This window comes from Perissodus microlepis, chromosome 11 (genome assembly GCF_051167445.1).
Source record: "Perissodus microlepis isolate ML-2025 ecotype Zambia chromosome 11, ASM5116744v1, whole genome shotgun sequence".
NCBI classification, from domain to species: Eukaryota; Metazoa; Chordata; class Actinopteri; order Cichliformes; family Cichlidae; genus Perissodus; species Perissodus microlepis.
Genome location: NC_140471.1, coordinates 9909888 through 10054066, shown reverse-complemented (window position 1 = coordinate 10054066; position 144179 = coordinate 9909888). Strand labels below are relative to the sequence as shown.

The 144179-nt window shown below is 39.7% G+C and overlaps 5 protein-coding genes across 6 annotated transcripts; all 5 read left to right on the top strand.

Annotated features, from left to right (window-relative positions):
* The first annotated feature begins 22887 nt into the window (after window positions 1–22887).
* On the top strand, window positions 22888–41609 carry LOC146377275 (tumor necrosis factor receptor superfamily member 11B-like). Its single transcript, XM_084944248.1, has 6 exons — window positions 22888–23062; window positions 30662–30889; window positions 31642–31786; window positions 37504–37719; window positions 39656–39880; window positions 40182–41609. The coding sequence occupies exons 1-6, from the start codon at window positions 23015–23017 to the stop codon at window positions 40574–40576; spliced, it is 1257 nt and encodes a 418-aa protein (XP_084800374.1). The 5' UTR covers window positions 22888–23014; the 3' UTR covers window positions 40577–41609.
* A 3551-nt stretch (window positions 41610–45160) lies between these two features.
* Window positions 45161–47595, top strand: LOC146377274 (tumor necrosis factor receptor superfamily member 11B-like). Its single transcript, XM_084944412.1, has 5 exons — window positions 45161–45169; window positions 45821–46211; window positions 46352–46531; window positions 46613–46694; window positions 46792–47595. Exons 1-5 carry the CDS (start codon window positions 45161–45163, stop codon window positions 47030–47032), a joined length of 903 nt encoding a protein of 300 aa, XP_084800538.1. The 3' UTR covers window positions 47033–47595.
* A 9807-nt stretch (window positions 47596–57402) lies between these two features.
* On the top strand, window positions 57403–59010 carry LOC146377273 (tumor necrosis factor receptor superfamily member 11B-like). Its single transcript, XM_084945133.1, has 5 exons — window positions 57403–57567; window positions 57660–58050; window positions 58191–58370; window positions 58452–58533; window positions 58630–59010. Exons 1-5 carry the CDS (start codon window positions 57550–57552, stop codon window positions 58868–58870), a joined length of 912 nt encoding a protein of 303 aa, XP_084801259.1. The 5' UTR covers window positions 57403–57549; the 3' UTR covers window positions 58871–59010.
* Window positions 59011–59983: 973 nt separating this feature from the next.
* On the top strand, window positions 59984–124144 carry LOC146377272 (F-actin-uncapping protein LRRC16A-like). Of its 2 annotated transcripts, XM_084942608.1 has the most exons (39): window positions 59984–60548; window positions 64263–64360; window positions 84030–84080; window positions 89191–89250; window positions 90339–90460; window positions 91514–91611; window positions 92643–92713; window positions 92979–93052; window positions 93214–93289; window positions 96980–97068; window positions 98034–98128; window positions 99010–99096; window positions 100466–100569; window positions 101912–101989; window positions 102465–102541; window positions 104186–104290; window positions 104578–104647; window positions 105971–106052; window positions 106146–106245; window positions 106585–106639; window positions 108457–108629; window positions 109549–109617; window positions 111618–111711; window positions 111887–111985; window positions 112169–112297; window positions 113956–114087; window positions 114231–114406; window positions 114488–114575; window positions 114805–114945; window positions 115661–115678; window positions 116520–116586; window positions 117168–117394; window positions 117546–117655; window positions 117798–118028; window positions 118125–118335; window positions 120262–120298; window positions 120428–120691; window positions 120852–120980; window positions 122809–124144. In XM_084942608.1, exons 1-39 carry the CDS (start codon window positions 60509–60511, stop codon window positions 122979–122981), a joined length of 4200 nt encoding a protein of 1399 aa, XP_084798734.1. In that variant the 5' UTR covers window positions 59984–60508; the 3' UTR covers window positions 122982–124144. The 2 variants fall into 2 exon arrangements, with proteins under 2 accessions (XP_084798734.1, XP_084798735.1); XM_084942609.1 differs by lacking the exon at window positions 115661–115678.
* A 1986-nt stretch (window positions 124145–126130) lies between these two features.
* On the top strand, window positions 126131–141235 carry LOC146377271 (secretagogin-like). Its single transcript, XM_084942610.1, has 11 exons — window positions 126131–126370; window positions 126745–126815; window positions 130108–130200; window positions 133254–133343; window positions 135059–135115; window positions 135462–135539; window positions 136111–136166; window positions 136367–136412; window positions 136544–136603; window positions 138264–138332; window positions 140775–141235. Exons 1-11 carry the CDS (start codon window positions 126301–126303, stop codon window positions 140901–140903), a joined length of 819 nt encoding a protein of 272 aa, XP_084798736.1. The 5' UTR covers window positions 126131–126300; the 3' UTR covers window positions 140904–141235.
* The last annotated feature ends 2944 nt before the right edge of the window (window positions 141236–144179 follow it).

The following is a 144179-nucleotide window of genomic DNA, read 5'->3' as shown; positions in this document are numbered from 1 at the left end:
GGGCCATCTGCTGCGAGCGGTTGGGGTGAGAGAAGGAAAACAGGATAAATGACATGATGTGGAAGAGAGACAGAGATTAATAACAAGAATGATTCAATGCAGAGAGGTCTATTATAGTGAGTGAGAAAGGTGACTGAAGAAGAAATACTCAATGCATCATGGGAATCCCCCGGCAGCCTACGCCTATTGCAGCATAACTAAGGGAGGATTCAGGGTCACCTGGTCCAGCCCGAACTATATGCTTTAGCAAAAAGGAAAGTTTTAAGTATAATCTTAAAATATAGATAGTGTCTGTCTCCCGAATCCAAACTGGAAGCTGGTTCCACAGAAGAGGGGCCTGAAAACTGAAGGCCCTCCCACCCATTCTACGTTTAAATAGTCTAGGAACAACAAGTAGGCCTGCAGTGTGAGAGCGAAGTGCTCTAATAGGGTGATATGGTACGATAAGGTCATTAAGATAAGATGGGGCCTGATTATTTAAGACCTTGTATGTCAGGAGCAGGATTTTGAATTTAAAAGGGGATTTAACAGGGATTTAACAGGGAAGCCAAGACAGGAGAAATATGCTCTCTCCTTCTAGTCCCTGTCAGTACTCTTACTGCAGCATTTTGAATTAATTGAAGGCTTTTCAGGGAGTTTTTAGGACATCCTGATAATAATGAATTGCAGTAGTCCAGCCTAGAAGTAATAAATGCATGAACTAGTTTTTCAGCGTTATTCTGAGACAGGATATTTCTAATTTTAGAGATGTTGCACAAATGGAACAAAGCAGTCATACATATTTGTTTAATATGTGCATGGAAGGACCTATCCTGGTCAAAAATGATCCAGGTCTTTATGTCTTAAAGACATTCATGCAATTTTAACTAATTGCTGGCTTCATGGATAGATAAAGTTGGGTGTCATCTGCATAGCAGTGAAAACGTATGCTATGCTTATCAGGAGTGGCAAGGACTGGTGTGCTGCAGAGGAGAGTTTTAGCAGACTGAAAATGCATTCTGGCATGTAGTTGACCACACAAAGGGCCGCAACACTCTAACCTTCAGCCTTCATTAGTGAAATTGCATCAGTGAAAGTTATAAATGATTTTCTTTTGGCCTCTGACAGTGGACTCATCTCTGATCTTACCTGCTAGACCTCAGTGCAGCATTCAATACTGTTGACCATAATATTTCGTTATAGAGATTTATGTATTGAAAGTACTGCACTGCAGTGGTTTGACCTATATCTACATGCTATATTTTAATTTGTATGTAAATGGAGAGTTGGCCTCACACACTAAGGTAAATTATGGAGTTCCACAGGGTTCCGTGCTAGGACCAATTCTGTTTACATTATGCATACTTCCTTTAGGCAGTATCATTAGGAGCCATAGCATACATTTTCAATGCTATGCAGATGATACCCATCTTCTTCATCTATCAATGAAACCAGATAACACATATCAGTTAGTTAAACTGCAGGAATGTCTTAAAGACATGAAGATTACAATTAACTTTCTGCTTCTAACTTCAGTTAAAACTGAGGTTATTGTACTTGGCCCTAAAATTCTTAGAAATATGGTATCTAACCAGATACTTACTCTGGATGGCATTACCTTGGCCTCTAGTATCACTGTGAGGAACCTTGGAGTAATTTTTGACCAGAATTTGTCCTTTAATGTGCATATTTCTTCTATTTGTGCAATTTCTCTAAAATTAGGAACATCCTATCTCAGAGTAATGCAGAAAAACTAGTGTATGCATTTATTACTTCTAGACTTTACTACTGTAAATCGTTATTTTCAGTGGGTCCTAAAAACTCCCTGTAAATCAGTCACTATAGTCACTAGGGCTTTTAAAAGTAGAATGGGAAGCACATCCTTCAGCTTTCAAGCCCCTCTTCTGTAGAACCAGTTGCCAGTTTGGATTCGGGAGACAGATACCTTCTCTACTTTTAAGATTAGGCTGAAAACTTTCCTTATTGACAAAGCATATAGTTAGAGCTGGACCAGATGACCCTGAATCATCCCTTAGTTATGCTGCAATAAGCTGAGGCTACTGGGGGCTTCCCATGTTGCATGAGTGCTTCACTCAGCTTTTTTCACTCATCATGTGTTTATACACCACTCTGCACGTAATCATTATTATAAATCTCTGGCTCTCTTCCACAAACTGTCTCTGTCCTGTCTTCCTCTTCTCACCCCCAACCAGTTGGCAGATGGCTGACCCTCAGTCAGCCTGGTTCTGCTGCAGGTCTGAGGAGGTTTCTTCCCGTTCAAGTGCTGGCTCATACTTGGGTCATCTGATTGTTGAGGTTTTCTCTGTATTACCGTAAGAGCTCTACCTTACAACAAAACATCTTGAGGCAACTGTTGCTGTTATTTGGCACTTGATAAAGTGAATCAAATTAAAAGTTCAGTATTTGGTTGGTGCTTGACTTGCATTTACAGTGCTTCATATTTCCCATAATACTGTTTAGCTTGAGTTGTTTAGCTCAAGACATGTTTGACTTTCTTTAGGAAGGCTCTTGGTAGTACCTTGTACTGAAATTGGATCTGTTAGCACTGCAATCATCACCCAGTTTGTTACGTCAAACGCTGTTCTCCATCTGTTGCAGCTGGCCACCATTACTCTGATCTTGAGTTGTCCACTCTGGCCTAATACTAATTACAGAGGTCTGCAGAGCATCTTGGGGAATAAAAAAAGCAAACAACTTCTAAAATGTACAGAGAGCTGCTAATTTGAGAAATTCTGCTCTAGAAAATAAGACCACAGTTTGTCTTCTGTTGGAGTGAAAATGAATACCCTGCGGTGTTGTTTTATATGTTTGTAGGTTTGACACACAGAGCTACCATTATATGATCCTGGCCACACAGCACAGCCTGCTTTTACAATAGCAACCCCTCGTTTAATCATCTATTACAAAAGCTTTCCCTACCACTGTTTTGAAAGTTACAAGCTGTCATGCCAGCTAGTACCCATACTGTGCTTTACGGGCTACCTACTATTAAAGCTGAGTCACTTTACTCAGGCATTATTTTAAGCCTGCATCAGCAAGTTAGTATTTACCTGTAAATAATCATGTGACGTGTTTGTATGTTAAACTAAGCATCTATATTTTCTTCCAGGTATCTTTTACTTGACAAAAATACATCACCTAACCAAAGATAACAAATAGTTGAAACAGAAAGATGATTAAAAAGAGAAAGAGAAGGGATGATAGATATTATGCACAGGTATTGAATTGAGTTTTGTAAATAACTGCTACCTACAGCCAGGTATTTAGCTCTAAGGTGTATCAACACAGGACTGTTTTGAGCTAAATGCTAACATCAGGGTGTCTCTCTATAATAATGATAATAATAATACTTGTGATATGTTGTCAACATCTCAGTTGAGCACAGTTTAAAGCAGACCTCACCTGAAAACTTTAAGGTATGCAAGGCAAAAGGGAGATTGTAGGTCTTTGAAAGGAAAGAGTGTCTTCTGTACCCTTTTATTTAATCTAATATATGAATGGCTCAGGTTTAAACTGAGCATCAGAGAGGAGAAGAAAGTTTTTTTAATTACTTTAAATGTGGCACTGTTGTGTGTTAGATGAGCTGGTCCAAGTGTTTTAGAAACTGCCCATCTACCCGCATTTTCCCACATAGCCATCTCTGGTGTTTACAATGGATGGTCTAAGGCTACGTCCACACTCGGTTTCTCTCCGTTTTGGCCTCCCGTCCACACTGAGACGCGGTTTTCCCCAAGGAAAAAGGCAGCGTTTTGAAAACGCTCTCAAAAGCGCATGCATTTCAAAACGGAGCTGTCCCGCCGCAGTGTGGACACTCGCAAATGCAGACTTTCGAAAACGATGACGCATGTTGGTCATATGATGCAGTCATGTGACCACTTAAACCAAGATGGCAGACCTTATCGTGCCACATCACCTCATTTGTTTGCTCACAATTTTGGTAGCACTATCTCCCAGTCGATGCTTTGGAAACAAATCCACCTCATTATCAGTCCAGTTGAAAAATTTGGTGCTTTGTCTTGCCATTTAGCCGCCACGTTTCAAAGAGCCGGAATGTAAATAAATGGCAGAGGGAAATGACGCAGGTCGAGTCGTCTTGCATTTCACACATGCACGGAACTGCAATGTCAGCGTTTTCGGTCGTTTTATGGGGACACACAACTCTTTGAAAACGACTGAAAACGCTAGTGTGGATGTAGCCTAAGAAAGAGAAAACGTTTAGTGAGTGTCAGTTCTCACTAGATGTCAGATGCCTAGCTCATGTCAGAGGTCAGAGGAGAATGACCAGACTGCTTCATGCTGATAGGAAGGTGAGAGTAGCTCAAATAACTTGTTACAGCCAAGGTAAATTACCTTACCTTCGTGGAACCTTGAATTCTACTTTGACATTTTGTTAAAGAAAAGATTCAAATAAAATTAAAGACAGCAGAATTACATTGAGCCACTGTGCAGAAGACAATACCAGGTGAAATTCATTTAAGCTAAGAACAAGAAACTGAGGATACAACATGAAACATGAATGTGTGGGTCCATCCTGCCTTGTATAAACAGAGAGTTGGGGAATGGCTGCAATCACAGCATTGTAAGACGGTGACAGATGTACCCTTAGGCCCCCTCCTCGATTCAGAGATGGTCTTTCCCTTTTCACATAAATGGCCTCCTTGACTCCGCGCTCAAACCAGCGTTCCTCCCTGTCCAGGATGTGCACATCCTCGTCACAGAAAGAGTGTCCACTGGCCTAAAGGTGTGAATAGACTGCGGAGTCCTGGCCTGACGAGGTAGCTCTTCTGTGTTGTGTAATCTGCTTAGCCAAATGTTGTTTAGTTTCCCCGATGTATAAATCATGGCAATCCTTCTGGCAATTAACAGTGTAAACTACATTACTCTGTTTGTGTCGGGGGACCCGATCCTTGGGGTGGACCAATTTTTGGCGCAGTGTGTTTTGGGGTTTAAAAGCCACACATGCAGTGTTTAGAAAAAATGCATCTCAACTGTTCCGATACTCCTGAAACATACGGGATCACTTCGGATTTTTGCTTTGGCAGCAGTTGTCCTTCTCTCCTGGATCAGCTGGAACCTTCTTTAGGTGCCTTCCCAGATTTGACAAATGTCTAGCTGGGATAACCACATTTAATCAGGGCCTTCTTGATGTGATGTTCTTCTGCTTTCCTGGTCGCTGTATCTGTGAGGATGGTGCTCGCTCTGCGTTGTAGCATCCTGATGACACTCAGTTTGTGCTCCAGTGGATGATGAGAGTCAAACCTTAAATACTGACCCATATGCGTCGGGGAAACCAAACAACCTCTGGCAAAGCGAAAGAGCTAACTCGTCAGGCCAGGACTCTACAGTCTATTCCCACCTACAGGCCAGTGGACACTCTTTCAATGATGAGGATGTACACATCCTGGACAAGGAGGGACGCTGGTTTATCTGACAGACAAAAGCGGGATATTGGGAGAGCTTCACGGAGGCAGGTTCATCTGAAACGGCAGAGACACTGTCACCGAAATAAGCTTAAGGTGGGGTGTGTGTGAGATGATAGCAGAGATTGTCTTACTTGGTTTGCGGATGAGAGCAGCAACGGAGGGGTGGGAAAGTGGGAGTTGGTGGGTTTGCAGGTGAGAGGTGTGGTGATTGGTGGCAGAGTTCTGGAGCGCAGGCAGGTGAGTTCCGTTCTTTCTTTAGCAGGAACGGAGAGTGTGAAGTCCGAACGTGAAGGCCAATTTAGCGCCGTAGATTGGTGAAGAAAGACGGTCTGCACTGTTCCTCAACGCTGCTGCCCCTGATTAACAGAGATGGGTTGCAGGTGGAGACAGGCTGGCACAGAGCCCAAGAGCACCACCTAGAAATGTCAGTGATCTGGAGCGACACCCACAGGCATGACACAATTTGCATATTAATTGTCATGAAACAGCCCAGTGTTTACCAGTGGTGCTAGTTTCAGTCATTATGCAAATGTTCTGTTTACAAGGTTGGGGAAACGTGCAGTTATCTTAGACTGAAAAAGTCACTTGGTTGAGTGACAAAACACTTCTGAAAACATTACGTCCAGATTAACAGAATATGCAAATCCCTTAATGACCACAGGGTAAATCTTCTAATGACTGCTTCCAGCAGAATAATGCATTGTGTCTAAAAGCTTAAATAATCACAGACTGGTTTCTTTAACATGACAGCGAGTTCAGTGTGCTCAAACGACCACCATGGTCACCAGATCTTAATCAAATAGAGCACCTTTGGCATATGAGGGACCAGGAGATTTGCAACATGAATGTGCAGCTCACAAATCTGCAGCAACTGTGTGATTCTTTCAGGTTAATATGGAGCAAAATCTCTGAGGAATTTTTCCAGCACCTTGTTGAATCCATGCCACCAAGAATTAGAGCAATTTTGAAGACATCAGGGGGTCACCCAATGCCTAATACAACGGCTGGTGAATGTACATTGCAACTGGCTAAAAACACAAGACTGCAGAGAATAAGGAGTAGGTCTTAAACAATAATTTTACCCACAGACCGCTGTGTTAATGACGACAGTTTCCCATTTTCATGCCAGTGAAAATGCACGCAGCCCTTTGCAACCAAAAAAATAATTAACAGCTACTTACAGTGTCTACATCCCACAGAAATCTAGCTTATGTGTGATGCATTACCGCTAATTAAAATGACTACCTGTGAGAACCTCTGCCAACCATTACAGCAGCACCCCTGACTTATAAAGTGCTCCCCAGCACTTCTACCACCCGGGGCACTGGCTGGCCCACACACCGATTCACAGTGAGTCTGTTCTCCTGGCTGGATCACACTGCCTTCCCAGCACTGAGCCATTGTGTCATTCCATTCCTTTTATTTATGTTTCCTATTGCTTTTTAAACGTGGAAATAAATAATTTCTGACCAGAAATGGATAGTTCAGCTGTGTTTAGAGGCATCACTAGAGCGTTGCTGATTATGGCTTCTAAAGCTGCATTTAAACAGGTAAAAAAAATCTAATTTTTAACAGTTTATTGCACAGTTAGATAATGTTAGAAAATGTATTAACAAAATAAATGCACAAAGAAGCCTATTCCTAATTTCCTCATCATTTCTTCCTGCACATTACTTCTGGAGAACTGTAAGGAAAAAATGTCTAAGCCATCCTTAAACTTGAAACGTATACGGCAAATCATTTGAAAATACAGAGAAATTTCATAAGCATCTCATATTACACATGTGCACAGCACTTTGTTTTTCCCCAGCGTCCGTTGTATTCTGTCTGGGGTTTAGGGAGATGACAGCGTGGATGGTAAAACAATAAGATAAGACTCATTTGCCACAACTGGAATGTACTGATAAACCACAAACTGTCTCTGACGCCATAAAATGAAATGTCTGACCCACTGTATGTTATGGTGGGTTTTCCCTTGAGCACTTAGTCAGAATGGTCATGTAATGTTTAGGGAAATACCCAGAATAGTGGCCTGTAATTTGAGCCATTAATAATAATCCAAACCTGGAGAACGAAGGGAAACAGCTGTTTGACTCTATGAAGGTCTTAAAAACATAAACAGTTGATGAGCTACGTGTTGAAGGCTTAGTAAAATTGTGTGATAGTGTACGGATCAGATCCACTCAACAGGGTTGACTTCAAAATATCCAATGTAGGATGCAATAAAAGAGCAGTGGGGCACATGGTTTTAATTCTGTTTGAGCAACAGTTTTCAACTGAAAAAAGGAGTTTATTAGCTGTGGTCACTTCTTAGACCTTTAATAATGTCAGTTTATTCTAGATTAAGTCAACAAAAGCAAAAGAGTTTTATGTGCACGGTTTACCAAGGCAGACCACATGCAAAATACCCGGTCTCTGATTGTGAAGTGGCTCAATTCAGCTGTCTTTCACTTCATTTGAACCTTTTCTTCCTTAAAATGTCAAAATGGAAAAAGTTTATAAATTATATAAGTTATCTTTAAAATAAAAAAAATGCTATATAGCTATAGACAGTGTTCAATTTATGTATTTGATTTTTTTTTTTAGATTAAACTTTGAAATGCAAGACGCAGTGCTGTAAGATAACAGTACCTCCATTCAGTTCAAACATATGTTTTTGATTATCTTTAGTATTAAGCATGTGACCAGTAATTTGAACCAGATGTCCTAAAATAAATAAATAACTATTTTTTAAGTTGCCTGTGTGCAAGTCTGGAAACAAACACGCTGGCAGTATCGTTTCGACTAAAAAAAGATGCATTGCAGCTATTACAGCTGTCAAATTACACAGTGTTCATAACCCAGCTCAAAACTCAGACGTTTATTCACCTTGAAGACATTTCTCAATAAAACAAAAGTATGGAGCTTGTCTTAACTGACACAGCGCGATAGACTGCTTTATACCCATAATCTGCACTTACAACAAAATAATATTTTGGAACTCAAACAGAGAGAAAAAGCTCAGAGGGATGTATGTAATGAGATGCTATTAACAAAAAGATTTGAGCTCTTTTATGAACGACTGTGAATTACTTCTTTGTTCTCCCTTCACAGAAATCCATTTTAAAATGCAATTCCACAAAAGTTGGGAGGTGGTGTAAAATGTAAAAATAGAATGCAGTCATTTTCAAAACTCATAAGCCCACATCTTATTTCCACTACAAACATATTAAATATTTAAACCTAAGAAAGTGCAACATTTAAAATTCAATTTTAAGGAAAAAAATCACAGCTGGAGGAACATTTAGCAAGTTCTTAGATTAACTGTGAACAAGTCAGTAAAGTGACTGAGTGTAAAATGAGCAGCTTATAGAGGCAGACTTTCACAGAAAATGGGCAGAGGTTCATCTGTAAAATAGTAATCCAATACATTGCAAAGGTTTATCTCATCCTCAAAGATTCAGAGAATCTGGGGAAATCTGTGCACATGTACGGGTGCCCATGACTTTTGGCCCTCATGCATCATTAAAAACAAACATAAATCTGTCATGGAAATCGCTACAAGGGCTCAGGAGCACTTCCAGAAATGTCTGTCTGTGAACACAGTTTACTGTGCCATCCACAAATGCAGGTTAAAGCTCTACCATACAGAGAAGAAGCCATATATGAAAATGATCCCGAAATGTTGCTGTCCTCTCTGCTCCAAAGCTCATTTAAAATTGACTGAAGTCAAAAACTGGTCTGTGAACAGATGAATCAAAATTTGAAACTGTTTTTTGAAAACATGGATGCTGTTGCCGCTGCATCAAAAAAGAACCATCCTGCTTGTTATCCGCACAGTGCTGAAAGGTGTACATAGATTTTCGAGCAACATGTGCTCTCGTCAATGATGACGACCTTGGAAGGCCTTGCATATTTGCGGTAGACAATGATTAAACCAACAAACTGCATCTATTACAACAGCATGGATTCATAGTAGAAGAGTACTGGTGCTGAACTGGTCTCCTTGCTGAGCAGACCTTTCAACAACTGAAAACATTAGGCTCATCAAGAAAAAAGAGAAGAAAGAAGATCCAGGACTAATTAAGGAGCCAGAATCCTATGTCAGACAAGAATAGCACAATATTCCCAGTAGTCCAGCAGCTGGTCTCCTCAGTTCCCAGATATGCAAAGACTGTTAAGAGGGGAAGATACACTGTGGTAAATATGGCCGTCCTAACTTTTTTCAATTCAGTTTTATTTATATAGTGCCAATTCACAACAACAACTGCCTCATGACACTTTATATTGTAAAGTCTCGCCTGTCATATCGCCTTCTGCTGCAGCAGTGCCCCGCCCACTGGAGAATCAAGCGTGATGCGCCCAAGAAGACTTGGATCAAGCAAACTGAACACGATCTTAAACAGCGACGTCTAACCTTCGAGCAAGCAAAGGTCAAGGCCAGAGATTGCAAGGCCTGGAAGTGCACCGCTGACCAAGACACAGTGTGGATGAGAGCCAGAGGTTAACAATAACAACATAGACAGTTTCATGATGGTGTCGCTATTTTGTTACTATTTCAATAAAAGGAAAAAGTGAAAAGACGAGCGAAGAAGAAACTTTTTTTCCGTTTTTTTCCATTTAAATATTCGATTTGCTTTGTATGCTCTTTGGTGATTAAATACAGATTCATGACATCTGACAATCACTGCATCACAGCTTTTTTTTGAATGGGTGTTGTAATTTTGATTTAAAGTTGATAGGCTCATGCAGAAATTATATTCAGAATATGGTTTGGTATCGGGTTTTGGACATAGTTTTGAGTTTGTGGATCTTGAATTTAATTTTCCTTAATACATAAATTATATTGTTACACTTGTTCATCACTCCCCTTCATATCCCGAGTTCTTTATTTCGGTTAGTATGCTTGTCATTACTATTTCACTCTGTTGTCTCTGTTCAGTCTTTTGTTGCCGTCTGAGTCTTCTGCTTGTGCCTCTCTGTCAAGTTTGTAGGTGAGAGTCTGTTGTCTTTGTTTAGTTTCTTCCTGTATTAGTTTGTTAGTTATCTCTCCTTGTGTGTTCTTCATTAACTTCCCCATGTTTCATTATGAGATTCAGTTCATCTGTGTGCAGTTCCCAAGGTGTCTCCTTTCTTTTCTCTCATTCTCACTTGGATATTTATTCCCTCAGCTTGTTTCAGTTCCTTGTCGTGTCGTCCTATTCCTGTACTGTTCCCGTTACTGTTTACTGTGGTGACTGTTTTCCGTGGTTCCCACAGTCCCGTCATTTCGGAGCTCCCAGTGTTCCCCTAGCATTCGTGTTGCTGTCACACATCACACAAACTGGAAATCAAATGTATGAAAACCTTGTTTTCATTTCTTTTATCATTACTTCCCATTTTCTTCTATACCTCTCATTACACAAGAATCACACTGGTTATTTCCCACTGTAGACTTATTTTTATTGTGTTTGGTTTAAAACTCTGGTATGTATAGTATTGAAATAACTACACCATCATGAAACTGTGTATTTTTACAGTTGTGTGTATAAATTACATGTGATATTTAACTAATGTAAAAAAAAGAATTAAGCTGCTTAAGCTAAAAGTTGCTTGTACAATTGGAGCTATTCAGAGCTGCTCAGTACAAGAGAGCTGCCTATGTTGGGTTGAGTGTTTAGTGGGAAACAACAGCAATCAGACACACAACCGACAAAAATAAAACTGTCAGAGAAAATCACATACATCTCTTTTTGTGTGTACTTCCCAATTGCCCCGTGAATATGCTTACAGGTCCTCCTCTTCTATTAAAAGAACGGCACAGCGTTTCCTTTTTTCTCTTTATGTGGTCGTGATGAAGATTCCAAGAAAGCCGAGCAGCCTCACAGTTTGCCTGCGGGAAGACCATCAGCTCTGCTGCTGTGGTCAGAAAGGGAGACCTTCCTGAAAAGAAAACCTTCCACGGATGGATTGGATGAAGCTTAATGAAATCCTCCTTAAGTTAAACAAATATGGCCCTCTGTGTGGAAGACCCTAAAGACCCCAGAACATGAATATTTACTCACTCCCCTGTCTTCACCTATCTCTTATTCCTTATTTGTCACTGCTGAGTCGAGGTCGTAACATGGGATTCATTTTTCTTATATTTGCCTCACTTTCTTTGCCCTTTTCCCTCTCTTATTTTCGTGGCACTCTTCCATCACTGCACCTCTCGATTTCCCTTTCCTAAACAGTTTCCTCTATGCCATTTCCAGTCAGTCAAACCCCAGGTCAGACAAGAATAGTTTTCAGCGCCTTTTTACTGGCAGTGAACCCATCAGTGGATATAGTTCGCACTCCTTAATGGCTGGCTTTTAAACAGATATAAAAAGAATGAAAGCATGTGTCTGTCAGACTCTGTCTCTTTGCGCATTTCAGTACAATCTAGTAGTGTTTTCAGTGTACACAACCACGACTCATCACTGTCATCTAAATACGTTTAAATATATTAATAAATTAGTAATAAATAGACTTTTTTTTACCATCTATGGTTGAGTTGAAACTGTAAGCCAAGCGCAGAGCATTAAAAACATGTAAATCCTGACCAAAAATGAAATTAAATTTAACAAAGGCTTCATCTTTTGCGGGGGATTTTTGTGCGTATGTGAAACTATTTTACTCACCAACTGCTCAGAGTTTACAGTCATTGCCGATTGGTGTACATTTCAAGTAACTACATGATTCACACAAGTTTCAGAGGTTTATGAGTATAAAAGTTAAAGTGTCAAAAGAAAACAAAAGACAGAGAAAAAAGATCTTGTTTTCCAGATGTTAAAATATCCCTTGTGCTTAGTGCATAACTGTAGATGAGTAGAGGTTCAAAGCATTATTCAAGGCATTCATAGCTTATTTCAATTTTTTTTCACAAATGTGAGCTAAGCCTTTGTTACTTTTGGTCAGCAGTGGTTTTAACCTTAGAGCGCTCCCATGGATGTCACTTTTGCCCAGCTGAAAAGTGAACTCTGACCTTAACAGAGGCAAGTGAGGCCTGCAGTTCTTTACATGCTGATCTGGGTTCTTTTGTGACCTCCTGGTTGAGTTGTTGGTGCGCTCTTTTGGTATTTGGTTGGTCTCCCACTGCTGGGAAGATTCACCACTGTTCCAAGTTTTCTTCATTTCTGAATAATGTCTCTCACAGTGGTTTGCTGGAGTCTCAATGCCTTAGAAATGAATCTGTAACCCTTTCAAGACTGAGAGATGTCATTAACTTTGTTTCTCAGATGTTCTTGAGTTTGATGGCCGGGCATTTACATCGCACCAGGATCTATTGTTTTGTCAAACTGAACTCAGGTTTCCCCCAAACATGTGATTAATCGCAGTTAAATCATGATTTAACAAGGGGGAGGGAGGGCAAATACTTTTTCCTATATTACGCTAAATGTAACATTTTAAAAGCTTTTTCATGTTTTTTTATGTTAACAAATATGTTTTTGTTTACAAAAGATGCACACAGTCATTTATTTGGAGGCCATGTTATTGCTATGACATCATGATAATTGCCGTCATTAGATTTTCCACATAGGTTTTCATTAGGTGTGTGACTCAGTCCACTGAAAGTGCGTGCATTGTTATCCTTCTGTTGCAGTGTCTGATACCTTATTTTCCTTTGAATGTGTCGTTTCAGATATGAAGCATAAGCATGAGAAGTGCAACAGCTGCATCACTCGTTCTGAATCGCTTCTCCAGATTAAATAAAATTGCTCACATTTTTAAAAACACTTTTAAACCAAAACACACAGTCTTTTGGTTGTTTTACTTGTGGCTTCTGGCAGCTGAAATGAACCAAAAACTCTTATTTCACCAACATAAATTTTAAAAAGTGCTATTTAACTATCTTCACCTCAGTATCCTGCATCCTGTCATCACGGTGATTACGGGAATATCAAGCCTTGGACTGGGTTGAGTATGGAATAATGTCATATTCTTATGTTTATTCGGGAAGACATGCAAATAGTGTAAGAATAACCTTGACTTTATTAAAAAAAAAGTATTTTACAAGAGGTGAAAATTATAACAGAACAAAAATAAGGGCCAACAGCCAATATGTTTGAACTCAAGATGATGTCTGTTCCACACACTGACAAACACCAGACACTATAGCAGAACATTCTGGAAATTTTCTTTATCGCACTTTACACACACGGGACACACGCCCATCCACGCACTGCCAACAGAATGCAGACAGACAGGCAGACAGGCCATTCCTTTGAGCCAAGCTAAGTGCCCGGTGCTGGGAAAGCCTACTGGACTGCATGCCAGTGGCGTCCTGGTGTGAGAGCAGGAAAACACACTGCTGTTTCAGACTCTGCTGGTTTGTTTGTCATCTTTTCCGAGGTAAAGACAGACTGCAGGAGATTACTGCTGTGGAAAATACTTGCAGAGATAATGATGGAAAAATTCAACAATGCAAAAATGTTCAATTTAAATGGAAACTTACATGGAAACACTGTCGTCTTCATTATGTCATATCTGAGTCAAAAATTACTGATAGTAAATCTAAGACAGTGACGAACATTTTTAACATTGCACACATGTTAAAAATGGGTTTTTGGACTCAACTATTCTTAACTTCTTAATTTGTGACAAATTGTTTATTTTTGGGATCAAGTTTTACTTTTCTGATCCTTCCCATCCGAGTACACAGATCTGACCAATCAAAATGCATGTGGTGAAACGTGTGTTTGTAGCTCAAAAAGCACACAGGTACTCATTATACAGTAATTTAAAAAAAACCTTAGACACTGCTCTCTGAAATATTTTCTCTACCTGCTTAGTCCCAACTATCCCAACAAGAGCTCAAACTTCCCTACTGACATCCTGAGATATATCCGAAAGCGTACAAAAGCCACGATACATCTTCAGTTCATCAAATTCTCCCTGTTGCTGCTTCTCGTGAGAACTGGATGAACTTTCTTCCTTTTCTTGTTTAGAAACATTAGGACCAGCTCATCATTGCTTCGTGTCAAGATAATTTTTTTCACAGTATGGCTTTTGAGGACAAATGTTTTTCACAAAAATGCAATGCTTTCAGTATACACTACACGACAATTTCGGATCTGAAAAATCTGGAAAATCATAAGATTCAGCAGTTTGTAAAATTTTATAGAAAGGTATCACCTTGTCACTGGCTACTTTAAGGGCCTGATATCCACTTATAGGACATTATGCTACCACTGTCCTATGGAAATTTAAAGCAAATGTCCTCATATTTGGATCTCATTTTTCTCAGAAACAAAAATCAGGTAAAAGAAAAAAAAAATCACGTAATTCTCTGTTTTTACATTCATCGGGTCCCGATCATACGGTGGCCCTGAGAGGCCAAACGGACTGCAACTTAAGAAAACAGCAATAAGAAAAACGCTGCAAAAGCACACAAAACACAACGGAAATTGGAAAAATGAAAACAGAAATAGGAAAAACGAAAACAGAAATAGGAAAAAACAGATTTCCAAAAACACAAAGGAAGTGTTTCCGGGGAGACAATAACCCGACGGACCAGTTGCAGGAGCCCAAAACATGGTAGGTGTGTTTTATCATGATTCATATAATACTGATGACGGATTTTAAACTAATAGTTAGGCTAACACACTTACCTCTCATCTTTTCTCTCCTCACAAAACCAATAGATCCTCCACTTAAAAGAAGTGGAGGAGCAATTCTCAGCATATTTTGGTTCCTGCAACTGGTCCGTTGGGTTATTGTCTCCCCAGAAACACTTCCCTTGTGCTTTTGGAATTTTTTTTTTCCTATTTCCGTTGTCATTTATCCTATTTCTGTTTAGTGTTTTCCTATTTCCGTTGTCGTTTTTCCTATTTCCGTTGTGTTTTTTGTGCTTTTGCAGCGTTTTTCTTATTGCTGGTGTTTTCTTAAGTTGCAGTCCATTTGGCCTCTCAGGGCCACCGTCCGATCAGCTCAAATAGCAAAGAGAAATTAAAAATGCATGCCATGAAAGACTTCGGGTCTTAGGAGGTTAAGGTAATAAAAATATTTATGGTTTATAATACCACAAAAGACTACAAAAAATCCTATACATGCACAGTCACATTTCCACCCTGAGGAAACTCTGGTTTGGCCGTGGCCACTATTAATAGTTCTTAATGAAACCTCTCGTGTGTTTTATTTTTACCCTTTTATGGAGGTGTGACAGGGGTGAAGCCCAACAAGGTACAGTGTAAGTACAGTAGTTGCACAGTAAGGGCATCTTTACTCTGGGTCTGCGCCACTGTAGATTGTGGCCGATGAGTAAGACCTTCTCTGCCACGAGCTCATTTTAGATGGTAAACATTAGGTACAAATACACACATTGAGAATTCCTTTCATGAACCAAAATTAGACAAACAAGAAAGCAGGCAGCTGCCTCTTGTCTGTTGACTTTCCCTAGCCATCACTTCTCTTTTGCTGACGGCAAAATAATTAAAAAGCCGTATAATGTGTGCTTTTAATTCAACTGTGAGTGTATTTGAGATTCGATTTACAGGATCCGGCAGTTTCTCAACAAAGAATCACCTGTAAACTGGTTCATTCATTCTTAAAATTAATGCTGTGCTTTTCTGTATTTCTAGAGTCTACATTCCCACTGTTACATGGTCCATGGTCTAGTTCACAGGAAAGCTCTAATGACCATGAAATGCAGTATCATATTTTACACTGAAAACAATGCAAGTGTTGTTTTCAGTGACATCAACATCAGTCTTCTGTAATTACACGATCTCCTTTCTGTGTATCTGAAGCTCTTGTGTCGGATGAGATCTGGTTCTGAAACACATTGTTGGCAATCAGATAGCCTAATAAAGTGTACTGCCAGAAAGCCCTTATTAGCTTCTCGACCAGTAGTGAGGACATGAAATACTTTTGTATTTTGCTCAGGCCCGTTTACCAGGGAACACAAAGTCAGCCTAACAAAAAAGGAACACGATACCATTTCAAGATTCTGTATAAATTCTGCATTTAGAGAGAAGCCTCTAACAGTGAGGCATATTTAGAACATGGAAATTACGATAAATTATAGTAACCAGTTATGACTCATGGATATGACTCATATGACCTATGTTTTGACCCCTATTGGGAAGTTTTCCTGGTAGCAGTTATGCATGTCAGAGTGTGCCAGCAAACATGGAAGTAACCACTAAATTTTTTTTTTAAAAGGTGGTCACATTGTTCTTTGAATCTTGAATAACTATTTGGGCACTGTAACTTGTTTTTGCTTTCAAAACAAGTCTTAATTTTTACCAGCTTTGTTGAGCCATATTTCTAATAAACAGTTAAATGGGATGCGACTAAAAATATCCGCTAAGCTGGCTTTCACAGAGTAGAGTATAGCAGGTGGCTACGATCTATGGTCTATGATTTGTATATCTTAAATCCAAAAACTGTCACACAAGAGCAGTGGCTACACCACACGAAACTGTCCTTTTTGATGGAAACCCAGGTGGTCATTGACACATTTAAAAGGATTGCGCCAACCAAAATATTACTGCTGTATCACTCCTGCCTATAAACACTGGCTACATGCTAGCTAATTAGCGCTCACCTGCGCCCTGATAGTGATGAATTTCATGTCCTTCTCCACCTCCCAAAAACCACTGACCCAACTAAAATGAACATACATAGAGTGATCGTATGTTATGCTTTTATCTTGACAGCTATGCAACAAAAACAGATTGTCTAAGAAGTTGGCACAGCTTCAGGTATCTAGTTAGCATGCGCTAGTAGTAACCAGACATATCATTCCACTAACTACAAATGGCCATGAGCCATGACAGACTCGAGAAAGATCTATTAATCTGTCATGCCATCCCACGGTTTCCCTTATTGACTCAAACTAAACCGCAAGCTTCACTGTGGGTGGTGCCCCCATAAAGATTCCTTTGATTTTTCACATTTGCAAATATTCGTTTTGGAAAGCAAAGACATTGGTTTCCCAATGCTCCAAAGCAGATCAAGGGAATAATGACACCAGATGGCATCATCATTGGTGTCATCGTTGGAATCACGCTATCTTCAGAAGTCTCAGAAGATATGAAAAAAGCAGTAAGCACTCCAGAAAGTAATTTGTAGCGAGCAAAGTGGCGAGCTTCACTATTTTTAATGCTGCAATGGGTGCTGTACATGAACCCCAAGCACCCTAAATTTGCAGGTTGTGGTGCTTGTGGTTCTAGGGAGTGTCGAGTGTTGAGGCATGATGGGGTTTTTGCTGTCCAGACATGCAGAAACGTACATTTTATTGCTTCCTACTAATATTAGTCACCTACTGCCAGCTACGTGGAAATGCTAATATGGTAATGCTTAGCTAGTAATAAGCAAGGGATGATTTTAGGGTGGTAAAAATATCATCTATGTCTTTGTGAATTGTAGACATACCATATTGGACCATGTAAATGTACCAATTTATAGCATTATCGTGAAATAATAGTGAGTGCATTAATGTGTGTTATGGTATAAATATCACCCACAGTACTGTGTAAAATTAGGAAATATTACAGTCCTACACCACAGATACATAAAAACCAAAATTAGTCCACTAACTCACCTGTTGTAATGTTTGTTTAGAAACACCTGCATGCATTCGGCTCTTCACCATTATTGAATGAAACCGATTCCTAGTAGAGCTTTAAAAGTGGCAGAAAGGCATGCAGCCACCTACCGAAAATAAGCCTCGTTGCATGCATCACATCTTGACACTACGCAGTTCAGAAGAAGAAGAAAAGAGTTTCCCCTAAATCATTTTCAGAAACCTCACCAGAGAAAACAAGGTAACCACATCAGCTGCCGTGGAAATCCAGGGATCCCTCTAGTGTTATTTCTTCTCCCAAGGTCACATGTGACTCACTGCTTTAACTGGCAAAGCTTCCAACGCTGGGCACAAGTCTGCTGGAACCCTCATCCTTTTTTTCATGCCTGTCTCGCTGTTTTTTTCTGCTACTGCTTTCTTTCATTCGCTTTATAGACACTCAGTGTGTTGCTTGTAAGCCATCGAAAGCCCAGCTACATCAGTCTCACCCTCACTTCCCCCCCCCCTCGACCTTATTTATAATGTGCCCTGACTCACAACCCTGCGCTGCCCCCAGCGCACCCACATTTTCTGTAGGCATTTCTGCTCCACATTGATGATTTCAGTATCCTGTTGAGGCTTTTGCATCAGTTAGTAAAATAAAGTCTTGTCCACTGTGATTTCCATCTGAGGGGCCCAGGCAGTGAGAGGTATAAAATGTCCTGAAATAAGAACTTTGAGGTGGACCGCATGAAGGCAGAGGGTAGAATATGAGAAGGTCAAGATCCTTAACAGGGCAACATGCTTCTTCTTTTGTGTCTGTACAACAACAGAGATTAAAGTGATGTGGCCAGGCTTTCCTGAAAACCTTTTGCATTAACATCACCTTAGCCCACTAACTTAGAGCAGAGCTAAGATGACCCAAGTGAAACTAATAGTTTCAGATGTCTGCAGTATGACTAAACACCACCGTTCAATAGATGCTGCAAACCTTATCTAAACCATATCACACCTTCACTAATGTAACATATTATTATAACGCGTTCATGTTACCATTATTAACCACCAAGAAGGATGTTTTTATAAAAAATAAACATTTGCTTTTCATAATTCAATCAATATTTGCACTAAAATTATTTGAATGTTGTTCACTAACTATGTGTAATGGTCAAAAAGGACATTCAGTGACACAATTCAATAATTTGACTCTATAGACTTGGCAGCACGGTGGCATGGTTGTTGGAAACCACCATCTGGCCCGGACCTTTCTGTGTGGAGTTTGCATGTTCTCCCCGTGTCTGTGTGGGTTCTCTCCGGATACTCAAGCTTCCTCCCACAGTCCAACGACATGCACTTAGGGCAGGGGTGGGCAACTCCAGGCCTTGAGGGCTGGTGTCCTGCAGGTTTTAGATATCACCCTGGGTCAACACACCTGAATCAAATGATTAGTTCATTACCAGGCCTCTGCAGAACTACGGGGGTGTCCAAATTCATGGGCTGCATCCTCCTGAGGCCGCATTTGTAGACCGATTACGTCACAGCGACGTGCCGAAGGCTGTCCAAATTCGTAGACTCCTCCAAATGCAGCCAATAAATGCGTCCTTCATTTCCCCAAATTTACAGGATGGGGCCAGTGTGTCCTTCGTGGCCCACCATATCCCAGAATTTATAGCGCGGCCCAGCCAAACTCCAGTTTCTGGCAATGGCAGCCGCTACTAATTTTTAAAATTACTCTTATTAATCTTTCTGGGTCACAAAATAAACTTTTAACATATTTTCAGGTGAGAATGTAGTTGTGTAAACTTTAAATATCTGCTGGGTTTATCAAGATATCACATATTTGCAAAAGTGCTCCGACGTTTTCGGAGACGTCTTTACCCACTAGCTCGATACGTAGCCGGGAGCTCGAGTGTTACTAGAGCCGCCGAGAACGGCACAACTCCCGCCACATCATTTTCATTTTCTTTCGCTACTCAGGTTAAACGTAATTAGCTGTGTTGGATCAAGGACACATCTAAAACCTGCAGGACACCGGCCCTCGAGGCCTGGAGTTGCCCACCCCTGACTTAGGTTGCCTGTAGGTGTGAAAGTTAGTGCAAATGATTGTCTCTTTCTGTTAGCAATCTCTCCAGAGTGTACCCCGCATCTCACCCCACGGTAGCTGGGATGTGCTAGAGCCCCCCGTTACCCCGATAAGGATAAGTGGAATAGAATGGATGGATGAAACTTTGCAGAATTCCTGTCACAGCAGCGGAAAATTCTATTTAAGGGGGAAAACGAAAAATGCTCAGAACAACTGAGAGTGAGTGTGCTATTGTGAGGAACATGGTGAAACTAATTTACCAGGGCCCCCATATGATGAAGTGTGGAACTAAATTCACCACGGTTGACTGAATACATAGTTTCACAGACTATTAAAATGGTTTGGACTTATATTGCCCTTGTTCAGCCGTAGCTAGGTTTTAAAAACAGCTTTGAAATGTGTTTCTTATTCAAGGACGTAGACACACAAACACATACACCAATAGCAGTGAGCTGACATGTCAAATTAGGGGTCCATTTGTCTTGCATAAAGACACTTTGTGGACTCCAATCGCAAAGTGGTTCGGCCTCTAATGGCATGGTTAAGCATGCAATTAGTGTGCAAATCTGCACACATATAAAATCAAACTTAAAATCTAATTAAAATCAAAGCTTTTGCTACATCAGCATTTAGATGTTTTGCAAGTTTACCCTTCAGTTGCTACCATAACAACGTGTTGTGCACTTTTTGCAGGTGGGGTTTTTGCTACAGTTAATTCCAGGGTTTTGATTGTCTTCTGCTTCTGGTTACCTCCAGTTATCCTTTATTTGCATGATTAGGTGAAAAGTTTTTATTGCACATATTAAAAGAGCTCTTTGTAACTTTCAGCCTTCAGGTGACACTGCCGACACAATAACAGTTACAAGTTCCCTTTTTTACTCATTCGTTTATGAAATCTGTTATGGAAATGAGTTGGTCTCAGATGGGTACAGCACTGGGCAGCTCACTCAGACATCCATGGAGTTAGTCAGGTCAGGCACGCACAGCATCGTATTCCATGCACCCAGACAGTACTTGCTAAAGAGAAGTTGCCATGGTCCTAAACAATAGTGGTACTGCTGCTGTGAGAAGTGGATCACCTGCCAGAGATTTGATAAAAAGATGATAAAATGCTACAGTTAAGTAATCACCACATCTTTGTTTGTGCTTATCAAGCATCACCTTTAGAGTTACTTGAAACTTTCTGCGTGTTGTACAGATTGTCCTTTGTTGTCCGCATACACACTGATTTTTTCCCCCCCTTTAAAAAAGTATTTGCACTCTTTCTACATTCATATGCAATATATGCATGTGGAAACACAGACACATAGTGAGACCTAGCCTTGAGTACATTTTGACAGGCTATTAAAAATAACTGTAGTACAACCGTTGACAGGCCAAAACCAGCCAGCAATTTATGGGCATAGGACAAGTCAGCGAATTGCACTTGTGTGACTTAGATGTGTGTGTATGTGTGTCGGTGGAGCGGTCATGCTCCACTTCACCTCTTAACACCCACGTTTACCCTGCGAATACACTGCACACCTCAGCGCCAACTAGCACGTCAGAAAGCCTCGCCGTTCAAGCGTTCCTGTGTGTGTGCACGAGAGGTTGGACGTCCAGCTCCTGCTCCACTATTGTTGTGGTGTACCCTTACCTCAGTGCTGAAAGAGTTGCACAGCATGTGTATTTTTGTATCCTTTTCTTAAAGTATGCATTTGAATGTGCGAGTGTGTGTTTGTGTGTGTCGCGTTGGTCGTATTGTGGTGAGCCGTGACCTCACCACTAACATTTCGCTCACATGCCTTGGACACTGGTCAGTGGGTGTGCCGTGTGTATTTTCTCCGCTTACATTGAAACCTTGCGCTTCTACGTCATGGCAGCGGGCTGTGACATTTTGTCATCCTTCTGCATGGGGTGGATGCTAAGCGGATACAAAATGACAAACGGAAAACCAGATCTGTTTTGGGACTTTCAGTGGAAGATGGATATCGATTCAGCATCACTGAGATCATAGCGTGGGTGTGTGGCCTTTTGGGTTTACTATGTGCGTGAGTTACACGTAACTCATCATGGATTTTGTCTGAATTATGGATGCACTTCTGTCTGGTTAAGGACTTCATTTGCTTTTCTTTTTAAATCTTCAATTCCCTAGTTTGTCATCCAGTGACATCATCCATTCACAATCTTTTTGCAAGAGCTCCCTCTTTGCTTTCTATGTAGAATGAAGTTTAAAGCGGGTAGCTGAAGTTCTTTGTGCTTTTCCGCTCACTCTACACAAGCTGTGATGGTTAACCTTCTGAGAAAAACAATATTTTTGGTGTTTAATTCTCCTTTTCCACAGTGGGATGTTCAAATAAGCCCCACCACTCTAGCTAAATGATTTTGGCTGGTCCAAATAAACACACGTCAATCATCATGTTTACATTATGTCAAACCAGGAGTCAAAACATTTATTCTGGAAGAGTCTTCTTTATTCACATTGATTAAAGCTATGTGGGGTTTTTTTGGTGCTTTTTAGCTTGTCAAATTAGGTGCTCAACCTTTTTTACATGTAAACACTTCTGCACAACGTGCATATGGAAACATACTTTTGCACCTTTGTTCCAGAATATAATTATGTCCTGGGCCTAGCTAGGTGTAACCTGGCTGCAGCAGGGTGACCTTTCAATTTACAACATGTGGCATATTTATCAGGACATATTTTTGGGGAATATTTGTATCCCTAAGAAACCCAGCAAACTTGGCTTAATTCATGGATGAACCCACCTCATGCAAGATACGTTTGGAAGTAGTTTTCTTTGATGTCGCCTACGCCATCCACTGTTTTGGTTAATCGCGATGCAGCTCCGATGGATGCTGCACTTTATTTTTAGGATCGGAGAATGAGGAGGGAAGAAGGCAGTGCCTTGGAAAACGTGGGTGGGCACATGGTCTCTCTCTCGCTCTCCCTCTCGCTCTCCCTCTCGCTCTCTCCTGTATATAGTAAAGGCTCTTTGATGGAGACTCCATCATACCGCAGTTCGCTTTTACGCAGAGAAGATGAGCTCACGGATAGCCAAATCCAAACCGGCGATGAAACTGATGGTGGTGAGTAGCCAAAGTGTTTGCAGCTCCGCTCCTTGGATATGCTCAGCAGTAGAGCAGCACTTTATTCTGAAGGAATGACTTTTTCATCTCTTCTTTTTCCTTCGTTTTTGTGTGTGTGTGTGTTTTTTTTTAATATATTAAATTACTGATCCTTAGTTGGATTTTGCGATACATAGATTTCAGAAATGCGAATAAATCTGGAGATCTTTGGCATAATTTGAATACAGCGACTTGCATGTATTGTCGTTAAGGGCTAGATAAGGAAAAGCTAAATATTTGCCAACCACATTTTCCCTCTGTGCAGCACGCCTCTGTTCAGGTACTTTGATGATCCCCCCCTTAATGAGAGGGGCCAGTCTTTAGGCTGTGCGCCACAATCGAAGTGTACCCCTAAATATTGTTCGGTCCTGGTATTTGATGCTGCTATATCGGGCTTTAATAGATGCCTTAATATGTGAGCATATAGTTGCTTTTCAGACTTGGCTGCCATTCTCCATATCAGACACAGATGACAATCTAGTTTGTGTATCTGCTGCATGAGTTTGCATATCATTTTATGGTGTGTTGTATCTAGTTTATACTAATAGCAGAAAGTCAGATATATTAGTAGTACGTTTTAGAGCTATGTTAGGATTTTTTTTTTTTTTTTTTAAAAAAGAGCTATTCAAGTAAATTGTCCGGTGTTGTTTATGCTCGGGATTTGTTTGCTTTTGGTAATGAATGGAGCTCATGTTTTATTCACTGCTCTGTGCAGCCTCTACATCTTCAAACACGATCTATAGTTTTCTCAGATAAATTAAAGTTGACTCTGGCTAGTATTTCATTGCTTTTAATACAGCGTGATTAAAATGAATGAAATGTTATCCTCCAAAAGCAGAGTGGCACGGTGAATTCCCAGCAGATGGTACAGTGTGTCTGACTTTACACCAATTTGCTCTTTTTTTTTAATGTTGTTTCCATTGGTGTGTTTTGCATGCCGTCCTGTGTCGGGGCCTTTTCTGGTTTTGCATATGTTCATGTATGCTCAAGATGGGTATCAGTCCAGAAACAGATAAAACTCTGTAGCTCCAAAACACTGATCTAATATCCTTTTGGCCTTGTGTGAGAGTGCAGGAAAAAGAGAGATTTTTTTTTTTTATAATGTGATACTCAGTACAGATTAGTTCCTCTAACTCAGTGTAGCCTGTCCTAAAATAGGCAAATATTCTGCTCTTTTGTTTATGCATCGTTCAGTTAGTCGGCCAGTACATCAGTCATTTGGTGAGTAAGACGGGCAACTTTCTGGCAACTGTTTACTCAGTCAGTCTTGACTGGCAACATCCAGCCAACATCTCCATCTCCTCTGAATCCACCACATGATATGCTTGTTTGTCTGCCTGTCAGCCAGGCTTGGTTGCAGTCTGTCTGAAAAGCAATTCTGTGGTAAATGGACACTGCAATTTTGGATCTTAAATACACCTCCAGCACCTGTGTGCTGTTCCTGTCGCACTGCATACTCCTCACACATGTGCTTGTGTTGGCTCCAGAAAAATTTGTTTGGGTCATTGCCCAGCATGATGCCAGTGGAATAGTTCATCCTGTTAACCTGCTTTTATGAAGGCACATGTTTCAATATGTAAACAGTCATTTTCTTTGAAATGGCAAAAATAACGCACCACTGTCAGAGCAGCAGGTAGTCAGTCAGTTGTTGTTGTCAGTGTGTCAACATGACTGTTAACCAGCATGGTTGGATAATCCTACCTCTAATCCTCATGCATGGACATGCTTTCTCCCCCTTTGTTATTATCCATGATCTACTATCTGTGTTCTCTTTATCTTTACGCCGCCTCCACGTTACGCTCTGCTGTGGCCGTTGGCATTAGCAACAGCAACTTCCTCAAACCTAGCCGCAGGTTCACACGCAGGCTGAAGAAGCTACAGAGAGCTCACTTGGCCAAACACTGGAGAAAGGGTGAGGAATGGTGGGAAAAGACAGAGTCGGGTAGGAAGGTATCACAGCAACGTGTTTTAAACAAACAAGCACAAATGTTTATTCAGAAAGCAACAATTGCCTCTAAAGGTTACTTCCATACACCTAACTTCCCGTTTCCATCAACAGTAGGTATTGATAGCAGAAGTTTGTGTGTGGGAGCCTGGGGTGGCTAGGGAGGGGCGAGTGGGATGGAGCAATTAATGGATACAAAGAGAAGAAAGAGAGCCTGCTGTTTATCTCTTACTACTGTATGAATCATTCTAAAAACAGCATGACTAATATGATGCAAATTTCTGTAGTAAAAGATTACCTGACATTAGATGTGTAACAACACGAGAACAGTTTGATTTATTTGGTTTGGTTTCAGCAAGCAGAGAAATAAAAACAACCACAAACGTTTAAATTAGTAAAACAGTCCAGATAATCACAGTGACGCGTGATCACAGAAGTAGAAGAAGTAAAGCTTCGGCCCCTCAATATGATCACAGCATAAAACTACAGGATCTCCTCTTTGTATCCAAATGTTGTGCTGGTGTAGCAATTCAGAAAAGTGATCAGATTTGGTCTTAAATAGCTCAGTTATTGCAGAGTTTTAACTAAAGAACTATAAAGCACTTTCTCAAATAACAGTTCCATCACTTGGACAGTTTGCATGCTTGTGTGTTTATCCGACAGCCCAAATAATTTCTGTTTAACATTTTTACAATAAAGAGAAAAACCCAGCAAAAATCACAAAGAAAGGCTCCTTCAGACTGAGAAAGATTTTTGCACGGCAGCACGCTTTCTGGGTTAGAGCGCCTTAACACAATATCCACAATAAACATTAGCTCTCGTGCATAAACGACTCAGTAATTTAGGTTAATCTTTAAAATATTCTAGCAGCCAGTTAGAGATTAGAAGTTTCTCCAGCGTGAGAACATGGTGTGAGCGCACCGAGCAGAGACTGCTTGATGTGGTATGGCATCGTGTGTCGCATAAGTGAAAAAAGACATTGACCTGCGCACACACCCACAGAGGCACACATGCACGCGCAGGCACGCGCACACACGCACAGGCTGGAATCCCCCCTCAGACCACCTGCGCTCTGCAGTTAACTGAATCCATGTGCCTGGTGGATAAGCTGGTGCAACGTGGTTTGATCCCTTTGTGCCACAGCTCTTCTCCTCATGCCATGAATTTAAAGCTGACCTCAGGCAAACCGAGCACAGAGTCTGTTTTTTTGCGCTGCATTTCAGCATAGTCCAAACTCTATCTGCTGCAAGTTAGTTAAACACTGTGGCTAATTTCTCCTGGACAGATTTTTGACATTTCCACAAGCAACACAAAGTATTGTGTTTCTGTTTCATAATGCAGTTGTGATTTACTAAATCGTATTAAAATTTCCCAAGCTCTTTTTATAAAAACATTTGAATCGTTTTATCCTGTAGTTTAACCTTTCGGAGCACATCAACACAAATGAAATGCATTCGGTTAGTGATAGGACACTGATATTTTCCCTTTTTGTGCTAGCTGACCTGTTTGACCTGACCTCTTCACAAACAAATTCAGTCAGAGAGGACGTAAAAAAGGCCCCAATAAACTGCTTTATGTCAGCGCAATAGATTTGCACATAGTTCCAGTCAAAGTATGTCATCATAGTGATAGATCAGTGACAGATAAACAAAACGAAAAGTGTGTGCCTCTGCTCGCTTAATCTCAGAGCCAGTAAATAGCTCACTGGATTGGGTATCACTTGTGTTGAATGTTGTGGGTAGCTAGCACAAGTGAGACACTTTTGAGACGCTATTGATGCAATATAACCATGTCTGTCACCACCTTCTACAGCAAGCATGGAACCCACTCCCGCTGTTTGTTTTGTCTTTATTAAAGAGAAAACATCTCTTAAAGCAGCACATGTTCTCTGTTAAAGCATTGGTAGAAACTTCTCCTCATAAACACGAAGCTTTTTGCTCAGCTCAGTTCAAAAGGGATTCGCTGGCACAGATTATATAAGCAAACTATATCTGATGAAGCGGGTTTATCCAGTATAAATATAGACTGTTTTATTCTAACTTTTTAGTTTAATCCACAGAAATGTGGGAACTTTTTGAGCCTCCTTTTCCAGCAAGCCGTTTTCCAGCGTCGCTTGCAATCATTTACATGTAGCAGCTGCTCTGCGTTGCTCAAGGGCTTTTGCACAGGAATGCTAGAAAATTATCACCACCTCCGTACCTTCACCCTTGATTTTCTCCTCTGAGCTGGCTGAGCTCCAAATAGGATATGTCTCTTGCTAAGCACTCCTCTGATGATGCTAACATTATAATTATGGCTGTCAGTGGCCCCTAGCTGCTGTGTAATTTAGATTTCCCGTGGTCGTCCATGATGTCGTCAGATGGCAGCTTCTAAGGAGACAGACGGGTGAAAAGTTCAGTATCTTTCGTAGCTGTTGATAGATGGAGTCACATGCTCCACAGGACGTCCATCCCAGTGAGTTAATTTTTAAAAAGTTGACATTTTCTCTTCTTCAGTAGCAGAAAGCTACCGTGCTGGGTGGTTGGGATAATTTAGTGCTGCCCATCAGAAAGTGACCAGAAAGCAGGAAGGGCCTTAAATAATGTCCAGAACCTTCTCTGAAAAACAATACAGCGTACATGCAGTCAGATGATCTGAGAGATAACATCTGTATATGTAATAATCTTTCAATATGGAGTCAAACATCTGTTGAACAACACTACTTGTTGTCAAACACTTGTTATACTTTATGAGGGTTGGCCTTGAGTTTTACTTTGTTTTTTTTTAAAAAAAAAGTCTGCTACATCTGTTTCTCAGGCCTCTGGTTCATTCACTTTGAAGATGACGAAAGCATATGTGCACTGAACACATGTACTGTGTATTGGTACACTGCACAACCGAGGCATTTCTCAGACCCAACCTAAAAAGCATCATTGTACTTTATTTTATTCATTTTTATTACCTCAGATGGGCTGATAATAAAAAAATGAACTTTGATAGATTAAAATCAACAAAAGGTGCATGAGAGTCCAACAAAACTAGGTACAAGCACTAGACATCAAAACCTAAACTGAAGCAAGATGAAAGGCATGATAGGGATACAGAGGGGAAAGACAGGATTATACAGTGTACATGCAAAGAGCACTAAATGAGAGAACACAGGTGGAACTAGTAGGGAGGGGGAAATCGGTTACAAAGGTGGTAAAATAAAGGCAAAGACAGCAACTACAAAAAAGATACAGAATGAAGCAGATTGCTAAAATAAAGCAGGACATGCCTTTAACTGTGACGCAGAAAGCACATATAGACAGACAGAGGGAGGGACAAGCATGCACATGGCAAGCTATTGTGCCATTTGACGGATTTCTAAAACAAAAGGGGCAAACATTTATCACGGGCTCTGACCGAGGGTTGGACTGTCCTGCCAGTAAACCACACCTGGATGATCCAGGTGATCCTCTGTTAGTCACTCAGCATACTCCACTCTCCTGTTTCTAAATCAATTGGATTTGGTCTCTGGGCTTAATGGAGTGTATATACACATTTCTTAATTTAAGGAGTAAGACTATGATTATGGGTTTGAATCCTGCTGGGGCCACCCAGACTACAAACAAAGTCATGCTACTGCTCAGCAAGTCGCTGATGAAAGCCTTCCACTGAACATTCAGTGGAAGAGGTCGATAGGTTTTGCCGGGAAAAGCACTGCGCTCTCCAGGCTGTTTGATGTTGGGTTTCTATTATGGTGTGCGAAACCCATTCATCTATTTTTTGCCGTCTTCCTCAGTGATGACCATTGGAAAGGGAAACAGAATAAGATGACGCAAATAACAAAACGCGTATATGCAGGGTGCACGTAGAGTAGTAGTGTGGACGTAAACGCAGTGACGCTTAGGAAAAACACATTTGTAGTCATTTGTAGAACGAGCAGTTTGTTCAGTAACATGTGGCAGGACAGGGAAGTCGCAGCTGTACTGCACACTGTTTCTCCCAAACTCACACCCACTCATAAACACGCGTAGATTTCTGGTGAAAAGACCTTTTTTCTTTTAATTCTTCAATATTGATTAAAGGATACAGAGGCAGTCATCATGTAACACACACACACACACATTCTGGTTTTCCAGCCATTCTTTAGTTGCATGTTCATTTGCACAAAGTCGACTGTTTTTTGTGGCTCCGAGTTCTAAGGTGAATGGGATAAGTACAAATGCATGCACGCAGGAAAGAGATCAGTGGTGTGCTGCGGGTAATCTGTAGAACAGAGTGGGTGACTGTTTTGTATTCTGGTGGTGAATGGGGAAAGCCCAGTAACCTCCAACAGTACTCTTTATGAACGGCAGCCAGGAGACCACAGAGCGCGCAAACCAGCTCTGAGGAAGATGGTAATTGGACATGAACATCGACTAACACGCACACACCCATATACACACACACACGCGCACGCATTCCTGCATGCTCGCACCCCTGCACACACATGCATGGGAGATTTTTTTTAGTTGTTTGTCATACAAATTCATTTATTTTTGAAGATGCACACATGATATGAAGAAAGAAACCACATGCAAACACACACTCACACACAATACAAGACGGTCTATTGTTGGTTAGTCGTCCAAGCAGTGAGGATGTATCCGGGCCAGCGGGAAAGTCCAAAGAACCAATGGCTAAGGGCCTTTGAGTGGAAGAAGCCTAATGTGTGACAGCTGGTCTGCATGTGCCCTCGACCAGCTAGATTGGCTCCATGTTAAACATGCTCACCAACTGATATCTCATATTTTAGAAATGACCCAAGCGTTTCAGTTTTTGCCTAGGCGATGATACATGGGCTTGTTTTTGTCATTAGTTACACAGGCTTGTCAGAGCCTCGCTGAAAACCACCCACTTTACAGAGTATCCATAACGATGGGCTGGTTTTGGGTGGCTGAGGAGAGTGTGGGTGTGGTGTGGATTTTAATCTGGGACAGTATTAAAGTGCGATAGATCACCTCTGAATCACATCAGATGCTTTTCAGCTGCAAAGCAGCCGAGCTTACGGGGCTGCCGGCACGGGTAGGGAACTGCTAGTGAGGGCAGAGAACACAAGGCTGCACAACTAATGCCTGTAATCCTGTGTCATGCACTTCTTTTATTTCAATGTGTAGAAAATTTTGGCATGACTGAAACATCTGAATTCATTTTAAAAGCTTTGGATTAAAGTCAAACGGATGAGAAATGATGCCAGAAGGCCAATAAAATTATTTTGATCCCTTTATTAATCCTAAAAGTTGAGATCAACAAAACGAGGGACGTTACTACCCCGAAAGTTTAAAATACACTTGTGTTATTCTTGAGAATTTGTCCCTATAGAGTAATCAATTTATCAATTTCAGGGAAACTAGTCTATTCTGATTCTCTGAACTGCACTCTGAAGAGCAGCAGAAAAAACTTCAGGACCTTATATCCACCAGGAGCTTTACTGCTCTGACCTTACAGTCAACTCGTTCTTACTGGAATCTTTGGGTTGGCGAGTGCTCCAAAATATAAAAATATTTGATTCTTTTGCCAAAGTGAAGCTGTTCACAAGATGGGTTTCATTAGAGATTTTGTCACTGCTGTTGAGTCAGTTCCTGAAGCGACTTACTTTCTTTCTCTTGCAGCTTTTGACAGCTTCTCTCTCCTGGGCCTTTCAGCAGCAAGCTGAACAACCATCGTACCAGCACCGTGACCCCGCGACATCCGCGTTCCTCACGTGTAACCAGTGCCCACCTGGCACAGCGGTGAAACGACACTGCACTGCCGACATGCCCACAGAGTGCCAGCCCTGTCCTGACAGGCATTTCGCCGAGAACTGGCACTGGGGGGAGAAATGCCAGTACTGCACCTCGGTACGTATGAGGCCATCAACCTAACATTCAGTTCTAGTTTTTCTTCTTAATAGAAACTAGGGCTACATGTTTCATGAGGCCGATAATGGTTCCATTGTTGTGTGTTCAGACCGTAACTGACTGGTTTTTGTGACAATTACTGGATTTTGTAGTAAAAAAAGATCTCCCCAATGTATCGTCTCATACCTAAAAGAATTTCCCAGAGCTGAAATCAAAGTATGGTCAGGAATTATGCACATACCTTTAGTTTTTTGTCTTCCAGCTTTTTTCAGTGGTGCTTTTATGTGGCTTTGCTGGTGTCTTTTCCCAAGATGCATGACCTTACTGTTTATTTATGTTTTGGTGCTGCATTTGTCTTTTTTTTAAGCCAGTATTTCCACTTCAGTTTTTGTTACTAAAAATGAAAGTCGCAGTTTGCTCATTGTGGTAGAATGATCTTCCCCCAGAGTTTTGATGTTTCTCCTCCGCAACTCCAGATAAATTACGCAATCACCGCTTTTTCATGATACCCCTTGTATTGTTAACATGTCTGCTTTGTGATGCTTTTAAATTTCAGTTTTCGTCTTCCCAACAGACTAATATGATATTTGAGACAAGTTGCAGAGCGGAAGCATGATGTTCTTTATGACCTGCGTTGCTGTAAACTGCTGTGTTGTTTATAGCAACACATGCAAATAAACTTTTACCTACATTTTCTGTGCGTGTGCAGCTTTACAGTTTCACATGTGTGACCTCTCTGTGTTCCCGTTTAGGTGTGTAAGGAGAGACAGCTAGTGAAGCAGCAGTGCAACAGCACTCATGATCAGCTGTGCGAATGTGCTCCAGGTTTCCACCTAGTGATAGAGTTCTGTATCGCACACAAGGCCTGTTCACCTGGATATGGAGTGGCAGCTTTAGGTAAGAGTAACATCCACATTAAGAATATTATTCAGACTGAGCAGTTTCTATAGAAATTGTTTGAAAAACGAAAACAGCTGGTTTGGGCAGCACAAAATGCTTTGATTTTTTTTAACTGAAAATGATGATCAGAAATTCTGCAAAAGGCAGTTAAGGATTAATAAAATCATAAATAGATAATGATTTTTAATCAAATTGCTACTGAGGCCCATTTTCAGCAGCTGTTGTTCCGGTGCAACATTTTGCAAATTTATTGTTTTACAAAAAAAATCAAGAGTACCGTTCTTTTCACAAACCACCGTTTCCTGAAGCTGCCAGTCAAGGACCTGGGAGGCATTCTGCACTGACGCCTCCTGCTTTCTTTTTTTGTGGTTAACTCAGACTACTTCTGTTAAGGCAGTGGTCTGTGAAGATATTTCTGTGGTCCTGCAAGTAGCCAAATTCATTGCTTGATTAAGGAGAAAAACAGTTTTCAGCTGTACAAAAGGCCGCTCAAGTGGAAAAATGGGCCTCTGCAGATGTTATGTATATTAAAAGCAATCAATAATTTATGATTAATGGTAATCATTTACAACATTTCTGACTATTTCCATATCATATCAAATAAAACAAATGTGTTTTTCCTCCTAAAGAAAGGAGATTCCAGGGTGACGTCAAACCTTTGTGTAAATTGGACTTAAATGAGTAGATTGCTACCAGAAGCAGGAGTGTAAATATAAGGCTCGCGGGCCAGATTTGCCCCAACAAAGACTGCAGTCCAGCCCACTGGAAATCTTTAGAAAGTGTAAAAAGGAGATACATTTTTAATTTCAATTGTATTTTTTAATACATTTTACAGCTTTTCCTGCCGATAAAGCGCTCCCCCAGAGGCACCAAAAGTAATGAAATAACAGATAAACAATTCAATGACAGAAACAATTCATCTTTTTATGATCTACTATAGAATTTTTTCACAGTAAAATAAATAAATAAATAAATGAAATAGGCATTTTTTTTAATGAACAAAAACTTTCTGTGGCAACAAGCTGCCAGAGCCTTTTTATTTCTTACAGTATAGGCAGTAGGAAATACATGTAAATAAACAGTTTCTTTCATTTACTGCAGGATTCCTTTATTGGGGGAAACACTCCATTATACTTTTTAAAAATAAATAATCAGATTTTATATTATTATATTATTTCACATATCAAATGCGTAGTTAAACTGATAGGAAAGGGCTTTCACTGGTCCAGCTCATTTAAAATCTAAGTGGGCTGTATGAAGCCCACCGTGTACAATGGAATTTGACTTCGCTGACATCAGGTGTCTGTAATAGCGCAAGAGAAAATTCAGTCTGCATGTAGACTAGACAGCTGTAGTGGTTTATCTTAGTGAGTAAACATGAGAAAAGTGCAGTATGTGTGCTTAAAGGGACACTCAGTCTGCGTGTCACTGTAACAAGTATCTTTTCTTTGATCTTCTTTCGATCTCACCAATTTCCCGGGCGGGTTACACTGGACTGGCCTGTCAGGAACTTTGATAAAGCAGAAAGATGCGTCAGTTACATTTTCACATTAAGATATGTTCTTAATTATATCACCAGACACCAGGTTTTTCTTCCTCTTCTTCCGAATATGTGAACCAAACCCAGTCCTGATGAGCATCTCCCTTTTCACAGAAAAAAACCTTTTTAAAGTGTTTCTTAGAAATGTCCTACTTCTCTGTTTGTGTGTCTTCCTCACAGAGGTATTTTCACCATCTCCTGCTCTGTGTTTCCTGGCAGTGAGAGGCTATCAGGGTTTTTGATGTAGCTGTTAAAACATGCAAAGCATGCTTTGTTGTACTTGTGAACTAGAGCGCTAGATGTGTGAAACGGGCAGTTAAGTTGTAGCTAAGAACAATCTTAACAACTTTATTGCTACATATACACAATTAAGCTGAGTAACTGGCGCATAAATGCATTTGTCCATGTTGAGAAAAAACAAAATAACTTGATAACTTGTTTCTGAGTCAACAGGAGACCTTAAAAAGTTAGTCATGACATCATAAAGTGTCTGTGCAAATAAAACAGTCAGGTATGTCCTGAAGGTGTGAAATATGTAACTATAGCCTTTCTCCACAAAATGTATCTAATACAGAACTTTCATGTGTTCTAACACTGATATACAGCATGTCTGACCTGACTCAGTCTCTTCCACTTTAGTCTGTGTTGTTAGTGATATGAAGTCCTTTGAATGGTCAGCAAGACTAGTTATAGAAATGCCTGTCCATTCCAGAGTTCATCAAACCGTGAAAACAAACTGTCTACTGGCATCACTCAGAAAATTCAGGTTACTTTGTGTCATTCAGTGTGCGCCAAATGAACCACAGCAAATGTATATATCGTTATAATAGCTATAACTCATTTCCTTTGATTCCAGGCCTTCAAAGCTAGCCGTGTAGCTTTATCTGTGACTTTTTTTTATCACATTCCTGTAGTGTTCAAAGGTTTTTATGTAAATCAGAGAAGCTAAATCAGAGTGTTATGAATCTTCTATGTCTACAACCCTCAGATAAATTATTATTTGCACAGTATTGTGCATTTGTATGTTGTCTTCAGTTTTAAAAGTAAGCAACAGATGATAATGTGACATTTTGAAAGAGTGAAAGCACTTTCTCATTTGTTCCTTTTGTACCTGATAATGCAAATTGTAAAGCATAAAGAGGAAACTTGAGCGATGAGTCATCAACTTATTTCGCCCTTCCTGTGCTTCCTCTTAGAAATAATGTGATGCAACAGTTTCTAGTTTCTCCGGCAGTTTCAACTCAGTCAGTGTGATGTCTCAGACCTTACAAAGACTTAAAATTACGCTGTAGTTTCTGTGTATATGTATATGCGATGGTCCATGCAGGTCTATTGGTTGGCATGAGGCTCCAAATGGACTTCTGCATAGTAGCAGTTTACTACAACACAGCCAGCAGACTTTAAAGAACTGTAACAGGAATTACTATACATCTATCCTCACCAGGCACTTTGTTAGGTAAACCTTGCTGTTGCTGGGTTGGAGCCTTATTTGTGGCTTACATTCAAGGAGGTGTTGCAAACATTCCTCAGATTACATGTTGACATGACAGCATCACACAGTAGCTGCAGATTTGTCAGCATCACATCCCAAAGGTGCATGTTCAGACCAGTTTGAGATGTTCTAAGTTTTGTGACAAGGTGTATTATCCTGTTGGAACACCTACCAGAAGATGGTCATAAAGGGGTGGACATGGTCATCAAAAATAAACTGTGGTATTTAAATGATGATCAGTTGTTACCAAGGGAGCCAGATTGTGCCAAGAAAATATCCCCACAACATAACAGCACCAACAACAATCTGAGCCACTGATACAAAGCAGGACGGCTCCATGGATTCATGATAGCCTCAGCTTCCTGCTCTTAGGTGAAAAGAGTGGTCTTCTGCTGCGTAAGAGGTATGCAGAAGAGCATCAGATATGCCTCTTGCCTTCCTAAAAGCTCAAAGCCATTTGTTCAGTCTCCTCTGACCATTCTCTATAAACCCTAGAGATAGTTTTTTGTTTACTTGGACCAGTCTGCCTGGCACCAACCATTTAAAGCCATTGAAATCACCTTTCTTTCCCTTTCTGATGTTTAGTTTGAACTCTAGTTGCCATGTTATTTGCTGACCAGATATTTCTGTTAACAAGCAGTTAGACAAAGACCTGATAAAGTGGCTGGTGAGTTTTTAATGTTCTGCAGCTGCGTGAGTCCATGCAACTATCATTCATGCTTAAGAGGTATTGTGTCCATCAACACCTGATACAATAACCATGCGCCAATATCATAGTGGATATCCAATCTGATATTTTTTTCATATTCCTTCCTTAGTGTGTCAGTAGGAACTGTTGGTGAGAAAGTCTGATTTTAAGCATACCAGTGCACAGAGTCTGGTATTTGTACTGGAACCACAGCATAAACTAACACCAACCTTCTCATGACTTCATGTTAAACTTTGGACCAGAGTCCAGAAATCACAAGGATGAAACAACATTTTCCATCGATTGTGGTTATCATGTGACCCCTGCAATACTTTTTTCCATAAATTCCGCTGACCTTAATCCACAATCAGCAGACATGAGACAGCAATTTAGGGGATCTCCCCCCCACCCCCCACTGAAGCTGAAAAACTTATTATGTAATGCCTCGAGCTGTGGTTAAACCACAGGATGCTGGGTCAGTCTTCTGACAACACAAGCCTTTTATGACTCCGTCCTTTCCCCCTTGATCTCCTGATTGTTTGTTTCTGGTTAGAATTCTTTGTCATTCTCCGAATGGGATTTGCTATGTGGTTCATCTGTGTTTTTGGAATCCGATCAATATGGTAGACAGTACGGGGGGAGGGGGGAACAGCGTGCAAATCAAGTTTTCGTGAGTAATTTTGTTTTTTTGCCTCTTCCATGTTTGTTTGATCATTATATTGTTAGGCAAACAAGTGTTAGATCATCAAAATTTCCAAAATACCCAAGATTTATTTTTGTTCAACATTTATTTAGTCAGGTGACGACTTCCTTGATTAAATAAATCAGTAGTAATTAACCAGTTTTCTAGAGCAGACTGAACAACTGCAGCATCGAAAGCACACAAAACTACAACTACTAACAATAGTAGTAGTTAATATTATCACTATTATAAGCTGTCATTATAATAAAACTTTGATGAACAACAAATGAATGATTCATACAATGTGTTTAATCTATACATGTCTAGAGTCTTTAGTCAATAACTAGTAAACCTTGTATTACATAAACATTAACGATAATATGTGCACCATTAATCAGATCTAAAGCAATTTCTTTTAGCAAAGTGCTGACATGCATTCTTTAAATTTTTTTCCGCAGAGGAAATTCTGAGAAATTGACATTAAAGTCAGCAATAAAATATAACCATTATACTACAGTTATAGGCTGTCACGTTGTCATCTGACACAGTACATGCTTTGTCATGACTCGCAGAGGAAACGTTTTTGATTGTTTTTGTATGCATATAAGGCGATGGTTTCCTATTTGACGATATGTTTTCAAGAAAGGACGCATTGTACCATGGTAGCGGGAAACTAATCAAAGGTTAAATCTGAAATAAGCATGGCTTGTCGTCCCACGCACTTTCACTTCAAGATCAAAATAAAATGAGGATGTGATTAGTAGTTCCACTTCATGGACTGTCATGCGTGCTGATGGTCATATACCAGAAGTTGTGATGGTTTCCTGTAATGTTATTGTGGCAACTGTCAAATGAGATTATTAAAAAAAAGGTCACGTATCTAAATATAGTTTTAAAGTCACAGCATATTATAGTAAATTAACTGTAAAATAAAGTTCTCAAAACATGCCTACGTATTACTATTAGAAGTGGCTTTGGCGGCAAAAAAAATCAGCTGACAAATCGCATTGCGGCTAAGTCACATGACATCATAGTAAGAGCATGTAAGATACAGAATGAAGGCGGTGTAGTGACTACGACTGATATGAGTCATTCTCTGAAACACGCTCTCAGTATGATGAGCTTTCACATGTCTCTGCGGTTCTTAGAATCACATCTGCTTCTTTTTGCACTAAATGGTGAAAATGGCTGAGTTTCAGTTGAAGCTCTAGATGAGAAAAAAAATCTGTGGTTAGGTGCTTTCTCACATGCTCAGAAGTGTCACTTCTATCAGTTTTCATTTGCAAAACTTATCTCTGTAAATCTCTTCCAGGTACGCCAGTGAGTGACACAGTGTGTGAACTTTGCCCTGATGGTCATTTCTCCCCGGGTGGCTCCTCCACCAAGTCGTGCCAGCCTCACACGAACTGCTCAGAATTGGGCCTCAAGACACTGAGATGGGGCACGTCCACTGCAGACAGCCAATGTGGCACTCCGGACAAGAAGGCAACGCTGGAGTGCTCTCATCATCACACTTTGTGCCAGACTGGTGAGAACATACGCGCTGTCATGTTGGGCATGGCGCCGCAGAAAAAGATCATATGGAACGTTTTAGGACTAATCCTGGAATCTGGGTTGATCATTAGCACAGTGTTTATCCAACACACACACATAAACGCGCGCGCGCGCGCACACACACACACACACATGCACCAGTGTTGTTGAGTTAACCTCAGCTGTCAACAACTTAAAAATCAACTTGAAGTGAATTATTTCAAACATGTGGTCATTTTCACTCCTAAAGGCAGGGGATTTCCTCGGTCAGGTTCGCTGTCCAGATTCCAATCTTTTGCAAATTCTTGCGTGCCTTAAAACCAACACAGCAGTGAAAACCAAAGGGTTGAATGCTGGATGTTTATGGCATTGTTGTCAAAAAGACCCATGATGGATCAATTACCCCCTTTAACTGTCACATCCCCAAACACAATAACAGAGGAAACTGAGTCAAAGGAGACGCAAGGCACGCTGGTTGCTCTTTGTTACTCAGACTTTGACTGTGACAGATGCTGAAGGATAATTTGAGATGAGAAGCCGCAAGTATGACACTAAATTCCCAGACCGTGAGAAACCACAGACACTGGAGAACACACACATGCAGATGTACAGACCCTGGCGCACTCATATGCCACACGAAAACACACAAAGCTGTGGTCCCTCTGGGAGGGTGATGCTCTCCTCAAACATTCATTCACAAATTGCCTTCCTGGTAACTACACCACCGCAGAGTGCCTGCTTCAAATCCTGGAACAGCTTAGCAGTGTTTCTGAGCAAAAAATGTAAAATTGAAAGCAGTTGGGATTCCCAAAGTCGGTATTAAGCCACCAGGAAGTCACTGTTAGTTGTGGTGCGAGCCACAATTACATCACTCATAAATTACTGAAATGATCAACATGAAACATGAAATTTGGTGTAATTTCACATCATCTTTAATAAAAAGGATGTGAAATTGCACATCGTATGAAGTGTGTCCGGTTGGGAGTGTCCTCAGCGAAAGCAGGAAGAAGAATGTTCGCTTGGCTGCCTTAAAAAATGTAGAGCAACAGGCTCGGCTACAGTTTGGCTCGGCTAGTAGGAGTGATCCCAATGAGTAACAGAAAGAAAAGACATCTGTGGTTCTCCCGTGGTCAAATTACAAGGCAACACTCTAAACATAGGCAAAACACATGCAAACACAAAAAATATGCAGAAGTAAACTGATGAAATAACGTGTTAAAATCCGTTATATCTAATTTTAAACTGCCTTCAATTAGGAACAAAAAAAAAGAAAAGAAAGTTACTTTATGTTGTTATCCCAGATTCCCAGTCATCACTTGCAGATTGAGGTTATTAAGGTGGAGACTATGGAGTCTTTGCTGTTGATTTTATGGTTGAAGAGTTGCAGTGACACAGATGAATAAGCAAAACATAGTGAAACTGTTACGTCAGTAAACATAGTGTGTAATGTCAGTTACACAGCGATGTCTATTTAAAGTGTGCAAACATGCGGTAATGTGCCACCACAAACTGTCGTGGAATCGCTCCACAAATGTGCAATTGGGACTTAGTTCGGAACCTCTAAGGTTAGTTTGGCATTATCTACAGATACCGATTTAAACAAGGGGAGAAAAATAAAAGATCTAAAAGACATAAATATGTTTAACATAGCTGATCGCACTAAGATGTCAAGCATTGTACTAAAAGCTGGGCCATGTTTGGGCAGGTGTCACTCTACCAGCCCACTTGACATACTGGAATACATACGGCCAATGGTTTGGAATTTACTAAAGTTGTTTTATTACTTGTGAACATTTACTCATTTGTAACAGGTTGTTACAAATGTTACATATGTTAATTCCTTCTGGTTTAAGCAAATGGATGTCAAGCATCACTATCCAGACCTTTTGTGCATGTGTGTGTTTTCAAGCCCACTTTGCTTCTCTTTCCAGATGTGACTCTTTGTGAAGAGGCGGTTTTCCAGTCGCTAGCCTCGCTGCGACTTTCCTCGGTGCCCCTGGAACGACTGTTGGACAGTCTTCCTGGGAAGAGGGTGGATCGCAAGAGCCTGGAGAGGCTGAAGAAGACCTGCTCTCCCCAGCAGCAGGTTCTCCACCTTCTGCGACTTTGGAGAGAGCAGAACAAAGACCAGGACAAGCTGTATGGCTTCATACAAGGTATAAAATAAGATTTACAAAAATGCTGCACCAGCACAAACTGGGTTTTTGTTTAAAAAAAAAAGGAAAAAAGACTCAGAGATTTTAGAGACTGATCTAGTTGCACATATGTTGCTGTGAGTTTCTTTCTCAAGGTGCAAAATACAGGGAGGAGAATATTTAAATCAAGCACACAAACTGACCACACATATGAGCAGCATCTGAGTGTTGTGCTCACATGCTATTTTGCCCTGTTTAACATATCTGTTCCCTATTTTAATTTTTGCATTGGTGTACTAATGTAAACATACTTTATTTGAAGGTGTGAACCACTGTGAGAGGAAGGTCTCCCGCTGCAGCAGTCTAAAAAACCTGACGCTCGACGACCTCATGAAGGTAACGAACAGCTTGCCGGGAGTGAAAGTTAAGGAGGCGGATGTCCGGGCCGTGGTCTCTTCTTGCCTCCCCAGGCAGTACATTCTGCAGCTTCTTCACCTCTGGAAAAAAGCAAACCACAACCTGGACCTACCAAATGCTCTGTCTCACAGTCTCAGGGTCCTGCGCAACCAACAGGCACCACGTTATCTGCTCAAAGGCCTGAAGAAGATCAGCCGCATCATTGGAACCACCTCGGCACAAAAGATGTTTCAGAAGATGTTTGTCAGTATGCTTCAGGATGGATCGTGTTTTAAAGCCCATAAGCCATTAAATGAATAAGCAGTACACAGGTACAAATAGAAATAGATACAGCCTAAAGCATAAATAAACACTATTTCACTGACAAAAAAGGGAACACTAAAAAGATACACAATGAGCAGGGAGGTGCATTTTTTTTGTAATAGTGAGAGGTCTTTATAATATCAAAGCTATGCATATACTGCCTAAAAATGGGTTTTCCTAACTTTAACATGGAAGAAAAGATGGAAAAATAAATTCGTCTTTCCTTCTCTGATTTTTTTCTAACCTAAACGAGGCACTAATAACTTCACCCTCAGTCCATGGTAACCGTCCGCAAGGAAGAATCTGACAAAAAAAAGAGGTGTTCACACACGTCTGTGTACTGAATACGGATGTAAAATAAAAGGTTTTTGAAAAAAAAAAAAAAAAGATTTTTTAGAACTTCATGACTGGAGTCTGTGAAAAATTAAAAAAAATGTTATTTAAGATGTAAATATTAATACTATTTTATAGAAAATGGTCCGGCAGATGTTGTTATTGTTGCTTTCTCGCTGTTTGAGAGGAAGGATTTGGTTTCATAATGAAATATTTTTTCTCATTTGTTGGTGTGTTTGTTCTGGACTGCTGACAAGCAAAGCTCATCGTTATTATTTTGTAGTTGTTACTTATATGAATGTACAAAGGAGTGCAATTGTTTTCTATTTAAAAAAGTAAGTTTTACTTTCTGAACATGTAAAGGCTTATGTTTATTACTTCTTAGAAATACTGGATTCCAAATGCTGCAAGTTAATGAAGTGATATTTGTTTTATATTTTTGTTGTATCGCGTTTTTACTATAAGTGTATGATCTTTGTTGTATATGTGCCTGACTGGTCCTTTTTAAGCTTGTTTAAGTTGTGAACATTGATAACAAATGATCTGACTAAATTCAGTGTGTAAAGATGTATTATTTCATTATAAATATGCAATGAACAGACAGACGATTTTAGTCTTGTGATTTCATAGCAGTGTTAAATTTAGGAGAAACCCCCCCCTAAAAAACATTGTTTTCTGGTAAATCAACTATATTGAATGCTTTTAGTTTTAAAATCCTCCAAGGGTGCCTTCCCTGAGATGGAAGGGGACTGAATGGCTGACTGGATCAAACAATCTGTACTTCTGATCTCTTGACTGAGAAGAATTTGGTCTTCCCCAGCTTAGCGATCAAGGCGTACAGTGAGTTTCCTGACAGAGCCACTTTGATGTGAGTCACCTACATTAGATCAGCTTTTCCAAGATGTCAGTGTAGCTTCCATTTACACCAAGGTGCACATGAAGCCTGCCAGGATTAGAAACAGAGGCACTGCAGTTACATTTGGATATAGGCCTTGATGATTTCTCTAAGTATGAAAGTGCAGCTGACGTTTCATGGTGGGTCAAATGTCTGAAGTTAAAGGATCACGGTGCATGTAATGTGTACTATAATCATAACTTGATGCTGATTTCATGTATATCTTACAGGCAGTATCATTTTTCTGTAGCAGTGAGGACTTAAGAACTCAGTGATTGAATGGCATAGAAGTGAAGAGTGCAAAAACCTTTTATGGCCAGGATACATTCTGAATTACGCACAGAGGATGTGTCACATTTCAGATCATTTGGTTTTGAAACCCATATTTCACATGAGCGAGTGCCAGTTTTCAGCATGTGACTGAAAGGTTGACCTGATTTTGAGTCGACACACCTACGCAATCTTCTAAACCTCGTGTACCTCGTGTAAATTCCGCAAAGCCAGCACGATACATAACATCTTAAAAGGACTCACAATAAGTGCTACTCAACTAAAAAAAAAGTCATATGGTCACATCGGAAGAGCTGAAAAAAGATATGAAAATCAGCACATTTAAATATGGTATCATTTGCATTTTTTAGACTATCACAGCGTTTTTAAACTGTGGATTCTGGCATGTTTGCAATAATAATTTAAAGAACTAAATTAGGACCATGAATCGTGCAATACAAAGTCAGTTAGAACCTAAGAAATAAAGGACATTTGATAAATGTAGGTCGTACTTGTGGGCACAAAGCATTTCCTGCACCGACAAAGCAGTAAATGTGACATTTTATTGCAGGCTGTAAAGTGTGCACATGATAGACTCATCATGCCTATTAGTTGCCGATGCAAGCTAAGGAAACCACTCTAAAGGATCATTTTGAACCCTTTTTCCTCAAACTCCTTATCAGCCCATCCCAAAATAAACAGCGCACTTGAGGATTGAGTGAAAAACTCAAGTTTCATTTGTTTTACAGCATCACACAGGAAACAAGAAACACTGCATTAATGGATCCTTGGTCGTTAGGAGCTTAAGGGAGATGCTGTAAGTTAGTCACACCAAACCAGCTGGTTCCTAAACCGTCAGCACTTTAAATGTTGGAGATTCGGGAAGATCAAATAGGGAGGAGACACTTTGTCCTTCCTCCTGCTGCTGATTTTAATATCCTAGATCTTATTTCCAATTATTCCCAGTGAAAATTTCTGCCCCTATTTAAAATTCAGAATTCAAGCCAAGTCAGACTGGATACAGACCTCAGCAGGATCGCCATCAATGCAAGACGATGATCATTATGAGACGAAGGAAAAAAACACCATCTACTCTATCGAGGTATTACTATTACAGAATCATATAATTAGTTGCCTATAAGTATAATTATACTAGATTACAACTGTAGGATATGAGCTACACTTATCAGCAGGTACTGTTCGTCTCCACAGCTTTCTGTACTAGTGCCGTTCCTGCTCTCTGGTGAGATCTGCTGCATCAGGGTGGAGGACTCTGATCCCATCTATGAGCACCAAGACCCATTAACCACAGAAACACTCACAGGCTCCGTGTGTCCAATTACTGCATCATCACTGTGTACAGAGAGTGCGAGCCATGCAGAAGTGCCCAATACCTGTGGAACTACCTGCTCTGCGTGTGTGTCACCTGTGAGAGTCTAAAAGGTGTGTGTAGGTGTGTTTTTAGTTTGTGGATTCAAATTTTGTTGGAACTTTCTCAGGTGAGACTTCCGTGACATTCCTTTCAGGATTCTTCAGCGTGCACAGGATGCCTGCTGGGAGGACTTTTATGGCCATCACATATTTGCAAAAGTGCTCCGACGTTTTCGGAGATGTCTGACACACACCATCTCGAAGCTAACGGGAGGTTGAGACCTACTACAGCCGGGAGAAACAGCGCTCTCCCGGCACATCGTGCCTCGACCTCCCGGTCGACTTCGAGCTGGCGGCCTCCGAAGAATGCGTCTAAAACTTTTGCGAAATCTCGCAAAACTTTTGCGAGATCCCGAGTTTGTTTTGCGAGATCTCGCAAAAGTCCGTCTTATTTTTTTTTCTCCCATGTCCCTTGCGGGGCTCCGTACCTTACACTCCTTCACCTCTTAATTGATAAAAAAGGAATAATATTATGAAGGCTCCTGATGAGCTCATGACCATTATGGGGGGAAAAAATCCTTATTTTTTTTTATATATAAATCAAATGCACAAATTGGTCAAATTAACCTATTAAATACAATGAACAAGTACAGTGAAACTCATCCTACCACAGCTGAGTCATGCTCATATTCTGTGGAAACAGGAAGAGAACAGAGAAATGAAGATCCTGCTGTGACTCACTGACCAGTTCGTTTTGCTAATTCATCAGCCTGTAAACCCCAATCAGTGACTCACTGACATATTCTGCAAATTAAAAGGGGGACTCACATAGTGACGTATGATTTTGCCTGTTTCAAGAACCAGGCGGTAGAAAAAAAAGATCAAAAATTTGTATTAACCCGCACATCATATGCACATGACAGCACAGACACATTTCCCTGAAAGTTTAGAAGTTTTTCAAGTTGTGCAAAGGCAGATATTTCTCAAAAACCTGTGACTCATGTGTGATAAGATATATTACTGTAAAATTGTAGACTTCTTTATTTCGCTATAAATTATATTCATCAAATTCCCACAAATGAAAGAAACAACTGAGCTTTTAAAACTGTGCAAGCTTTGGACTTTTGAATACAATATTACACAATCCACTGTGTATTCAATGACATTACAAAGTAATCATGCATTTCACGTGGAATTCCAATAAAACTGATTGATGTTTGTGGCTGTAATGTGACAAAATGTGGAAAAGTTCAAGGGGGGCGAATACTTTTGCAAGCCACTGTATATTTGACCCTACACTTTACAGAAGATTTAAGGTCTTTTAAGAGTAAACAGCGAACTATATGCTCTATTCATGTAATCTCATATCAGTGGCCTCCCAGCAACAAGTTGGTGAAATCTGAAAATTAGCTTAAATGTGAATTATTTCTATCAGACAAGGAGGAACCAAAAAACTCTGTCACAACACTTGATTAAGATGACACATAAAAAGTTAGCAACAGGCAGCGAGTGAAACTAAATCACACATTACTCCAAATACTTCCTTCCATTTTCTGACAGTTTCTTTTTTCAATAACATTGCTTTACTACACAGAAGTAGTTTGACCTTTAAGATGAAGTTTACAGCTGATTAGACAAATCACATCACCCACGCAGGAAGGGTTCCTATAAAAGCCGAGTGCTGTCAAATCCTCTTTGACAGACATCCCATCATGAACATGGTGAGTATTTGACACAACTATAGAGCTTAAAATGGGAATACGTGATAGGTTCACATTTCAAAAAATTTAAAAGTCGTTTATATTTATTTTACACAGTATGCAAATTCTAGAAATGGGGAAATATTTTACAATAGAAAAAGAATAAACAGAGATATGCATTTATGTTTAATTACATTTGATTATGTAACGCGAAATAGTTAAATACTTAAATCACTTTTATCAATGATTTGTAGAGGAAGTTTGCCACAGTGGACTCTTTTGTGCTTACAGTGTACAGATGGTTTATCCATTAGATGCTGCATTGAGGTTAAAGAGGTTTCCTCTTGTTAGTTTCATTCTGGCCCCTGAAAAGTCAGTGTAGAAGCTAAATATCAGGTCAGATCAGACAAGAGGTAACTTAAAAACAAAACACAGCTAATGTGAGAGGATTAAAAACAAACAGAAACGCTTCCATATTTTTGATGCATGTTCCTGTGTTACTGTTTTTGACTTGCGGTTTCGAGATGTGCAATTTAACCTAGTAAATATTTCCACTACTTTAGGTGAAATTTTAGAGCTACAGGATGAGGGAGCTATAACTCACAGGCATAGCAAATCACATGTTCTGAGGTATTTTCAGCACTTATAATCAGGTGTCGTCTCTCTCTACAGCTTATCGTGCCAGCGCTGGTCCTGCTCTCTGGTTCACTCTGTGGTGCCTCAGTGGTGGATCCTGTTCCCACCTTTGACCACCGAGACCCGGTAACCGGAGAAATCCTCAAATGTCCCAAGTGTCCACCGGGCACGTTCATGTCTGCTCATTGCACTGCCACCACACCCACACAGTGTCAGCCGTGCAAAAATGGCCACTTCACCGATCTGTGGAACTACCTGCCCAGGTGTCTGTACTGCAATAACCTTTGCACAGGTAACCTGGAGGTGGAAACAGAGTGCTCCCCGACAACCAACAGGATCTGTCGGTGCAAAGAAGGCTTTTACTCGGCTGATGACTTCTGTATCCGGCACACAGAGTGTGGCCCCGGATACGGGGTTCAAACGAAAGGTACAGTATTCATTTATTAAATATGAACTACTAAACCATCCATCCATCTTCTTCTGTTTATCCAAAACATCAGTATGTCTAACTCACTTTACACTTCCAATGAATGTAGTGACCTGAAGTCCTCTGTTGTCCTCTCTTAGGTACACAGCAGACAAACACCGTTTGTGAAAAGTGTCCAGAGGGATATTTTTCCAGCTCATCTTCTGCGGTGGATTTGTGTGTAAAACATCAGGAGTGCTCCAGCGGGCAGAGCGTACTCCTCACTGGCTCAACCTATTCTGACACCGTGTGTGGCACCTGTGAGAGTCTTGCAAACGGAGGTATGTTATTAATGTTATCTGCCAAAAACAAAATATTTTTTAATGCAACCAAATTTACAAAGTTATTTCAAACTTTCTCAGGTGAGACTCTCAGGACATTCCTCTCAGGATTCTTCCATGCACACAGGATGCGTGTAGGAAAAATCAAGAAATTTGTTTCCAAGTGAGCACACTCTTTGTCTGTTTGATTATTCTCCAGCACGCCCTCACCTCTAAATGAAAAAAAAGACGCCCATTAAACCATTGTCTCCTTGCAACAGATACATCCTTACCTCGTTGGAAGAGAGGTGCAGTCTCCCCAAACAGAGAGAGCCTCTCATGGATCACATCATAGACTGGCTGGCAAAGGCTCCAGAGGAAAAGCTGAGGAAGATTCCCGACATGCTAACAGCTTCAGATCTTAACTCCATGGCAGAAAAACTAAAGAAGAGACTCCATGAGATTAAGCAGCAGAACCCAAATTGCAGCTTAACAATAGATGAAGTAAACAGTGCTCTCTAGTCTGCAGTCTGTTACACATTGAAAACATTTTTATAAGTGTTATAGGAGGATATTTTTACACCATTCTCCATTTTATTGGCGTACATGCATCATAATAAAGGTAGACAAATGTTAAAACAAATAATATTATTTTTATACATTGAGGCTTCTGATTAGAAGACATATGACTCCATTACAGTAGAGTTGTGAATTATTCCTATGAAATAAGGGCCACAATGAACAAGCTATTAAATACATATATTCACATTGCTACAGCTGTTTTTGTAAATGTTGCACTTAACTCCACATTGTTAAGAGCTTAAGGGTGGAAAATAAAACAACAACAACTAGGAATTTCACACACAAAAACTGAAATATGAAAATATTTTAAACATGACATTGTGATGTTATTTAAAGTTTTAAATAAAATGATTTTTATAAGATTGTGTCAATGTCATTCAAACAGAAATATTTTACCTGCCAAGTGTAAAAACCAAACAAAGTATCGCGCATGTTGTAACCTAAAGTCACAACCTCCTGTATCACCTCCTCCCTTATGACCTTCCTATGAATGAACTAATTATTTCAAACAAGTGAAAATGTAGCTCGTCTTTCTTGTTATCATTATCCTGGAGTAAAACACATACTTTGTAATTGTATTACAAAGTACTACATTTAGAGTGAGGAACTGTTAGAGATTTCAACACGTTCTCACTCCCACAGCGTAACAGTCGTGGATATAACAATAGGACAATTTCATGAATTAATAATTGCATAAGCACATTAGTAAACTCATTGTAATTATAACTGTATTAATTATTTGATCATTTACTTGACAATAAAATGAAGAATTGGCAGCGATTTCAGCCTAATGTCAAGAGAACTTAAAGTATAATAATATACTGTTTTAAAGGATCCTTTTAAACTCACAAAAATACAGTATTGTTTGAGTATTTGCCCCCTTCCTGATTTCTAATTTTTTGCATTTTTGTCACAGTAATATTAGACAAAGAGAACCTGAATAAATTAAAAATGAAGTATTCCAATGATCATTTCATTCATTAAGGGAGAAAAGCTATCCACACCTGCCCCTCTGTGAAAAAGTATTTCCCTCTAAAACTGCTTGTGCCACCCTTTGCAGCAAGTAGTGCAATCGAGCGTTTGTGATAATTGGCAGATGTGGGAGGTGTGTAGTCATAAACCCTGCAACTGTCCATCAACACAAAGAGGCAGAAAACAAAAGTTCGTTCAGTGCTTGACTGCAGGATTTGTGCTGCAGCCGTGACCTGTAAGAGGGTTTACGTTCCTCCTTAGCGTTATGCGCCATCTAGTGGCAACTTTGAGTAAACACCTGATATAGTAACAAGCGGAGGTGGCAAAAGTACAGACATTGTGTCCTTATGAATCAGGACACAATGTCTAAGGAAATGATGCTGTAAGTAAGTGGGTGTACTGATACCCTGTTTGTATTTCCGCCACCCAAAGCTTATTTCTTTATCAAGAGAATAGAATAGAATAGAATAGAATAGAATAGAATAGAATAATCCTTTAATTGTCCCACAAGGGGAAATTTGGTTGTAACAGCAGCCAGAAAGACACATATACAAACAAACAGTACACAGGACACAGAACAGAAACATACACAATTTTTCTTACATATTCACATATGGACAATGGTTACTATAAACAGAGTTCTGTACAGTTATTAAATTAAATAAAAATAACTACAGATAAGAGGCAAACCAGGTTGTAGCGCGAATCGGTTGATTAAATCATTGCAGTTACAGCGCAGATGTAAACATCTATGTTTGTTGGGAGCAGTTCTGATTGTACAGTCTGACAGCTGCAGAGAGGAAGGACCTGCGGAAACGCTCCTTCATGCATCGAGGATGCAGCAGTCTGTCACTGAAGGAGCTCTGCAGTTCAGCAACATTTACATACATGGGATGGGAGACTCTGTCCATCAGAGATGTTATTTTGGCCAGAGTCCTTCTGTCTCCCACCACCTGCACTGGGTCCAGGGTGCATCCCAGAACAGAGCTGGCCTTCCTGATGAGTTTATCCAACCTCTTCCTCTCAGCTGCCGATAAACTGCTGCTCCAACATACCACACTGTAAAAAAATGACAGATGCCACCACAGAGTCATAGAAGGTCTTTAAAAGCGCTCCCTGGACTCCAAATGACCTCAGCCGCCTCAGCAGGTAGAGTCTGCTCTGACCCTTCCTGTAAAGAGCATCAGTGTTGTGGCTCCAGTCCAGTTTATTATTCAGGTGAACACCCAGGTACCTATAAGAGTCCACTATCTCAATGTCCACTCCCTGGATGTTCACCGGTGTCAGTGTGGTGGGTCTGCGTCTCCGGAAGTCCACCACCAACTCCTTGGTTTTTCCGGCGTTGATCAGCAGGTGGTTCTGCTGACACCAGTCTACAAAGTCCAGAGTCCACTGTCTGTACTCTGAGTCGTCCTCACCTGTGATGAGGCCGACTATGGCAGAGTCGTCAGAGAACTTCTGTAGGTGGCAGTGTGGGGAGTTGATGGAGAAGTCTGCAATGTAGAGGGTGAAGAGGAACGGTCCCAGCACAGTTCCCTGTGGGGCTCCCGTACTGCAGACCAGCATATCAGAGACACAGCCATGTGTCCTCACATACTGTGGATGTTCTGTGAGGTAGTCCAGTATCCACTGGGACATGTGGTGGTCCACTCCCGATAGCTCCAGCTTGTCTCTCAGAAGTCGTGGCTGGATGGTGTTAAAAGCACTGGAGAAATCAAAGAACATGATCCTCACAGTGCTTCCAGGCTTCTCCAGGTGAGTCAGAGCTCGGTGCAGAAGGAAACAATGGCCACTTTGGACAAAATAACTCATCTCAGCTTAGGGGCATCTGGTGTGTCAAATGTTCATTAGAAATTCATACAAGCCTTTCTATAAAGGTATCTATTTTTGTAACCTTTATTAAACTGTAATCAAAGTAAATAAAGACTAATTTCTACTAAACATAAACTTTCCTCAAAACTTTATCACATTTTCTCACAATAGACAGTAACTTTACAAGAACAAAGGGAAGCTTCCACATTCAAACTGCACCTAGTCTTCACAGGAACAGTGTTGAGCTGTACCAGAGAACTGGCTCGTAACCTGTTACTGCCAGCCCACTGACTTCTTGATAACTAGAAACATTTTGAATGTTTCCAGGTGTCCTTCCACTCTTATTTTTTATAATTATATTCATTTGCATACATATGTCACTGTTGATGCGAGATGGTAAAGAGCACCACTATGGCTGAGTGAAATGAGGAAAATCTATTGTTTGGCTATATCACGATGCACAATATATATCACGATATGTTTAAATAACCTCCCAAACTATATAGTACTTCAAATTGCACTGGTATACTCATTCAAATTGACCATTCAATATTTTTTTCTACTTTGAATTCAAAAATCGGAACGAACTGAAATGTTTTGTTTGTTTGTTTTTTTTATATAAGTTGCACACAGAGGTTTTTCCACAAATGACAACACTGTCACAGTAAGTCTCTTTCTGTGGTCAGTAGTAGACCTTTATCAAACAAAAGATCATAGCAACAAAAAAGTCCATCAACAATTATTCATGAGAAAAAACAAACAAACAAAAAAACAAAAAAACAAGTGAAAGTAAAAATGTGCTTTTAACCCTACAAGGTCCACACCAAGAAAAAAGCAATGGAAAAATGTTTGCTGCATTTGTTATTGACTTGGGTAAGTAATAACCACAACCAATCATTTTTTTCCCCAATAGACCCTATAGTTTTTAAAATATTGATCTCTTCCTCTTCCTCCCATATGCTAATTATATACAGGGATGAGTGATGGGCATGGAATGGTGATATTTGCATTGGACTCTTTGCTCCACCATTTGACCGATGAAAGAGGCATGAACCCACAGGCATTAAGAAGGTTGACACATTTGTTGTCAAACCATTTTACTGCAATCAGATCTTCATCAGACCTGTAATCATCTGGTTTGTTGGCAATATACTGGTGGAGAGTGCCAGCCCTGTTGGCTTCATATGAAACCATGACCTCAAACACACTGTGGTTGAAGGTGGATGTTATCATGAGAAACCAGTCACGAATCCGCCACAGGACCATGTGATTTTTAGCCATATAATTGCCATATAGTACTTGTTGAAAATGAAATTATAATTTTGACAACTTAGTAATATTAATTTACCAGCTACTGTAAATTGGTTAAAAGGTAATTAATTGTGATATTTGTGATTTCCACATGCTACTCTTGATTACATTTTACTCAGAAAGTTACAAAAATTATTTACTGAGGAAATTATTTCAGCATATTCTTGCTGTGCTTACACTTAATGTGATTTATCAACAGCAATTGATCACATACTAAACAGATGTGACTTGTAAGTCCTCTAACACTATATCAGAAAATGATACCTTCCTACTTTAGTTTCATCAAAAATACTCAAAATATGTTGGATGGTTTTTTGTTTCTGACTTCCTGGTTGGGAGAGGGATCAGAAGAACCAACCGTTTGCATTCATAGTGCCTTCTGGTGGATTTTTTTGGCATTACAGATGTAAACCAGTTGGTAGAAAAGACTAAATAAGTTAGGTCAATTTCAGTGAAAGCCTCAGTTAGACATAGGTCCTGAAAATGTACTCTACCAGTTGGTTGAGCAGAACGCTAAAGGGTTAAAAAATATATATAATTGTAAAATGTAAAAAATGCGATGACTTTAAATTACAGAAGCAAAAGTCTAGATAGTGACTATAAAAACAACTGACCAAGAACAGTCACAGGTGTCACAGTTGGTTTATTCAACGTTTTCTGTGGGGAGACGTTTAAAACATTCCTAATTTTGCAGCGGAATAAATTTGTTTGTTGCAATTTTTGCAAATGAACACATTTTATTTGACCTCTTTGTGAAATCCAAATGACAACGTGTCTCATTCCCTCGCTCGTCTGTCGCCATATTATTCCCTATCTGGTAGACAATTTTTTTTAGAAAACCAATGACGCACTTGTAGGGTGTAGGAGAAAAAAAACCTCAGTGAATTTCATACAGACAGTTTAGTACTTCGATGGCAATTACTCGATGTATACTCGAATGTTACAATAAAGCCTTCTTAACCATCGTATGTGGAAAAACTTTCATTACATCAAGTATATTCAGCATATCGCAGACCCCTAAGCACCACTCAAGTTAAATAACCCAACAAGTGTATATTTATTTTTCCTTATTTTAGCGTGGGTTCAATTTTCTATTTTCGAATGAAAGATCTTTACTCAAATAAAAGTACAGGCTCTGAAATGTACTTCGAAAAGTAATAAAGTAAAAACTAGCTCCTTGAACAACCTTCTACCACCTATTTTTTTTCCAAACCTTACTGAACCTTGTGCTACATTAATGTAATAATAAAATAATCACTGTAGGAATACAAACTTTACTTCAGTCTAAATTTGAAATCTAACAAAGGTAACCAGGTAAGTAGAACATGAGCAAATAAAAAGAAGGAAAATAAAAACTCTATTTTCTGTTGTTTACATTATAGAGGGTTTCTTTGCATCTAAACAGCAAAATAAGTAGGGAAGCAGTTAAGGTGTGCACCCGTCCCTGTGCACCAGTCCAACACACTGCTCTTTAGTTTAAACTCATCACAGTAGTGCAAATGAACCTGTTTATCCTGCACTAACCTGCAGAGGATTTCATACAGCTTTTAAATAGCAGCTAGCCTACCTCAGCCCCTTTCACAATATGGCAAAAAATAATGTCACATGACGACCTTATTGTAAGCTAAGGGTTGGACTCATCATCAACAAGGAGAAGACCAAAATCCTTAAGATCAACTCCAATAATAACAACCCAATCATCCTTAGTGGGAGTCCTCTGGAGGAAGAACACTCTTTTACATACCTAGGCAGCATCATCGACCAGCAAGGTCGAACCGATGCAGATGTCAAGGCAAGGATTGGCAAACAAGCGTTGCCTTCGTCCAGCTCAAGAGCATCCAGAGAGTTGACCCTGACTACCAAGATCCGACTGTTCAACTCCAACTTGAAGTCAGTACTGCTGTACGGGGCTGAAACCTGGAAGACAAACAAAACCTCAAATAGAAAAATCCAGACATTCTTCAACAGCTGTCTCAGAAGGATTCTCCACATTTGCTGGTCAGACACAATCAGTAACATCAAACTATGGGAAAGAACCTGTCAATTCCCAGAAGAGGAAGAAATCAGGAAGAGAAGATGGTGCTGGGTAGGGCACACTTTACGCAAACCGAGAACCAACATCACCAGGCACGCTCTCAGGTGGAATCCCCAAGGCAAGCGAAAGAGAGGCCACACAAGAAACACCTGGCGACGAGACATCGAGGCAGAAGCAAAAAAGATGGGCTACAACTGGACCCACCTAGAAAGAATGGCTCAGGACAGAAATCAATGGAGATCTACCTTTGGCGGCCAATACCCTGGGAGGGGTGACAGGCAGTAGTAGTAGTAGTAGTTATTGTAAGCTTTAAATTTCCAGTTTACCAAATACCACTGAGCAGTCATTGCCTTTTAATCTAACCTCTCTTCTCCCCCCCATTCCAACTTTCTCATCTTTCTCCATCTCTGAGTGAAGTTAGCTCTCTTTCTTTTCTCTCTCTGTGAAATACAGCAGCTGGACCTTCAGCTAGCAACACACTGTGTGTGACTTGATAGGTCAAACATATCTCAAATATATTAATTATAAATGTTATGAAACCATTGTAAGCCAGATAAAATGATCTTGTAGAAGACAGTGACGATCACAATAAAACATGAAATCGCTAACACTGAGACATGGACACAGTGACATGACAGAGGTGAGAGAGAGAGTGATGGACAGAGAGAGAGCAAGGGTAAGGGACAGAGAGAGAGAGAGAGACATGGAGATGAGACAGGAAATTGACATTCATTGTCAGGCATGACTACACACAGAAGACATAGAGAAGGACACATCAAAGACGATCTGACAATGAACAAAAGAAAACACACAATAAATACACGCGGGTGACGAGGGAAGTGGGAACACACGGGGAACACAGCTGTAAAAAGTTAATAGTGACAGGCAGGAGGAAGCAAAAGAGAACACACTGAACACGAGAGTAGAGACTGTCAAAATAAAACAGGAAACATGCAGACTAAGACACATGGACTTGACACTGGGACCAGGGAAGAAACAGACATGGGAACATGGGAACAGAATCGGGAGACGAAAACAATGACATGACTGGACACGGAGAGAGGGACGAAGAGGAAACAAGGGACATAGAGGGAGAGGGAGATAATGGGTCGGGGAGTAAGAATTTTCCAACCGAAAATCATCACTCCAATAACCGACAACAGGCGATATATTCAAGCATGAGACTTTTTGATGGGCAGAGCAATGTAAACATGCACGAACTGAATTGCGTTTAGTACACAGAAGACGTCCAAACATGGACAAACTCATTGCCAAATTGTACACTGGAGGAGAAGGCATAGATAGAAGTGGACTGTTACCTTAGCGAGGAGGTCGTAGACGGAGAAGACGATCCACTGGTTTGGTGGAAAATGTATGGAAAACGTTCCCCATTGTGCCACACATGGCACGGAAATATCTGTGTATACAAGCCACAAGCACACCTTCAGAACACGTTTTCAGCACGGCTGGTAATATTGTTATCGCTGCTAAAAGCCTGTTAAAGTAAACATGCTTGTTTTCCTGTCAAAGAGTTTATAAGTTTTGTTTGTAGGGAATATTTTACATTCTTTCTTGTTTGTTTCAGTATTAATACAGATACTTTTTGGATTATTCATTCATTTATTTATTTATTTATTTATTTTAGATGCGCCAAATCACACAAAAGACTTAAAAAAAATTTATGTTCACTGGAAGAGACATTTTGATTTTTAACTTATTTGTTGTTTGGTTGAGTGTGTAAGACAGATAAACACTGGAACGGCCTGTAAACACCATTATAGTGGAAAAAAGAAACCAGTTTCTCTTTGTTTCCCTCCCCACCATTGTGGTTTTTTTATTTAAATCAAATGTTTTGGGGGTTTTTTTCTGAACATAGGCTACTGCAATTCTTTCTTTCTGTTATGAGTTTCAGTAAATGAATCACTGCTGCATTTGGGCACACTCTGAGGAGGGTGCATTTGCTCGCAGCTAAAGGAGGGTGGCATTAAAACAGCGCTATTATTTGTTTGGTTTTTTTGACTGCTTCTGTTAACTTCAGCCAACATTATTAGCAAAATTACTCATGGGCAAATAAATAAAAAAAAATCTCCCTGGTAAAAACGATTGACAATAACCTCAGCCTATAGACTCAGATAGTCGATATATCGCCCAACCTTACCGGGGTGAAGATACATGACAGACAGGGGAGCCATGGAAGGAAACACAAGGAGGGGAACACGTAAACACAACAGGGAAAAAAGAGACAAGGACACACACAAACACACAGAGAGGGACAGAGAGGACAAAGACACAAGGGGAACCTAAGAAACAAATGATCACAAGCAACCTCAGAGACATAGTAAGAATGATCTCAGAACTAACTAGTTAAACTTAAATTATAATAATACCAAAACACTCACAAAAATAGAATACAAATACGCAGAGTCCAAAAACCAAAACCCAGGAGCAAAAGTCCAAGAATATAGTGAAAACAGTTCTGAAGGCTGGCCGTGATCTAAGGAAACTGAGTCCAAAACAAAACGGTTCAGGTGGCTGGCCAAGTGACCAATGGAAGGGATGGAGCCGGTCCGGAGGCCGACCGCGGGGCCAGCGGTGACAACAGAGCAGGTCTGGAGGCTGACCACGGGGATCCATACAAAGTAGTGTATTTCCAATTATACCTTCCTAATGAAAAGTCATCAGACTAATTGTTGTTATTGTTTAATTATGAAGAATTATCAAACAATAAATACAAAACTTGAAAAGTCAATACTGAAATTTTAAAATATTAAATTAACAATCACTAACTAGTATGACTGAAAATATTATAGCTGAGAAACATTTTATAGATGCAAATCATTATCTAACTGTATTGTGTATGAAATGTTTTTCAGTTTTACATTAAATTTTTAAAGCCTGAAACTGCTGCTTTACAGCAAGTACTTGCATATTTTAATGATACCTAGCCTACATAATCCACTTCAAATGCTCAACTCAACTAACCTTACCTGACTAAATCTAGGAACACATCTTTTTTTTTTTAAATAATATAATACTGTCACGTCAATTATTTGTAGCCTATAGCACATTTAAACAATAGATTGCAGGTCTGTAAAAAACAAAAAGAAAACAAAAACACAACAAGACAGAATCGATATATAGGAAAGCTGTATCAACTAATTATTATGGGTACTTAAAATCACAACAGTGTTGTGTTGGTGTTAATTAAAATGTGTTCAGAATTTGACAAATGCCTGATGACTCAGCTCATAAATCATGACACACTGCCCACCCCTACATAAACTCTCTTTATAGGTTCGGTGAAGTGTACTGTATACTGCTCTTAATTTACCTGGTATTGGATCATAGCAAAATTTGCAGTATCGCAGAGCCTTTAGTGAGTACATGTGAGGTGTGACGTATTTAAACAGCGGTGTTTCGCATATAACTATGACAGGCGGAAGAAGAAGTAGTTCCTAGCAATCGACACAGTGGTCCTGATAATCAACTACAAATTTACCCTAAATTGATAAAATGAGGATATTTTAATATGAAAATCAATTCCAGAGGATAAATATCTGTTATTGGAGGAATCCATATGTCAGTATCGATCCGCACACCACTACTGTTTTTCAACCACTTGTAGTCATGTCATCAACGCTTGAAAAAACAATTGCGCATCTACAGCGTTATGTACGGTTTAATATGAGGTCGCTATTCATGGTGCCTTCAGGTGCACCTCGTAAGTTCATCAATCTGTACACCCAAAGGCATAAGGTTGTTGTTTTGGATTAATTTTCCTTTGTTTGGATAAACATACCTTTAATGACTTTGTTACTCTTTTTGATGCCATGTTGTGTATAATTCAAAACTTCTGAAAGTTTCATCTCAAAACAAGTCTATTTTTGTAATTCAACAAATCCTATAATATTTTTTTTATTTAACACATTACCAAGACCCTTGTGATAGCTTTCATGTTTCACTTTTAGAAGCTACCTTATTGTTATGATTTCAGCACTGAATTATATAAAACAGGGCATCAAGAACAACAAAGCTATTAAAGACATGTGTTTATCCCAACAACGGAAACATTGACCCAAAAAAGCCTTTTAAACAGCCTTATGTCCTTGGGAGTAGAGATGGCTGAATTTACGAGGTGCACCTAAAGGCGAAACGAATAGCGACCGCATATGAAACCGTACCTAACGCCTGTACGTGCGCAAATGTTTTTCCAAGCGTGGATATCGTCATCGCGGTAAGGATGTGGGGAATTCCCGTGATTTAAACATCAACACATAAACCTAAGACTAGACATCAAGACTTCAAGACACGCGGGTTCATCGTCAACATGTTTGTTGGGAACTCAGTATGTCTTATCTCTGGTGTAATATTGGGAGCGTACTTTTTTGTTGTTTTTTTAATTTTTCGCATAATGTCACGTGTCATTTCTCTTCACAGCTTATCGCGACAGCGCTGTTCCTGCTCTCTGGTTCACTCTGTGGTGCCTCAGTGGTGGATCCTGTTCCCACCTTTGACCACCGAGACCCGGTAACCGGAGAAATCCTCAAATGTCCCAAGTGTCCACCGGGCACGTTCATGTCTGCTCATTGTACTGCCACCACACCCACACAGTGTCAGCTGTGCAAAGATGGCCACTTCACCGATTTGTGGAACTACCTGCCCAGGTGTCTGTACTGCAACAACCTTTGCACAGGTAACCTGGAGGTGGAAACAGAGTGCTCCCCGACAACCAACAGGATCTGTCGGTGCAAAGAAGGCTTTTACTCGGCTGATGACTTCTGTATCCGGCACACAGAGTGTGGCCCCGGATACGGGGTTCAAACGAAAGGTACAGTATTCATTTATTAAATATGAACTACTAAACCATCCATCCCTCTTCTTCTGTTTATCCAAAACATCAGTATGTCTAACTCACTTTACACTTCCAATGAATGTAGTGACCTGAAGTCCTCTGTTGTCCTCTCTTAGGTACACAGCAGACAAACACCGTTTGTGAAAAGTGTCCAGAGGGATATTTTTCCAGCTCATCTTCTGCGGTGGATTTGTGTGTAAAACATCAGGAGTGCTCCAGCGGGCAGAGCGTACTCCTCACTGGCTCAGCCTATTCTGACACCGTGTGTGGCACCTGTGAGAGTCTTGCAAACGGAGGTATGTTATTAATGTTATCTGCCAAAAACAAAATATTTTTTAATGCAACCAAATTTACAAAGTTATTTCAAACTTTCTCAGGTGAGACTCTCAGGACATTCCTCTCAGGATTCTTCCATGCACACAGGATGCATGTAGGAAAAATCAAGAAATTTGTTTCCAAGTGAGCACACTCTTTGTCTGTTTGATTATTCTCCAGCACTCCTTCACCTCTAAATTCAAAAAAGATGCCAATTAAACCATTGTCTCCCTGCAACAGATACATCCTTACCTCGTTGGAAGAGAGGTCCAATCTCCCCAAACAGAGAGAGCCTCTCGTGGATCACATCATAGACTGGCTGGCAAAGGCTCCAGAGGAAAAGCTGAGGAAGATTCCCGACATGCTAACAGCTTCAGATCTTAACTCCATGGCAGAAAAACTAAAGAAGAGACTCCATGAGATTAAGCAGCAGAACCCAAACTGCAGCTTCACAATAGATGAAGTAAACAGTGCTCTCTAGTCTGCAGTCCGTTACACATTTATAAAAACTGTATACCTGTTTTACAAAGTTATGTGATAAAGCAGAATGTTCTTTGTATCCTTTGTCATTTTATAAGTGTATATTTACTCTATAAACTTGAGTTTCCATTGCTAAAGCTACTGTTTGTATATGCTGTACTTAACTTCAGATGGTATAGTTTCTGGGAATCAGAGATTTGGTGGTGGAAAGAGGAAGTTCAGGAAAGTATTTGAAGGAAGAGGTTTGCAAAGATTAAGATTATGAAAGCAGACAGGAGTACTGAGAGACTACGCATGAAGGAGAAGAGGACTTGAGAGATTGGGCTGGAAATGATTTGCAGCAGGTTTTTGTGGTTAAGGATAAATATATGATAAGAAGTGAAGAGTGTGTTGCAAATGGGAGAGAACAGATGAAATAAAGACAGTGATTTAGGAAGTGCAAGTAAGGAGGAAGTATGGGCAGCTATGAAGAGTCTAACTGCGACCGGTCAGCCTTCCAAAAACTGCTAACTACATGTAACTTATGATTTAGCAAGGGTGGAAGAAATCAGAAAGAGGACAAATACTTTTTTACAGCACTCTACCTGATTCTCCAAATTGTTTGACACAATCTCAAAAAGCTGAAATATTCAAATTTCAACTATAGTTCAACTATAGTTTACTAAAAAAAAAAGTGCTGCAAAACTCCACTTTCATATATATATATATATATATATATATATATATGAATCCAACATAGTGCAACCACTACAACAACCTGTACTGTCAACGAGCTACCACATGGTGTCGCCCCCTCTCCGTTTATATTAGTGTTGGAAAAACCACTTCCTACAAATTAAATCTTTATTTCAAACAATAAAATGTAGCCTGCCACTCTTGACGTATGCTATAGCTGTTTTTCCTCAAAAGACTCTAACAACCATCAAACAAAGCTTTAATATATTTTTAATGTACTTCCAAGCGATATATATACATAATCTCTAAAGCTAATGAAGCTGTGCGCTTTAGCTACTTCTGCATCGGGAGTCTTGTGTGTCAGATGTTAAACATAGGGATTGGCACCGCTAGAGGGCCCAGTTTCCCAGGAGCTGGTGCTGTAGTCTCATAAATATCGGTCTGACACCACCAGCGCCGCCGCCCCCTCCTGCCACGCCATGCCGGTGTTCTGGGAATCGCATCGGCTCCCAGGCTGTCGCATCACCGACCGGGGAGGGGCCCCGTTTCCCACCATTGGCTGGTAGCCTACTGTAGCCCATTACCGACAGCTTTACGGTAGAGTGTGTGTGTGAGAGCGTGTAAGCGGTGGTCTTTTTTTTTATCTCGGCCAGGCGCTCAGGCTGCAGGGTTTCAGCATGATTTTAAAAGGACTCTAGCTGATTTTCCCTCCCTAGCATCAGCCTTTAAACCTCACCACTCTCCAAACTGAAAAGGGATGCGCCTAAACACAAGCGGATACATTGTCCGGACACTGCGAGAGAAGAGGAGCATGTAACCGGGAGAATCCCAGCAGCAGCAGCGGCGGCGGAGGAACCACCTGACTCTTTCCTCTTTTTCCGCTCACGATTTTCCCTCATAATTTAAGGCTTCTCGATGCGCTGAGCCAGTTCTTATCGTTGTTTTGGATATTATCTTCAGCAAAATGAGCGAAGAAGTGTCGGAGGTCCCAAAAGAGCTTCTGGGTAAGATACAAAAGCGGATTTGTGGCTGTGTGTCCAGGCTGGAACAATCACCGATACCCTCTCTATCATCCCCCTAACTCACAGCGTGCATGTGCTCCGCATGGTAACAAGTTTTAGTGATAGTATTGTAACCATACAATCTATTGTGTTTATAATGCAGCCACACTTGGAGTGCAGTGCTAAGGCACAAATATCCAACCACAGTATAAAAATATGTATACAGGGTTATTTTTTCCTTTTAAATTCATTCATTTTAATATCATAGCAATACTAAACATATTTCTCCCTAAAGCAGACTGCTGTTATTAAGAGACTGCAAATTCTTTAGCTCCAGTTAAGCTTGGAGATGTTTATACGTGGAGCACTGCCACAAGGTGCTTGTTCTGTTAATGTTTACATGGGAGAAGAGCCAGATAGTTGAGATGTGTGTGGTCAGCCTGTCAGTCCTCTGCACATAATTTTAACTCACAGTCATCCTGGTCCACTTTAGCATCTCTAGCCTTCTTGGTAGCTGCTCTACTCTAACCCTTGTTTTCATGATCCTCTTTCCTCATTTGTGTGAGTCTGGAAACCCCTTGGCTCAGGGTTTCTGTGTAAGAAAGTAGTTCAGGTTTTGACATCCAGGTGTAATGTTGGATGAACTTCATCATTCATCTCAAGCAGGGTTCATTTTCTCATTGCCAGACACAGGAGTAGTGGAGAATGTCAAGGAGGCTTTTAGGAAAATGCTGTCAGGTCATGTGTTAGCCGTGTATCATTTATACTATAGATCCCTAACACAGTTTTTACATGTTATTTTCTGTGTACCCTGGGCTCCAGTTAGGACAGAAGCCAGAAAGAGTGTAATTTTACATTGCAGGAATTTCAGTGGAATTCTTGCATACTTGACCTTTTAACTAATTTGAGCCATTTTGTTTACATTTTCCCTGAACTGTTAAACATATGTCTTTAACAGAGACTGGGAACCACTTTTAAATACAGTTTTTGCAGGTTTTTACAGTGTTTGGGTTTGTTATAGACAGTATTTTTCCTCCTCTTCCTAATGGGAAATTTCCCTGATGTTTGCTGACTAATTCACCCAACTCTGCACACTAAATATAAGGAATCTGTCTGCGTCTGGGTATAACCAGCCATTGTTTGTTGGTGGTGATGATTCAGTATCATGCAGCATTACTCTTGGCATCGTGCAAGGAGTTTCAGCATGATGCTGCAGATGGAAAAGTGTTGCATGAACTCAGACTGTTCTCTGCTGAGTAACAGGACATGTCAAGTGCTTGTGCTCATGTTTTCCGTTTAACTTACTTGGTAGTGAGCAGATTAGGTCAGGACCGGGAAAACACTTTGAGTTTCAGCCTTTTGAGGATGGAATATTGAAGTGGACATATTCAGAATAAGTGAGCTCGTGCTCAAAATGTATTTTACTGAAACATGCTCAGACACATTCAAAGTTAGGGCAACAGTTACTCGTCTGATTACACACCTAAAGTAACCAGACAGGCAAGGCTGCGTCAGCAAGGAGAGTTAGGAAACGGAAAGAGAAAGTTTACAGCGCAATGCTGATGCTGGTAGTAAACTCGACCTTCATCTCTATGATCTTTTTGGAGAGTGAGTTAAATATTTAAAATGCCTTTTCTTTCCATAAAATTGCTTCATGTTACTATTTTCTCACACACAGAAGTTTAAACATTTAGAAGAGAGGAAAAACAATTTTGCTCGCTTTTGAAGCAAACTGGCTCTAAAATGACTTAAATGATTATTTGTCTCTATATTGATATATGATGTCTTCTTAATTCTTTATAGATGAAACAGTACAGTGATGGAAATCTCAGGAGGGATTTTTCCCCACTCCTCTTCACAGAAACTTTAAGTCCTTTAGGTTTCTTGGCTGCTTCTTGTTAACTCCAAGCTTCAGCTCTCTTCAAAGATTTTCTATAGGACTGAGATCTGGAGACTGGCCAGGCCACTCGAGCATCTTAGTATTTATCTTCTTTAGCCACTCCTTTGTTTATTTAGTCATATGTTTTGGGTCATTGTCATGCTGGACACCCATCTGTTACCCCTCTTCAGTGTTTTGGCTAAGGGAAGGAGGACCTTTTTTAAGATTTTACAGTACACGGCCCTGTCCATTGGCCCCTCAATGCTGTGAAGTCGTTGTGCACCCTTAGCAGAAAAGCAGCCTGAAAGCATGTTTTCACCTCCATGCTAGACTGTGGGGATGATGTTCTTTGAGCCATACACAAAGAATCTGCCTGTACACATGCCTTCTTGAGCAGGGGGACCTTGTAGGCTCTGAAAAATTTCAATCCATTACTTTGTTACTAATGGTGTTCTTGGTAATTGCAGCCCCACCTGCAGTCAGATTATTAACAAGCTCCTCCCATGTAGTTTTGATGATCAAATAATTATTTCCTCTACTGTGTCATGAGTGTATTTATTAGTGGCTTTGTGAAGCAACAAACCAGGTTTGACACTAAGTTAATAAATTAGCCAACTAATTTATGGAGCTCTCAGTAGTTTGTTTACGCTTTTGCAGTGTCTCATTTCCCCACCACCTCCAATTTAAACTGGTGTGACCTATAGCACACATGCTCTACCTACCAAATGCAAACACAGTTGCCTTGTGAAATAAGCAATCCTGTCACAGCTACATTAAATTGGTAGAAAAAAAAAATTACATCCGAGTCCGACACGAGTGATTTGAGACCAAAATCTGCCCAGACCCATTAAAACATGCAAGGCCTACCTTTGTGGCCTTTTGAGAGTCGCAGAGATTTTTCTGTGACTCTCAGGTCTCTGCACTGAGGTTGCAAAAGTGCTGCAGCAGGAAATGGTGCACACTTGCAGTGAAGTTTATTTAGGAAGCTCAAGGCTGGCAGATGAACCATTTTGCACCGTACCTAATTATTACTTTTCCTTTGATCTTATGATGGTGTGAGGAAGCCCATAGGCGAGGATATGCGCAGCACAGATGTACATGCAGAATCCCCGTCTGTGTCAGACGCATGTGTGCAGACTGCATTTGTGACTGTGTGTTAGGTGAATTAACGTGGAGAGGGGGCTGACCCAGTTCTCCTGTTTGAGCCTGTTCGCTGGTTGTTGACACTTCTGCTGGGTGTGAATAATCAGTCTGTAACGGGAAACATACACTCGGCATTAAGCCTCTGTGGGCCTATGTTCAAACGGGTATGGATATACTCACATGCATAATTGAAATAATTAAAATTATTATATTATAAATGATGGTTTTTCTTTTCTTTTCTTTTCTTTTTATGTGTTAGAAAGTAGGTGTTAAATGTCTCAGTCGTCAGAAGAGGGATTCATGGTCTGATAATTAAATGAAAACTAGAATAAAGTCAATATTCTGTTATATGAAAATGGAACTTAAATATTTAATCTTTTTTTTCCCTAATCAGTAGATATGATGGATTTTTCCCCTGTGGCAGATGTACACTGATCTTTCTCTGCTGCGTAAGCAAAGTTGGAAAGAGACTACAAATTAAAAAGAATATACATTAAAAGCCGCCTCTTCTCTTCTCTTCTCTTCTCTTCTCTTCTCTTCTCTTCTCTTCTCTTCTCTTCTCTTCTCTTCTCTTCTCTTGTTGTAGGGAATTACAATTTCTTTAACAGCATTTTCCCAAATTTTCTCACTTTAGTCGGTGTCACTCCTTATTTATTTGACTCCTTATTTGACATCTTCTCTCCTCCTCTGTGTAGAGAGCGTGAGGGATGCGGTGGGAAGAAAAGTGAAGCTGTCACTGCGGAAGAGAGTCAAACTGGAGATCAAAGGAGACAAGATGGAGAACAGAGTATTGGTGAGTCAACTCCTGATGCTGCCAAACCATGCTGTTTCATTAAGGCTTGCATTTATCGAAATGTACTGATCTCTCCTAAGAATGTCAAAAATCTTCCTGCTTTTCCCACACTTGTCTTTAGCTACAGTTTGTCTTTTCAAGGTTCACTACTTTGATTTTTAGGTTGATTGCACAGCAGCCCTGAACTTTTCTAGACATGAAGGAGCGCTTCATTAAGAGTTCACATGTAAAAACGGCTTGAGTGTGTGATCTGATTAGAAGGGGCAGTGGAGTGTGTGTGTAAAGCATCCAGCTGGTAACATTTATCAGGTTTTATTAATAATTGCCAGTGTCTGGTATTAACCCAATATGTGGGCTGTGTGATCTTCTCGGCGGGGCTTTGTAAAGGTTGCACAAGAGCTGAATGAATCGGACTCGGGGAGTTGCACTGTGATTGCTTTTCTTTTTTTGGTAAGGATTTATTTACATTTTGGCTGAATTTCTGTTATTAAAAATATGCTGAGCTGAATGTTAGCAGTTCATATTGGCAGTGCCCTGCTGGCCCTTTTAGTAGGATTACTTTTATAATGAAGAAACATGTCACGATTGTCTGCCAAAAGGAAACACCTTTTTCCCTATAATTTCTAAGGATGTGTATTCCTGTTGCGTGTTGGCGATAAGGATATCCTCACAATGAATCTCCCATGCTGACTCTTAGCTTGTAAGTTTGGATACAGTTTGAGGGAGTCGAGCAATCGAGGTTTTAAAAGACGATTTTAAAGTTGCCTTATCTGTGTAGCTCCAAAGTGGCTGCTACTTTGCTGATAGTGTTGATCAGTGGCTCAATCTACAGCAACTAGCTTCCTTTGCTACTGATCCCATACGTCATTCATTCATTCTTTCATTTATTCACTTATTTATCCATCCAGCAACATCTCTGACTTTACACACCAGCCCTCAGTGTGTGCAGAAATCAAGTGGAAATAGCAGCTCAGACCATTAACTTTTGGCCGCAGATCAGTAAATCCACTAGCAGCTAAATAATTAATACCTGGCAGATCATTAAAAATGCACTTGGCTCTTTCTGTGATGAACAGGGACAAAAAGCTGATATAGTTAAGACAGAACAGCTGCCTTTGTAAATTAGCATCTAAGCAGGGCTCATACAGTTGGATAGTACTTTGTGAAAATGGCAGGAGTCTTTTAGTAACTCAGCTCTCAGTGGAACGTGGAGCTTTTTGTAATTCAGCTTTGTGTGGGGGAAAAAAATGGTATATTTTTAAAAGCTTTGTGAATAGGCCTGCACAAGGTTTCTCACATTTCTTCCATCTATATGCTTGTGGTAATGCTAGCACTGCTAGTACTGTACAAGTCTCCTAGGGACACAAGCAGAAAGAGGTAAGAGACAAAAGTGATGAGCATCTCTTTAACATCTTCTGTACTTGCTAAATGGTCTGGGAGCACACTGTGGGGGGAGAAAGTAGGCCTTCCTCTACTAAATGAGATGAATTAGCACTGCTGGTTTCTGGAGCCATCAGAGTCAGCACGGTTGATGTGGAAGAGGTACAGATGTGTTATTTAAAGACTTCTGTTATTTGCTAGTGTTTTACTTGCTGCATAAAAGGGCATTTCTGGTTTCATTCCTAATGTTAGCTGTAATTTTAATAAATCAACCTTTAATAACCCACAGTACTGTGCAAAAGCATCGAGCCATGTCTTATTTCTGCATAGTTTGAATCCAAGGAAGCAGAATTTCTTGGAATGGGAGTGGTTTTTAAGCAAGAGTTTTCCAGGCTTTCTGAAGTTTTTCTTTGGACATTGGCTGCTTTTTAACTCATTTTCATTCCAGTGCAATACCAAATGATCTTAAGAGTAATGACTTGAGTAATGAGGAAACATCACAAGCCCAAAAGAGCCCTAACAAAAAAATCTGCAGCAGACAAACAGTATTGGAAGTCATGTCTCGTCAAAGTCATGTGCTTAAGAAATAGGAAACAGGTCCAGCATAAACCTGACATAGAACGTGAGAGATGCATCTGTCCCTTCAGGTGATCTATTGACTATTCACTGAAGCCTCATCAGAAATGGTGTCAGTGGAAGGTTGACTGTCAAAAAGCTCAACAGTCACTTGAAACTCTTAAGGAAGGGAAACTGGGAGAAAAAGCTGAGGTATGCCATATTACACAAAAACTTGATTAAAAATCAGTGGCAACAGGTCTTATGGAGAAGAGATTTATTGCAGAAGTAAAGTAGCCTCTTGTATAAGAATAATAAGATGAATACAGAGGGATGCACCTCCTGGGAACTTGGCTCTTTCACTTTAAGAACCTTGAGAATTGTTCACACACTGGTCTGCCTAAAGTGGGTAAAAATGTGCTCTTGACAGTCCACCGTTAGCATCCACAGGAATCATGTAATCTATTAATACAACATGGTCTCTGCAGAGGACCATACACGTGCAGACAGACACACACACACACCATACACAATTGTAACTATCGCCCTGTCTCCTTGATGTCCACCAATCGCAATTTTCCTGTAACAAAGTATTTTATTCTATTTGTATAGTACTTATTCGGTTGTATATAGTACTCTTTCTATTTTGTATAGTATGTTTTTCAGTTTATCTCATTCTATTCTATTGTTTTTCTCTTTTTTAAACTTTTCATTAATACTCAAATGTAATTTAGTCCATTCTAGTGCTCGACCTGCAGCTAACTTTACGTGGCTATGACAACAATGTCGCTATGTAGGAGCTGGACACAGAGGCTATAGTAGTGCTCATACGCACATACGCACTAAACAAAAGAAAGAAGTGGGAGTCAGTACTGGGAAGTGAGGAATTCCAGTGGAGTGGCTCTAGTATTTCTTCCAGACGCGGAGCGTGACGTCGTATCGGCGCTCTGCTCGACTGAACAGAACAAGTACAGTGCTGTTTGTTGCTCTGCAGAAAAGCAGAGTTTGACTGACTGATTATGGCTCAGAGGGAAAATAAACATGTCATGAAGTGTAACCTGTGAGTGTTATCTAGTGTTTGGCATGATGAAAGAACAATCTATTTATAGATTGCCTGGAGATTAAATGTTACTATCAAATATGAGCTTCAAGTGTTTTGGAAAAGTACAAACAGGAAGTAGAAACAGGATGAAGAAAAAGGGGGCGTTCAGCTAGTTTAAATGGAGGGTAAAGCCAGTATATTATGGAAGTGTAGCATCTGCTGTTCAGTTTTTAAGGACTAAAAAAGGTGTAAAGTTTTCGAGTCCTTACAGCTTGAATTATTATAGAACAGATTAGCCATCAATACAAACTTAAGTCAGTTTAATACTATTGCAGTTTAGTACAGTTGGAAAAATTAACTTTATTAGGATTCGATTATGCAGTAAATGGAAAGTATGATTCTGTTCAAGTAATCTTGATGAGTAATGCGTTCTTACTGACGCTGAGTAGAACTTACATCAGTGTTCTCCTCCTCCCAACTTTGTTAGGTGTTCAAATCATGGCAAGCAGCTCTCCTTTCTTTCTGTGGTTGTTTACTCTAATCTTGGTGGACAGCAGACACTAGGACGTTTTTACATGATGTGATTTTTACGTGACACCTTGCAGTTTTGCTGTTGGCTTCTCTTTTACTTAAAAAGTACCATATATCTATTTTCACAACAGTTTATCTGTTCTTTGCAAGTATTACTCAAAAACATATGGATGCATGGAAAAGCTATCTAGAGGTGGAGCTTGGCTAAACTTTGAAATTGTGAACTTTAGAAGTTGATCTAGACCTGTATCTGAATTTAGGTAATTTTGGAAGCATGGATTGCCATTGTGGTTTAAGGGACAGTGGATCTTTCACATCATATGCATGTCGCACATTATCTTCTTCCTTAGAAAGTCCAGACCAAGATGTCCTTCTTGATCCAAGGATGTAATTCATGCATGGTATGGAAGGAATGTTTAGCCTTGGTGGAGATGCAGTCTCACAGTGCTCTTGTTCAGCTGTTTGCTCGTGTACTCATTCAAAGAGGAGTAAACACTCCCTTTCTTTACTTTTGAAATACTGAACCTTAGCCCTGTAACATTACAAATAAACTCCGACCTATATGGGATTTTTGTTTTGTTTTGTTTTTCTTTTTTTCGGTACCGGTACTAGTTTTATTTTGTTATATTTATCCGCGACACCTTAAAGGCCGGTCCGTGAAAATATTTTCGGGCATAAACCGGTCCGTGGCGCAAAAAAGGTTGGGGACCGCTGGGTTAAATGATCTGCAGATTGGTAAGTTTTGTTGTTATGTACAGAAGACACAGACTTATAACCTTTTTGGTTATATCAAACAGGCACCCTCATGGGGTACATAATAGAATAAGTGGAAGCCTTTTAAATGCAATACAATGAATATACTGTATAATGAACACTGTGCTTCGCTATTGTAGTTAATGCAATCTCTTCTTTGAAATGATACCTACATCAGTAGCGTAGTATTTTCAGAAGCCATCCGGCTGATGTTTTGTTTGATACATTTCTTTTACCTGACTACAGATGCCACATAAACTCCTAAACTTAATTTGCTTTAGAACATGCGGCACCTCTCCCTCCACTGTGGCGTGTACAGATAATCAAGGGAGCAGTATTGTTATTTCCACTATCAATTAGGCTGTCTATTAAATACACACACTCCCAGCCTGAGCGAGGCTGGGAGTGTGCCTGAGGCATCTGTTAAGCGCACGAAAGCTTGATACATACAGCCAGCTCCCTGCTTTGAAGACGGGGATGAAGGGGATACAGATAATAACATCAGTCCATCAAATACACCCTGGAGTAGAAGCGAAGGGAGAGGGGAAGAGTAAAATGTGTATTGAAATGTAGTGTACAGGGCAGAGTGCATGGAGAATAATCAGTGGAGAAAAACCATCATAGCAAAGACCAAAGCTTCAAATCTTGTCCAACCTGTCACTGTTCTCTTTTCTTTAACCTCGAGGCCTGTCTTTAGAGGAATTGTGAAAATGGAAGTGACCCAGTTGTCTACTCCCAGATGATCACCTGTAATGTTCCCATGTGGGAACCAGGAGTCCTCTGGTCTTTCTTTGACAGAAAAAGTACCCTCCTATGTTAAATTCTCTTTTTTTATGAGTGTTTTATTATTATTTTTTAATAGTGTGTCTACTTCCTATTAAGAAGTGTTTAAAAATGTCATAATCTAAAGTTATTATTGCATTTTAGGTGTCGCCATGACATTGACTGCTTTGTGAATTAGTGAACTAGTTTTTAAAGATGCACAGTTCAAAGGGAGAGCCCATCATCTCTATTGTGTCACAGTGTTACATGTGTTCAGGGCTGCCATTGGTCACTGAGCAATAATTTTGTGATATCCGGCAGCTTCGTGAATCGTGACAGTGGGATGTTCTCACTGGGAACTGGAGTGGGAGTTTGGGGTGTGTGGTTAAAGCAGTCTGACAAAAACCACAGTGATCTTACAGGATCTTTCCTGTCCAAATACATCTATTTTTAGTTTGGTTATCATTCCTGTGGTTGGGAATCATTTTGGAACTTTGCATGGCTGTGTGCAAACGATTACTCTTTTTTTTTCTCGCCTTCCCCCTTTAACTCGAGTTCAAACCGTTTTAATGATGTGAAGCACATCATGGCTGTTTGTATTAACTGCTTAATGCTCCTTCAAGTACCTCTGTGTTTTATCTCATTAGGATGTGCTGATTATTCACATAATTAGGATGACATTTGGAGTTAACCAGGCAGAAAAAATGTGTCAAACAGGTCACAGCTTCCCTGCTGAGTATACTCTGAAGTTACTATAATACATTGTAGTATTTAATCTACTATTTCAGATTTGCTCTTGGCTAGTACATGGGCTAAAAGCAGGAGACATATATGGTCCATACCAAAAAGTGATTGTTTTAAAATTATGTTTTTTGAGTAACCTATGCATTAAACAGACAATAAGTATATTATTTTAATAAGAAATAAATTGTTACATTTTATATTTTCTCTCTAAACTGTGGTAAGTTATAGGATCAACTCTCAATGAAATAACTTTATTTCAAATAACTACTGGCTGCTGGAAAAACATACAGATAATTGATGAAACTGAAACTGATTTGCTTTTTTCTCTTTTTCAGTCGTCTCCTTCCTTTTCCTTGAACAGTTTTGATCCTTTGCTCATACCAAGGCTAGCTTGCTGTTGCTTATGAGCTCCGGCTAGCTTTAGCTTTAGCTATTTTGCTGTTGTTAGTGTCATTAAAATGTCAACGTTCAGCCAACTGAGGGTGATTTAAATGTCTGATTAGGTTTGTCATTAAATGTTATGCTGGCCCCCCTTTTACTTCAGGACATTGCTGAGCTTTAACTCTAACAGCATGATAGCATGTGGCTGTGAGTGTGCGCTAGCAACTATTTTCCTGTCTTGCTGTTGCACATTCATGAAATGGACTGGTTTGTAATTAAACATATTGGTCTGGCTGGTCACTTGTCCAAGTCAAGAACTCTGAAGACTAATATTTGTCCAGTACTTAAAATTTTTATGTTTGTTTTTTGCTTTTTTTAGCTGCCTTCTTTTATTTTTCCAAACACAAACACGGCTTTAGGCAATGTAAAATTTCAGGTTCATCTCCCTAACAGTGTGGTCAAGGATACACAGCAAAACGTTATCTCATTATTCATTTAAGTCAATCAGAAAAGTCTCGACTGAATGCAGGATCTAGTTTGGTTTTGTCAGGAAGTCTTATTTTAGCACATCATGCATCCACACCATGCTATCAGAAAGCTTTTTTTTCACCAACCTCTTTCCAAGCAGTTTGGTTTCTGTAAAGTACTGGACCAGATTTAGCTGAATGAGCAGGGTTAATTAGGAGTCATTATGCATGGAGTTGGTTCTCTCTGTGTATGTGTGTGTGTGTGGGGGGGGGGTAATAGTATAGTGGGTCTAACTGTGTTGTGATATAGCGATCAAAGACCCAGACAGTCTTTCATCTACTGAGTGCAGAGCAAATTGTAGAAAAACAAAGCATTAACATGGTCACTTTTGTATAATTGACTTTGATATTACAAGATAAATAAATGCTCACAAAGCACATCAATAAAGCTCCACATTAACAAACATCGTCTCTGGAGTACACTTCAGCATCGCTTCAGCAGCTGAACACTTATGCATGTTTAAAACAAATTAGTATCATATATATATACAGGTGGGGAAAAAACTCCAAAAAAAGCTAAAGAAGTGTGGCTAACATTTGTTGTTGGGGTTGTTTAAAAAAAGTGCTAAACTTCATGTTAGTACCCAAAACATTATCCCACAGGGGTATATTGTATTTACTAACACTAACATCACATGGAAAAGCAGGCTATATGACACCTGAAGGTGTATGTGTATGTGTGAGAGAGTATTACCAGTATCACCATACTGCCTTTTCCATGTATAAGTAAGACGTTTACAGTTTCTTTCCTGTCATGCTTTAGTGGCTGAGTGTCTGTCACTCTGTGTTGTATTACCCATCACCAAGCTGAATAGTGATTGTGTTACAGCATTATCGAGCCCATTATGCCCTACAAAACCTCCCCGGAGAGACATTAACCTGTCACGTAGCGTGGCTCAATGCAAGTCCCGCCCACAGTCATTCATCTTTATTACCTCATAGGTCATGGGCATTGTCACTCAGTGTCTGAGTAATATAATTGACCCTGCCTAAGGTTGCTGATTTGATAGGTTTGGGTCATATAATTTCACACTATTGACTTCCAGTATGTCTGATTTCAACCTCACCTTTAATAGTCCTGTCTTTTTTTTTTCCAAAATCTTCATAATGTGGTTCATTGCTCTTGTCTGTGGTTTGGTGCTGATCTGCAGTGGCCTAGTATGGACAGCATCAGCTGGTTTTTATTGGGTGTAATTGAATGAGGTTTGTAGGTCACAGCAGCAGTCAGCATTGATTGGACAACAATGACATTTGTACACCATGTCATAGTAAACAGCCACAAAACAATGAAGGCTAATCAATATAAGGTTTTGTGTCGAAAAAATGAACCCAGCGATCAAGTAAAGACAATCCTCTTATTGTTTTACTCCCAGACTGGCCTAATTCATGTTTTTTGCCTGTATGAATCCATATTTTAGGCTTGAAATTTAGATGTTGAGGCTTAAACCAACAACACAAGTCAGAACTGGATGGAAACCCCAAACGGGCGCATCATATTGAACACTTTGCTGTGTCACAGACATTTTCACACATGCAAAATAACTGCAGTGACTTCTGAAAGCTTTTGCTGCATGGTTGGTTTTTATAATCTCATTGCAGTTCAGGTTGCATTATTATTTTTATTGTGACCTTCTATAGACTAAATGCAGTTCCAGCGATCATTACTTTTCTTTTCTTTTTTTTAAATACAGAATTAATGGTGGGCTCGAATCCCATATAGGAGACAATTGCGCCCCTTTTATTCAGTGTGTTTTGGTCCTTGTATGAAGTCACATGTATCTGTTTGTGTTAATGCTCAACTCCCAGTGTATTCCAGAGTTGGAAGCCAATTACCGCAGGACGAAGATGGGAATCAAGAACAAGCTGTATAATTAATGAGCTTTCAAGGCGCTGATAAACAGATTTTATTACCATTGAACAGCGTCAGGCTAGTTGTGTCACCTTTCTCAAGTCTTTATGCTAAACTAAGCTCAATAGCTGTTGGCTGTTTTCATGAATGTTAAAAATGTGTTTTGTTTCGTTTTGATTGTTTTTTCAAATCTTACTTCCTATCAAACAGAAAAGCATATTTCACAAAATGTCTAAAAGATCTAAAATTGGAAGTCCTGCTCATGGCCGTTACAGTACTGTCCCATGTTAGCTATGACCAATTTCCATTTTCCTTTAAAGGGACGGTCCCATTAAGGTACTGTTGCTGTCACGGTAATGGTAGCTATGGATGTGAGGGATTTGTATATGAAACAATAAATCTTTGCTGCCCTCACTGGTAGTCACCTATCACTATAAGGACTTGCATAGAAGGCTGCTGGTAACAGCTAGCATTGCTAATGTTGGTCATAATGAGTGTTTTTGTTAATTTTAGATTAGTTGATTAGTATAATTTGTAAGTCATGATTAAAGCCACTAGATACTGTTTCAGTTAGGAAATTATTGGCTAGGAATGATCCTCCAGTCTTTGACCTTTGGAGTACTCGACCCTCACACATTAGTGGTGCCTTCTTAATTGCATTTTATGGTCCCTCGAATGTGTCTGCCTGCGTATGTGTTTATGTTTGGTCAGTGAACAGATGAGGGTTGGTCCAGTACATTCCTCCAGAATCACGACTACATGTCGCTGAATGCAGATGATGCCGGTCGGATGCTGATTGGTTGGCAAGTGGGCTGGAAAAGGGAAGTGAACAACAGCAGAGTTCACAAGAAATATGGGAGAAGCATGAAAAAAATCAATAAATGTACAATATGAAAATTACAGGCTGTGACTGCAGTGGACACTTCATTGTTTAACACTCAGTTTCACTTCAGCTCTTTGGATGTTAGAAGTTCGCTCTCCTGTGCCGCTGGCTGATGGACCAGCAGGAGTACAAGCAAGAGTAACCCACAGACCGGTTGAACCACATATTTTATGCACTGGCTCAATCAATAACAAACACTCAGTTGGTTCCTGACCTTTGTGAATGACAGTAACACTATTAAGACTTTGTTTAATGCTTGCAGTTGCCATATTTCCCTGGTATACACTTCCTTCTGATGTTTTCGTGCAGTGCACAGCAATATGTGACCTCAATACATCACCTGTTTAATGGTTTCATAGAAAGCCACATCTGTTTTTCTTTCTTCCCTTTTTTTGTATAATATATTTACTGATACTGTCTGGATTTCTAACCTGGTATCTCCTAATACTGTGATACAGCTTAAGCCTAGTGCCCAGCGCTGAGTTTGCATGTGTTATTACTACCAGCTGATGTTATCTTGTCGCTCCAGAGGGAAACCACGGGTAATGCCAACCCCCCTCCCTCCTCCCTTTGATTGCTCTGCCTTTGTCTGTGTCGGTCCTTACTGTATTACTGTTAGAGGGTTTCCACTCTGATTTTTTTTGTTACCTTGGTTGTAAAAATGGCACTCTCACCTCCTTTGCTCTCTCTTTTTTTTCATGTGATTCACTGTCTCACTCTTTAATCTCAGTGGTCTACAGTGATATCCGATTTGCCCACAAACTGGCTCACAATCAAATAGCTACACACACACACACACCCAACCTCCTCATTGTGTCTGGCTGGCATGCTGATGAATGAATGAGCCCCTGTGGTTCCTCCTTATCTCTGTAACGTAAACACGGACACAGCTCGTAGAGGATGGTGTGCAGGCTTGTGGCACTGCTCTAAGGGGTGACCCGTGTTATTCCCATGTGTTAAGCTATAAAACCATGATACATATCCTGGACCTGGAAATTAGAGTATAATCCTAATCTGAAAGCATAGTCATTTAATCCCTGTGCCTGGCCCTTTGAGTGCTTGATCAGTCTCAGATATGTTGTGTTAGCAGGTTAGCAGCATTTTAAACTTGTTAGGGACAGAAGCTGCACGCGGAGATGATCTATGGTGCCTGATTCAATATGCAAAAATGGGTTTTTTTGGGTTTAGTCTGGAGACGAATATGTCAACTGCTGCATGGATTTTTTTTTTTTTTGCTGTGATGTGTGCTGTGATACATTTCCATTGCTCAAGCTTACATTGTCTTCTATTCATTATTTAAGACCTTGTGCATATATGCTGACAACTTCTTGTCTGACTAAAAGAAGAAAAAAAATCAGCAGTAACACTGAAAATAGAATAAAGCTTGAAATGTAACATAATCAGACACCACAGTTATTGATGCCTCGGCTCATTGCAGCTGTGGTCTGACGAGACCAGCCAATCAAATCTGTTCAGGGAAGTAGCACTGTCAGCCACCTTTGTTCCTCACTGCGCTCATTTCTCCAGCAGTAAAACGCAGAATGATGAACAGGCAGTGATAAAAGAAAATTGATGTCTCTCGTTCAGTTCTCGTCACGGCTGCTGGTGTAGTGTGGGAGGGATATGCACTGCAGGATGGTTTCATTCATAATCGGAACACGGTGCATTATTAGCCATTTGAGCTGTCTCCATTATTATTGTGCAGTGTTTCGCATGCTTCCCTAAATTATATTACAGTAGTTCTAAGGTTTATTTAGATGTACACAGGCAGTGTTATTTTTCTCAACTGGGGTTGCAGACAGAAGACCAAACTGTACATAATCATGTCACCTATTTTATAACCAATGCTGTACTAGGAAAAGGTACTACATACTGGCGTTGTGCTGTGGTTTTGGCGTAGCGTGAGTCTGCAGACATTAGAGGAGCAGACCTCAGCTGCACCGTCAGCAGCTTATCTTAGCTGTGGAGAATCAATGTAAAATAAATGATTTCTCTGCCTGAATATAGAATGGTTAGGGGAGCCTTTTCTGGAGCCAATTTAGGTTCAACTCGACCTCTACGCAAATCCCACCGGTGATTACTTCTGTGTTAGTCCGACTGAGTCTTCCTACTCTATCAGTGGAGATAAGGGGTTATCTTTGGCACCAGAGGCTTTTCCCACTGCAGGCATATGGCAGGAACACAGAAGAGCTGACGAAAATTATCTGTTTGCTTTGTGGATGCTTTAAAATATATAAGTGAAGGGATTTATCAAAATGTGCAAACAAACATATAAATACAGTATTTAAGGCAAAAGCAGGTTCAAAGTCAACATTTAGTATAGCAACTTTTATACTTTAACACGACATGAGCTCTCTTAGACAACCTTTCTATAACTCGTCTTCAGGAATAGTTCTCCAGACTTTTATAGGGACATTCAAAGTTCTTCATTGGGTATTGGCTGCCTTTTCTTCCATTCTGCTTCCATAATGTTAAGTTCCAAGCTTTAGGGAGGTCAATGCATGGCTTATGGTGTTCCACTGAATGGCAGTGTGTTTGAGATCATTGTCATGCTGACGAATGAAACCATGCCAATCAGACACTTTCCAAATGGTATTGCATTCTTGATCAAAGTCTAAAGGTACTCTAATGAGTTCCTAATGCCATCAAATTTTTGATGAATTTTGATTGAAGTTCCCCAACACTGCAGGCTGAAGTGCAGCCCCAAGCCATGACAGAATTTCCACAATGGCTGTAGACACTAGTTGTTATACCTCTCTCCTGACCTCCTCTTGTACATACTAACAGCTAATTTTAACCAAAAATTTAAATTTTGGGTTCATCACTCCATCAGTCTTGTTGCCACTTATTTTTCAGTCCAGTTTTTGTGTAATTTGGTATACCTGCACCTTTTCTCCTTGTTTCCCTTCCTTAAGAACGGCTCCTTGACAGCGATCTGTAATTAGAGTTATCCCGGTCTTGTCTTTCAGACCTAAAAAATTTGATCCATGTGGGATTACATTACAGGACAGTCTCTGAAACAAAAACTTTGCAAATAAGTGTAAAATGAGAATTGTTTTTCTTTGTTAAATTTAATTTTAATTTTATAAGCCAGCTGACAACCAACCAGCTGCTATCGCAGCACAGTTTTAGTATTTTAGTGCTGTAATGACCTTACATTAAAGTCACGTTACAAAAATGCAGACAGACTGAACAAACCATAATAGAGAAAGAATCAATCAAGAAATTGTCATGGTTGAAGGAAGCACTATAGAGCCAAAGGCTTAGGCTTCAAACTTTCCAGATTTTTATAATTGAACATCCAAATGATGCACAGGAACAAGTCTGATACATCAAGTCCCGATTCCTCAAATTACGGGACCAAACTTGGTCCCCTGCCAGCATCACTGCCCCAGATACCAAAGGGCAGATGTCCTTTGCCCATGTTTACCTACATAATATTAGGCAGGTGGCTCTTCTGTTATGGCTCACAAGTGTAATAATATTGGATCCATGAGCCACAGTATTGCATTCATTTTTTTTAAGGCAGTAAATAAAAACAAATTGAATTCAAAGAGCAGTTGGATAAGTGACTATAATAATAAATGACTATATTATTATTATTATTATTATTATTATTATTATAATTGTCTTTTTCATTAACAATAAAAAGGGTGGCACACCATGCTATTGAGTATTCACTGATCTATTTAAATCCACTTCTATACTATTGACGCACTGAACCCAAAAACCCTGGCGACCCGACCCGCTCGGATTATGTATGAAGTAGACGTGGCACACATGAAGGTATCTGCCTTACTGATTATATTGTAGTATTTTCCTTTTTATAATAGCTGCTCCGGTCCAGTGATCATCAGCCATCCCTGATCACTCCAAGATATGAGCAGACAGTGGTTTGAGTCTATTGGTATGCCTTCTCTTTACATACTCGCCACATATATATGTGCACACAGACACTAGCATGAGCAATTATTTGTGCTGTACATACAAGAGAGGAGGTACCAAAACAATGAATTTCAGATTGCAACAGTTTTTCTCTGTAAATTGCTTTATGATGGCATTCAGTTTGAGATAAAGGCTGAACAAGAAGGAAAAATAACCTGAGCATTCTCCTTCTTGGGTTTTTCTGTGCCACGATTATTTTTTTCTTTTTTAATATTCATACATTCCACAGCATAAAGACGAGCATACAAGTCTCACATTTGTGCATAGTATTTAAAATACAGTGAGGCACAACGAGTCCACAGAAGTATGGGCACATTAAGAGATTATGGAATAAAAGAGAGGAAATGAGAGAAATTCACTGCATTGGATCCACGGAGAGCTGATGGATTTCAGTGTACTAACAGCTGAGAGGGTCATCACAGCAGCATTTGTTTTGACAGAGATAAAACAGCTTTGCAACACTTCCCTTCATTAAATGTCTTCCCCTGTGATTGTATTTACATCATGGCTTCTTATCAGCAAAATAGCACTTAAGCTCTATTAAGTTATTTCACTGGGTTTGGTCTACCACCGCCCTTGCTCGCCTTCACCCACAGTCTCCCTCTCTGTCTCAATGCCGCTCTTTCTCTCTGTCTCTCTCCCCTCTTTACTTTTTGTGGTGCATAGACTTAAAAAAATACTCTTTTATTGTGCTGTGTTGACAGTTTGCAGCCAGCACATCATGACTCGTTAATGTTAGACATAGTGAAGGACATGTCTGGCATTAGTTATGCAATAAAGAGTCTGTGTCAGCAGTGGACTGAGGGGATGTTGTGCTGGCTGTGTGCTATCCACTGACTGAACATATTTTGGCTTCAGCATAAAATGAATGAAACAATTAGTTAAACACTTTACCTCCCTGCTGCCAAAATTTCTGGTGAGTCATAATTTGTCCAAGAGAAAAAATGATAGGCTTAATTTTGACTTTGGAGGGTAGAGTTTCAAGCTAATACCAGCATGCTTGGTCAGAAGGTGTACCCACAGGCTCTATGGGTCCATTACATGGACCTAAATACCTGCTAATTAGTACTAAGGCCTGAGAGCAGACTTCTTGGATGGTCTGTTAGTATAACCAGCGATACAGCAAGCCATATTATCTGCAGATAGCTGCACTGAAAATGCTAGAGGAGGCAGCACACAATGTCTAACTTCATGACTCCATTTAGCACAAGTGAACCCTAACAGACAACTGCTGGCTGCAGGAACTCACATGACCTCTTATCCCCACACTGGTGTTGTTCCTACAACCTCATAATAATGATGTTCATCCAGGATCAGCATTGCAGTTGACTACTGTCTGAGTATTCAGTTAGCATTAGCTAAGAAGTAAGCTAAACACAAGTAACCAAAATGTGGCTAACGGACAAACCTAGCTTGATGGTATATTTGTTGGATAAGGAAAACATTTTAAAATGCCTACTATTTGTTCCAGAAGAGAGGTTTATATAAACAAAAGCATTTTATATATCTATAGATAGATTATTATGATGATGCAGGAACAACACCAACACCAGGACATCAGATACGCCACCAGTGTATCAACCTGTGAGTCAAAGTGGCCATGCTCTTATCTTTAGGCCCTTTTGAAGTGTAAAAGGGTGAATAAATTTTAAGAGGTAAATTAGCTGAAGTGGCTCATTCTGTTTTTAGCTTAGGGGTCTTATTCTTATGTGTATTGACTCTCTCTTGGAGCGAGTCACCACTTCAGTTCTTGGCACTGCCACTCTGGGTTGATTTCTCTGCTCTGGGACACATAAGTATCTTTGACAGTGCCACAAATGTTGTTGCTTTTTTTATTTTGTTTTTAGTTTTAATTTTGGACATTTCTCTCACCCACAACAAACCAAAGTAAAGGAATACATTTGACACCGTGTGATTGATGGCTATAACTGAGTGTGAATGCACCCCAAGACATGATGGATGAATAAAGCATTTTTTGGTGGGGGGAAGATTTCCTGTGGTTGAGTGCTGCCACAGCTGAATGGCCGCAGATGAAACGCTGCTCTGTGTGGCTCCGGTTCCTACAGAGATTCAGGCTAACTGTAGGCCAGAGTGAGAGTTGTTTTAAGGGTGTGAAAACTCATTGACATTCTCAGGCAAGACTCGGCACCGCAGTGTACGGCTTTCATGTGCGAGCGTCTATTAGTGTATTCACAAATGTGTGTTTGCAGTATGGGGCAGCAGTTGCCGTAGCAACGCAAAGTGTGTTTGAGTGGATAAATGGGTTGGCGGGCGGGAGACGGGAGGGGGGTGTTGACAATTTGACAGCCAAAAAATAATCTAGAAATGATGAAAGTATGAATGGACTACACAACACACACACACACACACACACACACACACACACACACACACACACACACACACACACACAGAGTTTTACACTTTTCCGATCTGGATTTATTGCTAATCTTTTAAAAGTGGTTTGAGGTCTTCTTGGCCTGTACTTCTTTGTGCTTTAACTGCAAGTTTGTTTGTTTTTTTGTTTTTGGGGGGGTTTTTTTTATATGTGCACGAAGCAAAAATGATTTGTATCTATAGCTCTGTGTCAGATGTTTGTGTATATATGTGCGTGTGTGTCTGTCTGCCGGTGATATGTATTTCAGGCCAAGAAGACAAATGGTGCTTTAAAGCTTGTGGCAGTTATCTTGCATGTGAGCCACCAGGATGTGTGTGAATGCTAGTGTGTCTCTATGTGTATTACAGTGAGAGAGAGAGGGTGTGTGCAATAGCAGATGCTCTCTCTGGTCTTGCAGACATGCTTCAATGCTGCTGCCATCTGGTTGGCTGAGTAGAGCTGAACGCACGATGGTGGTCGCTGTGAAATCACTGGCTGATGGGAAGGCTCAAGGCTTAAATCCACTTAAGACAGATAGCAAAGACAGAGAGAGGTAGAGGGGACATTGCAGAGGGGGGGGTCATGGGTCGTTGTGCCTTTGTCCACTCTAAAGTGCAGATGGAGAGAGTGGTGCACTGAGAGTGTGCCGAGGGGCGATCATGCGTTGACAGGAGGAGGATGGCAGGAAGGAAAGCTTAAGGAAAAATTGAAGAGGCCGTGGCAGCTTAAAGTTTGTGAAACACTTTGAATTTGTTATAAGGGGTGCTGAATTTATCCTTTTCAAAGTATGTGACTGATCTGCATTACTTTAATTGATTTAATTTAAGTACTGGATTATTTACAGTTCTTTAAATTTACAATTTACAAAGACCGGACATGTAAGACGAAACCTCAGTCACATGGTTACTCTACTCTACTCACAGTCAGTGAGTTCTTTGTAATGACCATTTGCAAGAAGACGCTGCTTATAATAATATAACTGTATAAGGAATTGAGATTAAAAATACAGCTTTTATTCCAGTAACTCAATCAAGAAATTGATAAAGTAAATAATGATCAAATATAGATATGTTGACCTTTAATCAGATTCAGGATACTAATCTCCCAGAGAGAAACTGCTTTAGACATTAATTTGGGTCTAAAAAATAATTATAATGATATCAACAAGAATATATTTTTGTTAACTTTGGAAACTCCCTCCAGAGCCACAGAAGATATTTTAGAGCAGTTTCCACTAGTTGAATACTGCCCCTGGTGATGACTAATCTCAACTGTGTAAAGCAGCTGGTGAGCCCCTTTAACAGTTCCCAAGGTTAGACAAACTCGTTGCAATATAAACTGTAAAGTTATTGCCCAAATTATGGATTATGTATATCCATCTCAGTTGCATCAGTTACAGTCTCTACACTTTCCTCAGTTGATATTAAACTAAAGTGATCTTTAAATAAAATTTGTACCTTTATTTACCCCTTAAGGAGAAATGAAATGTATTCCATCACTACTACACCTGCAGACACATTGTATCTAAATGAGTGCTACAGTGCAGAAATGATACTGAGACAACGAGAGGAGATTTGAGCGTAGCAGCAGTGACTGATGCTCTTTAGAAGAGGTTATCTTTGGCCATACAGGCCTGCCTGTCTGTCTCCATCACATCAAACCATGAAAGCCCTGCCAGTGAAGCTGAGCCACAGAGGCCTGGGAACCATTGTCATTCCTTTAAACCGTGTCTTTCATCCCTCTGTTTCTCTTTTCACGTCTATAAAAAAAGATTTTGACAGTCTCTAGACTTCAGTGTTTTCTCTCTTCCTGTCCTGACCTTCAAATCAGTCATTGTTTCAAGAAACCTGTTAGTCTCTCCTCCTTATGTTTTGTTTGTATTCTTTCACTTTGCTTTTCTGCTTCTAAACCTTCTGATCAGTTTTCTCTAACTTCTGTTCTCTTTTTTTCTGCTACCTCCATTTTCTTTTTCTTTGTAGTGTGTCAAGCTTAGCTGATCTAAGCTGTCTTTCTCTGTAGCCTGCATGTTAAGATTGTGAATGTTTTTGAGTTAATTCAATACTTGTGGCATTTGTGGCAGTTTTTCCCCAAAAATCTGATTGGCTTTACCAAAATTATTTAAACTGTAAGTATGACACAGAGAAACAGTTTGGGCTATTTCTGACAGGACTCAAGGAAGTTGAGTAACCAACAACAAATATACTTTTTTTTTTTTTTTTTTTTAAGTAAACTGAGCGTATTAGGATTTCAGACTCTTGGTCAGACACATTAAATGGAGAACGTGTTTTTTGTTGTTGTGTTGTTTTTTTTTGCCCTCTGCATGTTAGATTTCATATTTTGGGTAAATAGAGCAGGGGAATGACATTCAGCAAAGGTCTGGGGCCAGTGGTTGATTTGGGGTTTTGGCTATTAAGGCATTTTAGTCCATGCGGTGTGAGCCTTAACTGCAGAAATCATGAAAATTTAGAGGCTAGCCAATTTAACAGTTCATCAAGAACCTAATATGCCGATAAATGATTAGTGTAAAACAAATATCTCTTCCTGGTGTGTATCTTTGCTGACCAAGCAGGGTGTTTTCTTTGAAAAGGGTGGCAGTGTCCCTCTAAAGATTTAAAGGTCAACCTTTGCTGTGCTGTGATACTTTTTGGCAGGAGAAAAAGCAGTGTTATGATCCATGCCTTTGTCTTTAAAATGTTACATTATGTCTTTGTGATGTTAATCTTTTTTTACTTCTTAAAGGTTGAAACCTTTGTTCTCCTGTTTGTGGTGCCCGTATGATAAAGTTTGTTCACTTTACGCATCCAACTTCCTCCCTGAATTGGTTTAGTGGAAGATGGATATGGACAGATAGCCTGCCTTCAGGCGCAATATGTCTGCAAGTCGCTTTGCAACCCACATCAACCCTATTTTAGGGGTTGTCTGTTCTTTGGGTGTTATACTTTTGACATCTGTACGTATGTACAAATTAAGGCGGGGGAGGTCCCACAACATGACTGCAGATAAATAGCTTTTTTTTGACTGTAGTAATCCTGACTGAAATTGCATCCTTTTCACTGTTAATATTACGAGGAACATCTTCAAAACCACATTGTACTCCTTGTGAGGCATCAAAACAATTCAGCCAAATGACCCTTCAAAGCTGCTTGTCTGCTTGAAAGTGTTGCTCAACCAGGCATTAGAGATGTGCCTGGTTGAGCCTTTCACAGACCAGCAACATAAGTAAGCTCTGCCCTCGCTGTGTTCCATCATAAACACACATGATCAAGACCGTTTATTCAGCAGGGAGAAGCAACACAAACACAAAGTCATGAAAAACACGCTGACCTATTATGGCCTAACAATGAGAAGCCGTGCTGCCTGCCTAAACCATCTTTTAAACGTGAATTCTGGGCATTGTTGGGCGACTCGAGGTGGGACATCATGCAAAAGTTGCCCTTTTTTATATGCAGACATCTTCTTACTGCTTTGGTTTAAATAAGGGAGCTACCTCAGTAGAGCTTGCAGGAGACTGTATACATGAATACCACTTGCTCTTTGCAGATTAACTGGACCATTACCACCACTGTTCTTACGTGGGTGCATTCAGGCCTCAAAAGGACTTTGTATTAGAGAGCTGGCAGATTAAAGACCATTTAATGTGTGCGTAAGCTCTGCCGGGTAATGTCTAAAGAATGTTAGTGCAGCAGTGCATGTGTATCTTTAGTGAGCTGAGCTGATAAAGAGACTTTAACAAATGTTTCAATGTTATTAGTTCTACGTTTCAAGTGTCAGTGAATCTTTCTGTTACACTCTTTTCACAGAGATGCTTCACAGTCACAAGTCTTTTCATCCTGATGAGTCACCAGAGCAGCTCTTTGTGTTCTTTGTCATTTCCTGGTTCTTGTTGTTCACAGTGTATATTTACAGCAACATACTCATTATTGTCTCTGTTCTCCCCTAGGCTCTCGCATCTTACCGAGCCTACCTCTTGACGGCACGCATTCCTGCCAAGGTAAGAGCAGTTGAGAATAGTATACTTTACTAAATGAAGAGTGTAGTATTGTGTTAGAAAAGTACTTTTAGGGTTCATTTTTTCCATTTAAATAAATCATATTAAACTGTTGAAATCACTTCAGAAGTTTTGGAACTTCTTGGAAAGTTTTCTGGAAACGGTTTCTGGGATTTTCCTTGCTAACTTGCTTCATTCTCCTCTTTCACTACTTGTTTGTTGCGAGAGAAAAACACAAACTTAAAAAAATGTATATTAACATTTTTCTGTTTAATTTCAGAATATGAAGACTGAACCAAAAGGTTCATGACCATAAAACCAAAACAACAAGCTGCTTGTTGTCTGAATAATGATCAGTGTGTTGCAACTCTTTTATTACACACAGTAGCACTGTTTTCTCTTCATTATTAATGTTGTAATGCTTGTTGCAGGCAGCAGTGTGTGATATTTCCTTACAGCAGAGTTAGCGATTCTGTTTCAGCCATCATTTGTTCTCACTGGTGATACAGGGAGCAGTTTTGAATTTAAATCGTTACTTTTAAGTTTGTGTACCTGAAGCAGTTCTAAAGCTTGCTGGCAAATCCTTTTATACAGTGGTGCGATAATGCAGTGCAGATGGTAATTGTCACCAGCACTGAAATATCCCTCATCATCTTTACAAGCACAGTCACCACTACCACATAAAAACCAGCAGTGCAGTAACACAACACAGATGTTCATGCAAAACTGCTGTTACCATCACTTCATGTATTATCAAGGTTAACAGCAGACTTGTGCTGCTGTTTTTGCACAATACAAATTGTTTAAAATAGTTTTGTCCAATCCTGCATCAGTAATATTCTGATAAAGAAAAAAAATAAGCAGAATGTATTACAGGAGTGTGAAGTGCGGGAGCCAGTGGCCAAGGGTTTGCTGGCTTTTCTGGCCATCTTTGAGCTTATTTTTTTAAAGCTTGATCTTCTATTTATACTTGTCAAAGTACACATGACACACACAGACCCACAAGGTGGATACAGCACCATCCATGCTGTTGCGGCTGCTAATGCTAATGAAACATAAAAAGTGATTAAGCATGTTTTCAGTGTCAGCAGTTTTCAGCAGTAGTAGTGACTCATTGTCAAAAATAGCCTCTAGCCTGACCACATGCATAACCAAAGCTTAGAGTCATAAACCCAAACAGGGATGTGACTGTCTATAGAAAACACCTACAAAATCTGGACTCGCCTGACAGGACAGGAAAGCTTTAACAGTATTTCTCTCAAGTCGCAATATTGCATACCATCTTATTTTAAAAGAAAAAGCTGCCTGCTCTCCAGTGAATAAGGTGCCCTGGAGACAGTGCAGTTGGCTGATTGACTGAACACAGAAAACATCATAGTTCACTCCTTCACATAACATCATTTTCCACTTTGGAAAAGTTTCTAGTGTTATGAGCCACAAGTTTAAAGTCTGTTTATTTAGCTGGTTCTGCATCTGTTTTTTATCTGTCTGCTGTCCTTTGACCAGAGGGATTAGACACCTGCTTTATAAAGAGCCGCCCCCATATCTCATCCTGCATTCGGATCTTTTTCCACCTTTTTTTCTTTTCTTGGCTTAAACACCTCTTCTGTTGGGAGACAGTTCTTTCTCTTGTAGTGAAACCTCTGTCTTTCTTTGGTTAGCCAGATCGCAGCCACAGATCACCTTTCCTCCCCTATTTCTTTTCTCACTCTTATCCTGCCAATCTTTTTCAATAATCCATTAGTTCATCCGTTTCTCTTACGCTGACACCTCTGTTTCCGTCCCCCACTCACTACAATGCCAAAGGTCAATGGGATAACTAGTATCTTGTCTTCAGTGGATTGACTTTATTTTAAATGAATTTCTATTACATTAAGCTGACAGGCAGAAAATCTATTTTTTTTCAAATTTTTTTTTTTTAAGGAAAAATAACAAATTTGTGATTAATTTTGTGATTGACTAACTTTTGCATCAACAAAAAGGTTTCAAATCCAAATTTGTTGTAGTTGCCAAATCTTTTTCCTCTAATCTTTTTCATTTTTTCATATAAAACTCATTAAAGATCCTTTATTATTATTATTGTTATTGTTATTGTTATTGTTATTGTTATTATTATTATTATTAGTATTATTGTTAGTAGTAGTAGTATTAGTATTATTCATTCACTAGTGCCAACTAATGCACTAATGTTATGGGTGGTTTCTTGGCGCCTGTTATTAAAACTAGAAAAAGAGAAAAAGTAAAAGATTGTTACCATATTTCTCCTAAATGTACTTTTCTAATGTAAAGTCTGTTTCACAGCCAAGATAAATCAATCTTAAATAAAGTTTAGCTTCTCCTCACTCTGGATCCTCTGTACTCACCTTCTGTTGAAAGCTGTTTTTTTTTTTTTTTAATACAACAGATGATTTTGTATTATTTTATGGTAAAAGGTGAATGCATGGATTCTTGTATAGTGTTTTTCTACTTGAGCACTCATCTATTATGCATAAAAAGTGGTAATGCTTTAAAACCCTATAGGAGCACAAACTATAGGATGGGGATTTCATCCGTATTGTTTTCCTGAAGGCAGCCCGAGGCCTTAACGTTGAAGTGTTTTTAGTGTATAAAAGTAAAACCTCAGTTAAACATTAGACTGTATATTTCTCCTCTTAGTTATAGCTAAAATCCCCCTCTAGCTCTCTCATGTGCTTGTCAGTGGTTTTCTGTGTGTGCGCTGCTTCGATTGATGCTTTGGCTCCTCTTGAGAAGCTCCAGGGCCTCGCTGTCTGCCAGTGTCTTCCTAAAAGCATGCACACATGCTCACACACACATTCATTCAGATCTTCCTTCTTGCCTTTTATCGCTGTTTATTTTTGTAGCCTCACCTGTATGCTCTTCAGCTCGGTTGTCTTTTGTTTGATGTCAGAATAAATGGAGTTTATGTAATAAAAGGTCACACTGAGCATACCTTTGATATACAAAACATAGTCAGTGTCCATTATCTCATTAAAACCTGAAATACAAATGGTCAGCAGCATCCTCAGTATTAACAGTTATAATAAATACCTTTCAGATAAACTTAGGTACAGTGTGACCCGTTAGACTGACAGACGGGCATTGAACGAATGAGTGAATGATGCAATTACTCAGGCATTTGGTTCCATACACCTCCCAGCATGGAGCTGGCCGTCGCCAATGGCTGAAGCCCAGATTTCATCACCACACTGATTTAAGTCCTTTCAGATTACAGCCACACCTTTTTACAGGCTGAAATAAATAAACTGATTGACCTATTTTACATTATGGATACATATTGTAGAAAACAACACTTTGCAGTAACAAATGAGCATCAAAATTAGTGTAAGACTAATTTAGTCTCTTACAGTTGGTAGCCTTCTACCCTGTTAAAACTTACCAAACCTCCCTATGTAACAATAACAGCTACTGGAGTCTGTTGCTTTGTTTTATTTGAGAAACATGTCATTAGCTGAGCTGATTTCTTCTGTTGTATTCACGTCAGTTATGCTAATTTCTTCTTTAAAAGTCAGTTCACATTAAAGTAAGTGCTGAATATAAATTGGGGGGCGGGGTGTTTTTACACAGCACCTTGAATGAGAGAGTTGCTATTGTGTGTTTATTGTGGATTTAGTAACCACAAGCACTACAAAACCAAATGCGCGCGCGCACACACACACACACACACACACACACACACACTGCATACTGTAGTCAGACAGTAGACAGACAGTCTGCTTATCCTCTCCCTCCTCTCATCTCTGAGCCAAGCCTCAGGAACACAGCGCCCACCTGGAATAGTCTGGCCCTGCTCTCTGGCCTACCCTCAGGCACTGTATGTGTTTGTGGGAGAGCAAGCAGCAGAGGAAAACTGCACTCGGTATAAAGCAGAAGGCATTTGTATGCACAGGTTTCCAATCTCATTTAAAAGAATCTCAGTTTCTGTCCTTTTAAGGCCTGTGAAGGCAAGTCGCTGCTTTTCTTTGTCTCCTCAGTCCTGAGTTGCTCTCTTGAAGCAGAAATAAAAAATTCAGATGCAAGACTGTTCTAGGTTTCTCTTGCCTCGTGTTTTGATAGACTGTCTTTTGAATGATGATTCAGTATATTCTGTGTTCTGTTTAAGCTGCAAGAGAGCCATACTCATTTCAAACAGTTTAAAAAGTACATTTGAAATTGTGCAAAGCAGGGAAAAGCCACAAGAAGTTGAACAGCATGTGTCATATGTAGTTGTTTTATTTTATTTCCAGTGGACTTGACTAAAAACTGAGATGCAAGTATTTGTGATGAAAAACATGTAACACCAAATATGACTTTAAAACAAGTTTGTCTGTGTGAGTCGGTGTTGGAAGATTAAATTACTGCAACCTGACTTATTAACTGTGACACAGACACTTTTAAGCAGGACTCATTAGATTAGAGTTAGCGCACTACACCAATTTATTCCTAATATTCTTCTTCTCTCTTTTCTTTTTCGGGTGTTATAATTGTTCTTCTTAATATCAACCAGCATATTCTTAAACAGTATGGTAACACTAGAATGTAATAATATGTAGTTCAGCACGATCTGCACTAAAGCTAAACCAATGGATTTCAGAGCCCGATATTGCCCGATATCAGGTATATGGTAATCCATTGGTGTTTGTATTCATAACGATGATAATTAAAAATGTATAAAGTGAAATAGGGAATGGCAAAACAAGCTTGACGATGTTTGAGTGTTAAAGTTGCATAGTTTATCCAGAGAAGGGTGTCTTGCAAATCCCTTTTTGGCAGCAGACATATTTGGAAATCCACAAGCCCAACACCCAGCTGATCTGAGCAGCGTCAGACAGGGTGTGGGTTTAAAAAAACAACTATCTTAGTGAATTTTAGAGAAATCTGTTTATGCTTGTGTGTCTGGAAGAAAAAATATATTGGCTGATATATAGGATTATCCTCTATTTAAAAAAAAAAAATAATAAAATAAAATATCTGTATTGTTTACGAACGATGCCGTTACAGATATTTAAAAATCCTGTATCTGCGGTATCTGTGTCGCTGTCACTTCTCATTAGTACAAGGTCATGCCATTGGATGATATTAAAATTTTAATGGGACATCTGTTCTCTTCTTTTAGGTGGAACACTCCTTTAATTATCTGGAGATCCAGGGAATTGCTTGCAACAAGCCAACGCAGGTACAGAAAAATATTAAAGAAAAAAGCTTCACACTACAGTCATTCTCATGTTAAGAGTAAGAACAAAGTTGAAGCTGTCCAGCTATTCCTTTAAATTGTGTTTCCATTTTGTGTTTTTGTTAAAGTGCATCTGTTATATCTGTAACCTGTCTAGATGCTGTTTAAAGCATTACGATTAAAAAGTGAAGCATTGAATAGTCAGTGAGACAATAGGCACATAAACACACATGCCTAAACTTTTATATGTCAGGTTTTAATATTGTTTTGTTTCTGTGAGTGCTCATGATGTTTTAATCATCAGCATATATTGTACTAATACACTAAATCTGGTGAAAAGTCTTTTTATCCTATTTAGGGACACTTCAGCAGGATGAAAAAATAAAATAGACAAATCTAAAACTATGGCAGGAAAACGTCTTAAATGCTGGTATGATCTGTAGAAACTCATTAATTCACGGCTAACCAGAACGGAACATCTGTGCCAAGCTGCCAGTCAGCAGGATTTATCCGTAAAATATGATAATCCAACACTAACCACCCTGTTCCTGGAGCTGAACCTCTGTCCCACTCGTCTGAGAGATGTCAGTCCTCTTAATATCTTGACCGATGGTCTCCCATGTATCAGCAAAGATTATGTAAATTTTGGCCAGTAGCAGAGGCTCTGATCTGCATTTGCATAATTGTAGTGAATGCTGAAATGGCCAGCCAGTCTTGGTTAATACTATTAAATCATTACATGCAGAGATGTGGGATAGAACTGTTGTTACGTAGATAGATGGGTTTTTACATTTTTTTTCACTTTAATTGTTTTCAATAGATTCCAGGGAGGTGTTTAAAAAAAAAAAAAAAAAGTCAAATATGGATTAAAATGAACAGAATAAGACACATGCATGCAAAAACACACAATACATCAATGTTGAATCCTAACATTAACTGATTATCAGTCAGTTATATCTGATTAAACCAGACTGAAGGAGAAAATAAAAATGTGTTGGTCCCTTAACTAAATGGGTGCACTTGTGATTGACTTGTGGTGAAGGTGGAATCATTAATTGTTGTGATAACTAATTAAGATTATGTCCGTTAAGCTGTCCATAGAATATGAGCGCAGCTCATTTTCGTTGAAGTTGCCCTCCACAGACGAGGTAAATGAGGTGGTGGCTCACATAGGAAACTGTATGCAGAGGATATGTCCAGGTCTGCCCCCTAGGTGAGTTCGTTGTGTGCGTGCATGTGTGTGTGCACATGTGTTTGTGTGTGTGTGTTCTGGTTCTTCCTATCTTTGTGGTGACCAAAATGTGACATTTACTATACTTGTGGGGACCAAAATCCTGGTCCCCATAAGTTTGAAGGCATTTTTCAGACTGAAAATGTGGTTTTAGTGTCAGTGTTACAATTGGGTTATGGTTAGACTTATGGTAAGGGTTAGGGTTAGGCATTCATTTTTGAAGGTTAGGGTAAGGGGCTAGGGAAAGCATTATGTCAATGAGATGGCCCCACTAAGATAGCAATGTCCGGTGTGTGTGTGTGTGTGTGTGTGTGTGTGTGTGTGTAAAATGTACAGTATTCACCTGTCTTGTCACAGACTCCTTCCTAATAGGTACTGAGGTAATAGATTTCGGGTGTTATTTCAGTATGGCTGTGTATTGCTGTGCGTGAGTGTCTTTCATAGATTTGTTGAACAGGAAGCAAGAATAGAAATGCAGAAATGAATATGGACGTAAACCATAAACTTCTATAACCTTTGAACAGTACAGTGTTTGAGCTCATCGTGAGGCTGACCATCATTAAATGTGATTGTATTTTATTTAACCCTTTAAAGCCTGAGCTACTGGCAGAAAATTCTATTTTTTAGAAAATTGAGTATTTATTAAACTTTGTGACAAATAGAAAAATGTAAATTTGCATATGAGTTTTAATTTGTATCAATTCTGCTACAACTGTGTGTGTGTGTGTGTGTGTGTATCAAATAAGATACAACAGGCATTAAGGGGTTAATACTGCCTTTTGTTATATTTTAAGCAGTTCGATGTTAGTTGTTGTTTTTTTTAATTTAAGATCACACAGTTTATTTTTAAATTCCTGCAGTACCATGTAGTACATAACAGCTGCCTCATCGCTTGCTTACAAAATGTCTGTAGAAAAGTAAGGCTTTGCAAAAGCAGTTCAGTATTGCTTGTTTCAAAAGGAATGAAACTGTTAGTTTGAAACTCTCACCAGCTGCAGTTTTCATAATATATTTTCATTTGACTTCTTTTCTCAGTAAAGTGATGAAGAAGCTTTGCATGGAGCCTCCAGACCGGCTCTCTTCTCTGCAGACTCTGTGGGAGAACAATAAACCTGCTGAACCTGGACCCTGTGGTATGAACCTGTGACTACTGCGTGCATCTGCACACAGTGCTGTGCAAAAATCTTGAGCCACCCGTTATTTCTTTATATTTTACTTCCACGGAGCCAGACTTGCAGCCTGTCACAGAAACCCACATGTCTCTCCAGTTATTAAATCTATGAAAAATGCCAAAGACAACAGTTTTACAGTCATAAAATAGCATTTCTTGACCAACAAGGTGATTCTTAAAGTCAGTAATGTGAGATCTAACAGTGTGCAGTGTGTCCTTAAAAACTGAGTAAACTGGAAAAGTGGAGGACAAAAGAAGTAGCAATGTAATTTCCTTAAGAAAAAAGGAAGATATCCCCCAAAAAAACTTAACACAGGATTTGACAGATTTATCTGGCTCTTTAGATGATCTATCTACTGTTCACTGAAGCCTCATCATCTCTTAGTGGAAGGTTGGATATCAAGAAGCCATTCTTAAGGAAGGAAAACTGTGAGAAAAAGCTGAGATATGCCAAATTGCACAAGAACTGGACTAAAAATCAGTGGCAACAGGTCTGTTTGACCATTTAGGGTTAAATCATCCTGAGTGTACAGAGAAGGTCAGGAGAGAGGTACAACAGAGTGTGTCTACAGGAATCTGTAAAACACGTTATGTTTTAATGTTTTGGGGATGCATTTCAACCTGTGGTGTTGGAGATCTGGTCAAAAATTGTTGGAATCATGAACACAGAAATGTGTCATCCGATTTCTATCCATCATGTAATGCTATCTGGAAAGCATCTAAATGTATTTCCATGAATGTTTTCACAGATTTCAATAAATCAGTATCAATATATCTACATTACATTTTCTTAACAAAAGTAGGACATGAAGAATGGCTCAAGACTTTTCCAAACGGCTCTCTCTGTATATTCTAAATGATGTGTTGCTGCTGTAGTAAGTTTACATGGTCTGAGCAGTGTTGCAAATAATCATGTTTCCAAAATCCTCCTTTCACATGTCTACTTTGTTCTGTTTTCTCTTTTCATATTTGATGGTCTCCGTCTCTGTGTAGGTGGGTTTTCTCAGATGTACCGATGTGTTTGTGACTGGTTGGGGATGCCTTACAGAGAAGAGGTGCAGTGGGTAAGCATTGTTTATATTCTTTTGTGCAGTTGCACAGATCACATTGACAGATTCTTCTTCATCTAAGCCTCACCGCTGTAGGCTGGATCCATAAACATGCAACAACTTTTGATAAGGCCCAACAGCACTGACACATATATAGAGCCTTATTTCTTGACGCCTTTGTGCTCTTGCTCCTTTTCTCCTAAATGAAACAAATCTTTTACTCTCCCAGTGCAATTGCTTTGTTTCTAGAGTCAAGATTAATTACTCGTTTCCTTTCCAGGATGTAGACACTATATATTTAACGCAAGACACCAGAGAACTTAATTTGCAGGACTTCAGTCATCTGGAGAACAGGTGAGTGCCGGCAAAGATCTTTAAATATTACCACCAGTGCAATTTAAAAACTACCATCAAAGTCATCACTGAGTCTGAGATGGTATTGATGAGAGAGATAAAAAAAGATTTCATGGCTGCTCTGACTTTTTCTCTTCTGCATTTGTCCTCCTCCTCCTCAGGGATCTGGTAGCTATAATAGCAGTCCTGGAGTTTAACCAGTGGTTCACCAAGGTCTCTACTAAGGATTACAAGCTGGTTAGTACTTCTCATATTTGAAAATCTGACTAACACTATGCAAGCTAAAGTCTGAGCACTCCAAAGAAGATTTAATATTCAGTTCTTTGTTAACACTGTGTTAAGAGCTCTGTGGTCATGTCAGACGATGTAGTTTGCTGAGAGAGTGCTGCTCATCACCAAGCATATTAACAAAGGTAGATCTTATAGCAGTGCTAGTCTCTTCCATTCTCATTCCTTTAGTTTGTATATGAATGTAGCTTATATCTTCATTGTGCTGGATAAAAGGTATGCGCTGTTAGTGTTTTCCCACAGAACCAGATTTAATCCTATCCCAGGTGTAAGTAGGTAAGAAAGCCGCCCTGCTGTATTTCTTTGGTTGGGTAAACCTGCTGCTCACCGCCTCGCCTCATTGCTGCAACTGCGGTACGTTAGTTTCTGCTTTGTATGAGACGGTATTTGTCGGTAAGGGCTTAGAGTTTGCCTCCATTTGTGATTTATGTCTCAAGTGATAACAGAAAGCGGTTAATTAGAGCAAAAGATGGAGATTTATTCTGTTTTATTGTGGGTCTAAAACTGTGTTTAGAGTGTTATCATGTCACGTTTGGCATATTTTAAATTATGCTAAAGAGCAGAGCTGATTTTCCTTACTATTTTGTGAAAGTTAAAAAAGGGGCACCTAACACTGTTGTTGCATCACATAGATTTCAGTTGTGTAATGTCTGTTTCTTTCTATATTGCATATTTCGATTTTTCCTTCTCTTTGTAAATTTACTCTAATGTAAGCAGCTTTTCCTCTACCTTTTGCTTATGGTATATAGGGGTGTATGCACAGAATATTTTCCCCTTTGTTTCCTCCATCTCCCCCACCACTCTGTTGCCTGACGATCAGTCCAATGTTTTCGTGTGATAAGACTCCTAATCCGTACTAGACAAAGGGGCTCAATGTCTTAGGCTGTTGCCCCCCTGCAGCACTCCATTACCAACTCTGCGTCTCGAGGCTTCGCTCAGTCTCCCCAATTACCACACGCAGCTTCCTCAGTCTGAGCAATTATCTCACGCTTCCGTCATGGACAATTTCTTTCGTGCTGAATTTTAAAATCCAGTCCCTTGTGATGCCGTGTTTAAACTTGGGCACAAATGTTCACGCAGGTACATGTGCTGTCTAATGTTTGCCCTTCTATTTGAGATTAGTGTGTGGTTATGATGATACGTAAGGCTTTTGTCTTAGTGCTATTCAATTGTGTGTGCTGCTTGAGTGTTGTTGTTTTTTTGGCAGTGTTTGAATTGTATTCTGTGGCTTTACAACCCAGTCCTCTTTGAGTGCTTTAAGGGGAAAAAATCCTCTTTTCCCAATGTGTGCATATTTGTATAGAGATACAGGGGAAGCTGGAGAAACAAGAGCTGCGAGGATGTGATCTGGAGCGTGATTATTTCTGAATCCCGTTCCAATGGAAATAATAGGAAGTCTGACAGAACAATAAGAGAGGAAGAGAGTGTGAGAGAAGGCGATGACAGCCAGCAGAGCAGTGGGACAGAAACATGAAGGTTGGGGAGAAAGGTCAGTGGACAAAGTGAAAGTGAGAAATGCCAGATGAGTAAGGAAATGAGGCAGAAAGCATCACAAAGAGTAATCGTGTTTAACAATTACACCAGAAAAGGGGAACTAAACATTTTAACTTGTGAAAGTAGACAGAATGAGGCCAGTTGATGCACAAAAAGTTCAACGAGAGGTTGACACTCAAACTGGTCTGCTTTGTGTTTAACGTTGAGCCGTAGCGTTACTTTAAGAAATATCCTGTGGATCACCGAGAACAAAAACAGTTGATAAGGAGATGTAAAACATTAAATCCACGCGCCTCAAGCCTTAAACTTCAGTCTTGCATCTCTATCGTATAGATAAGGATAAGCAATATCAGTGCAGCAGACTGAGTAATAAAACAAATACAGACACAAACACTCACAGGCAGCAGGCTATCACAGTGAGGGATTTCGCTGCTCATCCTCAGTTCATTCAGGCTGTTTGTCTAGTGGTCTAATCAAGATGCTGAGCCCAGCAATGAGAGAGGAGTAGAGGAGAGGATGGCAGAGGGATAACCCTTTAATGAAGCCATGATAGCGCGGTGTGCATGCGTGCACGCACATGTGTGAAAGCCTGGGATAATTTAGCAGAGTGTAGGGTCAGAACACCACAGCGTGACAAGGTTGTTATTTAATGAGTGGTTAATGGTACAATACACATGCTGACAGTGTCGCCCTGCTGTCCCCAACAGTGTTATTGTGGCTGCTGTGGAAAAGACAAGACTTCTTTGTGTGCCCTCTGCCTCTCTGCTCGCTCCCCTGTTTTTCTCCATTTCATCCATCACTACCCTGGTATCGCTCTTTTTAAAAAAATATATCATGTGTCATCCACGGTGGCCTCCATCCTTCTTATTCTTTTCTTTAACACTCATAGTTTCGATGAGTAAACATGTGAACAACAGTCCCTTTCTTCCGAGTTTTCCTGATACTGTCTCCTTCTCTTTCCATCATCACTCTCTCCTTTCTCTCCTCCACACTCTAGAGACGTTGGACAATACAGGCACTGTTTTGGCCACACTGAGGTTGCTGGCTAACAGAAACAGCCCCTCACTGAAGAAATGTCAGCTACTGTGATTAATAACAACATACTGGCCCTGCTATCATAACGAAAGTTTTTGAGTTTTTCAGTGCAGATTATGGGAAGATATATGTGTAGCAATGCTAACTGAATATGTCTGGTGCATGATTTCTGTGTGTATGTATGACGCAGCACACAGTGAAGTGGGTCAGTGAGCATCTAGGTAGGGCATGGACATTCAGCTGTTGAATCTTTAATTTTGTCTAAATATGAGTGCTTTTCGTCCCTCTGTTGTGTCTCCTGTGGTGTTCAGACCACAGAAGCGAGAACTATTTTTCTCCCTCTTAAGGTGTCCAGAGTCTGAACTCCCCAGTCTCTCCCTTGTCATGCCTAAATGGTCTTTAAGTAGAAGAATTCACTTGTATACTGTTGGGTTTTAATTAGCATAAATAGACTGCTTTCTGGAGAGAGCAGTTGAGAACAAGAACACTTGCAAAAGTACATTTCTTTGTTGTTCCTGTGACCTTCAGTATCGAAGTTTTGCTGTTCCAGATAAATCGTGTCCTAAGCCTTGGAGCTTGTTCAGTTAATTTGTATATTTTTATGCTGTGAATAATTTCACTTCAGTTAATCTGTGAGCGAGAACCTACTGCACAGCTTTGAGTGTGACTCTAAATACAGAGCATCATTTTCTGTCCGTTCACACTTTTCGTGTGCAACATTCACAAATCTTTAGGAAAGAATATATTATTCTTAGCATTTTGCTAGAAAAATTGGAAACGGGCAGTGCTTTGAGCTTGAAAGTCAATGTTTCAAGATCACCTTTAATCTTCAACACAGCCTGAACTCTTATAGAGAAGCTTTCCTGTAATTTCTTTAAGTCGTCTTCAGAAATGGTTCTTTAGGCTTCTTGAGGGACATTCAAAGCTCTTCTTCTTCTTGGATGTTTGCTGCCTTTTGTTCTGTTCTCTGTCAAGATGATCCTCCATACAGTCTGTAGAGATGATGATTTGAATCAAAATTGTACTAACACATAAAAATATAATGAAATGTGAAGCTCAAGACTTTTGCACAGCTGTTACCAAAATGCTTTGACATATGTTCGTCTTCAGTCTGCAGATGTGTGTGAGCAGATCCTTCGGGTGGTGTCTCGATCCAGTCGACTGGAGGAGTTGGTCCTGGACAATGCAGGACTCAAAACGTAAGAAAATACGAAATATTAAAGGTGCACTCAAGAAATTTTTAAATGTCAAAGACAATTAAAAGGTAGCTACAGTACACATATGTAATCATTAGCACACGTTCAAATCTCAGAACTCCAAGGTCGCTTAATAACAGATTAAAATGAGTTTAATGAATTGAAAATATAGGGAGAATTATGATGTGACTCTCTGATTTCGAAAGATTTTTTGTTTTTTTGCTATTGAATGAACAAATTTTGAGGAAAACTATTTATTTTGAAAATCCAAGGTTTGCATCCAGAATGAATACGGCTAAAAATGCTACCTTACATTCTGGGAGGTGATTTACCCTTTTCAACCTACCCTTTTAATCTCTTAGTCAAAAGTATCTGTGCTATATGGAAGTGCAGTATTAAATCTGTGGAGTGACCTTTTATATTGACAGGTCGGACATTACTTGGGTCAGATTTATGATTTAGTGTAATTTAGTTTTATACCTGCTTGATATAATAGTAATAAAGCCCATTTTTAATGAGTGTCACAGCAAGAGAAAACTCTTAATGTGTTTGAAGCATTGTCATACACAGACTCAGTATTTTCAGGTTCAAGCTATGGGAAGACCGAGACCTACATACGGAAAACTGCAGCAACATTGCAGAGGGTACCGGGATGTTAATTTGATTTAGCTTCTGTTAGATCTGTGAAGGAAATGGCTGTGCATCACATTACTGGATCCAGTTTTGTTAATCTATTTAGTGTTGAAATGGGAGCTTTGCCGTGCTGTTCCAGTGTATTCGCTTATTTAAAAATATTAGATAGCTTTTTTTAGCAGTCCCAATCTAATATTTCAGTTCACTTTCTGTAAGCTTTTCTTTCCTGCTACTGTAAAAGCAACATCAAAGGCGCTGAAGCATTCTGAAGGTCTTTGTTTGGTGCTTACATTGTTTATAGACCTGTAATGAATACATCCTTTCACAATCTACAGCGATTTTGCCCAGAAGCTAGCTGCTGCTCTGGCCCACAACCCCAGCTCAGGACTCACCACTATTAATCTTGCCAACAACCCACTGGAGGACAGAGGTAGAGATGCTCAGATCTAGTTTAATGTATTTCTCTGTGATCTTCTTCTTTCTCCTCTCTAAAGGCTGTGTTTCACCTCTGCTCTGTAATATTAAAATACAATTTTCACAGGTTACAAATGGTTACAGCATTCTTTTAAATATAGTAATATATCACGTAATTGCATTGGCTCTGGCACTGGAATCAGGAGGCGGGGAAGCTGTATAGTTAGAATTGAGAAGACTAGAAATGGCAAACAAATCCAAACTGATAGAAAACAAATAAAACGACATGCAGGTAGAGTGAAAGGACAGCTCTATAGTACAAACACCACAGCCTGACACAGCCAGAGTAAGTGATGATATAGACGGTTTATGTTCCATTGTGTGCAGTTAGTGCAGCATTTTAATATTTCATCAGCTCTGTCCTAAGGCCTCTCAGTCTATCCAGGACACATGAATTAAAGATGCATTCCACCAAATATTCATACAGACGCTTGTAAACATGCAACAGATGTCTGGGGCTCACCAGTCTCTAGTTTGTTTGTCATCATGTAAAATTTATTACAAATATTTGGTGAATATGCCCTTCATAGACATATATATGTATATAAATTTATCATTTCATACATTTACTGTGTATGACATTAACTACAATACCTGAGTATTAGTTACTGTGACTGATTTTTCCCGTACTATACCTTAAAATAAATAATAATATTAAAAATAAAAGGTGGCTCATTCTCATAACTGTAACTATATTGTCATATAAACTAAGCAGTTGTTTGTTTGTTTTTTTTATTGCAATGTGTTGTAATGCTTTCTTTTTCAGGTAACAAATACCCAAGCATTCATGGACAGTTAAGATAGACCTGTGTTGAATAAATTCTTCTCTCGTTGCAGGTGTTTCCTCCCTGGGTGCTCAGTTTGCCAAACTCCGTTTGGGGCTCAAGCATTTAAACTTTTCTAAAACCTCACTCTCACCCAAAGGTATGTGCTGTTTTCCCTTGGTGTTTGCGTCTGTAGAGTTGTTGAAATGTTAAAGCGATCCGTGGATCCATTTGCAAGATTGTAGCAAAAGTAACAGATTGGTTAAAAGGACATATGATACAAATATCGTGCTGTAATCACTTGTTTTTCTTTCTGTTTTTGCATGCATGTACATGCACCCCTACAGAAAGATGCACTTAATTTCCTCCACTAATGTGATCACACCCACTGTTGGGATGCTAATGAGACTTGATTATCACACTATTAACACTATTCTAGAGAGATGCATGGAAAGGGAAGAAATTGTAAACAGTGTTCATGTTTTCATTTGCATAAATGCTATTCTCTAAACCACTTTCCTTCAGTCTGTAGACCAAAGTTCTTCCTTTAACAAATAGTGCCAAGAGGCTGATTGTATTTAAGGCTATTCTATGTAGATTGAAATTTCTCTGTCAGCTGTTACTTGCAGGCTATTTTTTTTCTTGGTTATCATCCAAAATAAACTATTCAGCGCCGTGCTGGTCTATAGGAATTCATTGTAAACCTGCTTTTTTTCAGGCAATCAATAAAAAGCTATCATATTCCACATGCTGAGTTAGTAAGGCTGCTTAAACTGAGCTCTGCCTTGCTGAAGGTTCAATCCATAATTTGTGACTCCATGCCAAGAGCAAAAGCTGCGGATTGGGGACATTTACTCTTTTTTTTTGTTTGTTTGTTTGGGTTTTTTAAAACAGCTTTGCTGCAGCACATAATTCAGCAATTTTCCTTTTTCTTACTCTCATTTGTCTTTAATCTCATTCTTTTTCATCTCTTCATCAAAGCATTTATTTGACAGTCACGCCTTGATTTACAGGCTGACACAGTCAGTCAGGACTTCATAGTATTAAAGTGTCAGAGTACCATGTCAGCCATGCGATGTGATGTGACACAGGTCAGTGGTTGCGTGCACAGTGTGTCAATAATAAGCTGTGGAAATGCATGCAGGCGTGCATAGACATGCATACCACATGCATTTTAACTCTGGCAAACACACACTGGTTGCATAAAGATTAGTTTTTGTGGGGCTTTTTCAGTATATTTATTGCAAGATATCTTTTTCAACATATTTATTAAGTCGGTAATATTGCCTTTACTGTGTTTATTTTGATAGGTTTTTATTGGAATTGTGGATTGCATTTACAGAACTGTGGGGAGGCCTACTCGTTTCATTTTCCATGCACTCACTCGACGTTCTGAGCCCGTTCTTTCCGGTCTTCTCCCACTGCTCATTTCCTGCCATTTCCTTCAATATACTGTCAAAACATCAAGTGGAGATTTGAGGGCTGTGATAACGCTGACAGTGCTTGTTTTGTGTGTGTTTGTGTTATAGGGGTGAATAGCCTTTGCCAGTCACTGAGTGCCAACCCGTCCATCCCCAGCAGCCTAGTCCATCTGGACCTCTCAGGGAACATGCTCCGAGGAGACGACATGCAGGTACTGAACATAAACTGTGGCCGTATGGGGGGAAAAATTGTCAGTTTTGTGTAAATCATTTATCTTTGATTTTTTTCATTCATGAAATAAATATTAATAGTTTATTAAAAATGTAAAGAAAATTTCATTAGTGTCTGAAGGGGCATTCATTTGCTTAATTAACCAGAGTAGAGCAGTCTTCATCAGTTTGTATCCCTAACCCAACTTGTCTGCAAACACCTGCAAACTCCTCTACAACCAGAAAGGAAACCATTTACCTTCAAAGTAAAAACAGTGCACTTTTGAAATGTGTTTGTTGCACAACAAGGCGCAGGTTTTACTATGCTTCCAGTTTGTGTAGCAGTCTTTCAAATGTCTGTGCAGCTTGGGAGGTAAATGATGAGTATTTGCAGACAAGTTGGCAGCTTCCATTAACCAAAGCAATCACAGTGAGGTTCTCGATTGAGTTCAGTTTGCGACTGCCAGCCACCTTAAGCAACCACTTGCTAACCGATCAGGAAATGCACACTTTTCCATAACAGCGGTGGTTTTCAGAAGGTCACTGACTAAGTTCTTAGTAAAAAGTAAAGACAAACACATACGCATTATTTAAATGTGTTGCAGCACTGACAGATGAGAAAGGAATAGTTTGGTATTTCTTGCATTCTTGCTTGGATTTGATTACAAACGTAGTTTAAAAATCAGCGATTAAATATCTGGTGCTAATAAAATTCACAATTCCTGGACTGTTCATGTCAGTGTTAATGTGTTAAGTTGCAGTGTTGTAACAGTTATTGCCTCTGGTCAATGTTCCTGTGTGCTCGTGGGTGTCAGTGCTAAAGCTGGGGTCGAGCGGTGTACAGAGCAAAGGCATTGCGAATAGAAAATTAGTTTTCTGTCTCGCAACTCTTTCTTCAACATGGGTTTGCAATAATAGGGTCAGAAGTGGGATTGATGCTTAGCCTGAAAATTGGATAGAGCGAGATCCAGATTCTCGAACGAGCTATAGAGCAGAACTTTTGGCATCTGGAAATCCTGGCACTAAAGTTGAGCGGGCCAGTGATTTTCCGTCCCACCCTGTTGGCTGCAGTGCACTGCAGCTCATCACTTAGTGATCGAGAGGACAAGTGAAACTCTGCCACATTCCTTCAAATCCAACAAAAATTCAATTCAATTCAATTCAATTTTATTTATATAGCGCCAAATCACAACAAAAGTCGCCTCAAGGCGCTTCAAAAATGGGTTGAAATCAGATTTATGACTGCTCCGCATCCATAAATCAGATTTATGAATGCTCCGCATCCACCAGCAGACACATAAATACTGTTCCCACACTAGGTTGTTCTTATGCTTTATTTTTTAGCACTTCTACCACTTCCTCGGCCAGCCAAACAGCCTGGCAACCCTTGACCTCTCCAACACTGATTGCTTATTGGACCAGGTGAGTGAGTCAAAATGAAACTGGACAAAGGTGCTAAATAGATAAATGGTTAAAGAGATGTCTGCTTTATTATCTTACCTTAGTGATTCGCATTTTTGGTAAACAGACCACACAAAGCTGCAGAGTTACTTTCTGCAAACGAGCAACGTTTAATTAGAGTGAAATACTTGCTATTAATGTCTGTGTTTCAGGCAGTGTAACCCACTCAATCTGTGTTGCTGTTGAGTATATGTAAAGTGGTGTAATACTGTATGCGAAGTATTGATGTGGGTCTAAGAGCCAAACACAGTTTATTGATTAGTTTGAGGTGTAGCCAGCTGTCATCCAAAGAAATTATTGATTCTCTTGCAAGCCATATTTTTTTCTCTCTCATGTACCAATAAAACGAAATGCATTCATGCATCTCAAAAACAGAGTTGGAAGCTGCAATGAAAACTATTGCAACTGATTGATCTTTTTATTATGTGTGTTCCAGGTTTGCTCAGCACTGCTGCGGGGCTCAGTTGAACACCTCTCTGTTCTCAACGTGTCAAAGAGCGTCTTCCCTCACAGGTAAAAAAATAAAAAAATACAAATCTGGGTTTTACTAACTCAGACCTGATGAGGAGGAAGTCATTTCTAATGTATTAGATGGTCTGTCATTGAAGAGCAAATGTGTATGATTTTACGAAAGTACTGCACATGCTACAACTGAATGTGTATAAACAAATGCCCAATAGACCAAAACTTCAGTGTTCTTTAGTTTCATTTTTAATGATGGTTTTTAATCACAGCTTTACAGCATCAGCACCATTGCTATCCCTAACCTGTAAAAGGTTGATGGGACATTGCTGTAACCCTGCCGGGTGGGCAGACAACATGGACAGCCACGTTTGTGAATGCAAGAACTCGAGAACAAGGCGACGTGGGATTTTGAAATTCATAACTTAGAGGTGCATCTATTAAAACTCTTGGAAAAGTTCAGGTCAAGTTTCCTCTGAAGAGTTTGTGAATGTGATAACTCCAGAAGGAGGTAAACTAGGGTTTTCAGATTGATGAAATTGGTGCAACTACCAGGAGGCTGAGGATAACACTCAGTTGTTTGTTTGTTTTTTGTTATTACTAACAATCAGTATTACTGATTGTATTGATTTTGGGGTTAACTTTGTGTGTCATGGTTAGCTCTGTTTCCTCATACAAGAAGCTTTCTGGTTGGATGTAGCTGGTTCTGTGTGGAGTTGTTGTTCTTCCTCTGGATCCACGTTTCTGCCTCTTCCTGCTGTCAGTGTTTGTTAACCCTGGGACTGCTTCTTATTCAATATAAACCCCCTATGACTGTCTGTGCATGGATATGCAGTGGATAGGTGGACTAAATTATGTTTTGTTCCAGTTGAAACTGGTGGCATGTGTGTAGTTTTTTAACAGATGCATCTTTTTGTGAAATAATAATGAGGTAATCATGATTAACTTGCTTGGATAGAAAATATACAGGAGGGTAGTCATTTTTGTTTTCCATGATGTGATAGTGGAAGATGGGCTTTGACCTGGAAGAGTCTCTCATTGCTGTTAATACAGCACCCACTGAGCTAATGTTTGATTCTCCTTTCTGTCTTTATGTATAGGAGTACCGGCTGAATCAGTCTTTTATTTATAAGGGTCTGTATGTTGATGTGTGACACCTGCTGGTAGTCTAGTGTCATCACATCTATGTGAGTTCAAATTCTGTGAATTTGCACTTGATTGTTGAGATTTTGTGACTGGCAGATGGGTGAGTGGTGGAGCTTTTTTCCCCAGTGTGTCTCAAAGGAGTCGAGGACTTTATCAAAAGAAGAGGTGGAGGGTGGTGGGGAGTGAGGATTGGGTAAGCAGAGTAAGGTAAAGAGGACCTGACTATAGCATGTGGAAGAAGATGGAGGCTAGTGAAGTGTAAGGAAGAGCTGAGCAACTAAGCACTTCCAACTAAGAGTTACAGTATATGTGGGACCCATCTGTGCTGCTCGATTGGTAGAGCTACAACTCCTTATCTGAAACAACAGATAAAGTGGGTCATGAGTAGTAAAATCTTAATGTTGTCATGAATGTCTTCTGCATTACTGATCCTTTTGATGGTACCACAAAAAAGCGAGGAAACAAGCTTGTAAACTTAGTGAAATTCTATCCGATGTTGACTCTATGTAGTGTCATTATTTCATCCTTATTCTCTTTTTGTTTCTGTAGGAAAGGCAAAGACGTGCCCCCGTCCTTCAAGCATTTCTTCAGTAGTGCCGCATCTCTCACCTCCATCAACGTGTCAGGAACCAAGCTGCCACCAGAGGCTGTGAAGTGAGACGGCGATTCATTCACTTTTAATGTGTCTGAGGGCCTCCTTCCAAATTCTCAGTGCCCATTTTGAAGCATAGATACCATTTAAATGCCGCTTGTCTCGTCAGCCTACAATGACTAACTCTGAGTTTGTTGTTTTCACTGAAAGTAGTAAGTTATATAAAAAATATAGAATTTGAATGAAGGCCATCTGGTCTTACTTTCTCCTTACTTTAAAAATTATCTCATTTTTCATGTTTTGAATGATAAATATGTATTTTTAACTGGAAATAATGTCATTACTGTAGAGCGCTCCTACTTGGTCTGGCCAGTAACCCAAGTGTGAAGGATGTCTCTCTAGACCTCAGCTGCTGTGAGGTAAGATGCAGAGAGTGTAGTGCGTGCAGGGCAAGTAGGGAACTGGGAACTTTCATGGCACATTTGCAAAAATAATATATTTATTATTTAAATAACCATTTATTTACTAACCAATGAGACAAGTCATATTCAGCTGTAGTTTTGTTTCTGTAAGTGTGCTTCCAAGCTATCATTTAAGAGCGCTTTTTTTAATACTACTAAAAAAAAGCGCAAAAAGATGATACTCGTCCAATGCAATCGGCTTTTTAGGATCCACTCAAAAACCATTTGACAGGCTAGTGATGCTGCAAAGAGGCTGCATAATGGAATACTTGGCAGACAACAGGGAGGGATAAAAGGCGGAGAGAGGAACAGTGAGAGGGAAGGGTGAAGTTTGAGTTGGGGATTTGGGATGTGGGGTCAGTTTCCAGCTGTAGTTGTTCTGCCGTAACTCTCAAACACACACATCAACCTTCACCTTCCCCTGCTCAAAAAAGAGAAAAGACAGCTCTCTGCAGATTTATCCTGATCGCTAAAGATAACTCATAACAAATTACCCAGGAAATCCGAATGCAGATCCCCACAGAAACCTTCCCAAACCAAAGCTTTTTTGGGGGGAAATGACGCAAGCGTCCCTTTTCGATGCCTTAATGATGGGGGCGGACAGAATCTGTTGTCTGAGTGTGATCGCAGCATGCAAAATAAGGACTCCCCGCTGAGTGTGTTGCACGTGCAAATGCGTGTCTTTGATAAGTGAGTGTGTGGCCAGAAGAATGCTCATTGTGTGTTTTGTTGTTGGTAATTGCTGGCTTGCTTTTGACATGCTGTTCTCTCCCTCTAATGCTTCTGTAAGCTTGGCCATTGTGTAAGTACTAATGTGCTCACTCTTAATAATTAACACGTCATTCTTTCTTTTTTCATGTGCACGTTTGGCTTTTTTTTCTCCTGCTGATCTTATGCTTAGTGGAGCTTTTTTCCCCTCAACATTTTTGCATTAATTAAAAGCTACAGTTGCTCTGAATGATCTGTGCAGCTATTTTGAAGAATGTGCATTAAGTCATAGTAAATTGGATGTGTGTTACTTGATATAATCCTATGCAGATGTTTTGCATTTTATAATAAAGGAAATTTTAGGAGGTGCACAGAAGCTTACATTTTTGTTGTGTACTTGAATATATAGTTGAATTTTTTATGAAGCATTCAATCCTTTGTGGAAGTACTGTGACCTTTTGTGTTCATATTTTCCAGTCACAGTGCAGGATTTGTTTGTGAAATTTCTCATTTCAGCAGATGCTTGGCAGTAAAATGAACATATTACCACAGTTTGTTTTCCTGTGCTTTCAGCTGCGGTCTGGAGGATCTCAGATCCTTGAAGGTTGTATTGCTGAGATCCCAAACATCTCCAGCCTGGATATCTCTGACAACGGTGAGATGCTGGTGATCATGCTTATTGTAATCTGTATTTACTAATCTCAAAGCAGAGGTGTATTACAGTACAACATATACCTTTTATTTTCAGGATTAGACTCAGAGTTGTCCACTCTGCTTATTTGGTTGGCCAAGAACCGGTCTATCAGACACCTCTCTCTGGGCAAGAACTTCAACAACATCAAATCCAAGTAAGGATGCAGCAAAGGAGGTGGTGTTGAGCTGTTGTGCACAGCTTGGAGCTTGCGCTGAAGTCAAAGGGAAGGCCGGGATTGAATTTTGCTCTATATCCTGACTTGATTCTGGGAATAAAACATTACAAACAATCAAGAAATTAGGCAAGCGTTGAGTTTAAAAGCTCCAGTACAAATCATTGAAGTCTGGCTTTTCCTCTTAGCAACTGTTTGTTTACTATTTATTAGTATTCTGTGAAGGTGAACAACCAGATATGTAAGAGGATTTACAAAATGTCACTAGGCTGAAAAAAATCATTTTATAGTGTTTATATACTTTTTCTTCCGTCTACTTAGAAATCTCGCTCCAGTGTTGGACAGCTTGGTTCACCTGATTCAGGAGGAGGAGTCGGTGAGTTTTTCCATTTCTCTCTCTGTGTGGTCAGCAACCATGTGACAGCAGAGAACATCTTAAATACAGATATCACAGAAAGGCAGCCAGGGGCTAGAGCAAGTCCCTCAATCTCCACCAGCTGCGCTCCAGCTGACCACTGACCTCACCAGTGGACGGTTATGTTGCATGTTTTGCTACACTGATCAATCAAGACACAGTTCAGCATGGAAATTATGCAAGTTGGTCTCAAATTTTTAACCCTTGTCATTGCACACTGCAGATTTTCAACTGGTAGTGCAAGCCCAGTATAAATATGTCATTAAAATAATTTATATGGTAAATATCCAACAACTGCCTAGCTTAACTTGGCATTATGGGTACAAAATTGTTTTAATCAACATAGTTCACCAATTTATTGATGAACTATTGCTATGAAGCCACTATTTGCATCTCTTAGGCTTCAATCTCCCAGTCCTTTTTTCCCTTTTTGTTTTTCAAGCGTAGAAAGGGATGCCGCTAGTAATTACTTTTGTAAGCACAGCATACTGATACTATCATTATATACTTCCCTTTGCCTGCACTTATTGGTGTACTTGCATCTTAATTGTGCCCTGCTTTCTTTTGTGATCAGAGAACATGTTTAAGCCAGTTTTTATTTGCGGAAACGCAGAGATTTCAATCTTGTTTCGTATTTACAGAAGTTAAGCAAGAATTTTCTTCCGTGGCTATTGCAGTGTAAACTTCTCTATTTATATTTTTTGTTTGTATTAAATGTTTTTAGTGAAACACGAGCGGATGAAGGCTGTAATTAATTCTGTGCTTCCCCAGAGAAGCTCTAATCAAGTAATCCTCTGCTTGAATAACCATGTTGACACTGGCCTTTCACACGGTCATCACCACACACACTGCAATTTATAGTCATTATCTCTAAATTTATCCCATGAATATGCCTTCTGAGTTTCATTAAAAGGAAATCCTTCATGTCAGAACAAACAGCCTTTGCTCTGCCGCCCCGTTCGCTTTGTGAGCGCATTAACTGTTAGTTTGCTCTGTTTAAAGCTCTCTATATTTAGAGCTCGTTCCCAACACAGGAAACCATGAGACATGTTAATTTCATTGCCAAGATCAGTTATTAAAAGAAATAATGAAACCTTTCTCATCCAACAATAGGTCTCTTGTATTTGTGTTGCAGCTCATGGAATGAGCATGCGTGCAGGCCTTAACGTGACTACAGCTGGATATTTATTTATAAACTCAATATAATTGAATTCAAAGAAAGGGTATCCAGTACACTTCTTAGTTACTATTTTTACAGGATATGCGCTCTACATTTATTATTTTGAAAGTTAAGATAAGCTGAAACTGTAGGGATTAAATGAAGTTTGCAGTATTCAAATCTGTTTTGTTTTTTATTTCGTTTTTTTTGTTTATGAAAAAACCTGAGAGTTTTATAAAGTTTCTGTCATGTCCAGCTTCATTATCACATTTTCTTTGTGGCAAAGATCATAGGGTGGGCCGATGGAAACATTATTAAACTGTAATAAAGTGATGCGAATTATTTATTGTAACAGTGACTAAGCTCTTGAATGCTTTGACTGGAAAACAGGTCAAAATCGCCAAAATCAAAGGAGTTCCTTTTGAATGCTTTCCAGCAATGCCAAAACATATCAAATACTACTTGAGGGCCACACATGTTGACATGTTTACTGTCCTGTATTAGTAATTTTGAATGCATTTCTCCCTTTATATTCATAATATGTACCCACTCTAATCACCTTTACCCTCTCTTGTCCCCACACACGCCTTTTGTCCCTGTTAAATCTTGCCCTTCCCAGCCCCTCACCTCTCTGTCTCTAGCAGACTCCAGGCTCAAGAGTGATCTCACCATCGTTCTCAATGCTTTGGGCAGCAACTCCACGCTCACAAGGCTTGACATCAGTGGGAATGCAATGGGTGACATGGGGGCCAAAATGCTGGCTAAGGCGTTACAGATCAACTCCAAACTCAGGTAGCTGTGCAGGGGTCAAAGCTGCGTCACATGGTTGTAACTTTTTAAAACTGCTTGTTTCATAAGCTGAGGGGCTTCTAAGAGTTCCAGTTTAAAAGCAACTTGTCTAGTAGCATCTAATAATAAAGATATGAAGCTGGACATAGATCCACATTAACCCTAGAAAACTAATGTGCAATTTTGTAACACGATCAGTAACATGATATACCCGATGAAACATATGTACTTTTCTCTTATTCCTCCTTATTCAGCATCTCATAAAATAAATAAAGGTATCATGGGGGTACCCTATAAAAAGGCTCTAAATTTAGTGGAAAATTAGGGAATTATTAACAACAAAATTCCTTAAAAAACTGAAAAGGACAATGGAACTGGGAATGTCCTCACTTCTAGGGCCACCCATTCCTGGCACATGTAAAACTTGCATCAATGACATTTTGTCATGGAGGAAAAATGACCAAATGACTATAATTTATTTATTTATTTATTCATTCATTTTTTTGACTATATAGTGGTATTTATTCATCGCGTGGGTGAAAATCACCTGACATTGGTGTTCTAGGATTAATAAACCTGTGTAATTACTGCTGTATTAATAATGCAGTAACTAAAATAGGCAATATTTACAATGCCCTATATACGAATTATTGTACAGTTATTTGTATTCAACAGTCCATATCTTATACTTATGTGTATTGTTTTGACACAGATTTTGCCTTTTGCCACTGTGCAGTTAAATATTCAAACCACTATTTTATAGCCCTTTTCTTTTTTTCCCCCTTTTTTCTGTATAAAATCCCTACAAATGTTCTTTAATGCCTATGGGTAATCAGAAGATAGCAAGTAAAATCTTGTAAATCATCTTTGAGAATTAATGGCTTCCTCTGTTCGCGTCATACTGTGTGCTTGTTTTGAGCAGGACTGTGATCTGGGATAAGAACAACACCAGCCCTCAGGGTCTGCAGGATGTAGCAGCCGCTCTGGAAAAGTAAGTAATGCCGTCCATGCTTGTAAATGTGAGTGCATGGTTTAGTGTTGTCTATTCAAAATTAAATCTTTAAATGTATAGTGCTTCTATAATGCCTTTTTTTCTTTCTTCTTTTTAAACCGTGCATGCTTTTGTGTATAACATTAAAACTGCTGAAGGAACGGATGTGTAGTTAGCTTTTGCAGCCCAGATGGGGTTTTTCTTTGTGCAGAGCAGAAGGAAAGTCTGAGGTTTGTTTAGACAGGAAGAAAAGATAAGAGGAAGGAAAGCGCAGAGAGGAGAGAGTGACACACGCAGGGAATACTACAGAGACACAATGACATGAAAGTGTGCTGAGGGAAAGAAAGCGTGATACATTAAGACATAAAAAAGTAGAAGTCAAAGCCAGACAAATCAGATTTTGTTTACCGTGCCTTCAGATTGTGTATCTGGATGTTTGTGCGTGTGAATAAATTTGCTTCTGGGATGTGTAGGTTCATCCACCTCTTTCCTCTTTTTCATCTCCTCTCTCTTTGTCATATTCTCCCAGCAGCACATATCTTCATTTCCCCTCCGAGTCTCTGTGTTGTATTATTGAAAAAACAATTTCTTGTTTCTGATCTCCGTTCGGTTCAGCAGTGCAGCATCGCGTGTCTTTGTTTCCTTTGCTCAATTCGCCATTTTCCTCCTGTGTACCATGCATTCTTTAAAGTTTTTTTCTCTCCAGATATTCAGTACTGCAATATAACAGACAGTTGGAGTATTCAAAGTCTCCCACAATCCCCAGCATATAAAAGCTATCCACGGGTCTCAGTGATTTATAGAAATTGTTCAGAGTAGATCTGTCTGGTCAAGACGTGAGGAAGGAGAGCACACATAACAATCTGAATGAATAACAATCATTCATTCAGCCTTTGAGGTTAAAAATTATTCTAATCCCTTTGCTTTACCTTCATATCGCAACAGGTTTATACACTACCAGTCAAAAGTTTGGCCACACCTTCTCATTTAATGGTTTTCCTTTATTTTCATGACTGTTTACACTGTAGATTCTCACTGAAGGAATGAAAACAATGAATTAACACACATAGAATTATGTAGTAAACAAAAAAGTGAGAAATAACTCAAAACGTGTTATATTTTAGATTCTTCTAAATATCCACCCTTTGCTTTGTTTACTGCTTTGTACACTCTTGGCATTTTCTCGATGAGCTTCATGAGGTCGTTCATGAGGCAGTTCCCAGAGATGCTAAGCACTTGTTGGCCCTTTTGCCTTTTCTGCAGTCCATCTCACCCCAAACCATCTCGATTGGGATTAAATCAGGTGACTGTGGAGGTTTGCAGCACTGTCAACAAAGCAAAGGGTGGCTACTTTGAGGAATCTAAAATATAAGACATATTTAGAGTTATTTATTATTTTTTTTCTTTGCTACATAATTCCATATATCTTGCTTTATATATTTCTTGTCTTCAGTTTGTCTTGTATCAGTTTGGGGGGCGATCGTGGCTCAAAAGTTGGGAGTTTGCCTTGTAATCGGAAGATTGCCCCGGCTTGGACAGTCTCGGTCGTTGTGTCCCTGGGCAAGACACTTCACCCATTGCCTACTGGTGGTGGTCAGAGGGCCCGGTGGCGCCAGTGTTCGGCAACCTTGCCTCTGTCAGTGCGCCCCAGGGTGGCTGTGGCTACAATGTAGCTTGCCATCACCAGTGTGTGAATGGGTGGATGACTGAATGTGTAAAGCGCTTTGGGGTCCTTAGGGACTAGTAAAGCTAGTACTGTATATGTGCTTTTTTGTCTTTGTTTTTCTGCCTTACATGTCTGTCCCTTCATCTCTCCAAACTTAATGTGGATGTAAATAATGTGTGTGATTCTCACTTAGAGATCAGTGACCTACCCAGGAGTACCAGTTTAATCCAATAATGTTTCACTGCTACAATGCACAATGTGTCTCTAAATACATCACTTTGCTTCTTCTTCATTTTGTTTTTCGTCGGTTTTTTAAAAAAAAAAAATCCATTAGGAACTTCACCATTCGTTTCATGCCCCTCCCCATCATCGATGCCTCCCAGGCTCTAAAGGCGAGCCCTGAGAAAACTGAGGATGCCTTACTAAAGGTACATGAAGAACTCCCTCTGGTTCCTGTCTTTTAGAGACTTTTAGTCTTTAAAACATGCTGAATGCAATGGCATCAGTGAAGAAAAACATACTGAATAAACTGACACTGATTTTAATTTTAATCTTTTATTTTAAGTTTACTGTCATGACATCAGCTTTGTTTTCGCTCCATAGATTGAAACGTATTTGTACAGGAACCACGAAACAAGAAAATATCTTCAGGAACAGGCTTATCGGCTTCAGCAGGGCATCGTAACCACAACCACACAGCAGGTGAGTGAGTGAATGGAGATGGCGATTATTGCGACCCCAAGAAACTTAAACTCTTCCGCTCTGAACTTGAGTTACTATTTAATATTAAATATGTTGCTGTAGTGATATAACACTGAGTGTCTTTGCCCCATTTTACATGTTGTATGACACACAAAAACAGTCATCGTTGTTTTTGTTTTCCAGATGATTGACAGGATTTGTGTTAAAGTCCAGGACCACCTGAACTCTCTGAGGAACTCTGAGACGGACGCCATCTTGGAGGATGTCAGGTCAGCGGAGAGCCTCATCAAAGATGCCAGGAATTCAAAAACGGTGAGGAGACAGCTGAAGGGGTCAAGGATTCTTTATTATCACCAAAGGGGCAATTTGTTGTACAGTCAGCAGAAAACACACAAACATCAAGCAGTAAATAGTCAGTAGATATACAAAATCGCTACATTATGTAAAATTACAATTAAGAAGATATTCAAAAGATCAACGGCAGCTGGGACAAAGGAGTTCTTGAGTCTATTTGTCCTTCACATACAGTTTCTGAAACCAGACGGAAGCAACTGGACGTCCTTTGATAAGAGAAGGCTAAGATCAGCCAGGATAGACTGGCCCTTCCTCAATATCCTAAACTTGTGCGTAGTCACACCTGCACTTTTGCTGCACACTGTAACTGTGCACTGAAGTCTCTAAGAACAGATTTGATAAAAACTGGAATCAGATATTCTAATAAAAGTGCTTTCGACATTAAAACCAAAAAGCTTGAGATAAAATATTAATAAAACATTCAGTTAATCTTTACATGCTGTGACCATTCAGTTAAAAAAATGAAAAAGGGGACAAAAAGTGGGCTGCCAAAGATGCTTCCAAAAGTGTTTCTGTTTCAAAAAGCACAAAAGCATCAAGAGGAGAAGCATTATTTGTACTGTAAACACTGGATTATCGATGGATATACAAGTCATGGTTTGTACCAGTAAATCTGCAATGCCCATGCTTACTTTCAGTGTGCAGAAGTCCAGACCACAGCCTGTCAGAATCATATATATTCTTTTATGCAATAGATTTAAATTTTCTTCCTACATTTGTTCTAAATCGTTGTATTAATTCTACTTTTTTTGTTAGGTTTTTTCTTACTGGAAAACAAAAAATTATGTAGGGTATGTTTGTCTTAAATAATGTACAAAAGAAGTATTCAAAACAAACCCACATTTTCAAATTCACCAAGTATCCTGCGTCATAAAAGATTTTAAGGTGTATTTGTCAGCTATAGACACATACCAGGCATAACATTATGACCACCTGCTAAGTATTGTGCTGGTCCCCCTTTTGCATTCAATGGGTCCCCAATCTGAGCTACAGTCTGTTGGTTTAAACCACGCGATCCGTCCTTTTCTGTGAAGAGCACGTTTGTGCATGAGTGAGCCTTGGATGCCCACTGCTGTTCCCTCCTTGGACCACTTTTGATAATAAGTGACCACTGCAGCCTGAGCCCACAGGAGCTCTGACGCAGTCGTCTAGCCATCACAGTTTGGCTTCATCCAACTTGCTCAAATCTTTAAGCTTGCCCATTTTTTCCTGTTCCTAATACATCAACTTTAAAGGGACAAAACGTCCACCTTCACACTAATATAGCCCACCCACCAACAGGTGCCATGACAAAGTGATAATGAGTGTTATCCACTTCACGTCATCAGCAGTTATGCCTGATCGGTGCACATGCATTAGGAAACATGGCTGCCCTGTACTAATATATTGACACACATACGCAAACTCTATCTTACTGTCAGTGTTTTATTATATTCTATATGTTCCATTTGAATTTAGACTTTTATAATGAATTTAGTAATACAGTGTGGATAGTTTATATTGTTCCAGTGATATCAAGATGTTTCTTTTTCAAAATTTAGAGCAAAAGTTGAATCAGCCATATTGAAATGCCCATGTTTATCCTCTCCTTGCGTGCCTTCCTGTCATGTTTTTAGCTGCTTCCCAACCTCTACCACCTCGGATCAGCTTCCAGAGAGGAGGTGAACAGTACTTCAGTAGGTCCAATTCAGGAGAAACTGGAGTCTATGGCCGGGGAGGTGACTGCTGTCATGGACCAACAGCTGCAGGTTGGGCCTTAACGTTCATATATTAGTAAAGTCTGTGAAATTGCATTTTAAATGTAGGCTCATGAGATCAGTATGACAGCCTGTCATCTAGTGATTTAATCGGATCCATCATTACATCCTTTTCCTCCCTGCTGTCTCTTTAGACGCTATTGGAGACCATGATGGATGCAGCAGAGTCTCTGTGTCCTCATGTGATGAAGAAGAGTAATCTTCGAGTAGAGCTGATGAAGGCCAGCTCAGCTAGGATGGTTGTACCTAAAAGCTTTGTTAGCAAAACCCTCCTGGAGCAGTCTGGGGTAGATATCATCAACAAGATCAGGTGTGTTTGGAGGCTTCATAGTTTAAGCATTTAAGTCTGTTGTGACCTTACAGCTCCCCTCACCTTCTCTCTCTGTGGCAGTGAGGTGAAGCTGAGTCTAGCGTCCTTTCTGTCCGATCGCATCGTCGATGAGATTTTGGAGGCTCTTTCCACGTCACAGCACGTGCTGGTAAGATTAGAATCGACTGTTTTGTATTCAGTAATTAACAATGGCTAGAGGGGGAAAAGTAAATGTTGATTTAAAATTATTTAGTATTTTCTCCCCTATTGATCTTGTCTCATCCTGACTCTTCACCCCTTCTGTTTGCTTGCCTTTCAACAACTTTCCTTCTTCTCTTTACATCTTTTGTCTCTCTTGCACGCTATCTCATTGTTTTTCTTGTCACCGGTCGTCTCAGGCGGATCATCTGGTACGCCGAGGTCGCCCCTTGGTGCAGCAGGAGTCGGTGGACCTGGATGTGCCGGAGGAAAAGATTCCAAAAAGGGCATCGGCCGAGATACTGGAGGCTGAGAGGCTTGAGGATTTGGAAACATGTATGGTAGGTTATGGTGGGCAACAGGTGAGGGTGTGTGTATTTAATTAGAATTAACGGCTGACCTACCTAAGCAAAGGGAGGCAGTGGTTCTTGCTCACAGTTAGCTGTAGCTCACAAATACACCTGCCTTAAATTTAACCTCTACCTAAAAAATTAGTTCTCGTCATCTTTACATTGACCATCATTAATTTTAGCACAGACTGAGAACCTTTTGCCAAAATGCTAACAGCACTCTCAGCTGTTATTGGCTCATTTTTAATGCAGATGAGTAAATAGTGTAGAAAGGCTACAAAACTAGGCTGGAGCTCACTACCAGCAGTGCAATATATATTATTTCTCCCAGTCAAACTGGAACAAAAGCAAGTGAAAACAGTCTTTTATAGGCCTCGAGTTAAGAGGTGAAATATTTAGCAGTGTTTTTTCTGTTGGCAAAACAAAGATGATAACTGTAATCATCTGGCAGAAAAGTGTTGGTGCAGTCTGCTGTGGGGAAAAGCAGCAAGTCCTCCTGTCCTCTGTGTCTTCCTCTGGTTCCATAGTTATCTCCACGTTTTTTCTTCTTCTTCTTAAATCTTTCCCCTGCCTCCCTCTCCTTCCTCCTCTGCTTTCTTTCATTTTCCTCGCTTGTTCTTCGTTAGGCCTTACTCTGTGTTGTCTCCCTTTCTCTTCAATCTTTTCCTCTTTTCCTTCTTCTCTTTTCCTCCTTTGCTCCATGGAGATTCTGTGCTGCACCAGTGTAAGTAATAGTGGACTGCCTCGCTCGATTCTCGTTTCTGTCCACTTTTCTTTGCTCTCACTGTTCTTTTCCTTGTCCCTCACTCTCCCCTGTGCATGCCTGCTGTACAGTCCTCACTGGGTTCTTTTACAATTTGGTGTATGAAGAGTGTTTCCTTAAAAAGAAGCAGTAGAGCTTCCCTCATCCTGCCACTGTGTTTAAGGATAAATAATAAAGATAACATTTCAAACCCCTTTAAAATTCTAGAGATTTGGCAGGTTAAGCAGTTGATACTTTGGTTTGTTAACTAAGAGTATGAGCTCCAAGTCTGAAGAAACGTGGGCTACATTATTGTTATTTTCTTTAAAATATGTTCTAAATTAAATATACATTTGGCTACTGGAGATCCGATATCATCTTGTGGCACTGAGATACGAGTAAATAAAAGCAGCAGTCAAGACTTCGGAGAAGGGGTGGACAACAAATTTATTAAAGGGCCACATAAGACTCTGGGATTGTTGTGGAGGGCTGCAGCAATAAGCTGAACTCAGTTCTGCCCAATATTAAGTTTTATCTCTTCATAAGCTTGACGGTTAAACACAGGAAGCTATAATATCTGTTATTGAGTTTCAACGTTAAGGAATTAGAAATATAAGATGTGGAAAACATTATGTTAACGGCTCAGTTGTGTCGCGTTATGACAGATATGCTGTTTGTTCTTTTGTTCACTCTTTTTGTACGTGCACACAGTTGTTGCTTACGTGGTTTTAAAATCTTCAGCACTCATCCACTCGTCACTTATAGAAAATAAAGTTTTCATTTTAGTTCACAGTTGCTACAAGTGTAACTTTTCCTCCTGCAGATGACTCCGAAATCCAAAAGGAAGAGCATCCACAGCAGGATGCTACGACCAGTGTCTCGTGCCTTTGGTTAGTACTTCATATTTCTGAGGGTACATGTTATAACACCACGTTCTCTTAAATTGAGATTATCATGCCGTCTTGCTGCTTTAGGCTATACAAGGCAGAATAATTCTAGTTTTGTAGTTGGATTAATTGTTTTGTTGACCTTTTGTGATTTTTATTTCTTGTTTAGTTTTTATTGGTTGAAAATCTTTAGTTTTACTTAAATTTGTGTTAGTTTTAGTGTTTAGTTTAGTTATAGAGGACACATGCCAGAGGCAAGATTTAGGAAAATATTTAGAAAAATAGACGCAAAGTTTCAAATATGTCCAATAAACCCTCATCAGCTAAGTCATGTTAACTTTCTTTGTTTTTTCCTTTTTTTAAAGACAATTTTCCAAGTTCCCAAAATCATTTCATGTTGTTAACGTTTCATAAAAGTCTAGTTTTTATTTTTTTATTATAGTTAAAATCTTTTTTCATATCTAGTTTGAGTTTTTCAGTTTGTAGTTTTAGTTAACTGTAATAACTTTGATAAGAAGTTGACTTGATGGGGTTTTATTTTTTTATTTCTCTGTATTTGATCCTTTAAAATTACAAATCTACAGAGATGGAGTTTGACCTGGACAAAGCCCTAGAAGATGTCCCGATCCATGTGGAGGACACTTCAACTTCATCTCACACTCCATCCACTCCATCTATGGTGCTGCCCAAACTGGAGCCATGTCCCACAGGTGTGATGGTGGAGCTTCCATCTGAGGAGGAAAAAAAGCTCCAGCATTTCACCAAACTCCGACCTCGGAGGAACAAAAAGACACATTCCAGCAAAGTACCAGTGAGTGGTCAAGATGGGTTTCTCAAGTTTACTTTAAGGCATTAGTGAGCTTACATTTGTCTCAAAATAACATATAAGACCTCTTTAGATATAGTCCAGTGCAGTTGATCTGCTTTTTGTCAGATGGTCCAGAAAATCTTTTTTCTTTCAGCAAATCAGCAGCACTCCATCTCAAGATGGGGAACAGAACGGCCTCATGGGAAGGGTGGATGAGGGTGTAGATGAGTTCTTCTCTAAAAAAGTCACCAAGATGGATTCCAAGTAAGGACTGTACTCTTGTCTCTTTATGTTTTTATCCACTGGATATATAAGTTGAAATGGGCTTCATCTTGACATTTCTAATACTCCTCTCTTATTAAGTCTTTCTCCCATGTGTCCCTTTGTCCGTCGCGTCTTTTCTCAGGCGTTCCCTGAAGAGTTCAGAATCTCAAGATGGCGAGAAGAAAAAGAAAGGAGGATTTCTAAATCTCATCAAACGATCCTCTAAATCGGATAAATCAGACAAACTGGATAAGTCTGAGAAAATCCAGGCCACTTTAACATCCTCACCCTCTGCACAGGCATCCGTCATCCCAGAGGAGCCTTCCTCACCGAAGGTTGCAGTTAAGAGCCCGGCACCTGAGCCGAAGTCGAGGTGAAGATGAAGACTAAAGCAGAATTATATATATTTTTTTATATTCCTCTGTAACTACTCCCAGCTTTTTTGACAATATTTCCATCTCCACCACAGAGATGCCTCCAGTCGCTCACAGCCCACAGACTACAGCAGCAGCTCAGACCGCTCAGAGGAGCTGAGGACACCAGACTCCATGGACGAACCCTGGGAGGGTTCAGATGGCAGGGGGAGTCCTCAGGGAGGCAAGCGGTATCCTGGTGTGCAGATGATGGGCAGCGGCCTCCTAGCAGAGATGAAAGCCAAGCACGAAAGAAGAGCATACAAGGTAAAGTGATGCCATTTAAACCAAAAACAAAGAAACCACACAAAGTAAATGAAAATGGGGCACAGCAATATGTATGATGGATCTTTTTCAAAGATGAAGACAAAGACTTGAGACAAATCCAAAAAGACTTAAATTCTGCAGTTCTGTCGCACATATACAAGCTTAATTTAGTGAGTAAAAAGTCTTTGAGCTAAGAATGTATTACAGAGCAGTCACACACATAAACATGCCGAACTAATCCTGCAAACATCCTGCCAGTGGAACCAAATAGCTACTGCTCTACTTATTTCTTTGATTGGTGATATAATGAAGCGGTTTAAAGTTGATTCATATGTTTGGGCTTTTAAATGAGAAGCACACAGGGATCAAAATGCGTTAAAATATATTTACACATTCCAGGAATTAAAGTCATTGTCTATGCTAATTGTTTGTCTATAAATGTATACACACATGCGCACACATTTTATTTTTTCTGTATTTGGATTAAAAAGGCCTTCGATTCAGATGCCCTTCCTCCTCCTCTTCCCCCTTCACCTCCTTCTCACCCTCACCCCTGACACTCGACTCGACTCACTCCACCCTGGGTTCAAGCCCAGTCTGAAGTTGAGCTAAAGATATTGCCTTAATAAGCGACACAATAAAAGAAGATGGATATGTTTTTTAAATGGGACTTTCCTGCCCTGTCACACTTCATTTAGTGGATTTCCTATTTGTCTCGCCTGGGCCATTTTCACAGCTTTTGTTTTTTCTCCTTCCTCTTGGTATACCCTCATTTCTTGTCAAAACACAGCCTACTTTTTTTTTCTTCTTTCAAATTCGAGCAGTGAGAATTTTTTTTACTTGTTTTTGTTTTTGAATGTAAAGCAATTCGTCCTTGTGGCTAATTATTGCTCCGTAGTTGGGTGGGGCCCTTACATGGCATCAGTTTTGGTATTAGATGCAAGTGGGTTGTTCTTAGCTTGTGAAAATAATACAGCAGTTTATTTTTTCTAATATTGTGTTATTTAAGTTTATTTAAAACAAGTCTTATTTAGCAGATAAATGGAAAAATAAACTGTAAACTGTAGGGGATCCTGATCAGTCAATCAACGATATCCCAGTACACCCTTGCTGGTGGTGCTTTTTTAAAAAGAGCATATTTGGAGTCAAAGCACTCTAGGTTAAGAGCTTCCACTTGTCAAAGCTCCTTTATTCAACAGTCACTAAGTGTGACGTCCCCGCTGGGAGGATGTGTAAAATAAGAAGCATCGAAAATCAAAGGCATGCAAGGACCCTGATGACCTCAGGCTGCTCACAGCACCTGACAACATGTTGACAAACAAGCCTCTCTCTGCCAGAGGGCAAGATGAGAGTAGCAGGAATGGAAACAAGTGCAAAGTTGAATTGATGGAAGCATGAAATCAAGCAAAATGACAAAATTAAGACGAAAAAGAAGGCCGATTTAATTTTTTTCTGTCATGACTCACAGCAATGACATAAGTGCTGTGAATATTCTACCTACATAGATTTCCCAGCCATATAACTGCTCTCATTTCCCACACGTCCGTCTGCTTTCTCCACTGTGACATATTTATTTCCCCTGGTGTCTATTAAAAATAGAAAAGGAAAAAAGACAAAACGGAAAAAAATGTATTTTGATTCAAAGGGGGAAGAATTAGTGTGGCAACACCAGGGATTAAACTAAAAGTTTGCTCACCGAGAGGTTTGTGGTATTTGCAGCATTCGGAGGTTTCTGGGTTTTGTACCTTGTATCAGTAGCACTAAAGCTTCTCCTGCTGTACGCCGCTTCTGGTTGGCTTCCTCGTGTGTGTATGGTTGAAACTGAAAAACTACAATTGCATGTGTGCACTTGAGCTTGATCTAAAACTATTCAGCTGTTTTGTGTAGTGATCCAGTGTTTATTTGTTTTTTTTTCGTCTGCTCTAGTCTTCCAGCCCTGACAGACCTGACAGCAATACAACAGGTGAGCTTTTTTCTTCTTCATATACCTGAAATTTTAGAGGAGAAAGTTTAAGAATCTTTTTGATGTTTCCAGTACAATAAAACAATAAAAATCAGATTTTTCTTTTTCACTGTTACACGTGTAAAACAGCCAAGCCTCAACCCACCACTCCAGAAAGCAGGTCTCCCGGTGGTTCTGTTAGTAAGCCCGACCCTGCTTCTCCAGAGAAGACCTCACCACGCGGTGAGACTAAGCCCGAGCCAGCTCCTCGTCTCAGAGCTACGTCTTCCTCGAGTTCCCCAGGGGGACCAGTAAGTCCCAAACCTCCGGTGCCACAGGGAGCAAAGCCTGCTCTGGCTGCTCGACCTACAATCCCACAGAAGCCGAGGACCACGAATAGCAGCAGGAGCATAGGTACTGTCAAACTCTGGGTTTGAGTGGGTGATTTCTGTTACAGTGACTTTTTTTTTCTTTTCGAACTAAAATGTGCAATGCATGTTTTATTTTGTTAGGTATGTATCCATACTTAATGCTTAAAGATTGTTTTCTCTTGCTTTGTTTTTTCTTCACATAGATGAGAGCTCAGATTCCACCAGCAGTGGCAGTGTGTCTCATAAAGCCACAGTTCTTCCTCCAACACTGAAGAGGGTGCTATCGGAAAAAGGCAAGGACGGAGTCTCCACCAACAAAACCAGTCAGGAAGGTACGTTTCTCCTATTTTGTTCATGTTAACACATTAAAGAAAATAGATTTTGAGCCTCACTGAAAATGCAGTGAACTGTCAGTCATCCCCTTATAAATACATCAGCTGTTACTTTTTTGTCTCCTCGTGAAGTTGGACAGACTGGTGGATGTTTGATCTCGCTGTCAGGATCTGACACAGTGTTTGCTTCCTCTGCGGTCTCGTATTTGCTATCGTGCCGTGGAGGCCGCTGCTGTATTTTCTACGAAATGACAGATGTGACACTGACAGATTCAGGTCACAGCTCTCACAAGGCTCTCACTGCCTTTGATCTACTATCTATTATGTAACACTTACACATAATTATTAATGTGAGAGTTTGTGTTTGAAACCCTGGTCCAGTGGCCAATTTTCAAGTGACCTTTGACAAAAGTTTTCGTTTCAAACATGAATACTGGTTAGATCCCAACATTTAAAACTTAAAGCATTGCCTTTATATTCCTTATGATGATTGTAAATTCAACTTTATATGAAAAAAGTAAATGAAATGCAATATCACAGAACGAAATAACTCGGAAAGGTTCCAGCCAGTTTAATAGCCACATAAAGAAGTCATTAATTTGAATCTAAATATGATACAAGAAGGAGCTGAAATGTAGTCCCTGTTGTTATCTGTTCCTGATGGAGGAATCCACACAGTGTGTTTATTCAAACCTTTAAACAGCAATGTTAACTTCTGCTCAGATTAAAGTCCCAGTTCACCAGAAGCCTGAAGCCACTGTGGTCCAGTAAGCGAAGACTACAGACCGTCTTCCCCCTGGTCTCAGTCATCTCACTGAGCTTGCCCATATTACTGTCCAAACACCTCACGTTCCCCATGATGATCACTCAACAGCTCCGCCTCTGAAACTCTGCACTTTCCTCCGGATCTCATCTGGGATCCCAGGCCTCGCTCCAGGCACTACAGTTGTCGGCGTGATCTGCTGGTCAATGTAGTGCAAAGTAAAACCACTAGTAAACTTTAAAAAAGAATGTAAGTTTGCAAGATTTCAAAAACAAAAAGTTGCCATTTTGACTCAACATAATGATCACAATAAGCAAGAAAAATCAACTTCATGCAGGCTACCACTCAGAAAAAGTGGTGTGAGTTTGGAGTGAGATTCTTTTTGAGATAGTAGATAAAAAGTACAGCTCCTGAAATATGCTGAAACTACAAAGACGGGATCAAAGCCAATATTCAAACTGTGTAAAGCATTAATCTTAATCCCTGAAGTGAGTTTATGTATTATTAACTGAATGTAGGGCTGCCGTTGAGAATATTTAAAATATTGCAATTTTCTCTCCTTTTTTTAATGGAACATATGGAAAGCCACTTCTTTCATTCCCGTGGGACCACAGAGCTAAAAAAAAAAAAAGAAAAAAAAAGAAAAAATTCATTGCTTGTGCCCTCATTTGTTTTATTTTGGGGTTTTTTTCTATAAAATAACTGAAAGAAGTTGACAACAGTCACATGACCTCTCATCCAATCATATGCCATAGTACTGAATCGTACTATTCAAAATGCACATTCAAAATGCACAGTCACAATGGTCTGTTGCCAGTTTAGAAATATGGTTAAAGAAGCTAACTATGCTTCTGCATCTTATAACTTAATAATATCATTATTACAGCAGCAAACATGGTTATTTTTTCCATTATCCTACTGTTCAAAAATAACCATAATATAGAAAGAGAACCAAGGTGAAAATAAGCAGCCATCAGTCCTTGTGGGTTAGTCACTAAACAATAAACAGCTAAAACTGTTATTCTTATTATTGTTTTAAGTTTTCTCTCCTTTTATCTCCACCAGTGAGATCTATGTTGGACTCTGTTCAGCGATCCAGCCCTCTCAGCACCAACTCTGAAGATCACAGCTCCTCCAAGACCAAGGACCAAAGTGCAAACTCAGACAAGGACAAAGCAGCAGGCAAGAAGTCCTCAGACTCTGGGGAGGAGGCAGACAAAGACTTTATTTTGATATAAGTAAAACAAATTGACGTAAAACGCCTGTTGACAAGCTTCAAATTTACATTTAATGAAGGAAGGCCCCCACAGGGCAGCAAACCTAACTGTTGTTTCTTTTGTGTTAGAGCTTGTACCTGTAGGTCCTGTCTGACTGCAAAGTACAACAATCATATTTGGTTTGTAGTAGTTTATAAAAAGAAAACCTCTTAATTTAATCATGTTTAATGATGGGTTTTAACTCCTTGGTTATCTAACCTAACCCAAATACTTTACTATGTCGCAAAAGAGCTTCCTTCTCACAGACAGCCTTCTCTCTCCTCTCTAGATCACACTATTGATCTCTGCTTTCAGGTAAAAATCTCATGTCTGGAACCTAAATAGAAATCTTAAGTTTTCAAACCACTAAAAATGATGCATGACATTTATACAAAAAAGCAGAGAGACTGTGAAAGTGTGTGTACGTGTAAAATCTTTAACTTGAGTCTTTCTGTTGTCTGTTGCCATAGCTCGTCTCCGAAGGACCAAACACACAATACCGTTCACGTCACGATTACTGTACTTTACCCATACAACCAGACCAGGAATCAATGGCGTTTGTTTTTTTCAATATATTTTTACAGATTTTGGTATATACAATCTTCAGCATGTGCAAAGGACTTTTTGGGGACTTGAACGGTGCCTGAATCCATTATGCAATTCGTGTTTTTTTTACAGGAATATACAGGTTTCAGCTGAGACTCTAAGCAAAGACACAACTCAGATATATTTGATGTACTTTGACTTACTCACAGGGGACTAGCCAGACTACACTGCAGGACTGAGGGATAACTGTAAATCAGTGTAAAGCAAACACACCACCTGGACTCAAGTTAGACTCACTGCAAGAGCTGGAGTGACAGTGTGATGTGTTTAACTTTAACTTTATTGATAATCAGTATGGCTTCAGCACTGTTAAATAATACTGTTCTCTGTACGTAAACACTGTGGAAAAATATCTTATTTGCTGTTTTAAGGGGAGAGGATACCACTAAAGTGCAATACAGAGTTTGATTGTATACATTTTGGCCAAATTTCTGTGTTTATAACAAAATTAAATTCTTACTAAGTGTTCCTGAAAACAAATTGCAGCCTTTAGTCAAAATGTTGAGACTCTGTATTGCTCTTAAAGATAAAGAGGGCTCCTTCCTTCCAAAAACAGACTAATGTTATTCATTGAGTAATATTGACATTCCTCCAAAAGAAAAGCCCAGGCTTTGAAAATAACCTCATCAGTTTGTCCTTTGTGTAAAAGCAGGATACAGGAAGGAAATCCAGCCTTCAGACACTCTTCTTCCTCAGCATCTTCCAAATTTAGTTCACTTTTACTTTCCACAGAGGACGGGAAAAAAACTCAAGCCATTAGGTGGCAATCATAATGCTTAAATTCAAAAAGCAAGCAGTGCCTAAAGTGAAAGTGAACTGAAGGTAGCAGTATTTTGACCACGTGGACCTTCGGGCTATTTTGTACATACCATTTTCAGGATCTGACTGACTCACATTAGCTCGGGTCTCAGGCCAAATTCTTCTGATTTCTCTCTTCTAAGAACAAGCAGTGACCTTTTCACACTGATACAGTTTGCAAACTTTCTCAAATATATGGTGCTTTTGGACTCAATAATCTTCAGAATTGAAAAAAGTAAAGAAAACAGTGAAATTGGCAAAGGATTTGTGGACAGCTCATCTCTCCATCTGCACGTGATGCTGTTTTTTTTATACTGGACCGTGCAGTTTCACAGACGTTGCATAAATGGTTTGATATCCCACTCATGCCATGTCGGTTTTTAGTGGCCGATATGCTTCAGTCAACCCACTCTTCCTGAGTGTGATGCTGCACTGTGTTGCCAGTTCGGTCTTAAACAGATGCCTCTGTTTTTATTTCGAGCTCTGCAGTCACTCGGTCTGACACAATGTCAGCATCACACTCTATAAACACCGGTATGTAAACTCCAACATTTTATATCGCATTAACTACTTATTCTGCAGGTCGAGCTTTGCTCTATTGTCATTTTGATATGTGCGCTCAAGATTGGGTCTTCATGACAGTGTGAAAGGGCCATGGCTTGTATTTATGTTACTGTGCAAGAGCCTAATTCAAGTCAGGGCCAAAGGTCTTACTGGTGCACCTTTTCCATATATTATGGTGTCTTCTGATGTCTTTTTTCTAGGGTTAGGTTTTGCTTCTTTGTCACTAATCATGGACTTGAAATAACAACGTCTCTGCTGTATATAGTCTTGTCCCTAAGAGCTGCTTTGATTTTCAACACTCAGACTTCACTTTTTGTCTCAAAGGTGTTCACGCCTATCTAAAACAAACAAAAACAAAAAAAGCACTACTTTGCAATATGCTGCAAGGAAAGGATCCGGACATCTGTGGTATCGCGTGAAAGATAGTTTCCAGTTTCCTTCCAGACTTGAGTGTCCACATCGTTTCTGTTGGTGGGAGAAACATGAAAATAACTCGTAGCATTAAGTTTAGACCTCGGTGTCTACGTGTGTGACTGCATGATGTGACTGTGAGTTGTACTGTATGTATATATGTGCTTTCATACATGTAGGTGTGTGTATATATGTATGTGTAACATATGCACGTGTAATATACTTACATATGATATAGCCACACACCTATGTGACTGCAGCGAATCCTATATTGTTTTGGTACTAAGTACACTTCTATACTAGGGATTTGTTTGTAACTTATTTGGAATAATAAAAAAAAAAATTAAAAAAAGCAAACTGTGGCCGGTGATGTCTTGATCATTTGTTGGTTTTCCTCTCACTTGTTTATAAATGTAGAAATGAATTCTTTGTACGTAATTATTTATTAAACGTAATCACTTTAGATTTACTTTGATTGTTAATGCACTGCAATGTGTTTTTGTTGTTTGGTTGTTTCCTTCTGTCATTCATACATCACTTGTTCTGTTTGGACACGGTTAAATATGTTCCACTAAGTCTGATGATGGGCATTTCTTCATGCAATTAATACTGATTAAAATAATTTTACAGGCTATAACATTTGTCACGTTGTGTGTATCTGCTGTTCCAGTTGAAGATCTGCTTTGCAGTGTAGCTAAACAACCACCAGATGGCAAATACAGTAGTGCTGTTCCTTCTGTGTGTGAACTGTGTTTCTCTCTCTCCCTACACACACATACACAGAGGAAGGAGGAGTGGTTTTTCGCTTAGTCACAAAAAGCATATGTCAACCAAGCAGGCTACAGTGTAAAAACAGTTTGTCACCTCAGACGTCGTTCTTTCTGTATGTGTAAAGTTCACAGCCTGCTTTTCCTTAATAAACATGGACTCTGCCTTTGAGGACCTGGACGCAGCTGGTTTCCTGGAGATATGGCAACACTTTGATGCAGATGGTAAGGACATTCACTCATGTCTTCTTATTGTTCTTATAATAAAGATACATAAAACAGTGGAGTACCTAGAATTTTTTTTTTTTTTTTTGTCATTGCTAGACATTTAAGAAAGGTGTCCTCTCATGAAGTTGAAATATTAGTATGCTACATATAATCACATTAAAAAAGAGAGAATGAGACACACCAAAGAGGGTGTTGAATACTAAGCAGTAGTGCAAAGTTGCACAAGACACCTAAAAATATGAACTCAACTTGTTTATGGTAGAGCTACTTCTCCACTAGGTATTTATTTATTTATTTATTTATTTGAAAGAAAATCCAACTTTGTTTAATTGTTAATGACATCGGGATTTTCTTTTTTTATAATTGGACAGATAATGGCTACATTGAGGGTAAAGAGCTTGATGACTTTTTCCGTCACATGATGAAAAGACTGCGTCCACAGGTAAGTCGCCTCTGGATGAATTATTGCGATGACAGCTGTTAAATACAGTCAAGGGCAGCTGATCAAGCATAATGCTGAAAATTATAGCATCGTAACATCTGATCCTGACACTGTGTGCATGTAGTATGATTTTATCTCTATATAGTATCAGTAGAAGTAGTGGTGTAGAATTTGCATGAAGGCCTGCATTTTATAGATTATTTAGTCAAATGCTTTTCTATTTCTGTTGCCACAAAATTTACAAATTGCTGCACAGTAGGAGGTATTTTCTAGTTTTTAGTCTCATGAATTCACTGGAGGCAGTTTATGAAAAGAAAAGCGTGAATTGGCTAATCCCAATTTTAATTCAGACACAGAATTCACAGCATTTTCTGCCGTGTGGGCAGCTGAACATCTATGGAGCTATCTAATATGGGTGGGGTGACTTAAGGATGTTAGGCACAACTCAATTAAAGAGCTCTGGGCACTGTCAGGAAAAGCACTTGACGTGATTAGAAACTGGCCATTTCTGTGTGTTTTGTGCAAGGGTTTGCACTAATGACACATTGTGTTTACTGAGGAAAGTTATAGTACTGTTGTCCTAAAAAAAAGACGGAGCCAGCTCTTTCCTAATGGACACTCAGACGAGCACACGTTTGTGTTTGCATGTGTGCTTATCTGTGGAACTCCCTTGGATACTAATTATGTAGTACTAGGACAAACAGACCACCAACCATCAGAAAGACAACCCTTTGTCTTTCTGATGTTTGCTTTCCATCCATAATGCCCCCCTCCCAAGGTGATATAGTGTTTGGTGTGTTTGTTTTTATGCTACAAAAGCACTTGACAGTCATTCTGTTTTTTTCTATTCATTGCTTTTGAACTATTGGGCAGCATCAGCCACACAGTGCTCTTTTGTTTGTTCTTTTGTTTCCTGGAGTGCATCATGCCACATAATTATGCATGTGGTGCAAAATATTGTACAAGAATTGCTCACAAGTTGCATACTCAGGTTTCATGTGATATATTGCAAGTCTAATGTGGCAGTAAAATCTAAACAATGCTCAAGTTAGTATTTTTCTAGTCTAGAAAAACATGTTTTTCAAATTAAGTTGTTTGCTTTAAAATCTTTACTTAGCAACAGAGTGAGTGATACAAGGCTAATGCTCAAGAGCAATACTCTTTCTGCAATGAGAAGGGCTGTCACCTTGTAGTCTGCAGACTGTGTACACTGCATTGGATAAAGCAGAGAGTCAGACTTCAGCCCCTTAGATCCACAGGTTTCTATAGTTACAGTTACAGAGTGGTTCATGGTTAAAAAATAACTGAAAGATGAGCTGCTAAATATACTTTAAAAGAACTTCAGTGGCTCAAAATTATCGCCTTCAGTTGATTCACACTTATCTGACATCTGGCAGAGAAAGAAACTGGTCTGCAGAGGAAATGAAAGAAGCTGAGATAAGCATGCAACAAACTAACTCTGCACTGCTTTTTCTTTCTTTTTATGGCCTATTTAATTTTGTTTACAGTCTATTAGAAAGTGTTTTCTTTATTCTTGAATGCAACTCTAGTACAGTGTTGTGCATCAAATAGCAAGTTAAGAATCCATGAAATAAAAGCACATAATTGAGATGGTAATGGAAAATAAAAAAGACCCAGCACAGTCTGTCCACTAGGAATCTCAGTGGATCAGTGTTGTTCTATTCTAGGTGAAGACTCAAAGCACTTTACACAATATGCCTCATTCACACCCATTCATACTAGTACTTTTTTCTATCTAAGTGCTTTCTATCTAACAATTAGATATTCCACTGAATACATCGAAGAGTAATTTGTGGGCTGAGTATCTTGGCCAAGGATACTTTGGCGACCAGCCAGGGATCAAATCACCAACCTTCCACTGAGTAGAAGACCTACTCACCTAATGAGCTCCAGTCACTCCAGTCACAAGCCTCTGGATTGTTGTTAGGGTACTATATAAACCGAATGACTGATAAATGAACTGAAAAAGATCTCATTTTGTCCGAAAAGTTGTCAGCTCTCTCAGGACTGCTCTTTGACTTGAGTCAGCAGGTTGGTCTGGCAGTAATTACAACGAGCTCGCACAGGTCCCGAGGATGGTTTCCAGTGGATCGATCAGTCGGCTCTGAGCCCCTTTTTGTTGGCATGGTGATAGACAGGCTGGCAGTGGAGATCAAAACAGTAGTCTTAGAAAGTGATGATGTTCCCAGACAACATTGTGACCTGTAGTTCGAATAAGGAGCACGTAGAAAGGCCCTGCAGAGGTGGAGGTATGCCCTGGATAATAGAGGAATGAAATTTGAAGTAAGACAGAATATGTGAATGAGAGAGAGGTGTGGAAAAGTGAAGCTGCAAGGAGTTGAGGTATTCAACGTAGAGTAGTTTAAATACACTTGAGAGAAGTAAAGAAACGAGTGCAGGTAGGGTGGAGTGAGCAGAGAGGAGTGTGGGGGATGATTTGCAACAGAAGGAGCAGCAAGAGATCAAGGGAATGTTTACAAGATAGTAGTGAAACCTGCTGTGATGTATGGTTGGGAGATGCTAGCACTAACAAAGAGAGAGGAGGCTGAGCTGGAGGTGGCAGAGCTGAGAAAGCTGAGATTTTCACTAGGAAAGACCAGGACGGGATTAGAAATGAAAACATCAGATAGACAGCTCAGCTTCTACATTTTGGAGGCAAAGTTAGAGAAGCAAGTTTGAGCTGTATTTAACATGTGCAGAGGAGGGATAGTTGATATATTGGACAGAGGGTGTTTGAGGTGGAGCTGCTAGGCAGGTGGGAAAGAGGAAGACCACAGAGGAGGTTCATAGATGCTGTGAAGGGGGGCATGCAGAGTGACAGGAGAATGGTAGGGGTAGATGTAGGCAGGTGATCTCCTGCAGTGATAATGTAGTGAGTAGTGAGAATGGGAATGTGAAAAGGAAGGCCAATTAAGTGAACTGTGGGATGAGCTGTGGATCAGTTAGCCTGGGGTAGAGAAAGCAGACCTTGAGAGAAAAAAAAAGTCTTTGATTAAATAAGTATCCATGGTGACACTGCTTAAAATAAGTGTGACTCAGCCATTGAAGTATTATGTTCAATATCTTTGATTCTTAAGATTCTCTAATATATAGTAAGCAACCTGTATGTAATAGCATAACTGGATTTATCTTATATATTATATTTTATTACTGTGTACATTTAGAACCGTTGTTTATTCCACACTGTAGCTACCTTTCAGTTAAACCGTGTACTGGTTTTGTAATGGTTGAGTTTGGATAGAGAATCAATGTTTTGTTTTAATCTGTACAGGACAAAGTCACTGAAGAAGATGTCCAGAATTTGAAGAAAAGGTTTATGTCTGCCTATGATGTCACTGCCGACGGGAAACTACAGATTCAGGAGGTACAGCAAGTTATGTCTCATAACACACATGAATTCTCCTTTTTTCTTTAATACCAAAGCTTTCAGCAAAATGTGAAAATTTAAGCTGTACAGTTCTAGACTTTGGTGTGCACAAACATCCAGCATGACACTACAAAGTCACTCTCTGATAACTTGTTTAGCTTCTGTTTAACTTCCTGTTTTCTGTACACTTTGTCTCTGAATTATCTATTCAAGTCCTCCTATCACTTCTTTAGCTGCATGTCCTGTTCTTCTTTTATTTTATTTACCTCATCTATGTATGATAGTAGCTCAGTCTGTATGTTATCTAAGAAGAACTGAAATTATTCGGACTAATGGGGCTTATCCAAAGTTATCCTTGCAGCGAAAAAACAGCCAGAGGAGAATAGCATGAAAATCCTAATTTAAAGAGTAACAGTCCATATAATAAATATCAGTTTGCTCTATATACAATGTATAAACTGTACTCTTTTGTTCTTTTGATGCTTACATTATGCAGTGTAAACAATATACTGGCATTGTGAAAGGCCCACTGATTTATTTTAATTTTTCAAACATCTACATGATTTTTTTTTGGTTTTAACCAGGGTTAATTCTTAAAGGACTTTCTGATTTATTCCATTTATTTCCTTAAATCAAATGTGACTGACGAGTTAACATGCAGCAGCTGTTCCCCAGAATTTTACAAACATATTTATATGTCGCTGCTCTCCCGAGCTCCACTCTGGGTAATTGATGCAGCTCCCAGCAAAGCAGTAGCCACAGTGCTTCATCAGAGCAATGACATGAATTATGTTTCCTTCTAACACAGAGACTTTCAGCCATTCATTAGACCATTCCCATGTGTGCAGCAACCACAGACACAAAAGCTTAGGCATTTACTCAGAAAGCTGAAAATAAAAATCAATACATATCTTCCCGAAGTGCCCCGTTGAAGATTTACTGTGGCCGAGGCAGGGACAGAGTATTCTTTGTAGCTTCATGTTCTGCCCATCTGAATTTCCCGACACAGTTTCAAAACCATAACTCAGGTTTTATGTCAGTAATTGCTTATACAAATTTCGAGTCTGGTAACAATCATCCTCTTGTGCCAACTCTGTTTGTGTGGATGTCACTATAATCATTTTTATGTAAGCTATTAGGATTGTTGTGCTAATTTAGCAGATGATTCAAGCTCTTGTCCAAACAAATGGAAAGGCAATCGTAGTTTCAGTTGTCACATGCAGTCCCTGGCCGCTTACAAGTACACCTGTTAAATCAAGCAAATATCTAATAAGCCAAAGCTGTGGTAGCAATCAAATTCAACAAGGTCAAGATGACCTGCTGAAGGTCAAACTGACCTTCAGAGCTGGGGACAAACGGTGATTTAAATGAACATGGTGTGTTTTTTGGTGCCAGACGGGCAGCTCCAAGTATTTCAGAAACTGCTGATCTACTGGGATTTTCACACACAGCCATCTCTAGAGTTTTCAAAGAATGTTCTGAATAAGAGAAAATATTCAGAGAGTGCCAGTACTATGGTGCTTTGCTGACGTGAGAGGTCAGAGAATGGCCAGAACTCTTGGAGCTGATAAGAAGGCAACAGTAAATTAAATATCCACTCATTGCAAACAGATGGTGAATCTTGAAGTAGATAGGCTACAGCAGCAGAAGACTGGATGCTGCCTGATATGATGAGTCTCAATTTCTATACATGGTAGGCCAGAATTTGAGGTGAATGGAAAGAAAGCATGCAACCATTCTGACTCATATATGGTATTACACCATTGTTGGCACAAGTTCGCACTAACTGAACACTACAGGCTACCTGAAGACTTTACTTCCACCAGTGTGTGCCCATCTTCTAATGGCTGCTTCCAGTAGGATAATGTGTACAATGCTCTGTGGTACTAGCTCAGAAACTGAACTAGTTCAGAGACAAGTTCAGTCGCTGAACTAGACTAGTCTCTAAACAGAGTATGCAGTAAACTAACACCTCTGTTCAAACACTTCAAACTTGTCATAGAGAGTCCTCCAGATGTGTGATTCAAGGTGACAGAGCTTTAGCTGCGATGCTCCACACACACATTCATAAAGACTGCAGTTATCATTTTTAACAAAGTGTAGCTAATGTTCAGTCTCAAAACATAAAAATTCACTACATGTAAATGTGTGCTAGGACATATATTGAGCATTTTATTTGCATCATAGTGGTATAAGTTGAAATACTTATTTAAGTCATATCATTTATAGATATAGCATCTCATCTGGGTTTGTACCAGGAATTGCTACACACTTGAAGATAAATATGTCTTTATCAACCACTTTTTGGGTCATGATGCCATCTCCCCACCCAGCATGCTTGAGACATCCTCACATACATTATTAGTAGGAAGTCAAAAACCCAGAAAGCCACAATATCCTGTCTCTGCTGCAGTTGCTGTTTCTATAAATGAGTGATCTGTTTAAGTGCACTTAGCAAACAAACTGTTGTGTGCCAGATATACACCGTGGCATGAATTCTTTGGTGTGTGCAACTGTTATGTTGCAACCACATGCCTCACTGGCAAAAGGAAAACTTAGAGGTCTGGAGATTAAAACTGGTATCTGGATCAAGTTTTGCATCTGTGACTTTTGTTTCACGGCATTAAAGCGAGCTAAGAAAAAACATTAAGCAACACTTGTTTAAGCAACCAGCTCTTTAAAGCCACATATTTTGTGCAGTGAACAATTTTATTTACTATAGGTCTCATCAGGGTTTGTGCTTTGCGCATATTCTGCCAGATTTGTGACCTGAATGCACCAGTATTATCTTGTGTTTTAGTAGGAATGATGATCGAGGTTGGTTTAATCTGCTAATGGAGGCCTGATGTTGGTTAGAAGGACAGACAAGAGTAAAGCATCATGAACTGGAGAGGAGCCAGGATGGGCTAGTGCAGGACCACATCTAAATGAAATCATCCCCATGTGTTGTCTCCCAATATGGAAACTTTAGTCGAGAATTAAGATGAAAAGCTTCACGGAGCATCATCATTGTCTTTACTCAGATTTTTGTGTCTGTTTTTATTTTCCAGCTGGCCCACATGATCCTGCCTGAGGATGAAAACTTCCTTTTAGTTTTCCGCAGAGAAAATCCTCTGGACAACACTGTTGAATTCATGACGGTAAGGTCAAAAATAATAACACACGAGAGCAGAGCATGGCATGACCTAAGCATCACCCATCAACAATTTTAACAATTAAAAGTAATGCCAGTAGTATTAAAACCTCTCAAACCCCAGTGGTATCTTGATGACCCAGGCTTTGAGGCTTGCATATGGAGAACACACCGTTAAAGATCTGATTAGTGGACTGTTTTTTTATATCCTCAAATGACACATTATTTCACTGGACATTATCGTCCTTTTTTTTGCACGTTGGAAGAGTATGAATGGGCTCAGGTGTTCTTTTATTCGATTAAGTTGACTAAAAAATCTTCATGGCAGGTCAGATTCAACAAGTCGCATGTGAGATTTCTGCATGAACACTTGCAGCTACTGATTGTTGTTTGAAATGCTTTACAGTGTGGTGATAGCCCATTGTGGTTCTTCAAACCTTCAACAGGTTTTTCTGAATATATTACCCAAACTGCTCACCCATCGAAATCACTGAGTTCAGGTGTTCCACTTCACTTCTGTGCTCACAGGGGTAAAATTAACAAACAAAGAATGGGTCGCTCTTCCACAAAGGGAATTCCAGGGGGGTACAGTGATAGGATGCCACCTGTGCTACAAGTAAAATTTCCTCACACTTAAATTTTCCACTGTCAGCTGTTAGTGGTATTAAGAAAAAGGTGGAAGCGATTGGGAGCGTCAGCATTTCATCCACGGAGTAGTAGGCCATGTAAAATTAAAGCGCAGCAATTTAGTGGATGCTGAGGTGCATGTTCTGCAGAGGTTGCCAACTTTCTGCAGAGTCAGTTGCTACTGACCTCCAAACTTCATATGACCTTCAGATTAGTACAAGAACAAAGAGCAGAAAGAGCTTCATAGCCGAGCACCTGCATCCACACCTTACATCACCAAGTGCATGTAAAGTGTCAGCTGCAGTGGAGACGTGTTCTCTCATCCTCTTCTCCCTCTGGCAATCCGATGGCTAGGTTTGATGGTTGCCAAGAGAACAGTACTTGTCTGCTGGACTGTGCCAAGTATAAAGTTTAGTGGAGGAGGGATTATGGTGTGGGGTTGTTTTTTGGGGAGTTGGACTCGGTCTCTTAGTTCCAGAACGCTCAGTGCTTCAGCATACCAAGACATTTTGGAAAATGTCATGCTCCCAACTTTGTGGGAACAGTTTGGGGATGGCCCCTTCCTGTTCCAACATGACTGCGCACCAGCACACAAAGTAAGGCCCAGAAAGACGCGGAATGAGCACGTTTGGTGTGGGAGAACTTCACTGGCCTGCACAGAGTCCTGACCTCAACCGATTTGGGATGAATTAGAGCGGTCTGGTCCAACATCAGCGTCTGAACTCACATGTGTGTTTCTGGAAGAATCTTCACTAATTCACCTTGTGGGAAAGCCATCCTAGAAGATTTGAAGCCGTTATAGCTGAAAAGGGTGGTCTGACATCATATTAAATCCTATGAATAAAGAATGAGATGTCACACAAATTTGTTTGCATGTGAAGGCAGACAAGTGAGTACTTTTGGCAATAAATCTATAGTAATCTATCTAAAGTAAATCTGCACTGCACTTCCAGGGAATTTCACCAGCAAACTGCAATTCTCTTTAGTTAATATCCTGTAAAAACACGATGATATGAGTTACCGTGATTTTACAGTATTCAGATAGTCTCAATAACAGGACATCACATGTAATACTTTGCTGATTTACCTGTTTAGATATGGAGGAAGTATGATGTTGACTGCAGTGGCTACATATCGGCTCAGGAGCTGAAGGTAACAAAAATAAACTCCTTGTGAAGCAGAAGCATTTAATGTGTCTTTTCCTCACTGGCATAAAATGACTGTTTCCTGTTCTTCCACATACCAAGATGCAATCTTTTTCTTCAGAATAGAGATTTGTTGTTTTTGGTGTGATCTAGTAATGGCTGTGTTTGATTTAGAGATATACGGTGCTTTAAATGCATATCAATGCTGTGAATGTCTTTACTTTTTTTCATACCGTGCAAAAATAAAGTGCGATTTTTGTTTTGGTTTTGTGTTTTGTTTTTTTTGCAGAATTTGTAAACTAGAACTCCTAGAACTGACTGTTTTGCTGTTTGATTATTTGATAAACTGACAGGCTTTCCTGAAAGACTTGTTCGAGCTGCACCACAAGGAAGTGACACCGGACAAGCTGGAGGACTACACTGATGCAATGGTAGTAAATCCAACTCTTGAATTAAGTGCGATTAGTCCTTGCTGACAGTTTATGCTGTTGATTCAGTGTGAAGCTGGACTCATCGGCCCCTTCATTGACTTAACTGTTAGCCGGATTGCCTGTTGCATTTCTGTGTGGCTGTGTAAAGCTGGTAAAAGAGTTGTGAGTTTCCTGTAATGTTGACTTGTATTGGTTGTCCCCAAAACATTACTTGTTTTTATTTATGTTTTATTAGAGATTTTTGCAATTCTTGTAATGTCATTTTTTTGGTATTTTCTTTGCTTTTGCGGCTATCAAATGACAAAAGGATCAAAATCGAGCAATATCAAATACAAATTCTTCTTCCCCAGTTACTTTTCTACCAGCTTCAAGTGTCAGACAGCCTATTCCTTCTCCTTTATACTTTTCATTTTACAAGAGATTGATTCTCCCACAGAGTCAGACAGATTGATGAGTGGCTCTAGAGTCGCAGGTGGTTTTAAGAAAAAAGGCAGAAAAACAAAGAAATAAGACAGACGTTCACTGAGGTTTATGTTTTTCATGCTTCTTAACACATCCTGTTATCTTGCAGATGAAAATCTTTGACAAAAACAAGGACGGACGTTTGGATCTGAACGATCTGGCGAGGTACGTCTCAAAGATTCTTGCTTAGTGATAACAGCTCAAGACGCTACATGTCTCAGAATGAATTCCACTGTCTCTTACTGGATACACAGAATGTCCGTTTGTTTAGTTATTCTGTAAGAATGAATGAAACTATTCATAAGATTATTTCAAAGCTGGTGATACAAACTATTTCCCTGTATTTTCCATGTTTTTCCCGTAAGGATCTTAGCTTTAGAAGAAAATTTCCTTCTCCAGTTCAGAATGGATGTAAGTTTCTTCTTTATGTTGCTCTTTCATAAGTTTTGTAACTGGATCAACAACAGATTAAAATCTATGATTAAATCAAATTCTTGTTTAACTTTTTTACCTCCTCCCGTCTCGTCCCTTGTTCATCCAAGGCCTGCAGTAAAGACGAGAGAAAGAGAGACTTTGAGAAGATCTTTAACCACTATGATGTTGTAAGTACAATAATACAGTGAGTGAATGAAAGACAATCATTTCCAGACATGTTTTCCACATTATTCATCAGCACATTCTGAAAGAAAATATGGGAATATTGTGGTAAGACATTGTGTGGAACAAGTGACACATGATCACTACATTTGTTGCACCTCTAAAATGTTGCATCTGCACTGTATTCCAACTTGTGTACTGTTAATTGTTACGGCAAGTCGTAGCAGATAGTTGTGATGAATCACATGATCGATCTCAGTGGAAGACAACACGTAACTGAAGACATAAGCAAGGAGGCACAAAATACAGGAGATGAGGAAAAAATATTTAGTAGGAGTAAACCAAATTAGGTATTACTCTGCAGGTATTTTTACATGCCACACGATGTGCGGCTATGTGCAGGTTTATTAACTGTCCATCTCTAACAAATATTTCTTTGGTTGCTTGTTCAACAAGCTAGAGACTAAAGGGAGAAAGGTTTCTGTCTGGCTCAGTGTTAAACTGACTGAATATTAAAATAAAATCTGCATCTATGTAGACAAACACTATTTGGCAAATGCAAACTTAGCGGTCAAATAATATTGGATGTTTGGATTCAGATTTTCTTTGTTAAAACAAAACAGATATTTTTTGCTGTAGCAAGTACAAAAAAATAATAATAATTTCATCAGAAATCATGAGCAAAGCACCCTGTGGTGATAAAGCTGCCGGCAGTGGACGGCTGTATAATATATTATTTTCTGCGCCTGCAGTTGCCAGTTTCCATGTAGTGTGTCGATCAGATTGTAACATAAAACATGGGTTCAGCTTGTTATTGAATCTCTTATCAGTAGGACTGACCCTAGGACAGATATCATCAGCACTATTGTCTTCCTGTGCCAATTAATAGCACTCACAGATTTGCATACTGTGCTGCGGTGGGCTCGGTACATCTGTAATCTAGATGATGATGTAAATAATCCATTATGTAGTCAAATCACACTCTGGGATGATGAGTTAACGCTGTCATTCTGATTAATCAAACACCTACTGAAGCCTGAGAACCCTCCAATAAGCCCACATATTCCCTAAGGTAATCTGCATGCACTTGTCAAGTTATACCTGAGGAAATGATCTGAATGAACCCTTTTCTTCTGTACTTGGATACATGATCAAATCAGCTTACTGACAATTGTTCTGCAGTTTTCAGGATATTAAAGAATAAAGTAGTTTAAGTACTTAACATGTAATAGAGTAGAAAGATGGGAACAAGTTAGTTAGCTAATATTTTAACATAGGCAGAAGGTTAAAGAGCTAAGAGCTGGTCTCATGGTAAAACCCAGTTCTATTCTATAAACATTTAAGTATTTATATGAGTAGTTTTTAACACAGAATAAAAGACAGTGACGTGATTCCCTAAGATCTGATTTTCAAACTTTTTTCTATGAGTCGTTTCACCATCGCCTGCAATTAATTTCATTCATCCTCCGATGAGTTTCCTTTTCCTTTGTACATAACAATTGTGGGACAACCCTCACCCCTAACTAGCAAACAAAAGAAAGAAGGAAAAAAGGAAAAAGCTGACTGCCTGACTAATGTGAGTGGGAAGTAAGTTACAAAGGATAATAAGCGCCTTTGTTTTTGCCTCTCTACTTTCCTACAACTTCTTTTCTTTTTCTTGTTCAGAGTAAGACAGGAGCACTTGAGGGTCCTGAGGTTGATGGCTTTGTCAAGGATATGATGGGCCTTGTCAGGGTAAGAGTCTGTTCTTTGGTCCACTTAATGTAATGTTTGTGCCAGTCAGAGTAGTACTTAGCTGAAAATGCTGACATTAGCTTACAAAACATCGTCCTACTGAAGACTATACCCCCCTCTGTTCTTCCACATCTCAGCGGTGGTCTATTGGATCAAGATCTGGTGACTGTGGAGGGCATTTGAGTGCAGTGGACTCATTTTCATGTTCAAGAAAGCAATTTGAGATGATATAAAAGGATGGGCATGGTCAGCAGTGATGCTCAATTGGTACTACGGGGCCCAAAATGTGCTAAGAAAATTACACTATTACACCACCACCAACAGTGTGAACCATCTGCCTGATGGCTTCATGTTTTCAAGTCACCAGACGAGGCAGTGTTTTACAACCTGTTTCATTTTGGCCAGCCTGTGCACATTAAAGCAAATGAAACAGGTGTGCCTAACAAAGTGGCCAGTGAGTGTATCTGTTCAGTAATTGCTGGTGGCGAAATCATTCATCATCATATGTAAACAAGATTAATCATCAGTCATTGCTCTCCCTGTTGTACCACCTATGTAACTGTAGCTTCATGCTGAATGAGGGAAATCATCTCTCTCCCCTCAACAGCAGAAATGAGTTGTTCCTATACAGCTTCACTGTTTTGTGTGACCTACATTACATGTTATGGCGAGTGTGTAATGTTGTATTATCTATATGAAACAGATTTATCAGAGTCTCTACTTCCTGAATACAAAAACTGATCACGCTCATGCACACACACTAATGACACGTTGCTGTAAACAAAAACAAAACTCCTGTTTTCTACCCTTTTTAAAGGTGTTTCAGGGCTCTAGAGTGCGACCAAATTTTTCATTGGTGCGACTAAAAAAAAATATTTGGTTGCACCTGTGCGACCAACTGTTCGGGTAGCGAAAAAAAAAAAAATCTGCAACCTTCCCTGTGGTCAACAACAGACACACATTTTGCCCCTATCGTGGACTAAACCAATCAGAGATAGTAAGGGGCGGGACCTCTCTGATTGGCCGTGGTCCAGTTGAAAGTGCAGGTGGAAGTGGGAGGTGAGTAGCTTGAATAAAGCGATATCAATTCATTAAATCCTGAATCGACTTTTAAATATAACTGTGTTTTGCCAGAAACGCCAGATTCTCAGATCAAAGCTCACAAAACCATTTCAACAACAACCAAACAGCAAATGAGAGCAGGTACACGGATTCCACACAAAGACGTAAACACAGAGCGGACCCGACGCATCAGAATCAACTTTATCTTTCTCGGCTTTCTCACCCGACGGCCCGTAGACGGACACGCTGTCGGAGCTTAGCGATTCTGATGCGTCCGGTCCGCGCTGTGTTTACGTCTTTTTGCGCTAATTCTGAGCTGCAGGTTTTGTCTCTCTCCAACCAAAATTCACCGAGCCAGCAGCAAAAGAAGCAGCAAACTGCGCTTCACATTTGATCAATGTCGTCATGAATTTTGCTGTTTTGCTTCCACGACAATTAAAATCACACTCCATGCACAGCTAGCTCTCTCTCTATCTCTCTCTGTACTTCAAGAACAGTTTCCCGTCTCCAATCTCTGTTTTCTGTATTATTCATTCGCTTATTACCCACCAGTCTACCGTTGTTTACAGCGCTGTCGGCTGCTGTCTTTTTCTTTTTCTTTTCTTTTTTTCACTTAAATGACCTCGGACAAGAAAGCCTATTTTTTCTGTTGTTCAATACTGAAGAAATTTAAACTTTATATGCAGAACATTGTAGAATATTTTTAAGGTTATCTGCTATAAAAAGCCAGACCAGGAAAATCTCCTTCATGTTTTTCTGTTTTATTCTCAGTTACTTTCACACAAAGGCATCTGCTGTGATGTTCACAATTCTGATGAAGTCAGTACTGATAAATGATCAGAATTATAATATTTCTGACTGTCTGAGGCTAAGTTGAATCGAATCGGGACTTTGAAAACCGGAATCGAATGGATTATAGAAATCAGTGATGATACCCAGCCCTAGTGAGCAGCCTAGGCACGACAGAAGTGGATGTAGCTGTAATAGGAAAAGAACTATTGCTAACTTTTCTGTTAAGTTAAGGCCTGATCCTTCTGAAATTCATAGCCAGTGCTCTGACACGGTGTCATCAATCTTTGAATGCTGAAAAAGCACAGTGTATCCAGAAAAACACATTATATTATATAAATTATTATAAAATTTGTGTGCGCCTAACTTTTGTGCCAGTACGCCTAACTTTTTAAAGTTAGGCGTACCGGTACGCCCATGGCAAAAAGTTAGTCTAGAGCCCTGTGTTTTTCTTTAGTTACACAGATATTAATCTATAATATAAATAAATGCCTGTATGGCTCTAATATTGCAGAAACTGAATACAAAGAAAGGAAAGTCACCACATTAGTTGGAGATGAATTTGTACTTTCCCCCCTCCCTTCTCTCCAGCCTAATATCACGGGTCCTGAGCTGGACAAGCTGCGAGCCGTTCTGCTGCGTCACTGTGATGTCAACAAGGATGGAAAGATCCAAAGGAACGAGTTAGCTCTGTGTCTGGGAGTCAAGCTGAAAAATTAGAGATCTGTACTGTACTAGTGGATTATGAAACAATGACGCTACGTGTGCTGTTTAATCGATAATAAATGATAGCTAGTGGAATACTGTGTTATGCTCTAAGTCAAGTTGCTAAGTTATTAAAGGTCAATATTCATGGTGTATTGGATCCTGATATGCTAGGCATAATAAGATGCTCTGTGGCGATATAAAATGACCTCTGATCTGAAATTACAGGTTATTTGTGCATGAAAACAATGAGGTTTGAATGTTATGTTGAAATGAACTTCAGTGCCATATGATTTGTGGTATATCAGTGTGCTGTTTCATGTGAAAATAAATCCTTTTTATTCTGATGTTTTCTTGGAGTACCTTATGCACTTGCATGTTTCTCTGCTTACAGAAAAGGCTTACTCACAGGATGTTGAGTATTTTTACTGTAATGGTCTGCAGAGGAAATAAACAATGGCATATTGATTTCTCATGTCATGTAAAATCTTTAACCCTCTCAGGCTCAAATTAAGTTTTTGTTGCTAATGCACAAAAGAATACCTGCAGTGGTACTTCTGAGTAAAAAAAACTCGTAAAATATGTATGTGGGGTAATCAGGTTGTTAGCTTTTAACTGTTGCAAATCTGCAACGCCTGCCTTGAGAGGGTTAGAATGTAAAGCCGGTGCTGGTGTTTCCTGCAGAAAATAATAACATGAAAGCTGCACAGTCTTTGTAGATGAGATGCCTTTTCAGTTTCTTTTATCAGTTTTATTACATTGATGATGATGGCTGCAAAAACACAAGGAAAGAATTATAATGTTTGGAGTGTGCAGAAGCAAATAAGGGGCTACAGAAGGTGTGTCAAACATAAGGCCCAGGGCCAGAATCGGCCTGGCAAAGACTCCAACCTGACCAGCTGAAATGCTTTGGTAAAAGTGAAGGAGGGCATCAATTTTGTGACTTTTAACTGTGTTTTCATACGTTTAACTACTTTTCCTGCTGATGAAGACCTCAAAGTAAACAAGCAAAAAACAATTAAATGTTCCTGTTTTTGCTGTCTATAGATTTTTTTAAATTAACAAAAACCTTGTTTTATAAATACGGAGTGGTCTGGGCAATGAACTACCAGCACCTTTTCTGTAATATTACACATCTGTCAAAAAGGAAGACCAAGACATGCTGTGGAAATTCAGTTTCTTCTTCTTCTTCTTCTTCTTAACCTTATATTGAGACATCTCAGAGATTAGTTATTACACTGACAGAAAAGAGAGTTTCACTCATCCAGCCCACTTCTGGTCGAAGTTTGCTGTATGTGACCAACATGTAAAATGAGTTTCACATCCCTGGTCTAAAGATTAATCCAATAGCCTTTTGTTGGCTGATCATTTGTATTCTAAAAACACTGTTTCTGATCAGGCTAAGCTCAATGATCTGCTTAGAGAAGGTCAGGTCTAAATACTCCACCACATGCACTGTAACAGTCATTCTGATCCTTCTCTGCTGACAGCTCACAGAGATGGACAATGTAAACTAAAGCTGTTAAAATAAAAACAGCCCTCAAGCCACTGAAAGGGACTAATGGTGAAGACCTAAAAGCTTTACTCTGGATTACGGAGCCTCATTAACCTTTGAGTCTCCACAAAGCTCGTGTGTGTGTGTGTGTGTGTGTGTGTGTGTGTGTGTGTGTGTGTGTGTGTGTGTGTGTGTGTGTGTGTGTGTGTGTGTGAGAGAGAGAGAGAGAGAGAGATCACTCACCACAGAAGCCCTGCTACCTTTACACTGTTTGCTTTATACAGGTAATAGGTTCAGTTGCGAGTGTTTTCGTTCATGTCTGGTACAGTTAAGGGCTGATTGTGTGTTTTTGTGTGGGCAGAGCAGCTGCTACACAATTGCTGCAAAACACTTTCCCATTATGGCCAACCACTGTATCACATGAATCATTTGCAGTGGATGTTTAACAGCTATTGTAGGCGAGTAGGAGGGAATTTCAATAAAATACAATTTCTATCATCAAGGCTGGAGCACGGTGTATTCAGAATTATTCAGGCCATTTTTTTAGAAATACAAGTTGTACTTTAATCATTCTTGTATTATCAGCTGAATAAAACTTAATTTTAGATGACAGTGCTTTCAGATTGACCTGGACTATATCTGAACCACTATCAGCCTGCCAAAGGCTGACGATATCACAAATATATCTTGAGTCAAAACAGAAGGCTCTTGGATTTTTAGCTCCGCTTTACCAGGAAAATGTAATCTTTTCTTTTCCCAGGAATAAGCTTAGATATAGATGGCTACCTCCTTCATTTATGAATAAAAATGACTGCACGGAGAAAGATCCATATTTTTGTGTAAATAATAACACAATATATGGTTAAAGGGTAGCTATAGTTAAGTCTAAGATATGCAGATCATGTTCACATCTATGCAACTGTTTCTGCAAACATCTGTTAAACTAATCTGAGCAAACAGGAAAGCATACCACATCACTTGTCAAATATGGTGGTGTAGAGGTTTATCTGTGTAGTTTCTCAGTCATCCAGGCCGTGGCACTCTAAGAAGCTTGGAAGAAAAGCGAGTGACTTTTATCCTTTTGTACACTGCGCCTAAAGGAGGCCGTCTATGTCCGCTGTGAACAACTGTCACTGAATAAAGGGAGCGTTGTGATACCAACTGTCTGCCACCTACAATGCAGTTTTGCGATCAACACCCACTCACATCTTGTGTCAGGTGACCCCAGGGCTGGACTGGGACAAAAAATCGGCCCGGGCATTTTGACTAGAGACTGGCCCACCAGGCATTATAGGAAAAACCATAAAGCCTTTGAATGAAAACAAACGCTGTTGTGACAGTGATGTACACTGTCTTGTTGGTATATATGTATCAATCTAATAAACTTAAATCTACACCATCCTCCCTATTCTGGTATTCTAACCCGGAAGTAGACTGCTTGGTCGAGTTAACCTCCTGAACTATCTACAACACATGGTGAAAACCTGAAATTAAAACAGAGAAGACTAGAGGTGAGACATGATCATTACTGATTACTGATGACAGATTTAGATATATTTTCATAAACCATTCATTTGCCACATCAATAAACAGCATGGCAGGGCAAAATATTTTTTCTAACATGGCAACCTTTAAAAAGTGAAAGGAGATAGAAAGACAGGTGAGAAAGAATAAAACTTAATTGACTTTTTGATGGCATTTTACACACAGTACTGGTACAGTATCTAGAAAATGTGGGAAAACACTGGCATCACATACAGTACTTAGCTACTTCTGAAGAAATTATGATGGGACCC

What these genes read in the sequence shown, in the direction of transcription:
- LOC146377271 (XM_084942610.1), top strand. Translation starts at nt 126,301, where the DNA reads ATGGACTCTGCCTTTGAGGACCTGGACGCAGCTGGTTTCCTGGAGATA. An exon ending in TATCGGCTCAGGAGCTGAAG is followed by an intron (nt 135,116 to 135,461) that starts GTAACAAAAATA and finishes ATAAACTGACAG; the next exon opens with GCTTTCCTGAAAGACTTGTT. An exon ending in TCTTTAACCACTATGATGTT is followed by an intron (nt 136,604 to 138,263) that starts GTAAGTACAATA and finishes TTTCTTGTTCAG; the next exon opens with AGTAAGACAGGAGCACTTGA.
- LOC146377274 (XM_084944412.1), top strand. An exon ending in TGAGAGTCTTGCAAACGGAG is followed by an intron (nt 46,532 to 46,612) that starts GTATGTTATTAA and finishes AAACTTTCTCAG; the next exon opens with GTGAGACTCTCAGGACATTC. An exon ending in ATCAAGAAATTTGTTTCCAA is followed by an intron (nt 46,695 to 46,791) that starts GTGAGCACACTC and finishes TCCTTGCAACAG; the next exon opens with ATACATCCTTACCTCGTTGG.
- LOC146377275 (XM_084944248.1), top strand. Translation starts at nt 23,015, where the DNA reads ATGAGCTCACGGATAGCCAAATCCAAACCGGCGATGAAACTGATGGTG. An exon ending in CGGCGATGAAACTGATGGTG is followed by an intron (nt 23,063 to 30,661) that starts GTGAGTAGCCAA and finishes TTTCTCTTGCAG; the next exon opens with CTTTTGACAGCTTCTCTCTC. An exon ending in ATATGGAGTGGCAGCTTTAG is followed by an intron (nt 31,787 to 37,503) that starts GTAAGAGTAACA and finishes AATCTCTTCCAG; the next exon opens with GTACGCCAGTGAGTGACACA.
- LOC146377273 (XM_084945133.1), top strand. An exon ending in ATACGGGGTTCAAACGAAAG is followed by an intron (nt 58,051 to 58,190) that starts GTACAGTATTCA and finishes GTCCTCTCTTAG; the next exon opens with GTACACAGCAGACAAACACC. An exon ending in ATCAAGAAATTTGTTTCCAA is followed by an intron (nt 58,534 to 58,629) that starts GTGAGCACACTC and finishes TCCCTGCAACAG; the next exon opens with ATACATCCTTACCTCGTTGG.
- LOC146377272 (XM_084942608.1), top strand. Translation starts at nt 60,509, where the DNA reads ATGAGCGAAGAAGTGTCGGAGGTCCCAAAAGAGCTTCTGG. An exon ending in CTACTAAGGATTACAAGCTG is followed by an intron (nt 93,290 to 96,979) that starts GTTAGTACTTCT and finishes GTTCGTCTTCAG; the next exon opens with TCTGCAGATGTGTGTGAGCA. An exon ending in CACATTCCAGCAAAGTACCA is followed by an intron (nt 117,395 to 117,545) that starts GTGAGTGGTCAA and finishes TTTTTCTTTCAG; the next exon opens with CAAATCAGCAGCACTCCATC.